Source organism: Arachis stenosperma, chromosome 2 (assembly GCF_014773155.1).
Source record: "Arachis stenosperma cultivar V10309 chromosome 2, arast.V10309.gnm1.PFL2, whole genome shotgun sequence".
Taxonomy (NCBI): domain Eukaryota; kingdom Viridiplantae; phylum Streptophyta; class Magnoliopsida; order Fabales; family Fabaceae; genus Arachis; species Arachis stenosperma.
In genome coordinates this window covers 113017701-113161879 of record NC_080378.1, presented here as the reverse complement: position 1 = coordinate 113161879, position 144179 = coordinate 113017701, and the positions used below count along the sequence as shown (strand labels likewise).

The window sequence follows — 144179 nt, the reverse complement described above, 5'->3', positions numbered from 1 at the left end:
GGCTGGACACTATGAAAGTTTCGGATGAGCTCTCCCCCGTGATATACACCAGTGAGGGTGTTGGATATGGATCATGATTATGATCACGATTATGTTGAGTATAACTCGAGTTAGGGATGCACGACAGAGGGACAGTCCATTGGTTAGCTACCAGGACTTGTCGGGTTAGCTATATAACCGGCAGATGATATCATCAGCCATTAGGGACAGGCATTCATCATATGCATACTATATGAATTGTTTGAGATTGACTAATTGACTGCATATTACTTGCTAATTGTCTAAATGCCATACCTGTTTTCTATTTGTATATCTATTGTCTGTTATAACTGTGTTTGCTATATTATACTCCTACTGGTGGTTGGGAAGTTTAAAGGGCTTGGAAAGGGAAGTATTAGTTAGACTGAAGAATCTTTAGTCAGTTGCCATTTATGGTTTAGCTGGTTTATAAGCTTTGATTTCATTCGGTGGAAGTTCTAGGATTGTCATTTATGGTTTAGCTAGTTTATAAGCTTTGATTTCATTTGATGGAAGTTCTAGGATTACCTTCGACTTTCCCAGGACATTACATATTTGGGTACTGTTATCATACTGAGGTGAGGACGTGAGGTTTCTCGCTGAAGCATGCTGAAGACTTCTGGATTGGCGAAGATCCTTGTTCTCGGGACTCTATTTTTGGTTTATATATTTTGCTTAGATACTTTTATCTCCATTAAATAATACAAACTGTGATGACTCCTCTTAGAGGGGATTTTGGAGAATAGGTTTTTTTTTTGTATTTATGTCCCTTTGGGTTTCCTATTTTATTTACTTGTATATATTGCTATGCTCGGACCGGTTATCTTCGCAACTGGATTATGAGATTTGGTATTCCTATTTTGACACTCTTTGTATATATATAATCTCGCTTTATCTTATCCTTGTTCGTTACGTTATCGATCGGAGTGTTGCGCTTTCGAGTTACGATTTTGTTTATTCCTTTTCTTTAAAGACTCCTAGTTATAATCATTATTCATACTACTATACATACTAAATTTCAATTTTAGAGGTCGTAATACGTTGCCATCTCTGAATTATGACTTAAGCATAAGACTCTGAATGGTAGGGTGTTACATTTTTTCTTCTTAAATAAATTTAAACTTTCACTATTTTTTTATGAAATAGTTCTTATATGCATCATGCAAGAATGAAAAAATGTGCACAAAATATATAATGTGATAGCAAATCACTATTCAAATAGTGCATAAAGGCCTGCAGTTATGCAAGTATGCAAGAATGGTTATATCATAATACTCGGAGCTTAATGAAACAAGTTGCTATTACTTTTTATATATGGCCAAAATGGTATGAAAAATACCATTTCTCAGTATGACCAAAGTGGGATGAAAAAAATACCATTTTTTAGTATTTAAAGTCACAATTAGCAATAGAAGGTAAGCGATTAAATAAAATGTGTCTAGAATGAAGAATATATAAGATGAGGGGTGTAACACCCTACCACACAGAATCTTATACTTAAGTCATAAAACTGAGGTGGTGAGGTATTACGACCTCTAAAAGTAAAATTATATATATAATATAGATGGAAAAGGTTTTATCTAGAAGTCTTTGAAGAAAAGTTATTGAACGAAATACAAGCAGAACAACGCAACACTCACGATCAGATTAAAGTAGAAAGGTGGATCAGATTGAACGAAAAAGATAACATAAATATATAATATCAGAGTTTCAAAAATGCAATTAACAAGCTCTAGGCTCGGCTTGTGAAGTAAAGACCGACCAGAGTATACATATACATATATATACACACACCAAATTACCCCAAAACAGAAAACTGACAACCTGTTTCTTCGAGTCAACCTCTAAGAAGGACAAATATAAAAAACAAGGTGGAGAATCTATATACATATACATATACTTATATAAATATAAATAAATACAACCCTGAATCCCAAGAGTTCTTTGCTTCCTTAAAGTCTCCAGAATACACAGTGAGGTGCTTCTCAACCTGCATCTGAAAAACAACAACATGTATGGAATGAGAACCGGAAGTTCTCAGCATGGTAGTGGTGTCACATACATAAAATATAAGGTCCCGGTAAAGCCAGAGGCAATCCTAGTACTCCGACACTTAGATTATAAAACTTAAAGAATGAAAACAGAAACCATAAACAGGGTTTTCTAAGGTCCTTAAACTTAACCAAATTCTCACTAAAGCCCTCAACTATTCCCTTCCTCCACCATCCTCCAAAATATCAGTAGAACCACACAGATAAATCAAGCAAACAAAGTAGACACAAGTAGAATACAGATACAGCAAACAAAATATATAGCAGTTAAGCATGAAATAACAACTAGGCAATCCCAAGAAAGCAAACCAAAGTAAACAGACAAATGCATATGATGCATGCCTTTCCTACTGGCCGTGAGCTCACGTGTCGGTTAAATCGCCAAAGCACGACACGTCTGGTAGCTAATCCAGATATGGTCTCTAGGTTGCGCATCTTCAGGAGGCATAAAATCGGGGGATTGGTGCCCTATCACCTTCTCTTAGAGACATATACTAGGAGAAATAAATCGGGGAATTAGTGCCCTACCACCTTCCCCTAGTGAGGCCGTGCCATACTGATCGAGAGATTAGTGGCCTACCACCTTGTAGAGAGAGAGAGAGAGAGAGAGAGAGAGAGAGAGAGAGAGAGATGTGAGGGAAACACATTAGGGGATTAGTGCCCTACCACCTTCCTCACATCCAACATATCAATACCATCATTACGTCCATTTATTGTCAAATTGATCATCATTATTCATTTACATTCACTCATTATCAATCATTAGTTATCAATTTGTCATAATTCATAACGTCATCATCAGCTCCGCACTCCTAAATCATGGTTCATACTTTCATCATCTCATCATTTCAAATACCCCTTTCTTTGATCACAAATTACCTTTTACAAACCTTCCTTCATTTCCAAGTTAACTATGTCCCTAGGTTTTGTACCTTTAATATGATTTAAAACTAGGTTTTAGGGACTAAAAGAGTAAAAATAGAGGTTTATAGGTTCAAAATTATATTTTAAAACACAAAACTCACTTTGCTGATATCAGGAGTCACGCGTATGCGCGTGGGCATGTTTTTCTTGCTCGCGTACGTATGCATCTTGCTCATGTACGCGAGTTTTCCAACCCGGAAGGGTTGGTCGCGTCGCGTACAGGTGGTCGCATACGCAAGATATACAGAGTGACACAACTATTGAATGCTACAGAAATTTAGTTTTGTACTTCAAACTTTCAACATACATAACTTTTTCGTTTTAAAATATTTTTCATCTGTTCTACAAACAGCATAAACTTCACCGATCCAATTTTTATATGAAACTAGTTTGAAACAATTTGAGGGTCCGGAAGCCGAGTTATGGCTCGCTGAAGTTCGGCCAAAAATTAGATTTTTACAAAATCTTCCAAACCTCTATTTTCACAACACATAACTCATTAACCATATTCACACAACCATATCCTGCACTAAAACATACTATATCACAAGCACACATCCCCACACTCTTCCATATCCAATCATATCTCAATTTTGAATAGTTTTATTCACAACATTTTGCATTCATACTTAATACAATCGTCAACATTCAATGTTATTACATATCACCATCAACATCATCAATACATAAGCATTCTCAACCCACCACAAATAATCATTACTCGTATCAAATATTATCATCAAGAATTCAACATACAATCCAACCACTCAACTCAACAACACTAACAACGAGTACTCATATGTTCACTATCAACAACCACCGACTTTAATCCAAGCTTAACCTATGGTCATCTAGTCTAAGTTTTCACAAGACATTATATATTAAATACGAGAAATCAAAACCATACTTTGGCTGATTCCTCGTTAAATTCTGGAACACCTTACAATACAACATTTTCCAAGCTTCCAAGACTCCAAAATCTCACCCAACAGCCCTATAGCCTCCAAAGCTCAACCCAAGCTCCAGATGCTCAAACTTGACTCTACCAATAATAATTTTCAATCTATTATCATAATTACCACTACAATCAAAACAGAGCTCACTAATTCAACATATATACCAAGGAGTTAAGGGTGCTTACCTTGTCCATAACTCAAACGTGCTAACCCGACAAAATCCACAAGCTAATTCGAATCTAAACACCAAGATCATACAAAATTCAACATGCATTCACATTGAATTTCGAAATTAGGGAGAAGGAAACTGAAACTAAGAATTGAGTTTCATACCTAATCAAAAATTGGACTTTGTAGAGCTCGTCGCGCTGGTCGCGTGGCCGCAAACAGTGCAACAATTGGAGCTCCGGATCAAAATTTATTTGGATTTAAATTAAATCAAGGGTTTGTGTTTCTTTGGGAATGTTCTTCCCTTTGCATGTGTGTTTCAATGTGTGTGTGTGTGTGTGTGTGAAATGGGAAGGAGAAAGCTGAAGATCTCTTATTTCATTAAGTTGGATTGGGCCTTGGTCCTAATACAGGCCCAGTTTGGCCCGTTCGGCCCAATCTTTGGCCAAACTATTTAAAATTAGTGTCAAAATTCATATTTTAATTAGTTCTACCTTAATAAACCATAAAATTCTTTCTTCTAATTTATTTGAATAATAATTAATTTATTAGCTAATTATTCACTAATTTCGTGGGTTTTACATCCTACCCCCTAACAGAAATTTTCGTCCTCGAAAATTCACTCTCAAATCTTCATATACGCTCTCTCATATTCAATCGACCTCTATTCATTTTGCCATTCTCTGATATCAATATAATATCCTATTCCCAATTCAAGCCTAAGCTAAACCCGTTCGTCTCACTCTTAGCTTCGTCTAACTCTCTTAACGAGTACAAACTTCCTTATCCTTCAAGGGTTCTCTCTAAATGAAAATAATCTTAATTCTTTCTCAGCTGTCTCAATCACTAAACAATTTCTCAATCTCTTATTCTGAGTCAATCTATAATAACCTAATCCACACATTCTCACTCTCCATTCCTTGATCCTATGTTAATCCTCAAATCATTCTCATATCCCAATACTTCTTCCTCCCATTACTACAACTCTAGAGTCACCAAAAATCATCGCGCTTCCGCAGCGCCACTCTGATTCTAAACCATTAAAGACTTAATCACTCGTTTACTCTATCAGAACACTCCAATCTCTTCATCTCTCTAAATAAACATCATCGACCTTTACCCCAGCTGCATGAGTTCTAATCCTTGGCATTCTCCACCACCTAATCTATTACTGCCTCCCTCACAATTCCTAAGTTACCCGCTCCATCCTTTTCAATAGTAGCTCGCACAGCAGCAACCATAAAATCAGCCGTATCATCTCGCTCGCGTCCACGAGACGCCCCTTGGGTCTTGTCCACACCGAACAATTGATATTAAGGTTATCAATCTTAATATCTCAAGTCTAGTGCTTCGAATATCCAAAAGTATGCTCATGAACATTTATGCTATATATGTCAAGTAGACATCCTAAATAGCATGTACACATACCCAGAATATGCTCAGAAGCATAGTTAGTCCATTTTCCAGGCTCTACGCGAACGAACTACTTTAACACCATAATGTAACACCCTACCACACAGAGTCTTATACTTAAGTCATAAAACTGAGGTGGCAAGATATTACGGCCTCTAAAAGTAAAATTATACAAATAATATAAATGGAAAAAGTTTTACCTAGGAGCCTTTGAAGAAAAGTTATTGAATAAAATACAAGCAGAATAATGCAACACTTACGATCGGATAAAAGTAGAAAGGTGGATCAGATTGACCGGAAAAGATAATATAATTATATAATATCAGAGTTCCAAAAATGTAATTAACAAGCTCTAGGCTCGGTCTTCGAAGTAAAGACCGACCAGAGTATACATATACATATATATACACACCAAATTAAACCCCAAAACAGAAAACCGACAAGCAACCTGTTTCTCCGAGTCAACTTCTAAGAGGATATATATATATATATATATATATATATATATATATATATATATATTTAAATAAATACAACCCTAAATCCCAAGAGTTTTTCGCTTCCTCAGAGTCTCCAGAATACACAGTGTGGTGCTTCTCAACCTGCATCTGAAAAATAACAACACGTATGGAATGAGAACCGGAGGTTCTCAGCATGGTATTGGTGCCGCATACATAAGATATAAGGTCCCGAAAAAGTTAGAGAAAATCCTAAAACTCCGACACTTAGAATATAAAACTTAAAGAATGAAAATGAAAACCATAAATAGGGGTGGTTTTCTAAGGTCCTTAAACTTAACCAAATTCTCACTAAAACCCTCAATTATTCCCTTCCTCCACCATCCTCCGAAACACCGATAGAACCACACAGACAAACTAAGCAGACAAAATAGACACAAGTAGAATACAGATACAACAAACAAAACATAAAGCAGTTAAGCGTGAAATAACAAGTTGGCAATCCCAAGAAAGCAAACCAAAGCAAATAGATAAATGCATATGATGCATGCCTTTCCTACTGACCGTGAGCTCACGTGTCGATTAAATTGCCAGAACCTGACACATCCGGTAGCTAACCCGGATATGGTCTCTAGGTTGCGCATCTCCAGGAGGCATAAAATCGAGGGATTAGTGCCCTATCACCTTCTCTTGGAGGCATATACCAGGGAAAAATGAATCGTGAGATTAGTGCCCTACCACCTTCCCCTAGTGAGGTCGTGCCATACCGATCGAGGGATTAATGCCCTACTACCTTGCAGACACACAGAGAGAGAGAGAGAGAGAGAGAGAGAGAGAGAGAGAGAGAGAGAGAGAATGTGAGGGAAACACATCGAGGGATTAGTGCCCAACCACCTTCCTCACATCCCATAAGACACATTCACAAGGAATGCAGGGGAATGAATTGAGGGATTAGCGCCTTGCCGCCTTCTCCTCATCCAACACATCAATACCATCATTACGTCCATTTATTCTCAAATTTATCATCATTATTCATTTACATTCATTCATTATCAATCATTAGTTATCAATTCGTCATAATTCATAATGTCACCAGCCATTATCTTCGCACTCCTACATCATGGTTCATACTTTCATCTCATCATTTCAAATACCCCTTTCTTTTATCACAAATCACCTTTTACAAACCTTCCTTCATTTCCAAGTTAACTACGTCCCTAGGTTTAGTACCTTCAATATGATTTAAAACTAGGTTTTAGGGACTAAAAGAGTAAAAATAGAGGTTCAGAGGTTCAAAATTACATTTTAAAATATAAAACTCACTTTGCTGATTTCAGGAGTCACACGTGCGCGTGGGCATATTTTTCTTGCTCGCGTACGCATGCATCTTGCTTGTGTACGCGAGTTTCTTAACCAGGAAGGGTTGGTCGCGTCACGTGCAGGTGGTCGCGTACGCAAGATATGCAGAGTGGCAAAAATATTGAATGCTGCAGAATTTTAGTTTTGTACTTTGAACTTTCGATGCACATAACTTTTTCGTTTTAAAATATTTTTCATCCGTTCTTCAAACGGCATAAATTTCACGGACCGAAATTTTATATGAAATAAATTTGAAATAATTTGAGGGTCCGGAAGCCGAGTTATGGCTTGTTGAAGTTCGGCCAAAGATAAGATTTTTACAAAATCTTCCAATCCTCTACTTTCACAAAACATAACTCATTAACCATATTCACACAGCCATATCCTGCACTAAAACATACTATATCACAACCACACAGCCCCGCACTCTTCCATATCCAATCATATCTCAATTTTAAATAGTTTCATTCACAACATTTTGCATTCATACTTAATACAATCATCAACATTCAATGTTATTACATATCACCATCAACATCATCAATACATAAGCATTCTCAACCCACCACAAATAATCATTACCCGTATCAAATATTATCATCAAGCATTCAACATACAATCCAACCACTCAACTCAACAACACTAAAGACAAGTACTCATATGTTCACTAATCAACAACCATCGACTTCAATCCAAGCTTACCCTATGGTCATCTAGCCTAAATTTTCACAAGACATTATATATTAAATACGAGAAACCAAAATCATACCTTGGCTGATTCCTCGTTAAAGTCTGGAACACCTCACAATACAACATTTTCCAAGCTTCCAATACTCCGAAATCTCACCCAACAACCCTATAGCCTCCAAAGCTCAACCCAAGCTCCACATTCTCAAACTTGACTCCGCCAATAATAATTTTCAATCTATTATTATAATTACCAACTATAATCAAAATAGAGCTCACTAATTCAACATATACCAAGGAGTTAAGGGTGCTTACCTTGTCTATAACTCAAACGTGCTAACCCGACAAAACCCACAAGCTAATTTGAATCTAAACACCAAAATTATACAAAAATCAACATGCATTCAAATTGAATTTCGAAATTGGGGAGAAAGAAACTGAAGCTGAGAAGTGAATTTCATACCTAATCATAGTTATAAGAACCGAACCGGTGATCAAACCGCTCAGACTACTGGTTCACTAATTTATTGGTTCAACCGATAAATCACTAGTTGAATCGGTAAAACCGGTCCTATGTAAATAAAAAATATAAAATAAACAACTAATACAAAGATAGATATAAAATTAGTTAGTACTATTACACTAGTATCTTAATTTCATATAATAAGAATAACAATCCATAATATTAATAAATTTCAATACTAGTATCAAATAAGATAACTTTAATCATAACATTAATATTGAAATAGATAAAGTAAATTAATAAATTTTTAGTAAAGTTTATATTTCTATTAATAATAGTACATAATTAAAAATATAATTAATTCAAAACATAGAGAATATAAAATTAAAATTACATTAGATATTTATAATATTATTTAATTCAAGAGTTACTATATAATTAGTCTTTGTTGTTTAAAATATTAAGAACCACAATAGCAGAGTGGCAACAAGGAAGCAGCCTAACCAATAGGCCCCTTGTTCGAAGGAATTGAGTTCCTCAAATCCTAAACCCGAATTTAGCATACCAGCAGAAATAGAGCTAGGCAAACACGAGTTACTTATAGTTTTATTTGAATATAATTGAAGAGCTCGACAAACCTGACGCGTGGTCGCAAACGGCTCGTCAATCGGAGCTCCGGATCAAAAGTTATGATGATTTGAATGTTGACCAAGGGTTTGCTCTCTCCTTCCTCCATCATTCAATGTTTCCCAGGGTGTTTTGCTTATGAGAAGGGAAAGAAGAGCTGAGCTCTTTGTGTTTAATGAGTTTGGGTTGGGCCAAGGGCTCAATACGGACCCGGTTGGTCCGATTTGACTCAATCTTGAGTCAAATTCTTTAAAATTAGAGTCGAAATTCTTGTTTTAATTTTCTTTATCATATTAAACCATAAAATTTTATTTTATAATTTTTTAGAATAAATTCTAATTTATGAATTAATTATATATTAATTAACCAGATTTTACATACGATTTCATTTAACAACACTTGTCTAGTCAGCGAAACTACCATAGCATAGTCATATTAAAATCCACCTCTATATATTCTTTTAGTCACTAAATACTATTAGAAAAATTACTTTTAGCGGCTATTTATTTTACTTTTAGTTACAATAAAATATCAATTAATATATTTACTGACAATTAGATATTAACCATCTTATGATTTTCGCTAAAAATATTTAGTGATAATTATATAATTACTGGTAATTAAAAACTTTTTTAATGACTATAAAAAGTATATATATTTATCATTATAACATATATTAATAATAATAAATATATAATTATTACAAAAATATAAATTAAATAAATATATAATATCGATTATATTATTTTCACTAAATTTTTTTATTAAAAATATATTTTTTGTAGTGAAAACATCCATGTATATATTTTTTATCAATTGATTTGATTGTTTAATAGATAATTTAATGCCACAAAATTATTGTATTCATTTGGTCAACAAAATATTCATATATATATGCTCAAATCATCAATTGAATTATTAAGCAGTTTCTAGAAGTAATATATTTTAATTAAAAGGAATGAAACTAAATATTTAAATCAAAAGAAAAAGTATTTAAAAAATTGCAAAGATAAGGACCATTTATTAACCCTTTTTTATAATTGTGTAGGTAAACGGCCAATAATGTGAGATAGCTGCATTTATTTGTAACTAAATATTTACCATATCAAGACCCAAGTTGTTATTTGAATCATAATTAAAATAATCATATTAGATATAAGTTTGATTTGGTAAAATTTTTTGAAAAAGTGTTTATCTTTTTAAAAAGTATAAATATCTCGTTTTGTATTTAGTAAATAAAAAAAAAATCATATGCTTTTGTTGGCATCTTTTAAAAATTAGAGGTGGTACTTTTGAAAGCACTTAACGGAGGAGCTTTTTAAAATTGATTTATACTTATTATAACTAAAAAGTCTAATATAACTTTGGCTTAGTTTAGTAAAGTTTTTTGAAAATATGTTTGTGCTTTTTAGAAGCACAAGCTCCTCATTTTATATTTGGTAAATTATAAAGACTATGTGTTTGTACTTGCAGCTTTAATTTTAAAAGATTATGGTACTTTTGAAAGTAACTAAGGTGAAATTTTTTAAAGTTGGCTTGTGCTTTTTAGAATTTAATTAAAAATTTAATATAATCTCATATATTAACTAATTCTCAAATTTAATGCTTAAATTTATTTCTTTTATAGTATTTTTAATTTTAAAAGCTATTTTACCAAACGTAATTGTTGTTGCTTGTATTTATTAAAAATTATTTTTAATTTGATTTACCAAACATAAATACTACACTTTTTAAAAAGTAATAGTTTTACTAAACTAAGTTAAATACATTAATTAATATTTAAATTTAATTCCTATATTAATGTCTATTATAATATTTTTAAATTTTAAAAATTAATTTATTAAATGCATTTATTGTTACTTGTATTTATTAAAAACTATTTTTTAATTTAATTTATCAAATACAAATGCTACAACTTTTAAAAAGTAAAAATTTTACTAAACTAAGTCTTAGTGCTTGTTTGGGCGCCATTATCTATTTATCTTGATAAAAAAAAGATCTTTTTTTAATGAAAAAAAGATCTTTTATTATTTTTTAGCGTGTTTGGCAAATTTCTAGTAGTAAAAGTAAAAGCACTAGAAAAATAAAAAAAAAAACATCTTTTTTGAGAAGCTATAATTTATATCTTTTTTTAAAAGATCTTTTTTCCTTAAAAAAATATTTTTCATATAATAAATAAACAAAAAAGTTTTTTTATATTGTTATACCCAAACATAATTGATAAATAAAAAGATCTTTTTACATGAGATACCCAAACATAAAATTACTTTTACTTTTCTACAAGATCTTTTAAAAAAAGACAACTAAAAAAAGATCTTTTTTTAGAAGCTCACCCAAATAAGCCCTTAGTGCTTGTTTAGGCGCCATTAAATTAATAAAAAATATATTTTTCAATGAAAAAAGATCTTTTTTTTTTAGTGTGTTTAACAAATTTTTAATATATAGTAAAAATAAAAACACTAAAAAAATAAAAAATACTTTTTTTGAGAAGTTACAATTTATATATTTTTTTTAAAAGATCTTTTTCTTAAAAAAAGATATTTTTTACATAATAAATAAACAAAAAATATTTTTAACTTATTTTATTCATATATAATTGATAAATAAAAAAAATTTATATAAAATATCTAAATATAAAATTATTTTTATTTTTATAAAAAACCTTTTAAAAAAATTATTTAAAATATTTTTTTTTAAAATGACATCCAAACAGGCCCTTAATATATTTTGTAGGAGTCTATAAATAAACTGACTAATAGGGTTGACTATTCATATTCTTTCAAAGAAGCAAGAGAACACAAAGTGATTTTGGTAGAATGACTACTAATGCTGCTCCAAAGTTTCTTTTGTGCATTCTTCTCGTGGCTGCGCTTTTTACTTCAGGTCGTAGCAAAATTTGTTTTATAGCTTTTTTGTTCAAATTTCATTTTATATAATAATGAGTGCGTTTATTTCAAATTTTTTCGTTAAAAATAATAAAAATATATAAATTATCTATTTCAAACTATTTTTAAAATAAATTAAATAAAAATCAACTCTTAACCTTTTTACTTACATAAAAGAAGAATCTATTTTCTAAAAAAATAAAAAAAAAATCCTAAAATGAGAGAAATAATGGATTTAATTTCTTATTCTGAAATATCAATTATTTATAATAAAAAAAATCACACAATAATATATTATTGTGTTCATATATATTACAAGAAAACCCACGCTTGGATGCACACATAAATTCTCTAATGGGCTATTGACATTGTTGTTAGAATATGTGATGAAATCATCTATCTTAAAAATTTAAATTATTAGATAAAGACGTAGGAATAATTATATCTAATACATACTCTTTCAAACAAGAATTTTTTATTGACTTAATATATAAATTTTGCGTGGATTTTTTTTATTACCTTAAGCAGAACTTTTTTTTAACAATAATTGAACTTACATTTTTTATTATAAAAAAATTAATACTATACAACAAATTTATTTATTTAAAAAATTTAGACAATTAATAAATATATAAATGATTATACTTAACTAAATGAGTATAAAATATATTTAAATACTATATTAATATTGCAGGTGCAAAAAGTGACACAATGGATAGGACTGCAATAATGGATTGCGATGAGAATACAAAACACTGTGATAGTCAAGATTGCAGCAATTTCTGTACCGTAACTAAACATTTTCAAGCTGGTCAGTGTAATCCTAAAAGAGGGTGTTGCTGCTATAGTAACAATAGGTTAATTTAAGTGCTCTTCTCATCATGTTTGTTTGTTCATATGTATTTTGAACAAACACATGTTTTGTTTTTATGTATTCCGTGATAAAAATAAATAATTGGATAATCAATGAAATAAAAAGTTACTACAAAATTAAATTTTTATTACTCTTCTAATCCAAAATAAATTTTCATTTTTTAAATTCAATTTTATCTAAAATAATTAGTTCAATTTTTTTATTAGTGATTTTAGGGTGCGATTAAAACAAGCGCAATAATTTTTTGCATATTAGATGCGCCACTTTTTATGAACCATTAGATTTTACTAATAAAAAATTAAAGGATATTATAAAAGAAGAGTATTGATAGACTTTATAAATATAGAATATATTAGTACATACATGAATAAATACATTTTAATATATAATATTTTAAAATAGAAAATATAATCTTTTGTTTTAAAAATAAATAAATATAAAGCATATAAATATATGTAAAAATATTTTTTATTTATTAAGATTAATTACAATTCAATATTATTTTTAATTACAAAATATAAAATAATTAAATTATTTTATATTACTTGAAGATAATAAATTATTCGCTAAAAAATTTAAAACACTGTAATAGTTAATTTTGTTAAAAATATGTTATTATATAATATAATTTTTTATTCAAATATTTGTAAGCATATATTTTATTTAAAATATTGTATATAATATTATTAAAAATGTTCACACTTAATTTGTAGGCTCAGGTTAGAAACGAAAATCTCTAGCGAAGCGAGCAATCTATACAATAATAAATATATTAATGTTACCAAAATTGATCTCACATATATAATACATTTACAATAAAATGGTCCGAGTTATAACCAATAACTACTGTGTCCATGAAAAAAAAAAAAAAACTGGCAATTCGATAATTTTACATAAATTTAATTGGAACTATGGTTTTTTTTTATGTAATTAAGAGTTAAATTTGAGATAATGAAAAAAATGGTATATATATATATATATATATATATATATATATATATATACATAGGTATTTTTAGCCATCCAAAACCATGCCACCAAAGAACTCACCTATTATTATAATAATGAAAATCTTAAACACTAATCTCTAGTCATGACTGAAACAGCAACAATTTAAGCCCTCACAATGGCCATCGACGTAATTTCTATTCCTTTCTACACAGTCTTCAAAGCAAGCGGCATTATTATCTGGACATTTTCCTTTACTCTTGGCGCACACCTTCGTTTCGCCTTCAACCATTATTGTGTCACTTGTTGCTTCTGCAATAATTGGTAAAAATTAATTAAACCCAATGTCATTAGAATTTCCGTGTACATCGAAATAATTAAGGGGCTCTTTAACAATAAAAACAAATAACTTTATGAAAAATAATTTATTTTCTCATGTTGAAATTAAAGGATATTTATTTGATTAAGCTTTGAAATAAGTTTTATTACCTGAAGCCAATAGCACAGCTACAAAAAGAATGCACAAGAAGATTTTTGGAGCCATTCTACAAAAATCACCTTGTATTCTTTTGTATTCTTCGAATAAAAGATTACGAATACAATGTCATCTATTTTTTAGATTATTTATAGTGTCACGGAAACTAATTTTTATTTGTTAGAATATATTAAAATTAATTAGTATTTATTATCACATAACTTTTACTATTAATTGTTATTAGTTATTAATTACACATTTATAATTAATTCTAAATATAACAAACTTGATATTGTTAGAGAATAAATTTATAATTATAGAATTACAGTTGTAATTGGTTATTTAAGATAGAGTTTGTTAGAAGTAGGAACAAAAACAATTGTACATTGTACAAATAGGTAGGTGCTGTAGTTTGTAAATTCTTTATCGTTCATTTATTCAATGAAAATCACTTTGACCAAATTCTTTCTTCTTTTCTGTCGTTCATCTCTCTCTCAGCTCTATGAGAATAGAAGAAGAAACACCTCTCTAAACTCACTTTCAACATTTATCATTAAGACTATTTGACATATGTAAATATTTGTTATAAGATATAACAATTTTATTATTTCAATTCTTTTATTATTTATAAATATCTTTTTATATATTGTACTATTTTACATAACTAGAATAGACATAAATTTTTTTCTATTTCTCTCTTATTTTTCTAACACTACTAACATAATATCTTTTGCTTTAATTAATGAGATAAGACTCTATTTGGTTACTCAGTTAACTTTTATTCAATATTAGGTTTAATTCATTTTTTCATCATAATTAAAATATCATATTAGGTAAGTTTATTTTTACAGGAGTCTATAAATAACCTAACCAATATGAATGATAAGTCATACTTTTTCAAGAAAGCAAAAGAACACAAAGTAATTTTGGCAGAATGGCAACTAATGCTGCTCCAAAGCTTTTTTTGTGTATTCTTTTTGTGTCTTTTCTTTTCACTTCAGGTAGAAAATTATGTCTTAAATTTTTAGTGATACTATATCATAAAATTATTTATGATAATAATTTAAACATTTAAATACAAATACATAAATGATTATATATTTAACTTAATGAATATAAAATATAGGGTTAAATACAATTCTGGTCTTTAAAGTATAGGTCGAAAATTTTTTTCGTCCCTAACCTTTTTTTGTATACAAATTCGTTCCTAAGGTTTAACTTGATTTTAAAATCGTCCTTATCATAGGGACTAAAATCGTATGGAGATAGTGGCGAAAGCAGAGGCAGAGGTGGATCGTGAACAACTTCTTCTTCTTTCATTTCCCATTCTTCTTCTTCCCTTCTCCATTTGCAAGAGCAGAAATACTTTCTTTTTCTTATTTTTTTATTTTATAATTTATTTGTTATGGATAATTTGGTCTAAATTTTTAAGATTTAAGCAAAAAGAACGATTTTAAAACTTGATTTTAAAACCTTAGGAACAATTTTGTATGCAAAAAAAGATTCAAAACGAAAAAAATTTTCGGCATATACCTTAACGACCAAAATCATACTTATTAACTCTAAAATATATTTAAGTATTATACTTATCTATGAGTTGTGTTGAACCGTTGATTATTGCAGGCGCAAGAAGTGGCACCGTGCATAGGACTTCAATAATGTCTTGTGATGACAAAAAAGAACAAAATTGTAACAATAACGAATGCAAGAAAGTGTGTCGAAATTAAACACTTCCAAGTTGGTCACTGTACTCCCACAAGAGGTTGCTGCTGCTACAGTGATAACAGGTTAATTTGAGTGCTCTTCTCATTATGTTTGTTCACATGCATTTGTATTTTGAACAAATATATCTTTTTATGTATTTCGTGATAAAAATAAATTTGTGGAGAATTATTGAATAAAAAGTTATTGAAGTCCTTTTTACTTTAATATGACATGTATGCTTGTTTATTATAAAATTAATAATAAATAATAAATAGTTAGTTGTGGTTGTTGGGGTATGACTTATGATTTATGAATTATGATGCATAGACGCTGACACGGATACGGAAAACGATACGACACGAGACATATCGACACACAAGTTTTAAAATCTTATAAGACACGGGGACACGCATACATATAAAATATAAAGTATTTTTTAGATAATCGTAATGATATTTTGATATTTTATTGATATTAAAATAAAAATTAATTTTTTAATTATTTTAATATCTTATTTTAATTATATAAAGTATTTAAAATATTTTTTTATTTTAATAAATAATAACATATACTATTTCTAAATTTATTTTAAGAATACATGTTAAGAATAAGAATGGACACGCTGACACATGATGGTATTTAGGTGTGTCCAAACGTATTTGAAAGATACTTTTTTATTTTTTATTAAGACATGATTGGATACAACCAAGGTTCAGAAAACCGGACCGGTCATCAAACCGCTCTAGTCACTGGTTTACTGATTTATTGGTCCAACCGGTTCAACCGGTGGTTCAACCGGAAAAACCGTTTTAGAATAGAATAATATATAAATTATAAATACACATCCTAAAATATAATTATAGTCTGATATAAATCTTAAAATATCTTCGAAATTTAAAACACTACATAAAATATCATCAACCAAATACATATCTTATCAAAATCCAAACTCACACTACAACATTTTTGGCCTAAGGTAACCCTTATTCGAAGCAACATTTAACAAAAGTTGCTTTAGATAGGCAAAGACAACATTTTTAACGAGTTGCCTTTGAGTAAGGCAAAGATAACAAAATTTGTGGCCACCCATAAAAAGAGTTGTCTTTGATATCTAAAGCAACACTTAAAAAATATTACAATATAAAACATTAAAGACAACATTTTTAAATAAAAATACAACATTTTATAAGGGTTATAAAAAAAATTGAATAAATAACTTTTATAAAAAGTTGCCTAAAATCATTCATAGCTAAAAATTTTAGAGGAAAACTTTTAATCATATTCCCTCCAAATAATTATTTCCCAATCAAATAACTTAGTAAAAAAAAGAAAAGCTACTAGAGAAGTCATATTTCCAGTGCTCAGTTCCTCACAGCCACCCACCATTCGAAGAAAAGGGAAAAGCCCTAACTCACGGCGCGACACGAAGGGCAGCAGGTCTCGACCCAGACGGCGCGACACGAACGGCAGCAGGTCTCGACCCAGACGGCACGACACGAACGGCAGCAGGTCTCGTTCGCGTACGAGAGCAGGTCTCTGTCGGCGACGGCGCGGTGCTCTCCTCCACAGGCGTCGGCGAGTTGCTCTCCTCCTCCTGTCTCAGCTCCGCGTCGCAGTCACGTTCGAGAAACCCCTCTCCTTCTTCATCCTCTTCCCCTGTCTCGTCTCCTCCTCTTCGCAAGCTCAGACAACACTACATGCAGCGATAATCCCCTTCCGCCTCCTCTGCGTATTGCTTGGTAAGAAGCTTCTGATTTTCTGATTTACTATGAATTGGATTTTCTGATTTACTATGAATTGGATTTTCTGAATACTTTGATTTTGAATGAAGATTGGGAATGTTCTGAATTTTACTATGAAAATAGAATTTTTGAATGCATTGAATCTAAATTTTCGCTATGGGAATGTTCTGAATGTACTGAATTTTAGTAATACATAAAGCTGTGATATCATGGATTTCATGTTGATGCTGATTTTACATTGATTCTTGCAGTAAACCCCCAGTTGAAGAGCTGCACCAGTTCTTGGAATTCCAGTTGCCAAAGCTATATGTGAACCCATCAGGTAAACATTTTCCTTCTTGGCCCTGGACATCTTGCTATTTCTTGGCTGTGCCTCTGATCCTAAGAAATCCACATTCATGAGGTTCATTTTCTTACCTTCATGTTGTTTGGTTCCTGAGAAAGTGCTTGAAAAACAACATTTATCAATTTATATATATTTATATATGCTCTGTTTGCTTCATTCATCTATGCTATCTTCATCCTTTATTATTGTTAGGAATTCCGTTGAGCTTCAACTTGTGTTTTTTCCCCCTCCTCCCACCTTATATAATCAGGGAAAAAATCTAAATCAATGTTGTTTCGAAGTAGAATTTCGTACCTAAATGTTTATCAGCATGTTTCTATTTTCTTCACACTTGAGTGCTATCATGTTTTAAAGTTTTGCTTTGGTCCTGTGTTTCCAACGCAATTTCAAATCCCGGTGCTGAGTGAATTGCTATATGAATTGCAAAGCACAAATTCAAATACTAAGGAGAAGACTTTTTGTTGGTAAAATTGAAAATACATGCCATGAATGTGTTTTTTTCTTTTTTAAGTGAAAATACATATAGGTTTTACATATTTATCACCAGAAATATTTTAACTATTTTGAAAACTTATGTTTGGAGGTGTTATTTAGCAATTAGCAGGAATCAAAATAAAAAGTATCATAGAAAAATCTGTAATAATTTTCAAAATATCCCTCATGCTATCTGTGCTACTTTTAAACCCTTATCTTACTAAAGGAAATGAGACTTCATCTCATCTAAACTCCAATCATATGACTGTCATGGATGCTAGTTTTTTTGCTGTTTTATGGCTATCGTGATTATTGTTATGGTATTTATTTTGTGGCTGTTTCATGGCTGTTTCATGGACTGTTTCATGGCTGATTTAGTTGCTTTTTTATGGCTATTTTATGCATATTTTATGGCTGTCATGGCAGCTATTTTATGACTGTTTTATGGCTATCATGGTTGTTGTTTTAGTATCTACTTTATGGCTATTTTGTGGTTGTCATGGTTGCTGACTTGCTGCTTTCTATGTTTTGTGGTATCTATTTTGTGGCTGTTTCATGGGCTGTTTCATGGCTGATTTAGCTGCTGTTCTGTGGCTATTTTATGTCTGTTTTATGGCTATCGTGGTTATTGTTTTAGTATCTACTTATGGCTATTTTATCCATGTTTTATGGCTATCATGGACTGCTATTTTATGGTTATTTCATGGCTGTTTTATGGCTGATTTAATTGCTGTTCTATGACAATTTACAACCATGTTTTATGGCTATCATAGATTGCTGTTTTATGGCTCTTTTATGGCTATTTTGGATTGCTGCCCCTATTAGTTATCAATAGGTTTTTGGATTCTTTCATTGAATTTTTATCACTAAAAATAGACATATCATATATTTGTGTGTATAGGATGAATTTGATGATCTCCAAAAAGCTGGAGAAACTCCTACTAATGCATTTCAAAAAGTTTTTGGTAAAGAGAATTCAGGAAGAGTTTGATGTTATGGAAGAACTGTTACAAAAACTTCTCTTAAGAAAAATAAAGAAATAAATGAAATCAAAAAACAAAGTGAAGAGAAGGTAACAGCTTTAAAAACTGAATTAGACGACCATAAGCAACGACTGCAAGGATTGGAAGATATTGTGAAACTTATGTTGCAACAAACTTCTCCTGGTATGAATGTTGATAAAGCGCTTTCTCTCTTGCGATCTAAGCAATCGTCTGCAAATAGTACACAAGATCCAAATTTAGTTCCTCGGCATTCTCCTTCATCGACTCATATACAAATCATGATTAGGTATATGTATGCTAAATTGTTGTACCACTTGAGTATACATATTATTGTATAGCTGATGTTTTGACTATAATTTTTTTGTTCATTTAAATTTGACTACAGCTTTCTTATTGTTGGAAGAAGTTTTCTGAAGACATAAAGACAATTCTTGCCACAATGGTGAAGCACAAAGTCTTTTTGGTTTTAAGTGGACAACTTAGTTTCTTTTTTGTTTAAGTTCATTAGCAGAAAAACATGTATTTTGCTTACTTAGGTTTATTATTTATTTGACTTGGTAACTTATTAGCAAGTATATATATATGTTAATTGGTACTTGGAAGACCTTTCTATATATATATGCAATATATATTATTATCTTATTCAAATGCGGGTGTTATATATTCTTCAAATGTCATATAAATATAACAAAGATAAAAAAATATTATTTTAGATATTAAAAAAGAGAATCTAAGAAAAATTTAATAAGGTGTTGCTTTAGGTATTAAAAAAAGACAACTGTAAATAAACCTACATAAGTGTTGCATTAGGTCTATAAAAAAGGCAACTTAAAAAAACCTGGACAAGTGTTGCTTTAGGTATATGAAAATGCAACTTAAAAAAACCTGGACAAGTGTTGCTTTAGGTAGAGGAAAAGGCAACTTAAAAAAACTTGTACAAGTGTTGCTTTAGGTATATGAAAAAGCAACTTACAAAACTCTGGACAAGTGTTGCTTTATATATTAGAAAATACAACTCGTAAAAAGTGTTGCCATAGCGTTTCATATAAAGCGTTGTGTTTGGGTGCTCTAAGGCAACCCTTTCGCGGAGTTGCTTTATTTGCAGAAAAGGCAACATTTTTTGAAGGTTGCCAAAAAAAGGGTTCCCTTTAATATACAAAAGCGTTGCCTTAGACCAAAGGTAACGGCCATATAGCCAACCCCCCAAAAAGCGTTGCCTTTTGTCGAAAAGTGTTGCCTTTTATCAAAGGCAACACTTTCTCTTATTATAAACAACGTTTTTAAAGGGTTGCCTCAGCCCGAATTTGTTGTAGTGTCAATCTATTTTTCCAAGCTAAATCTGTTTTTCCCCTAAGGTTAGAAGAACCTTGTGACTGACTATCGTTAGCACTACGGAAATTAGGATTAGCAGCATCATTCGGAAGTGGAGTATCGGCAGGCATGTTATTATTCACAAAAGCATTGTTATCAGCAGTTGCTTCTTGATTAATACTATCTTTCATAACTGAAATTAATAAAACATATATGAAATTAAAAAGTAAAAATAGCCACAAACCCACAACACAACACATCACAATGAACATACACAGAAATTGAATAGTTCACAGATGAAGTTCCAGCAATTGAAGAGTTCACAGAGCAAATTCATAGAAATTGAACAGTTCACAGATGAAGCAAAATAGAAGACCAGGCTGCTTAATTTTCAGACTATTAATTTTCTATGCTCAGCAGCAAACAGAAATTGAGCCAAGGATCAAACACAAATTGACAAACAAAATAAAATTGTGCAACAAACAGGAATTGAGCTGCAATATAGAAGACCAGGCTGCTTAATTTTCAGATTATTAATTTCCTATGCTCAGCAGCAAACAGAAATTGAGCCAAGGATCAAACACAAATTGACAAACAAAATAAAATTGTGCAACAAACAGGAAGTTAATTTTCAGATTATAAATTTCATGCAAGGTTTCTACTTTCTACTGAGGAAGTTCATACTGCACATAGTATCAAATTCACAGCCACAGCCACAGTTCACAGCCACAGTTCACAGTCCACAGAGATTAAATTGATCAGCCACAGCCACAGTTCACACTTCACAGAGGAAGTTCACACTTCACAGAGTATCAATTTCATGCAAGATTTCTACCGGGGTCGATGGAAGAACATGAGCAGAGGCGAAGAACAAACAAGATGAGCAGAGGACGAGTCACTGACCTGGGGTCGATGGAGGGCTACCGGTGCTGAGTGTTGACTTTTGAGGACCGCGCGATGGAGATGGAGGGCTACCGGTGTTGACTGCGTGCTGCGGTGCTGGTGTTGAGAAGATGAGCAGAGGATGGAGATGGAGGGCTACTGGGCAGGAACCAGGCGAAGGCGACGATGGAGATTTGAGGGTTACTGGGGCTGAGGATGGCGACACCAGGGGACGAAGGATGGCGACAGGGGGGCTATGGTTCAGGGCGGCTAGGGTTCTCCGTTCTCCATTGGAGATGATTCAGAAAGGGGGAATGAATGAATGGGGTCGGGGGAAGAAAGGGGGGTGGGGTGCTCCGTGCTAAACGAGCGGGTCGGGTCGGGTCCGTTTTTTATTTTTTATTTTAATTATAAAACGGCGTCGTTTAGCATAACCGGCCGGTCACCGGTTCGGTCTAGCCGGCCGATTTTTGACCGGTTCGCCGGTTCTTAAACGGTTTTTGTTTGGACGGTTTTTATATGAGGACCGGACCGTTTGTAGTGCCGATTCGCGGTTAAACTGGTCGAACCGGCCGGTCCGGTCCGGTTTTCAAAACCTTGAATACAACAGACACATGTGTCGAACGAGTGTCTGTGAATATTATGTTTGAAATGTATTTGATATGCGGATACGATAATTTGCGGAATGTCTGTGCTTCATAACTAATTGTGGTTGTTGGTACTATTGTGGTGATATTGCACATAATTAATATGGTGATAACAGAGAATTATGAAAATTTGATATTTAATAGAAAAGTAATGATAGTGGTGTCGAGATAATGAAAATAAATATTAGAAATAATTTGGAACTTTTGATTAAATTTTTAAAAAAATTAACAAAAATTTTAGAGTTAATATTTTTATCATAAAAATTTATTTTATGGATATAAATTTAATTTTGATTTTAATTTTTTTGTGAATAATTTTATTAATATTCTAAATATTTATGGATAGAAATAGTTATTTTTTTTAAAATATATATATTCTTCTAGTCACCAAAACACCCATGTATATATATTAACAAATTAATTTGATTTAATTATTTGATAGATAATTTAATTTCAAAAAGTTATGATATTCATATAGTAGTTAACGTAGGGTTAGCCTGCAAAAAATTAAAAAATATAGTAAAAATAGCTATATATATTCTAAAAAAATTTTAGAAATTATATTTTAATGTAATTTTTTTGTAAAAGTTATTAGAAGGAAAGATATTTTTATCATTAAAATTTGATATTTTTATATATCAATTGAGCTTTTTAAAAGTATTTTTTATTATAAATGACCAAGTTCTTTTAAAAAATAAAAACTTTTAGATATCAAAAATTTATCTATTTTTTATGTGCATTTTTTAAATAATTAGTCAAATTTTTTCATATAAAAATTAGATCAAATAGATAAATCAATTTATCTAAATAAAATAACTATCCTCTAATATTATCCATTTACTAAGTTTCTAAAATCTCTAGCATTTTACTAATATACAAATAAATTATAGAATCCAAACACAGTTTACAAACAAAAAGAAAACAACATAAACTATTTGAGTTATTTTTTTTTAAGTGACTAATTATTCCGAAATCAAAATTTTTTAAAATTTATTTATTATTTTACTAAAAAAAAGATGAAAAATAAAAATCATAGGATGTTTCCACAGTACTTATGCACAATACTCCGCCTTTTCTTTTGATTTTTCTCTCTCTACTCTTATTATTGTTTTTCGTTTTACCTCCATTAATCCACAATTTATGTATAATACTCTACCTTTTCTTTTGATTTTTCTCTCTCTACTTTTATTACGCTTTTCATTTCAACCTCATTAATCCACAATTTATGCATAATATTCTGTCTTTTCTTTTAATTTTTCTTTCTCTACTTTTATCATTGCTCTTTATATCACCCCACATTAATCCATTGTTTATGCATAATACTTTGTCTTTTCTTTTGATTTTTCTCTCTCTACTTTTATTATTGCTTTTTGTTTTACTTCTATTAATCCACAATTTATATACAATACTCTGCCTTTTGTTATTTTTCTCTCTCTACTTTTATTATTACTTTTTATTTCAACCTCATTAATCCATTATGTATGTACAATATTATTCTGCCTTTTCTTTTAATTTTCTCTCTCTACTTTTATTACTACTCTTCATATCATCCCACGCATTAATTCTATAATAATCAAGATTACAGCAATTTCTGTATCGTAATTAAACACTTTTCAAGTTGGTCATAGTAAAAGAGGGAGTTGCTGCTTTAGTATACAATAGGTTAACTTAAGTGTTCTTCTCATCATTTTTTTTTTTTTTGGTGACTACTTCTCATCATATTTGTTTGTTCATATGTATTTTGAACAAATAGATGCTTTTGTTTTTATGTATTCCGTGATAAAAATAAACAAATAGAAAATTAATGAAATAAAAAGTTACTACAAAATTAAAACTTTATTACTCTTTCTAATCCAAAATAAATGTTCATTTTAAAATTCAATTTTGTCTAAAATAATTAATTCACTTTTTTATTAATGATTTTATTAAATAAAAAGGAAGAGAGTAATTGGCACGAAGAAGTATTAGAATAAAGTAAGTGAGATAAGATTCTATTTGGTTACTGAGTTAATTTTTATTCAATATTAGGTTTAATTTATTTTTGTCATCATAACTAAAATATTATATTAAGTTTAATTTATTTTTACAGGAGTCTATAAATAACGTAACCAATATGAATAATAAGTCATATTCTTTCAAAAAAGCAAGAGAACACAAAATAATTTTGGCAGAATGGCTATAATGTTGCTCATCTAAAGCTTTTATTCTGTATTCTTTTTGTGGCTTTTCTTTTCACTTCAGGTAGCAAAATTTGCTTAAACTTTTTAATAATACTATATTATGAAATTATTTATCGTAAAAATTTAAACATTTAAATAGAAATACATATATGATTATCTTTAACTTAATGAATATAAAATATATTTAAATATTATACTAATATATCAATTGTGTTGATTATTGCAGACGCAAGAAGTGGCACAATACATAGCCTTTCAATAATAACTTGCGACAGCAAAACAGAACAAAATTGTAACAGCTTTGAATGCAAGAAATCCTGTGTCGAAATTAAACACTATCTAGTTGGTCGGTGTATTCCCGCAAGAGGTTGTTGCTGCTACAATAATGATAGGTTAACTTAAGTGCTCTTCTCATTATGTTTGTTCACATGTATTTTGAACAAACACATCTTTTTATGTATTCTGTGATAAAAATAAACAAGTGGAGAATTAATGAAATAAATGGTTATTGAAGTTTTTTTTTTGTTGCTTTAATATGATATATGTTTATTTATTATAAAATTAATAATTAGGGGGTGGATTTAGGCTTGGTGAGGAAGGGTATGAGCTAGGGCTTTGAGAGACATAGTTGTGGTTGTTGGTGGTATTAGAGTGTAGAGTAATATGAGGAAGGAGTATTCAAGCTACAGGTCAACCGCAAATCAATCAAATCCATATGTTGATATGTTGTGATGGCAGTGTTGATGGTAGCGGAGGTGGCATGGCGGTATTCGACAGTTTTGTGATTTGTATTCATTAATTAGTTATCATTAGTATTTTTAATAGTGTGAGATTATATCTAATGATATAAGATTTTTTTTGTACTGATTAAATATTGGCCAAATTTTAATAAAATAACTAGCCCGTAAAATAATTGAATTATGAAAAATTTGATATTTAAAAGAAAAGAAATAATAGTGGTGTCAGATATTGAGAATAAATAGTAGGGATAATTTGAAATTTTTTAAAATGAAAACAAAAATTTTAGGATTGATATTTTTGTCGTATAGAATTTATTTTTTATGAATATAATGAATTTAATTTTAATCTTTTATAAATAATTTTGTTAATATTTTGAATAATATTTATGAATAAAAATATTTATTTAAAAAAAACATTCTTCTAGTCACCAAAACATCCATGTATATATATTGACAAGTCAATTTGATTTAATTGTTTGATAGATGATTTAATTTCAGAAAGTTATGATATTGATCTAGTTAACATAGGGTTAGTCTACACAAAATTTAAAAATATGATAAAAAATAGCTATATGTATTCTAAAAAAATTTTAGATGTTAGAGAATTATTAGTATCAATTTAGACAAATTAGTATCGTCTATATTTATATAGTATATCTGTATATTAATTATAAGATTCTATGCCTTTATTACTCTGATTAATTTAGCACCTATAAATACCCCTTGTATATTGTACCTTTTATCAACTTGAATAATACACAAAACACTTTTCTCAGATCTCTCTCTTGTTTCTAACATGGTATCAGAGCAATAAAGGCATAGAATCCTATAATTAATATACAGATATACTATATAAATATAGACGATACTAATTGGTCTAAATTGATGCTAATGATTCTCTAACATGTTAGAGAATCATTAGTATCGTCTATATTTATATAGTATATCTGTATATTAATTATAGGATTCTATGCCTTTATTACTCTGATTTATTTAGCACCTATAAATACCCCTTGTATATTGTACCTTTTATCAACTTGAATAATACACAAAACACTTTTCTAAGGACGTTGTGGGCAGCAGATGGGTATACAAGATCAAGACTCGCTCTGATGGCTCTATTGACCGTTATAAGGCCCGCTTGGTTGCTCAAGGTTGTACACAAGAGTATGGTATTGATTATGAAGAGACTTTTGCTCCTGTCGCTCGTCTTACGTCTGTTAGAGCTCTTCTTGCCATTGCTGCAGTTAAAAAATGGTTTCTCAGTCAGATGAATGTGAAGAATGCATTTCTTAATGGGGATTTGAAAAAGAAAGTCTATATGAAACCACCTCCGGGATATCCTTGTCCTTCTAATAAGTTTGTCTCATTTGCAAGGCACTTTATGGACTTAAGCAAGCTCCTCGTGAATGGTTTGACAAGTTCAGTACTACCATATGCAGTCTTGGTTTTACTTCTAGCCCTCATGAGAATGCCCTCTTCATTTGTAAAAGCGAACTTGGAGTTGTTCTTCTACTTTTGTATGTTGATGACATGATCATTATTGGGGATGATGTTGATGGTATCTCTGATCTCAAGGCCTTACTTCACCTAACCTTTGAGATGAAAGATCTTGGTTCTCTTAGCTATTTTCTTGGTCTCGAGGTCATCTCCACCGATGATGGCATCTATCTCTCTCAGGCTAAGTATGCTTCAGATCTTCTTGCTCGCGCTGGGATTACAGATAGTCGAACTGAGTCTACTCCTCTTGAGCCTAATGTTTGATTTACCCCTATGGATGTCACTGTTTTGGATAATCCGACTCTATATCGACAGTTAGTTGGCGGTCTCGTCTACTTGACTGTCATCCGACCAGACATCGCCTATCCGATTCATGTACTTAGCCAGTTCTTGTCAGCTCCTCGTACTACTCACTATGCGGCAGTTCTTCGCATTCTTCGCTACATCAAAGGTACTCTATTTCATGGCCTTTATTGTTCTGCCCATTCCTCTTTGTCTCTTCAGGCTTACTCCGATACTGATTGGGCTGGTGATCCCACTGATCGTCGTTCTACGTACTACTGGTTACTGTTTGTTTCTTGGCGACGCTCTCATTTCTTGGCATGCTAAGAAGCAAACGTTCACTGCTCGCTCAAGCACAGAAACTGAGTACCGTGCCCTCGCTGACACCACTGCTGAAGTTATCTCGGTTCGTTGGCTTCTCGAGAATCTGGGTGCTCCTCAGTCGTCCCCTACTGATGTTTTTTGTGATAACCACAGTCCTATTCAGATCGCTCATAATGATGTATTTCATGAACGCACCAAACACATTGAGATTGATTGTCACTTTGTTCGACAACGTATCCTTATTGATGCTGTTCGTCTCATTCCTGTTGGAACACTAGATCAGACTGCTGATATCTTCACGAAAACTCATCACCCGACTCGTTTCCGGACTTTGTTATCCAAACTCAAGTTGGTATCCTTAGCTCCCACTTGAGTTTGAGGGGGGATGTTAGAGAATCATTAGCATCAATTTAGACCAATTAGTATCGTCTATATTTATATAGTATATCTGTATATTAATTATAGGATTCTATGCCTTTATTACTCTGATTCATTTAGCACTTATAAATACCCCTTGTATATTGTACCTTTTATCAACTTGAATAATACACAAAACACTTTTCTCAGATCTCTCTCTTGTTTCTAACATTAGAGATTATATTTTGATACAAATTTTTTGTAAGTATTATTAGAAAAAAAATATTTTTATTTTTAAAATTTGATAATTTTATATCAAGTAAATTTTTAAAAAATATTTTTTATGGGGAATGATCAAATTTTTTTAAAAAAATAAAAATTTTTAGATATCATTTTTTTCATTTTTTGTGTGCATTTTTAAGTAATTATTCAAATATTTAAACAAAATAAATCAAATAAATAAGTTAAATTTTATAAATAAAATAATTATTCTCTAATATTATCCTTTTATAATTTTTTAAAATGATTATATTTTCGATCATGTTTAATTTTGTGTAAATTACTAGAGACTCTAGCATTTCACTAATATACACATAATCTATAGAATCTAAACACAATTTACAAACAAATAAAAGACAACATAAATGATTGGAGGATGTAGCAGTTTATACGAAAAAAAAATGAAAACAGTAGAATGTCTCCACTTTCTACAGTTTATGTATAATACTCTGTCTTTTCTTTTGATTTTTCTTTCTCTACTTTTATTACTATTTTTAGTTTCACCTCCATTAATTTACGGATATATCTAAAATAAACACAATAATTATATGTATATCAGATGTGTCACATTTATATATACTATTAGATTTTATTAAATAAAAATTAAAGACTAATATAAAAAAAGAGTGTTGATTATAACACCTTCACTATGAGAATGTCACATTTCTGGCTGCGCTACTCTGATAGCAAAAAGTATTATGACGACTTCATATACTTAATAATAAAATAGGAGCTTTTGACTCGAAATTGTATCGCTGTTCTTTTTGAAAAGCGGAAAAAGAATACTTTTTAAATAAAACAAAACAAGCATATACGTGTACAAAACTTCAAAAATTCTGAAACTTACATTGATGGACTCTAATAAATACAGAATATCCTAGTTCATAAATAAATATCTTTAAATATATAATATTTTAAATGATAACATAATATTTTATTTTTACATGAATAAATATAAAATATATAAATACAAAAAATATAAATATTTTTTATTCATTAAAATTAATCATTATGCAAAAAATTTTTAGAATATTAAAATTTATAGTAAAAAGATATTTTAAACTACAACATAAAAATATAAAATATATAAATTTTATTTTATATTATTTGACAAATAATTAGATTATTATATTTAAAATTTATTAACTAATTACTTTTGTTAAAAATATTATTATATAATATAATTTTTTATTAAAATATTTATAAAAATATAATTTATTTAAAAATTATGTATAATACACGAAAATATTAATTTTTTATTTTTTAATATATTTTAAAAAAACTGAATAAATAATATATATAATATATAATAGTGACTGATGTAAATTCTTTTATTTTTTAGACTCTCTAATATATATCATTTCATAATTTTCTCTTTTAGTCTTTTTTATTTTTATTTATTTTGTGATAATATTAAGTAGATAATAATTTAAAATTATGTTTTAAATTTAATATTTATAATTATATATATAATATTTATAATTAAATATTTATTATATTTAATATCATCTAATTATTTCAGTAATAATTAAAAAATATAAAATAAGATCATATTTGATTTTCTATTATTTCCAATTTTTTTATTTTTCTAAAAAAAAATTATTCTTTAACTCGACCAAATTTATATATATATATATACTCAAAAAATTATGTACAAATGCCTTTCACAAAATGTTTTTTATCATATATAATTTATTAAAAATATATTTTGTTAAATCTATGAGTAAAACATAATATATTACCTGACTTTAATATTATTATTATTATTATTATTATTTGATATATAAAAAAAATTAATAGATAGTATACATATTAGAAAAATTATTACCTATTTTATTGTACGAAAGTGGAAGTTTTTTGTTCTAAAAAATATAAAATATATAAATACAAAAAATATAAATATTTTTTTTATTAGGATTAATTATTATACAAAATAAATAAAAAAATATATTAAAATAATATTTTAAATTTTAACATAAAAATATAAATTAATTAAATTTTATTTTATATTACTTGACAAATAATTAAATTATTATATTCAAAAAATTTATTGACTAACGATTTTTATTAAATATATTATTATATAATATAATATTTTAATAAAATATTTGTAAAAATATAATTTATTTAAAAAATTATATATAATACATAAAAATATTAACTTTCTTTGTTTTCTCAATATTTTTTTAAAAAAACTGAATAAATAATGTAATTTATTTTTTTTAGACAAACTCATAATATATGGATATAATTACATACAATAACTGATTTACATTTTAATTTAGATAGTATATAGTATATATATTATTTTGAAAAAGGTATAAAAGGAAGCAGTATATTTATGTGATTACATTTTTCCAACATTCTAACTTTATATACAGTTTTTGATATTTTTAATTACGTAAGTTTCATTCGTTTAAGTCGGATTAATATAAGTGAATATATAGTTGGTAGGCATACATTTAAAAATATATTATTTATTCAGTTTTTTTAAAAAAATATTAAAAAAACACAAAAAATATTAATATTTTTATGTATTATATATAATTTTTAAATAAATTATATTTTTATAAATATTTTTGATAAAAAATTACATTACATAATAATATCTTTAACAAAAATAGTTAGTTAATAAATTTTGAATATAATAATTTAATTATTTGTTAAATAATATAAAATAAAATTTATGTATTTTATATTTTTATGTTGCAGTTTAAAATATATTTTAATATAATTTTTAATGTTATAAAAAATTTCTTGCATAATATCTAATTTTAATAAATAAAAAATACTTATATTTTTTGTATTTATATATTTAAAAATAAAAGATTATGTTGTTATTTAAAGTATAGTATATTAAAAGATATTTATTTATATACTAAGATATTTTGTATTTATTAGAGTTCAGCAATGCTTTTTTTATATTAATTTTTAACTTTCATTTAATAAAATCTAATAATGTATATAAATATGACATATCTAATATACACATAATTGTTGTGCTCATTTTAAACATTACCAAGTAATTTTTTAATACACGGTAGATGTTTTTTTTTCCCCTCTTATTTAGTGAAATATAATTTTCAAATACCTCATAAGTAAATGATGGTATTAAATCGTGAGAATTACGATTCTCTCTCATTTCAAATTTGATTTAATTAATTACTATGTTGGTCGGATAATTTTTTCAAAATATCAATTAGGTTTTTATATATATATTTAATTGAGTTTTTAAATTGTTTTTAATTTTGTAATTAGATTTTTTTAGTGTAAAAAATATTAGTTAACTAAATATTTTTTAAAAATTGAAAGTATTTATAATTAAGAACCCAATTAAATCTTTGATCACATATTTTTGGAAAAAATATTGTATTAATTTTAACTTTTTTTTACATGAAACGAATCTAATTACGAAATTGAAAACAGTGTAAAAATCTAATAAAAAAATATAGAAACATAATTAAAAATTTGGTAAAACAATAAAAACTATCAGAATAATTACATTTTTAAATTTTCTTTAAAATATTAATATAACCTTCTTATATTCTTTATTTTAGATCATGATAAAGAGAATCCTGATTCATATTTTGAATATTAAAATAATAATTATTTGATTTTACTAAGTGATAGCATCTCATCACATTTAAAAATTAAAATTTGTAATAACAATATATCATTAATTTAAAACTTCAACGCTTTATTTCATTAATTTTCCACTTATTAGTAGTAACAAGGAAAACATAAAAGCTGGGTTTATTATTAATAGGGATCGGATATTATTATAATAATGAAAATCTTAAACACTAATCTCTAGTCATGACTGAAACAGCAACAATTGAAGCCCTCACAATGGCCATCGACGTAATTCCTTTCTACACAGTCTTCAAAGCAAGCGGCATTATTATCTGGACATTTTCCTTTACTCTTGGCGCAGACCTTTGTTTCGCCTTCAACCATTATTGTGCCACTTGTTGCTTCTGCAATAATTGGTAAAAATTAATTAAACCCAATGTCATTAGAATTTTCGTGTACATCGAAATAATTAAGGGGCTCTTTAACAAAAAAAAACAAATAACTTTATGAAAAATAATTTATTTTCTCATGTTGAAAGGATATTTATTTGATTAAGCTTTGAAATGAGTTTTATTACCTGAAGCCAATAGCACTGCTACGAAAAGAATGCACAAGAAGAATTTTTGAGCCATTCTACGAAAATCACCTTGTATTCTTTTGTATTCTTCGAATAAAATATTACGAATACAATCTCATCTATTTTTTAGATTATTTATAGTGTCACGGAAAACTAATTTTTATTTATTAGAATATATTAAAATTAATTAGTATTTATTATCAAATAACTAACTCTACTATTAATTGCTATTAGTTATTAATTACATTCATAATTAATTCTAATTGTAACAAATTTGATATTGTTAGAGAGTAAAATTATAATAATAGAATCATAGCTGTAATTGATTATTTTTGATAGAATTTGTTAGAAGTGGGAACAAAAACAATTGTACATTATACAAATAGGTCCTGTATGTACCTTGTAAATTTCTTGAGGTTCATTCATTCCATGAAAATCACCTTTACCAAATTCTTTCTTCTTCTCTGTTCATCTCTCTCTCAACTTTATGAGGATACATGAAGAAACACTTCTCTAAGCTTACTTTTAACATTTATCATTAACATTATTTGACCTATGTAAATATTTGCTATAAGATATAACAATTTTATTATTTTAATTCTTTTACCATTTATAAATATCTTTTTATATATGTGATGCGAATAACGAGTTTTGAGAGCGTTAGAAATTAATTCTTGAAGTTAGTTGACGTATGATCCTTATTTGTGTTTGGTGTTATCTTTTTCTCTATCAGTTGCATTGAAATTCCGTGTTTCACTGCTTTCTCTTGAAATGCGGTTTGATTCTCTATCAGATTATATTCCTAATCATTTTTCGGATTCTCGATGTTATGGTTCTCAATTTTGCATTCTCCTATGTGAACTTTATACTCTAATTTAACTGGAACTCGCTTCGATCAATATATTATATTTCTTCTTATTGGTCCTAGCAATTTTTTTTTTAGATTCCTTTCCTAAGTTATGATTTGATATCTTAACTCTATGCGTTGCATCTTATGCGTATTCTATTATGAACATGCGCCTAGCTATCCCATAGATTCTTGACATCACAGTTTTAGGTTCTGTATTCCTCCACTTAAATGATGTAATTTATTGACGAAATCTGGATCTATTTTTCCATAATACATCCTATCTTATAGCGTCCTCTTGTAATTCTTGTTTTGGATCTTCAAAGTAAATCTAGTTTGATTCTCCTCTTACCTAAATATTTTTCAAGATTCTTGAGAGAATATTTTTGCTCATAGCTCAATTAAGTTCTATTTTATAAACTTTACATATTTTATTTTAATTTGAGTTGTTTTGATGCAATACTTTATCTAAACCTTTAGTATTTCTTTCAAGAAAGTGAATTCATTTCTTTTTGAGATTATCCGTTCTTTATAAACACTACCATTGACTTAGTATTCTTTTCGACTCAGCTCAAATCCAGTTTAAATAAGTGCATTGTTCTTTCTCTTGATTGTTCCTACCTAAGTTCTTAGATTCAAATTCCTTCTTAGGATTACAACTTTATTTTCTACCAAGGTCATTGAAATATTTTATCCTTAGCCTAACTAATTTTCATTTCACAAATCTTGCATAATCTAGTTCGACTTGAATTTGTTTTAACAAGATGGAATATTTACGTTTTTATTGATTCTCTTGAATTTTGTAGACAATTGCTTGTTCTCCCCTATGGTTTCTATTGAAGATCTTTAAAATCAAAATTCTTTCCTATTTGTATTTCAATTTTTTTCTGGCACACTTTATGATTCTTAACCATTCTTATTTGTTGGTGACTCAAACCATTCCTTCATATTCTTGTGAACTTTGTGCTTATCTGGTTTGGTTTCAACTTATTTTGATCTAATTTACTAGTACCCTTTTCTTGTTTCTTTTGGAGTTCCTAGATTCAATATTTCTTGTTAAGGTGCGAAATAACTCTTTTTGAAACGTTTTCTCGTGCCTGTATATTGTTCCTTAGTTGTAATCCTACACGTGCTTCCGAATTCATGTGAATCTTATCCTTATCCCTTATTCTTCTCTTCCTGCAATTTGTATCTCTTTGAATATACTCGCGTTTATCTCAATGTTATGCATGGTCTTTAGAGGTAGAAACCAATGCGTTAGCTCTTCAGGGAATGATTGGTAGATGAGGAGGTCAATCTTAAAAGTCTGAGACGCTGCAAGTGATGAAGTTTGAGTTCGGCAAAAAAATGTCGTTAAGAGGAAGTTCAGTAGCTCAATATTTGTAGCCTAACGACTCGCGATGGATAGTTAAGTGATTGAGAAACGGTGGTACCGTATTGACATGTTTACGTGCATGTTAGAATATGTTTTTGAAATAATAAGATCGATTGATTAGATTGTTGCTTGACGACGAGTGAATTTAAAACTTTGATTAAGTTTACTGGAAGTTAGAGTTAATATTTGGGCACGGATAGAGATGAGAATTCGAAAGGAATGGAAGTTGAGGAGCTTTTTCATATAAGTTAAAGTATTGGGAATAATGTTGGATATTCAAGTGAACTTGGAACAGAGTGATAAGTGAGTTGGAAAGCACCTTATTGTGTTTCTTCAAGTTTTGGTAAAGTGTCAACACCATATAACCTCTTTGTTTTAAACCTATCTTATAACTTCTGCTTATTACCACACTCTTCTCTTATATCTAAGTTTTATAGTTTATCCGGTATTTGAAAATTTATATATATGCTAAGACTTCTTGTTTTTCTAAAGTATTTAAAAGTAAAGTATTAAAACTATGAAATATCTTATGTATTAGTTTAATTTTTGAGGACGAAAATTTTTATAAGTGGGATAGGATGTAAGACCTCGGATTTTTACAAAATTAAATAATAAATTTATTTATAATTTATTATATTTAATTAAGATTATATTTTAAGAGATTTTATATATATAAATTAAACAATTTTTTATTTATGATTTAAAACTTTAGTAATTGAATAATAATAAGAATTTTATATGCTTTAAGTTGAATAATTAGGTTTTTAACTTTATTTCATGATTATAAAGAAAATTGACTTTTTATTATCTCTAATTATTGAATTGAAGTATTTATTTGAAAATAAATTTTAAGTTGATAATTAAATAGTATTTTTATAGATATTATTATTGGATTAAATTTGGTTTTTAATTAATACTTTACCTAAACCCTAATTCCCAAATCAAAACCCTAAATCCTCAAAACACAACCCTAACCCCTCACTGCCACTCACCGCCACTCCTGACCAATACACACACACGGATACACACATTCTTCTCTCAAACACACACAACACACACAGCAAGAGAAGGAGAATCGGAGAAGAGAGAGATCTGAAGGGAGAGGGAGGCCATGTCTAGTGCCGACGCTGCCACGCCCAGCTGCCGTGCTTCTCGTCGTCGCCGTCTAAGGGAAGAGGGAAAGAGAGTTCCGTTGAGAATCAGAGCCGAGCCAAGAAGAGAGACAGCGCGTGAGAGGGAGCTCAGTCGAGGAGACGCGCGTCTGGTCATCACCGTCGTGTGGAGCTGCGAATCCCGCCGTCTTTACTGTCGCAAATGGCGTCATCGTTGCCGTCGCGTGCTCCGCCGCCATTGCCTTCGTGTTTCATTGCCGCCACAGGGTAGTCGCCACGCCATCGTCAGATCTGTCATTGTCACCTCCATCCAGTTTGGCCGCCGTGAAATTTCAAACTGAGGAAGGGAAGGATGTTGTTCCGCCGTGCGCTGTTGTCCCGGAAGCGAAGCCGCCGTCACTAACACAAGGAACAGAACGCGAAGAGGGAAGCAGTGGAGGGTGATGCTGCTGCCGTAGCTGAGGTTCATTGCCGTTGCCGTCACCGAGCTTCTGGCCGCTGGGAGTGATACTGTGGCTGCCGGAACCTTGGTTTGAGCCGCTACCATTTTGTATGGTCGTTACTCCTTGGTTATGGTAGGTATTTTCATTTCGGAACCGTTAAAAATTAGTATTCCGTTATGCTTGGCTAGGTATTCTGAGGTTTTTGCAACGTAGAGTCATGTTCCGATTATTACGAGTCGTAATTGAAGCTGCCGCTGCTGCGGGCTAGGAGGAAAAAGGGGTTTTTGACACGTTCCATAGCTTTTAGGTTTCGACAATCAAGGTAGGAGCGTTTTCATTAAACTCATTTTTATTCTTAATCATTATTATAAATCGATATTAATGCAAATAAATATTTTTGGAGATTATAGAGTCTTATGAATTGAACTGAGTTGTCTTGAATGAAGGTGATTGCTTACTTGACTATAGCCATTTTTGAATATTGAGTTGGCATTGTGATTGTGAATAAAAGATTGATTTAAAAATCTGATTCGTATGCTTTATCAAAGATGATTTGGGAATTGAAAAATGGCTTGATGTTAGAATTAGTTTGATTTTAGAAAATGATTTGAGATTTGTGAATGACTTGGGTTTGACACCATTGGAAAGAATTCAAGAAAATGTTGGTTGACTTTGTTGGAAATGAATTGAGATTTGAAAAGGATTTTAATATTGAAAATGACCTTGATTTATTGAAAAATGAATTTAAATTGAAAATGGTTTGAGATATTAAAATTAGTCTGATTTTGGAATTGAGTTGAAAGGAGTTTGAGAAATGGTTTGGTTGGGACTCGAAAGGGTGGCAGAATCCAAGTTTTAGAAGAGATGCTGTCCAAATTTTTATAAAATTGGAGATTTTGTTTGAAGTGCTTGTTAAAACGCTTTGGATATTTTTAAAGGATTTTATAATTTGAAAAGGGTTATGTTTTAAGTTGTGCTTTATTTAGAAACGAATGAATTATGGTTGAAGAAGTGCGAAAATGATGATTTGTAAATGAATGAGACATGTGATCCCGGGTAAGAGGCAGTGGCGTTGTCCACTTGCTCTGGAAAGAGATGAGGAATAAGAATGATGAAAATTGAGTTTGAATTATGAAATTGAATTTTGATTGAGATATATGTGACCAGGTAAGATACAGTGGTGTTATTCACTTGTTCCGGATAAGAGTTCTAGGCTTCGGGTAAGATGCAAGGGCCGAGTTTTATTGCTGCTTGCTCCGAGTTGAGAACTATAACACCACCTAGGTAAGAGGTAGGGTGAAGTTGTCCCCTGCTCCAGGTACGCGAGTAAGATGCAAGGATTGCGGCGTTGTCCCACTTGCTCCGTGTTTGGTGTTTTGTCCAATGGTTAGCTACCAAGACATGTCGGGTTGGCTGTATAACCGACAGATGAGCACATTAGCCATAGGACAGGCATGCATCATATGCATTTGTATGCTTTGTTTGGGTTTAAATTTGTTTTGGTTTGCCTAATTGCTAAACTGTTATTAACTGCTATCTGATCTATTTGCTGTAACTGTTATCTATACCTGTGTTTTACTTGTCTGTTTTGTCTTTGTTTGTTCCTGATGTGGTACTTTTGAGATTAAGTATTGATAATGAGATGATGATTGTGCTAATTGATTTTGTGATGGGTTGAATGCCGTGATTGGTTTCTGATTGAGATATTAGTAAAGTATGAAAAATCAAGCTGGTTCAGCATAGACTTAATGAACCTATGCTTGGAACATGTTGGTTATTCATACCGTCTAGGAAACTTATTAAGATTTTCTTATAAGAAAAGAAATGTTTTAGATTTATGAAAAATTAAATATTGTTTCCTTAAAAAGATTTTGAATGATTAGCCGTTGGTTTTTAAAAGATTCATCAGACAATGATAATCACTGAGTTGAAATAGTTTTCTTATTAAATATCTTCTTATGACAATTTTGAAATTCTGTTGTGAGACCGTGTGGTTAGGTTCTCACCCCCTACAGTTTTACCTTTTCAGGAATCGGATGAAGGAGTATTATGAAGAGTTTTACTGCGTTTTGATTTATATGATGTTGTATTAGTTAAATAATTTTTCTTCTCTCGTCTTTGTTATTATAAAGTTGTAAAAGGGATAGAAGTTGTATATTTTATATGTATATTACATTATAAGCTATTATGTAAAGAGTCTTGTATATGAATCTATGCCTGTTTGTTTTTTTTAAAGATAAAGTATTTATTTCCGGTTATCAAAGAAATCAGCGATACGGTGTCGAGTCAAAGGCTCCTATTTTAATGTTAAGTATATAAAGTAGTCATAATACTTCTTGCTATCAGAGTGGCGCAGCCGGAAGCGTGACATTCTGGTTGTGAGGGTGTTATAAGATTATTATATTCAAAATTTATTAACTAATTACTTTTGTTAAAAATATTATTGTAAAATATAAATTTTTATCAAAATATTTGTAAAAAATACAATTTATTTAAAAAATATGTATAATACATGAAAATATTAAATTTTTTAATATATATTTTTTTAAAAAAACTGAATAATATATATATATATATATATATATATATATATATATATATATAATATGTAATAATGATTGATGTATATTCTTTTATTTTTTAGACTCTCTAATATATATGCCATCTCATAATTTTCTCTTTTGGTCTTTTTTATTTTTATTTATTTTGTGATAATATTAAGTAGATAATAATTTAAAACTATTATTTAAATTTAATATTTATCGTTATATATAAAATATTTATAATTAAATATTTATTATATTTAATATCATCTAATTATTTCAATAATAATTAAAAAATATAAAATAAGATCATATTTTATTTCCAATTATTTCCATTTTTTTATTTTTCTAGAAAAATTTTTTATTCTTTAACTCAACCACACACACATACAAATGTCCTTCACAAAATGTTTTTCATCATATATAATTTATTAAAAATATATTTTGTTAAATCCAACAGTAAAACATAATATATTACATGATTTCAATATTACTATTATTATAATTATTTGATATATAAAAAAAATTAATAGATAGTATACATATTAAAAAAATTATCACCTATTTTATTGTACCAATGTAAAAATTTTTGTTCTAAAAAATATAAAATATATAAATACAAAAAATATAAATATTTTCTTTTTATTAAGATGAATTATTATACAAAATAAATATAAAATATATTAAAATAATATTTTAAACTGGCAACATAAAAATATAAATTAATTAAATTTTATTTTATATTATTTGACGAATAATTAAATTGTTATATTCAAAAAATTTATTGACTAACAACTTTTATTAAATATATTATTATATAATATAATATTTTAATAAAATATTTGTAAAAATATAATTTGTTTAAAAAATTATATATAATACATAAAAATATTTACTTTCTTTGTTTTTTTAATATTTTTTTAAAAAAATTGAATAAATAATATAATTTATTTTGTTTAGACAAACTCATAATATATGGATATAATTACATACAACAACTAATTTACATATTAATTTAGATAGTATATAGTATATATATTATTTTAAAAAAGCTATAGAAATAAGCAGTATATTTATGTGATTATATTTTTGCAATATCCTAATTTTATATACAGTTTTTGATATTTTTAATTACGTAAGTTTCATTAGTTTAAGTCGGATTAAGATAAATGAATATATAGTTGGTAGACATGCATTCAAAAATATATTATTTATTCAGTTTTTCTAAAAAAATATTAAAAAATATAAAAAAATAATATTTTTATGTATTATATATAATTTTTAAATAAATTATATTTTTATAAATATTTTGATAAAAAATTGCATTATATAATAATATTTTTAACAAAAGATGTTAGTTAATAAATTTTGAATATAATAATTTAATTATTTGTTAAATAATATAAAATAAAATTTATCTATTTTATATTTTTATGTTACAGTTTAAAATATCTTTTAATATCATTTTTAATATTAAAATTTTTTTTGCATAATATTTAATTTTAATAAATAAAAAATATTTATATTTTTTGTATTTATATATTTTATATTTATATATTTACAAATAAAAGATTATGTTGTTATTTAAAGTATAGTATATTAAAAGATATTTATTTATGTACTAGCATATTTTGTATTTATTAGAGTTCATCAATACTACTCTTTTTTTATATTGGCTTTTAACTTTCATTTAATGAAATCTAATAATGTATATAAATATGGCACATCTAATACATACATAATTATTGTGCTCATTTTAAACATTGTCAAGTAATTTTTTGATACACAGTAGATGTTTTTTTTTCCTCTTATTTAGTTAAATATAATTCCCAGAGAGAAATTCTCCACATACAAGCATTTTTTTATACAAGTCTTTACAAATCATTATATTAACGCGCTTGAACCGTTACTGCACGTTCTTCTTCCTCTTCCTCTTCTTCTTCTTTTTTTTCGTTTCTTGCCTTCTCTTTCTCCTTCTTCAACCGTTACTGCACAATTTCACTGCACATTCTTCTTCTTCTTCTTCTTCTTCTTCTTTTCTTTTGTTTTTTGCCTTCTCTTTCTCCTTCTTCATTTACGTGCTTTTCTCTCTGTTTTCTTTCTTCGTTATTCTCAATTTCTATTGTTTTTTGACATCAAGCTCTGAAATCGTTTTTTAAGAAGAAGAAGCTGCAGAAAATGAGGAGGAGAAAGAGAAAGAGTTCTGAATTATGCATAAGGTATACTTCAACGAATTTTGGGTGTATTTCTTAAATCCTTTGGGTGTAGTTTTGTAATCCTTTGGGTGAATTCCTGTAACCGTTTGTGTGTATTTCTGTAATCTTTTGGGTGTATTTCTGTAATCGTTTGGGTGTATTTCTATAACCGTTTGGGTGTATTTCTGTAATCCTTTCTGTAACTGTTTGGATGTATTTCTGTAATCGTTGTATATTTCTGTAATCGTTTGGGTGTATTTATGTAATCGTTTGGGTGTATTTCTGAAGTTCCATTATTTTCAAAACGATTTCAAAGCTTGATTTCAGAAACCATGAAAATCGAAAAAATCGAAGCAAGAATACCAGTGATAAACGCAAGTAAAACAACTAATGAAAAAGCAAAGAGAATAACGAAGAAATATATGGAGGAAGAGGAAGAGGAAGAGAAAGAGGAAGAAGAGGAAGAGGAAGAGGAGTCGTTCATAATATACGGTGAGTGTAGCGCTTTGGAAACTGAATAACGCATTAAAAGGCCCGTATGTGTAGCAACTTGTAAAACTTATAAGTCAAAAAGACTTGTATGTGTAACAGGCCTCATTCCCAAAAACCTCATAAGTAAATGAAGGTATTAAATGGTGAGAATTAGGATCCTCTCTCATTTCAAATTTGATTTAATTAATTACTATGTTGGTCGGATAATATTTTCAAAACTTCAATTAGGTATATATATATATATATAATTGAAGTTTTGAAAATATATATATAAATATTAATTCAGTCTCTACACTACTTTTAATTTTGTAATTAGATTTTTTCTAATATAAAAATTGTTAGTTAACTAAATATTTTTTACAAATTGAAAGTATTTATAATTAAGAACCTAATTAGATTTTTGACGATCTTTGATTACGTATTTTTTGAAAAAAATATTGTGTTAATTTTAACATTTTTTTGACATGAAACGGATTACGACATTGAAAACAGTGTAAGAATCTAATAAAAAAATATAGAAATATAATTACAAATTTAGTAAAACTATAAAAACTAACAAAATAATTACACTTTTAAATTTTCTTTAAAATATTAATATAACTTTCTTATATTCATTATTTTAGATCATGACGAAGAGAATCCTGGTCCATATTTTGAATATTCAAGTAATAATTATTTGATTTTACTAAGTGATAGCATTAGCATCTCATCACATTTAAAAATAAAAATTTGTAATAACAATATATCATTAATTTAAAACTTCAAAGTTTTATTTCATTAATTTTTCACTTATTAGTAGTAACAAGGAAAACACAAAAGCTGGGTTTATTATTAATAGGGATATTATTATAATAATAAAAATCTTAAACACTAATCTCTAGTCATGACTGAAACAGCAACAATTTAAGCCCTCACAATGACCATCGACATAATTCCTTTCTACACAGTCTATAAAGCAAGCGGCATTATTATCTGGACATTTTCCTTTACCCTTGGCGCAGACCTTCCTTTCGCCTTCAACCATTATTGTGCCACTTGTTGCTTCTGCAATAATTGGTAAAAATTAATTAAACTCAATGTCATTAGAATTTTCGTGTACATCGAAATAATTAAGGCTCTTTAACAAAAAAAAAAAAAAAAAACAAATAACTTTATGAAAAATAATTTATTTTCTCATGTTGAAAGGATATTTATTTGATTAAGCTTTGAAATGAGTTTTATTACCTGAAGCCAATAGCACTGCTACGAAAAGAATGCACAAAAAGATTTTTTGAGCCATTCTACGAAAATCACCTTGTATTCTTTTGTATTCTTCGAATAAAAGATTACGAATACAATGTCATTTATTTTTAGAATATTTATAGTGTCACGGAAAACTAATTTTTATTTATTAGAATATATTAAAATTAATTAGTATTTATTATCACATAACTAATTCTACTATTAATTACTATTAGTTATTAATTGCACATTTATAGTTAATTCTAATTGTAACAAATTTAATATTATTATTAGAGAATAGATTTATAATTATAGGATTACAGTTGTAATTGGTTATTTTTCATAGAATTTGTTAGAAATTGGTATAAAAACAATTATATATTGTACAAATAGATAATGTAGCTTGTAAATTCTTTGAGGCATTCATTCAATAAAAATCACTTTTACAAAATTTTTTTTTCTTCTGTGGTTCATCTCTCTCTGAGCTCTATGAGAATACACGAATAAATACCTTTCTAAACTCACTTTTAACATTTATCATTAAGACTATTTGATCTATATAAATATTTGTTATAAGATATAACAATTTTATTATTTCAATTCTTTTATTATTTATAAATACCTTTTTATATATTATACTATTTTACACGACTAGAACAGACATAAATTCTTTTTTTATTACTCTCTCTTATTTTTCTAACACTACTAATATAATATCTTTTGCTCTAATTAATGAGATACGACTCTATTTAGTTACTCAATTAACTTTTATTTAATATTAGGTTTAATTTATTTTTGTTATCATAATTAAAATATCATATTAGGTTAGTTTATTTTTACAGGAGTCTATAAATAACCTAACCAATATGAATGATAAGTCATACTTTTTCAAGAAAGCAAAAGAACACAAAGTAATTTTGGCAGAATGGCAACTAATGCTGCTCCAAAGCTTTTTTTGTGTATTCTTTTTGTGACTTTTCTTTTCACTTCAGGTAGAAAATTGTGTCTTAAATTTTTAGTGATACTATATCATAAAATTATTTATGATAATACTTTAAACATTTAAATACAAATACATAAATGATTATCTATTTAACTTAATGAATATAAAATATAGGGTTAAGTACGATTTTGGTCTTTAAGTTATAGGTCGAAAATTTTTTTTCGTCTCCAACTTTTTTTTTGCATACAAAATCGTTCCTAAAGTTTAACTTGATTTTAAAATCGTCCTTATCTTAGGGACTAAAATCGTACAGAAGTAGTGGCGAAAGCAGAAGCAGAGGTGGATCATAGACAACTTCTTCTTCTTTTCTTTCTTATTCTTCTTCTTCCCTTCTTCCTTTGCAAGAGCAGAAATACTTTCTTTCTCTTATTTTTTTATTTTATAATTTTTTGTTATGAGTAATTTGGTCTAAAATTTTAAGATTTACGTAAAAAAAGACAATTTTAAAACTTAATTTTAAATCTTAGGGACAATTTTGTATGCAAAAAAAGATTGTAGACAAAAAAATTTTTCGATCTATATTTTAACGACCAAAATCATACTTAACCCTAAAATATATTTAAATATTATACTTATCTATCAATTGTGTTGATTATTGTGTTGATTATTGCAGACGCAAGAAGTGGCACCGTGCATAGGACTTCACTAATGTCTTGCGAAGACAAAAAAGAACAAAATTGTAACAATGATGAATGCAAGAAAGCCTGTGTTGAAATTAAACACTTCCAAGTTGGTCACTGTACTCCCACAAGAGGTTGTTGCTGCTACAATAATAATAGATTAATTTGAGTGCTCTTCTCATTATGTTTGTTCACATGCATATGTATTTTGAACAAACATATCTTTTTATGTATTCCGTGATAAAAATAAGTTTGTGGAGAATTATTGAAATAAAAAGTTATTGAAGTCTTTTTTACTTTAATATGATGTATGCTTGTTTATTATAAAATTAATAATAAATATTAAATAGTTAGTTGTGATTGTGGAGGGTATGACTTATGAGCGAGGCTTTCAAGAAGTAGTTAATGTGGTGATCACAGAGAATTATGAAAATTTGATATTTAAAAGAAAAGAAATGATAATGGTGTCAGATAACGAGAATAAATATTATTAGGAATAATTTGGAACTTTTGATTAAATTTTTTAAAAAATTAACAAAAATTTTATTAATATTTTTATCAAAAAAAATTTTTTTATGAATATAAATTCAATTTTAATTTTTTGTAAATAATTTTATTTATATTTTAAATATTTATGAATAGAAATAGTTATTTTTTTTTAAGAAAATATATACATTCTTCTAGTCACCAAAACATCCATGTATATATATGACAAGTCAATTTGATTTAATTATTTGATAGATAATTTAATTTCGGAAAGTTATGACCTTATGATATTCATATAGTCAACGCAGGGTTAGCTATATATATTCCCAAAAAATTTTAAAAATGATATTTTAATGTAATTTTTTTTGTAAAAGCTATTATAAAAAAAGATATTTTTATCATTAAAATTTAATATTTTTATATTAAGTAAATTTTTAAAAGTATTTTTTTATTATGAATGACTAAGTTCTTTTAAAAAATAAAAACTTTTTAGATGTTAACATTTTCTCTATTTTAATTTTTATGTACACTTTTTAAAGAGTTAGTCAAATTTCTTCACATAAAAATTAGATCAAATAGATAAATCAATTTATCTAAATAAAATAACTATATTCCAATATTACCTATTTATAACTTTTCTAAAATATTTATATTTCGGTCATGTTTAATTCTATTTTAAGTTTTTAGAGTCTCTAGCATTTTACTAATATACACATAAATTATATATAGAATCCAAACACAGTAGTTTTTTTTTTTTAAATAACAAACTATTTGAGGTTTTTTTAGTGGCTAATTAGTTCGAAATAAAAAATTTTCAAGATTTAACTATCATTTTACTTAAAAAAAAGAAAAATGAAAATCATGGGATGTTTAATTTCCACAGTTTATGTACAATACTCCGTCTTTTCTTTTGATTTTTTTCTCTCTCTACTTTTATTTCTGTTTTTCGTTTCACCTCCACTAATAATCCACAATTTCTGTATAATAGTCTACCTTTTCTTTTGATTTTTCTCTCTCTACTTTTATTATTGGTTTTCATTTCAACCTCATTAATTCATTATTTATGCATAATATTTTGTCTTTTCTTTTAATTTTTCTTTCTCTACTTTTATTACTGTTCTTTATATCACCCCACATTAATCCATTGTCGTTTATGCACAATACTCTGTCTTCTCTCTCTACTTTTATTACTGCTTTTTGTTTCACCTCCACTAATCCACGATTTATGTACAATACTCTGCCCTTTCTTTTGATTTTCTCTCTCTACTTTTATTATTGCTTTTTATTTCAACCTTATTAATCCACTATGTATGCACAATATTCTGCCTTTTCTTTTAATTATTTTATCTCTCTACTTTTATTACTGCTCTTTATATCACCCCACATTAACTTTCAAAAATTTACATCTTTTAAATTTTAAATTTTTATTTTAGAAGATAAAATGTACTTTTTTATTTTTAAATAATTTTTTTATATTTTTTCTTAATTCTACCTATAAAATAAATAATAAAAGATTATATTTTTTTCTAAAATAAAATTCAAAATTTATAAAGATTTAAATTCAATTCTATAATAATCAAAATTGCAGCAATTTCTGTATCGTAACTTAAGTGTTCTTCTCATCATGCTTATTTGTTCATAAGTATTTTGAACAAATACATGTTTTTGTTTTTATGTATTCTATGATAAAAATAAACAAATGGAGAATTAATGAAATAAAAAGTTACTACAAAATTAAAACTTTATTACTCTTTCTAATCCAAAATAAATATTCAGTTTTTAAATTCAATTTTGTCTAAAATAATTAATTCACTTTTTTATTAATGATTTTATTAAATAAAAAAAAAGAAAATAATTGGTACGAATTGAAGAAGTATTGGAATAAAGTAAGTGAGATACTATTCTATTTGGTTGCTGAGTTAATTTTTATTTAATACTAGTGTATATTCTCATATTTTGTATAGAATAATACATAAAAGTATATAAAAAAATTTATTAAAAAATTAAATAAAAAATATATATAATAATAATTATTTTAAATATTTTATAAAGTTATAATGTTAAAGAAGATACACAAAATAACAATGCTACTCCTAATAATGATACTGAAATTGAAATTTAGAATAATATTAATCTACTTCATATTAAATTTATAGTGATCAAATTTTATTTTTTTTAATTTTATATTATTTGACATGATATAAATTTTATGTTTGTATTTTAATTTATGTATAAATTTTAATTTTTTATCTTAATTTATGTATGAATATATAAATTTTAAAGTGTTATTTAATTGTTATATAACGGCTAGGAGCCTTGCAGCCATTCAACTTAACATGACTAAGATTATCATGGCATTACAATGTTACATTTTAAGTTTATATAGTATTTTTTTAATAAATAAGTTATGAATATTTATCTTTATTTTAAGTTATGTTATGTGGGAGTATATTGTGTTTTATTATCTTATGTTATTTTTTTAAAACAAATTCAATTATTACTTGCAGATATATTTACAGAGATCCGCTTCTTTCAAGTCTCATAAAATTAGATAAATGGTTTCTGTGACGGATATAAAATGTTGGTGGATACAAATACAATGACTACGAGCCTTCTACCAATCAGTGTGCAACATGTGGACATGAGCTATCGGTTTGATTACTATACGGAGGAAATTTAGAAATTGTGGGCAAGTCGTTAATTAGGGACAGTAAATTTCATTGAGTAAGATTAGAATTAAAATTAGGAGGTGGTGGGGAAAAAAATAAAAAGAAAATTGGAATTTAATAATCAAAATATGATTAAAAATGAATTAGGGTTTATGTGGTGGCCCCTGACCGATTGGGGAAGTGGATTGACGGCAAAGTTCATTGGTGCGTGCAGTGCAGCAACCTGAGTGGCAGTTGTTGCTGCGAATCCGTGGGTGCAATAACTTCGTGAAAGGGAAGGCAGCGACGTTCGGCGGAAGAAGATGAAACAATTCGTGTAAGCCACTGTATAGAATGTCTCTAGTACGATCTAGGAGGAGGATCGGGAACCTGCGGGTTGAGTCGGATGTTGGATCGTCCAGATGGAGAGGAGGGGAGGTACCTGCAAAGACACTCCGACGCTCAAGTCAGAATGGATCTGAGAGGTATAAGGTGTGAGGAATGAATGAATACCTGGAAGGACTTGGGTCCTTTATTTATAGGTGTTTGGTGATTTATCTTATCTTATCTTATCTGGCTAAGATAAGGGTGATGTTTGAATTTGAAAGTTAGTTAGCGAGTCGGGTTGGCCCGCTTTGCCCGGATTCGGGGTCGGTCGCGGACCCGAGGCCCATGGGTTGGGTCCGTAACAGTTGCCCCCCGTAGCGGGAGAGCGACTGTGGTCGGTTTGTCGCTAGAAGTTTTTAAGGCGTTTCCTGTCGTGCATCCGGTGTCGGGTCGATCGTTTTGTTTGTGATGGGGAAGTCGGTTTGTCGGTCTCGTTTGGTAAAGGACTCGTCTTGACCGTATTTTGGGTCTTTTGACGTGACCCTTCCGTGCCTGCTGCACCCGTCGCGTCTTTTGAGGTGTAATTGATTAGTTTGCTTTTCCGAGGGGGGCATTTATTGAGGAGGTGTTTTCTCTTTTTTGCCCCCACCAGTTTTCATTACGTCTAGGGTCAGTTGTGTCCTTTCGTCTTTTTGAAACCGTTTCGTTTTGGCTTTTATTTCCCTCGTCCGTTTTTTCTTTTGAAAGAGAACTTCTTCATTTCCTGAGAGAAAAACTGCTTAGTGGATTTTGCTTTCTGGTGCTATTCCTGCTTCTCCTCATTTCCCTGTATTTCTTCAAGTTTTCTTCTACTTTTACCAGGTTGGTTTTTTCTTTTCTGCTATTTCTTCCATACGTTTGTTTGTGTGCCTGTTTCTGTTTTTGCCATGTTTTGTTCTGCCTGCTTCCCTTTTTGTTTTGCTGTGTTTGGTGTTTGAGTTTGGGGAAGGGGCTGTGTAAATCATGTTGCTTGTATGCGAAGTTTGTATTCGTAGGTTTTGATGAATGACAAACCAAACAAACGACATGAAAGACAAACCAACAAACAACTTGAATGAACAAGCATGATTGAAAGATCAACCAACATTCAACGTTGAGGAATGAAGAGTTGAAAGCAACACAACAACAACAAGAAACTCAAGTCCACAACATTTGAAGACAAGTATAGTGTCTTAGGACTTAGGTAACTTCTTTATTAAGAACCAATTGCTAAATCTCTCAACACACACTCACAAAATGTTTTGATGCACATCTTGCAATTCGATGCTAGCCAAATGGTTTAAAAAAACTTGTTTTCAAAGGTACAAAAGCATAGGAATTGACTCCAACAAGTTTGAGATCAATCCTAAGCATTTTGAAGTGATTTTAAGCCATTCTTTAAGGTTTGCATCGATGCACACTCATCTTGCATCGATGCAAAGCATGCAACGACTTGTTGCATCGATGCAAAGATGTTTGCATCGATGCAACCTAGCTGAAAATTCAAATTTCAGCATCAAAGACACATTTGCATCGATGCAAAGTGTTATGCATCGATGCAATAATTCAAAAACATAAAAACGGCTAGTTTTGACATAAATGCTCCATCCCATTAATTCCCCAACGTTTCTAAGGTTTGGGGAATCTATAAATGGATGGATTGAAGCCTTATTTCACAAGTTTTGATCTTAGAAAACTATCTTGTTCATATTCTTTCATTCTACACATTTTTAAGGTGTTATAATTCACAATTTGAGAGAGCAATATCAATTGGTTCAATAGTGCAAAACTTGTAATCATACACTCTTCTAGAGAGTACTCATTTCATCTCAACAATTCTCTGAGAATTGTTTTTCTTATACACTTTGTAAATTGGAGTGTGATCTCCAAGGTTGAGTCAAGAGTTATAAACACTATAGTCGTGAGGATACCAAAGAGGTATACTAAGTACTCAAGGCAAATCTTAGAGAAGGCATCTCTAAGTGGAGTGGGTTAGTATACGAGTGGTGATCATATACCGTGAGGTGTTAGAAACTAAGGACTCGGATTGTAAAAGGTTTTGCGCGAGCACCTTGAAGCTTGGCAATAGTGGAACTTCTCAATTGCGATTGAGAAAGAAAGTGGACGTAGGACAAGGATTGTGCCGAACCACTCTAAATAGCGTTTGCATCTCTCCAAACTCATCTCTTCAATATTATTGTCTTTTACTTTTGAGCAAATAAATTGTGATCGAAAAGTAGCTTCGTAAGTACTTAAGGAGTGGCTTAAGTCCGATTGGTGAAAAGCTTGATCAATTTATTTGAGTTGGTGTCTATTGGAAAGTAAAAGCTCCTTATAAATGCTTAGCAATTGAGTTAAGCTCTTGGAAAAATACTGGTACAATAACACTTTTGTATATTGTCTTTAACTTTCGCAAAAAGATTAATTGTTGTTGCATTACTCAATTCACCCCCCCTCTTGAGTAATTGTGCATAGGTTCAACAAGTGGCATCAGAGCTTAACCCTTTGAAAGACTTAACCGTTTAAGGGAAAAGATCATGGCAAGCACAGGCTTTAACAACAACAACACTAGCGAAGGTAACTCAACCGCTAGACCTCCTCTTTTCAGCGGAACAAATTACTCTTATTGGAAAAATAAGATGAGAATTTGGATCCGTTCTCAAGATGTGAGAATTTGGAAAGTAATTGAGAATGGAAATCACATTCCAACAAAGACAACAAGCGCTAAAGAAGAAGGAGTCTCCGTCTTAAAGCAAGTACCGAAAGGAGAAGATGAATATAGTGACGATGATTGGAAGAAAGTGGCAATGAATGATAAAGCCATCAACTTCATTCATTGTGCACTTAACGAGCATGATTATATGAAGATCTCTACATGTGAAACCGCTAAAGAGATTTGGGATAAACTCCAAATCACTTACGAAGGAACCGACCACGTTAAAGAATCAAAGTGTTTATGTTGGTTCATGAATGGGAAAATTTCAAAATGAAAGATGAAGAGAGCATTGAAGAAGCCCTTGAAAGACTCTCCAAGATCTTCAACAATCTAAGCATGCTTGGTACAAAATACAATGATAAACAAATTGTGACCAAGGTGCTTACAAGCCTTACACCAAAATGGAACTCCAAAGTGAACGCCATTGTGGAAGGAAGGCACTATGATCAACTTACATTTGATCAACTGCGAGGAAATCTTCTCACCTATGAAATGACTATGCTAAATAGACAAAAAGGTGAAGAAAGCAAGAAGAAAAGTCTCGCCCTTAAAACAACATCACTGCAAGAAGAGAGTGATGATAATGAAGAAGAAGAAGATGAAGAATTTGTACTCTTATTAAAAAGATTCAATAAGTTTGCAATGAAGAAAAACCTCAAGAGCAAAACAAAGGTACCAAAATGCTATGAGTGTGGAGAAGTTGGACACATCAAACCCAATTGTCCAAAACTTCAAAAGGAGGACAAAACAAGAAATTTAAGAAGAAGGAGAAAGCATACATATCATGGGAGAACGAGGATGAATCCGACTCCGATGACAACGAGGTTGCAAATCTTTGCTTAATGGCAAGCGAAGAAAAGGTTAGTGATGACAACTCCACTTCTTTTAATTTACAAGATGAATATGATGCCTTACTTGAGGTACACAAAACTTACCCAAGATTATTCTCTCCTAAAGAAAAGAATATGGAACTCTTAAACAAAATAAGATGTTGAAAAACGAGAATATCAATCTTGGAAAAGATAAGTGTAGCACAAGTAGTGATCCATACAAATCTTGTAAAATGCATGAAAATGAAATTACAAATCTTAAGAACACTTTAGCTAAGTTCAATGAATCTTCAAAGAACTTAGATAAAATGTTGAAAACCAAAAGCATGTTCATAATAAGGAAGGTTTGGGTTTTGAAAAAGGAAAATTTAAAAATGCTAAAACTCCTATTAGGCAACCGCAAGCCCAAAAGGTAAGCATGCCTAAAAGGAATGAAGCCTTTAAACACCCTCCTCAACATGCTTCATTTAGAAATTATAATCACAATGCATATAGCTCAAAAGACGTTGCATTTAGGAAACAACCTAGGCAACCATTTAGAAACATGCATAGGATGCATAATCCAAATGTCATATGTCATTATTGTAATAAAGTAGGTCATATAGCACCCGTATGCTTTACTAGAATTAAACATATAAACTTTCGTAGTCAAGATACGAGATGGGCACCTTATGGGCATCATGCTCATACTAACCATCAAGGACCCAAATTCACTTGGGTACCTAAATCCCAATTTTAACTATTTTGTAGGTACGTGTTGGAGCTAAGGATACAAATTGGTATGTTGATAGTGGATGCTCCAAACACATGACCGGCGATGAATCAAAGTTCACCGCAATAGAGCCTACAAACGGAAGAAACGTGATATATGGAGACAACAACACCGGCAAAGTAATCGGCGTTGGAAAACCATTGTTTTGTAGGTTTATGAGTTGATGAATGAGTAATCAATCTTGAGGTAGATTGAAGAACTTGAAGATTATAAACAATGGAGGATCAACAAATTGAAGGTTATAATGGTTTAAGTGAGTATATACATGATGGAACTCAAAGGTTTGAAAGAAACCCCAAAGGATGAAATTTTGGTGATTTTGGGCAAATGCATGTTGCATCGATGCAACCAAGCTCTGCATCGATGCAAAGCACACGACGTGCTATGTGCATCGATGCAAAGCCCTTTGCATCGATGCAAAGCACACGACGTGCTATGTGCATCGATGCAAAGCCTATTGCATCGATGCAAACTCGACCAAATTGCACAAAAACAAGTGAATTTGGCATTTTTGAGCAACAAAACCCCATTTTTGAGCAAAGTCACATTTTTTGCTTTATTTGATTATATGAATTGTTAAACTAACTCCTAGTAAGCTAAGGATCTCTATTATGGTTTAAATACTTTGATATTTCCTTCATAAATTTTGTTTAATGATTAATGCTTGTATGCTTGTTTGGTGAATAACTCAAAATAGGCTTGGTACCCCTATTTTAAGTTAATGTGCATGTCTTGATATTTTAGGGGGAATTATGCATGCTTATTATATAAAAGAGGAAATCAAATTCTTTTTGAAAGGGGGAATATCTCATCCTTGAGATAAATAGAGAAAATTCATTGTTTTATGCATGCTTCTATGACACATTTTAAACTCCCTTCTTTTTGATAATGTCAAAAGGGGGAAGAAAAGTTTGAGGATATTTGAAGTTTTGAACTTTTGAAAAAGGAAGAGAAGTTTGAGGATTTGAAAAGAAGAAATAAGTTTGCAAAACAATGATTTCAAAAAGACTTCCGCTAAGCAAAAACTTTGATATCTAAATCGTTTTCTTTGATAAACGCCCTTTAAAAGAACAAATGCACATATTTAGGGGGAACTCCTGCAAAAATTTTTTTGTGAAGTCTTCTCCAAAGCTTTCTATAAAACAAAGTGCATTATTGTTACTTTCAAAATCATTTATAAATACATATCCTCAAAATTGGTTTGTCATTATCAAAAGGGGGAAATTGTAAATCATGTTGCTTGTATGCGAAGTTTGTATTCGTAGGTTTTGATGAATGACAAACCAAACAAACGACATGAAAGACAAACCAACAAACAACTTGAATGAACAAGCATGATTGAAAGATCAACCAACATTCAACGTTGAGGAATGAAGAGTTGAAAGCAACACAACAACAACAAGAAACTCAAGTCCACAACATTTGAAGACAAGTATAGTGTCTTAGGACTTAGGTAACTTCTTTATTAAGAACCAATTGCTAAATCTCTCAACACACTCACAAAATGTTTTGATGCACATCTTGCAATTCGATGCTAGCCAAATGGTTTAAAAAACTTGTTTTCAAAGGTACAAAAGCATAGGAATTGACTCCAACAAGTTTGAGATCAATCCTAAGCATTTTGAAGTGATTTTAAGCCATTCTTTAAGGTTTGCATCGATGCACACTCATCTTGCATCGATGCAAAGCATGCAACGACTTGTTGCATCGATGCAAAGATGTTTGCATCGATGCAACCTAGCTGAAAATTCAAATTTCAGCATCAAAGACACATTTGCATCGATGCAAAGTGTTATGCATCGATGCAAATAATTCAAAAACATAAAAAACGGCTAGTTTTGACATAAATGCTCCATCCCATTAATTCCCCAACGTTTCTAAGGTTTGGGGAATCTATAAATGGATGGATTGAAGCCTTATTTCACAAGTTTTGATCTTAGAAAACTATCTTGTTCATATTCTTTCATTCTACACATTTTTAAGGTGTTATAATTCACAATTTGAGAGAGCAATATCAATTGGTTCAATAGTGCAAAACTTGTAATCATACACTCTTCTAGAGAGTACTCATTTCATCTCAACAATTCTCTGAGAATTGTTTTTCTTATACACTTTGTAAATTGGAGTGTGATCTCCAAGGTTGAGTCAAGAGTTATAAACACTATAGTCGGTGAGGATACCAAAGAGGTATACTAAGTACTCAAGGCAAATCTTAGAGAAGGCATCTCTAAGTGGAGTGGGTTAGTATACGAGTGGTGATCATATACCGTGAGGTGTTAGAAACTAAGGACTCGGATTGTAAAAGGTTTTGCGCGAGCACCTTGAAGCTTGGCAATAGTGGAACTTCTCAATTGCGATTGAGAAAGAAAGTGGACGTAGGACAAGGATTGTGCCGAACCACTCTAAATAGCGTTTGCATCTCTCCAAACTCATCTCTTCAATATTATTGTCTTTTACTTTTGAGCAAATAAATTGTGATCGAAAAGTAGCTTCGTAAGTACTTAAGGAGTGGCTTAAGTCCGATTGGTGAAAAGCTTGATCAATTTATTTGAGTTGGTGTCTATTGGAAAGTAAAAGCTCCTTATAAATGCTTAGCAATTGAGTTAAGCTCTTGGAAAAATACTGGTACAATAACACTTTTGTATATTGTCTTTAACTTTCGCAAAAAGATTAATTGTTGTTGCATTACTCAATTCACCCCCCCTCTTGAGTAATTGTGCATAGGTTCAACAAGTGGCATCAGAGCTTAACCCTTTGAAAGACTTAACCGTTTAAGGGAAAAGATCATGGCAAGCACAGGCTTTAACAACAACAACACTAGCGAAGGTAACTCAACCGCTAGACCTCCTCTTTTCAGCGGAACAAATTACTCTTATTGGAAAAATAAGATGAGAATTTGGATCCGTTCTCAAGATGTGAGAATTTGGAAAGTAATTGAGAATGGAAATCACATTCCAACAAAGACAACAAGCGCTAAGAAGAAGGAGTCTCCGTCTTAAAGCAAGTACCGAAAGGAGAAGATGAATATAGTGACGATGATTGGAAGAAAGTGGCAATGAATGATAAAGCCATCAACTTCATTCATTGTGCACTTAACGAGCATGATTATATGAAGATCTCTACATGTGAAACCGCTAAAGAGATTTGGGATAAACTCCAAATCACTTACGAAGGAACCGACCACGTTAAAGAATCAAAAGTGTTTATGTTGGTTCATGAATGGGAAAATTTCAAATGAAAGATGAAGAGAGCATTGAAGAAGCCCTTGAAAGACTCTCCAAGATCTTCAACAATCTAAGCATGCTTGGTACAAATACAATGATAAACAAATTGTGACCAAGGTGCTTACAAGCCTTACACCAAAATGGAACTCCAAAGTGAACGCCATTGTGGAAGGAAGGCACTATGATCAACTTACATTTGATCAACTGCGAGGAAATCTTCTCACCTATGAAATGACTATGCTAAATAGACAAAAAGGTGAAGAAAGCAAGAAGAAAAGTCTCGCCCTTAAAACAACATCACTGCAAGAAGAGAGTGATGATAATGAAGAAGAAGAAGATGAAGAATTTGTACTCTTATTAAAAAGATTCAATAAGTTTGCAATGAAGAAAAACCTCAAGAGCAAAACAAAGGTACCAAAATGCTATGAGTGTGGAGAAGTTGGACACATCAAACCCAATTGTCCAAAACTTCAAAAGGAGGACAAAACAAGAAATTTAAGAAGAAGGAGAAAGCATACATATCATGGGAGAACGAGGATGAATCCGACTCCGATGACAACGAGGTTGCAAATCTTTGCTTAATGGCAAGCGAAGAAAAGGTTAGTGATGACAACTCCACTTCTTTTAATTTACAAGATGAATATGATGCCTTACTTGAGGTATACACAAAACTTACCCAAGATTATTCTCTCCTAAAGAAAAAGAATATGGAACTCTTAAAACAAAATGAGATGTTGAAAAACGAGAATATCAATCTTGGAAAAGATAAGTGTAGCACAAGTAGTGATCCATACAAATCTTGTAAAATGCATGAAAATGAAATTACAAATCTTAAGAACACTTTAGCTAAGTTCAATGAATCTTCAAAGAACTTAGATAAAATGTTGAAAAACCAAAAGCATGTTCATAATAAGGAAGGTTTGGGTTTTGAAAAAGGAAAATTTAAAAATGCTAAAACTCCTATTAGGCAACCGCAAGCCCAAAAGGTAAGCATGCCTAAAAGGAATGAAGCCTTTAAACACCCTCCTCAACATGCTTCATTTAGAAATTATAATCACAATGCATATAGCTCAAAAGACGTTGCATTTAGGAAACAACCTAGGCAACCATTTAGAAACATGCATAGGATGCATAATCCAAATGTCATATGTCATTATTGTAATAAAGTAGGTCATATAGCACCCGTATGCTTTACTAGAATTAAACATATAAACTTTCGTAGTCAAGATACGAGATGGGCACCTTATGGGCATCATGCTCATACTAACCATCAAGGACCCAAATTCACTTGGGTACCTAAATCCCAATTTTAACTATTTTGTAGGTACGTGTTGGAGCTAAGGATACAAATTGGTATGTTGATAGTGGATGCTCCAAACACATGACCGGCGATGAATCAAAGTTCACCGCAATAGAGCCTACAAACGGAAGAACGTGATATGGAGACAACAACACCGGCAAAGTAATCGGCGTTGGAAAACCATTGTTTTGTAGGTTTATGAGTTGATGAATGAGTAATCAATCTTGAGGTAGATTGAAGAACTTGAAGATTATAAACAATGGAGGATCAACAAATTGAAGGTTATAATGGTTTAAGTGAGTATATACATGATGGAACTCAAAGGTTTGAAAAAAGAAACCCCAAAGGATGAAATTTTGGTGATTTTGGGCAAATGATGCATGTTGCATCGATGCAACCAAGCTCTGCATCGATGCAAAGCACACGACGTGCTATGTGCATCGATGCAAAGCCCTTTGCATCGATGCAAAGCACACGACGTGCTATGTGCATCGATGCAAAGCCTATTGCATCGATGCAAACTCGACCAAATTGCACAAAAACAAGTGAATTTGGCATTTTTGAGCAACAAAACCCCATTTTTGAGCAAAGTCACATTTTTTGCTTTATTTGATTATATGAATTGTTAAACTAACTCCTAGTAAGCTAAGGATCTCTATTATGGTTTAAATACTTTGATATTTCCTTCATAAATTTTGTTTAATGATTAATGCTTGTATGCTTGTTTGGTGAATAACTCAAAATAGGCTTGGTACCCCTATTTTAAGTTAATGTGCATGTCTTGATATATTTTAGGGGGAATTATGCATGCTTATTATATATAAAAAGAGGAAATCAAATTCTTTTTGAAAGGGGGAATATCTCATCCTTGAGATAAATAGAGAAAATTCATTGTTTTATGCATGCTTCTATGACACATTTTAAACTCCCTTCTTTTTGATAATGTCAAAAGGGGGAAGAAAAGTTTGAGGATATTTGAAGTTTTGAACTTTTGAAAAAGGAAGAGAAGTTTGAGGATTTGAAAAGAAGAAATAAGTTTGCAAAACAATGATTTCAAAAAGACTTCCGCTAAGCAAAAACTTTGATATCTAAATCGTTTTCTTTGATAAACGCCCTTTAAAAGAACAAATGCACATATTTAGGGGGAACTCCTGCAAAAATTTTTTTGTGAAGTCTTCTCCAAAGCTTTCTATAAAACAAAGTGCATTATTGTTACTTTCAAAATCATTTATAAATACATATCCTCAAAATTGGTTTGTCATTATCAAAAAGGGGGAAATTGTAAATCATGTTGCTTGTATGCGAAGTTTGTATTCGTAGGTTTTGATGAATGACAAACCAAACAAACGACATGAAAGACAAACCAACAAACAACTTGAATGAACAAGCATGATTGAAAGATCAACCAACATTCAACGTTGAGGAATGAAGAGTTGAAAGCAACACAACAACAACAAGAAACTCAAGTCCACAACATTTGAAGACAAGTATAGTGTCTTAGGACTTAGGTAACTTCTTTATTAAGAACCAATTGCTAAATCTCTCAACACACACTCACAAAATGTTTTGATGCACATCTTGCAATTCGATGCTAGCCAAATGGTTTAAAAAAACTTGTTTTCAAAGGTACAAAAGCATAGGAATTGACTCCAACAAGTTTGAGATCAATCCTAAGCATTTTGAAGTGATTTTAAGCCATTCTTTAAGGTTTGCATCGATGCACACTCATCTTGCATCGATGCAAAGCATGCAACGACTTGTTGCATCGATGCAAAGATGTTTGCATCGATGCAACCTAGCTGAAAATTCAAATTTCAGCATCAAAGACACATTTGCATCGATGCAAAGTGTTATGCATCGATGCAAATAATTCAAAAACATAAAAACGGCTAGTTTTGACATAAATGCTCCATCCCATTAATTCCCCAACGTTTCTAAGGTTTGGGGAATCTATAAATGGATGGATTGAAGCCTTATTTCACAAGTTTTGATCTTAGAAAACTATCTTGTTCATATTCTTTCATTCTACACATTTTTAAGGTGTTATAATTCACAATTTGAGAGAGCAATATCAATTGGTTCAATAGTGCAAAACTTGTAATCATACACTCTTCTAGAGAGTACTCATTTCATCTCAACAATTCTCTGAGAATTGTTTTTCTTATACACTTTGTAAATTGGAGTGTGATCTCCAAGGTTGAGTCAAGAGTTATAAACACTATAGTCGGTGAGGATACCAAAGAGGTATACTAAGTACTCAAGGCAAATCTTAGAGAAGGCATCTCTAAGTGGAGTGGGTTAGTATACGAGTGGTGATCATATACCGTGAGGTGTTAGAAACTAAGGACTCGGATTGTAAAAGGTTTTGCGCGAGCACCTTGAAGCTTGGCAATAGTGGAACTTCTCAATTGCGATTGAGAAAGAAAGTGGACGTAGGACAAGGATTGTGCCGAACCACTCTAAATAGCGTTTGCATCTCTCCAAACTCATCTCTTCAATATTATTGTCTTTTACTTTTGAGCAAATAAATTGTGATCGAAAAGTAGCTTCGTAAGTACTTAAGGAGTGGCTTAAGTCCGATTGGTGAAAAGCTTGATCAATTTATTTGAGTTGGTGTCTATTGGAAAGTAAAAGCTCCTTATAAATGCTTAGCAATTGAGTTAAGCTCTTGGAAAAATACTGGTACAATAACACTTTTGTATATTGTCTTTAACTTTCGCAAAAAGATTAATTGTTGTTGCATTACTCAATTCACCCCCCCTCTTGAGTAATTGTGCATAGGTTCAACAAGTGGCATCAGAGCTTAACCCTTTGAAAGACTTAACCGTTTAAGGGAAAAGATCATGGCAAGCACAGGCTTTAACAACAACAACACTAGCGAAGGTAACTCAACCGCTAGACCTCCTCTTTTCAGCGGAACAAATTACTCTTATTGGAAAAATAAGATGAGAATTTGGATCCGTTCTCAAGATGTGAGAATTTGGAAAGTAATTGAGAATGGAAATCACATTCCAACAAAGACAACAAGCGCTAAAGAAGAAGGAGTCTCCGTCTTAAAGCAAGTACCGAAAGGAGAAGATGAATATAGTGACGATGATTGGAAGAAAGTGGCAATGAATGATAAAGCCATCAACTTCATTCATTGTGCACTTAACGAGCATGATTATATGAAGATCTCTACATGTGAAACCGCTAAAGAGATTTGGGATAAACTCCAAATCACTTACGAAGGAACCGACCACGTTAAAGAATCAAAAGTGTTTATGTTGGTTCATGAATGGGAAAATTTCAAAATGAAAGATGAAGAGAGCATTGAAGAAGCCCTTGAAAGACTCTCCAAGATCTTCAACAATCTAAGCATGCTTGGTACAAAATACAATGATAAACAAATTGTGACCAAGGTGCTTACAAGCCTTACACCAAAATGGAACTCCAAAGTGAACGCCATTGTGGAAGGAAGGCACTATGATCAACTTACATTTGATCAACTGCGAGGAAATCTTCTCACCTATGAAATGACTATGCTAAATAGACAAAAAGGTGAAGAAAGCAAGAAGAAAAGTCTCGCCCTTAAAACAACATCACTGCAAGAAGAGAGTGATGATAATGAAGAAGAAGAAGATGAAGAATTTGTACTCTTATTAAAAAGATTCAATAAGTTTGCAATGAAGAAAAACCTCAAGAGCAAAACAAAGGTACCAAAATGCTATGAGTGTGGAGAAGTTGGACACATCAAACCCAATTGTCCAAAACTTCAAAAGGAGGACAAAACAAGAAATTTAAGAAGAAGGAGAAAGCATACATATCATGGGAGAACGAGGATGAATCCGACTCCGATGACAACGAGGTTGCAAATCTTTGCTTAATGGCAAGCGAAGAAAAGGTTAGTGATGACAACTCCACTTCTTTTAATTTACAAGATGAATATGATGCCTTACTTGAGGTATACACAAAACTTACCCAAGATTATTCTCTCCTAAAGAAAAAGAATATGGAACTCTTAAAACAAAATGAGATGTTGAAAAACGAGAATATCAATCTTGGAAAAGATAAGTGTAGCACAAGTAGTGATCCATACAAATCTTGTAAAATGCATGAAAATGAAATTACAAATCTTAAGAACACTTTAGCTAAGTTCAATGAATCTTCAAAGAACTTAGATAAAATGTTGAAAAACCAAAAGCATGTTCATAATAAGGAAGGTTTGGGTTTTGAAAAAGGAAAATTTAAAAATGCTAAAACTCCTATTAGGCAACCGCAAGCCCAAAAGGTAAGCATGCCTAAAAGGAATGAAGCCTTTAAACACCCTCCTCAACATGCTTCATTTAGAAATTATAATCACAATGCATATAGCTCAAAAGACGTTGCATTTAGGAAACAACCTAGGCAACCATTTAGAAACATGCATAGGATGCATAATCCAAATGTCATATGTCATTATTGTAATAAAGTAGGTCATATAGCACCCGTATGCTTTACTAGAATTAAACATATAAACTTTCGTAGTCAAGATACGAGATGGGCACCTTATGGGCATCATGCTCATACTAACCATCAAGGACCCAAATTCACTTGGGTACCTAAATCCCAATTTTAACTATTTTGTAGGTACGTGTTGGAGCTAAGGATACAAATTGGTATGTTGATAGTGGATGCTCCAAACACATGACCGGCGATGAATCAAAGTTCACCGCAATAGAGCCTACAAACGGAAGAAACGTGATATATGGAGACAACAACACCGGCAAAGTAATCGGCGTTGGAAAACCATTGTTTTGTAGGTTTATGAGTTGATGAATGAGTAATCAATCTTGAGGTAGATTGAAGAACTTGAAGATTATAAACAATGGAGGATCAACAAATTGAAGGTTATAATGGTTTAAGTGAGTATACATGATGGAACTCAAAGGTTTGAAGAAAGAAACCCCAAAGGATGAAATTTTGGTGATTTTGGGCAAATGATGCATGTTGCATCGATGCAACCAAGCTCTGCATCGATGCAAAGCACACGACGTGCTATGTGCATCGATGCAAAGCCCTTTGCATCGATGCAAAGCACACGACGTGCTATGTGCATCGATGCAAAGCCTATTGCATCGATGCAAACTCGACCAAATTGCACAAAAACAAGTGAATTTGGCATTTTTGAGCAACAAAACCCCATTTTTGAGCAAAGTCACATTTTTTGCTTTATTTGATTATATGAATTGTTAAACTAACTCCTAGTAAGCTAAGGATCTCTATTATGGTTTAAATACTTTGATATTTCCTTCATAAATTTTGTTTAATGATTAATGCTTGTATGCTTGTTTGGTGAATAACTCAAAATAGGCTTGGTACCCCTATTTTAAGTTAATGTGCATGTCTTGATATATTTTAGGGGGAATTATGCATGCTTATTATATATAAAAAGAGGAAATCAAATTCTTTTTGAAAGGGGGAATATCTCATCCTTGAGATAAATAGAGAAAATTCATTGTTTTATGCATGCTTCTATGACACATTTTAAACTCCCTTCTTTTTGATAATGTCAAAAGGGGGAAGAAAAGTTTGAGGATATTTGAAGTTTTGAACTTTTGAAAAAGGAAGAGAAGTTTGAGGATTTGAAAAGAAGAAATAAGTTTGCAAAACAATGATTTCAAAAAGACTTCCGCTAAGCAAAAACTTTGATATCTAAATCGTTTTCTTTGATAAACGCCCTTTAAAAGAACAAATGCACATATTTAGGGGGAACTCCTGCAAAAATTTTTTTGTGAAGTCTTCTCCAAAGCTTTCTATAAAACAAAGTGCATTATTGTTACTTTCAAAATCATTTATAAATACATATCCTCAAAATTGGTTTGTCATTATCAAAAAGGGGGAAATTGTAAATCATGTTGCTTGTATGCGAAGTTTGTATTCGTAGGTTTTGATGAATGACAAACCAAACAAACGACATGAAAGACAAACCAACAAACAACTTGAATGAACAAGCATGATTGAAAGATCAACCAACATTCAACGTTGAGGAATGAAGAGTTGAAAGCAACACAACAACAACAAGAAACTCAAGTCCACAACATTTGAAGACAAGTATAGTGTCTTAGGACTTAGGTAACTTCTTTATTAAGAACCAATTGCTAAATCTCTCAACACACACTCACAAAATGTTTTGATGCACATCTTGCAATTCGATGCTAGCCAAATGGTTTAAAAAAACTTGTTTTCAAAGGTACAAAAGCATAGGAATTGACTCCAACAAGTTTGAGATCAATCCTAAGCATTTTGAAGTGATTTTAAGCCATTCTTTAAGGTTTGCATCGATGCACACTCATCTTGCATCGATGCAAAGCATGCAACGACTTGTTGCATCGATGCAAAGATGTTTGCATCGATGCAACCTAGCTGAAAATTCAAATTTCAGCATCAAAGACACATTTGCATCGATGCAAAGTGTTATGCATCGATGCAAATAATTCAAAAACATAAAAAACGGCTAGTTTTGACATAAATGCTCCATCCCATTAATTCCCCAACGTTTCTAAGGTTTGGGGAATCTATAAATGGATGGATTGAAGCCTTATTTCACAAGTTTTGATCTTAGAAAACTATCTTGTTCATATTCTTTCATTCTACACATTTTTAAGGTGTTATAATTCACAATTTGAGAGAGCAATATCAATTGGTTCAATAGTGCAAAACTTGTAATCATACACTCTTCTAGAGAGTACTCATTTCATCTCAACAATTCTCTGAGAATTGTTTTTCTTATACACTTTGTAAATTGGAGTGTGATCTCCAAGGTTGAGTCAAGAGTTATAAACACTATAGTCGGTGAGGATACCAAAGAGGTATACTAAGTACTCAAGGCAAATCTTAGAGAAGGCATCTCTAAGTGGAGTGGGTTAGTATACGAGTGGTGATCATATACCGTGAGGTGTTAGAAACTAAGGACTCGGATTGTAAAAGGTTTTGCGCGAGCACCTTGAAGCTTGGCAATAGTGGAACTTCTCAATTGCGATTGAGAAAGAAAGTGGACGTAGGACAAGGATTGTGCCGAACCACTCTAAATAGCGTTTGCATCTCTCCAAACTCATCTCTTCAATATTATTGTCTTTTACTTTTGAGCAAATAAATTGTGATCGAAAGTAGCTTCGTAAGTACTTAAGGAGTGGCTTAAGTCCGATTGGTGAAAAGCTTGATCAATTTATTTGAGTTGGTGTCTATTGGAAAGTAAAAGCTCCTTATAAATGCTTAGCAATTGAGTTAAGCTCTTGGAAAAATACTGGTACAATAACACTTTTGTATATTGTCTTTAACTTTCGCAAAAAGATTAATTGTTGTTGCATTACTCAATTCACCCCCCCTCTTGAGTAATTGTGCATAGGTTCAACAAGTGGCATCAGAGCTTAACCCTTTGAAAGACTTAACCGTTTAAGGGAAAAGATCATGGCAAGCACAGGCTTTAACAACAACAACACTAGCGAAGGTAACTCAACCGCTAGACCTCCTCTTTTCAGCGGAACAAATTACTCTTATTGGAAAAATAAGATGAGAATTTGGATCCGTTCTCAAGATGTGAGAATTTGGAAAGTAATTGAGAATGGAAATCACATTCCAACAAAGACAACAAGCGCTAAAGAAGAAGGAGTCTCCGTCTTAAAGCAAGTACCGAAAGGAGAAGATGAATATAGTGACGATGATTGGAAGAAAGTGGCAATGAATGATAAAGCCATCAACTTCATTCATTGTGCACTTAACGAGCATGATTATATGAAGATCTCTACATGTGAAACCGCTAAAGAGATTTGGGATAAACTCCAAATCACTTACGAAGGAACCGACCACGTTAAAGAATCAAAAGTGTTTATGTTGGTTCATGAATGGGAAAATTTCAAAATGAAAGATGAAGAGAGCATTGAAGAAGCCCTTGAAAGACTCTCCAAGATCTTCAACAATCTAAGCATGCTTGGTACAAAATACAATGATAAACAAATTGTGACCAAGGTGCTTACAAGCCTTACACCAAAATGGAACTCCAAAGTGAACGCCATTGTGGAAGGAAGGCACTATGATCAACTTACATTTGATCAACTGCGAGGAAATCTTCTCACCTATGAAATGACTATGCTAAATAGACAAAAAGGTGAAGAAAGCAAGAAGAAAAGTCTCGCCCTTAAAACAACATCACTGCAAGAAGAGAGTGATGATAATGAAGAAGAAGAAGATGAAGAATTTGTACTCTTATTAAAAAGATTCAATAAGTTTGCAATGAAGAAAAACCTCAAGAGCAAAACAAAGGTACCAAAATGCTATGAGTGTGGAGAAGTTGGACACATCAAACCCAATTGTCCAAAACTTCAAAAGGAGGACAAAAACAAGAAATTTAAGAAGAAGGAGAAAGCATACATATCATGGGAGAACGAGGATGAATCCGACTCCGATGACAACGAGGTTGCAAATCTTTGCTTAATGGCAAGCGAAGAAAAGGTTAGTGATGACAACTCCACTTCTTTTAATTTACAAGATGAATATGATGCCTTACTTGAGGTATACACAAAACTTACCCAAGATTATTCTCTCCTAAAGAAAAAGAATATGGAACTCTTAAAACAAAATGAGATGTTGAAAAACGAGAATATCAATCTTGGAAAAGATAAGTGTAGCACAAGTAGTGATCCATACAAATCTTGTAAAATGCATGAAAATGAAATTACAAATCTTAAGAACACTTTAGCTAAGTTCAATGAATCTTCAAAGAACTTAGATAAAATGTTGAAAAACCAAAAGCATGTTCATAATAAGGAAGGTTTGGGTTTTGAAAAAGGAAAATTTAAAAATGCTAAAACTCCTATTAGGCAACCGCAAGCCCAAAAGGTAAGCATGCCTAAAAGGAATGAAGCCTTTAAACACCCTCCTCAACATGCTTCATTTAGAAATTATAATCACAATGCATATAGCTCAAAAGACGTTGCATTTAGGAAACAACCTAGGCAACCATTTAGAAACATGCATAGGATGCATAATCCAAATGTCATATGTCATTATTGTAATAAAGTAGGTCATATAGCACCCGTATGCTTTACTAGAATTAAACATATAAACTTTCGTAGTCAAGATACGAGATGGGCACCTTATGGGCATCATGCTCATACTAACCATCAAGGACCCAAATTCACTTGGGTACCTAAATCCCAATTTTAACTATTTTGTAGGTACGTGTTGGAGCTAAGGATACAAATTGGTATGTTGATAGTGGATGCTCCAAACACATGACCGGCGATGAATCAAAGTTCACCGCAATAGAGCCTACAAACGGAAGAAACGTGATATATGGAGACAACAACACCGGCAAAGTAATCGGCGTTGGAAAACCATTGTTTTGTAGGTTTATGAGTTGATGAATGAGTAATCAATCTTGAGGTAGATTGAAGAACTTGAAGATTATAAACAATGGAGGATCAACAAATTGAAGGTTATAATGGTTTAAGTGAGTATATACATGATGGAACTCAAAGGTTTGAAGAAAGAAACCCCAAAGGATGAAATTTTGGTGATTTTGGGCAAATGATGCATGTTGCATCGATGCAACCAAGCTCTGCATCGATGCAAAGCACACGACGTGCTATGTGCATCGATGCAAAGCCCTTTGCATCGATGCAAAGCACACGACGTGCTATGTGCATCGATGCAAAGCCTATTGCATCGATGCAAACTCGACCAAATTGCACAAAAACAAGTGAATTTGGCATTTTTGAGCAACAAAACCCCATTTTTGAGCAAAGTCACATTTTTTGCTTTATTTGATTATATGAATTGTTAAACTAACTCCTAGTAAGCTAAGGATCTCTATTATGGTTTAAATACTTTGATATTTCCTTCATAAATTTTGTTTAATGATTAATGCTTGTATGCTTGTTTGGTGAATAACTCAAAATAGGCTTGGTACCCCTATTTTAAGTTAATGTGCATGTCTTGATATATTTTAGGGGGAATTATGCATGCTTATTATATATAAAAAGAGGAAATCAAATTCTTTTTGAAAGGGGGAATATCTCATCCTTGAGATAAATAGAGAAAATTCATTGTTTTATGCATGCTTCTATGACACATTTTAAACTCCCTTCTTTTTGATAATGTCAAAAGGGGGAAGAAAAGTTTGAGGATATTTGAAGTTTTGAACTTTTGAAAAAGGAAGAGAAGTTTGAGGATTTGAAAAGAAGAAATAAGTTTGCAAAACAATGATTTCAAAAAGACTTCCGCTAAGCAAAAACTTTGATATCTAAATCGTTTTCTTTGATAAACGCCCTTTAAAAGAACAAATGCACATATTTAGGGGGAACTCCTGCAAAAATTTTTTTGTGAAGTCTTCTCCAAAGCTTTCTATAAAACAAAGTGCATTATTGTTACTTTCAAAATCATTTATAAATACATATCCTCAAAATTGGTTTGTCATTATCAAAAAGGGGGAAATTGTAAATCATGTTGCTTGTATGCGAAGTTTGTATTCGTAGGTTTTGATGAATGACAAACCAAACAAACGACATGAAAGACAAACCAACAAACAACTTGAATGAACAAGCATGATTGAAAGATCAACCAACATTCAACGTTGAGGAATGAAGAGTTGAAAGCAACACAACAACAACAAGAAACTCAAGTCCACAACATTTGAAGACAAGTATAGTGTCTTAGGACTTAGGTAACTTCTTTATTAAGAACCAATTGCTAAATCTCTCAACACACACTCACAAAATGTTTTGATGCACATCTTGCAATTCGATGCTAGCCAAATGGTTTAAAAAAACTTGTTTTCAAAGGTACAAAAGCATAGGAATTGACTCCAACAAGTTTGAGATCAATCCTAAGCATTTTGAAGTGATTTTAAGCCATTCTTTAAGGTTTGCATCGATGCACACTCATCTTGCATCGATGCAAAGCATGCAACGACTTGTTGCATCGATGCAAAGATGTTTGCATCGATGCAACCTAGCTGAAAATTCAAATTTCAGCATCAAAGACACATTTGCATCGATGCAAAGTGTTATGCATCGATGCAAATAATTCAAAAACATAAAAACGGCTAGTTTTGACATAAATGCTCCATCCCATTAATTCCCCAACGTTTCTAAGGTTTGGGGAATCTATAAATGGATGGATTGAAGCCTTATTTCACAAGTTTTGATCTTAGAAAACTATCTTGTTCATATTCTTTCATTCTACACATTTTTAAGGTGTTATAATTCACAATTTGAGAGAGCAATATCAATTGGTTCAATAGTGCAAAACTTGTAATCATACACTCTTCTAGAGAGTACTCATTTCATCTCAACAATTCTCTGAGAATTGTTTTTCTTATACACTTTGTAAATTGGAGTGTGATCTCCAAGGTTGAGTCAAGAGTTATAAACACTATAGTCGGTGAGGATACCAAAGAGGTATACTAAGTACTCAAGGCAAATCTTAGAGAAGGCATCTCTAAGTGGAGTGGGTTAGTATACGAGTGGTGATCATATACCGTGAGGTGTTAGAAACTAAGGACTCAGATTGTAAAAGGTTTTGCGCGAGCACCTTGAAGCTTGGCAATAGTGGAACTTCTCAATTGCGATTGAGAAAGAAAGTGGACGTAGGACAAGGATTGTGCCGAACCACTCTAAATAGCGTTTGCATCTCTCCAAACTCATCTCTTCAATATTATTGTCTTTTACTTTTGAGCAAATAAATTGTGATCGAAAAGTAGCTTCGTAAGTACTTAAGGAGTGGCTTAAGTCCGATTGGTGAAAAGCTTGATCAATTTATTTGAGTTGGTGTCTATTGGAAAGTAAAAGCTCCTTATAAATGCTTAGCAATTGAGTTAAGCTCTTGGAAAAATACTAGTACAATAACACTTTTGTATATTGTCTTTAACTTTCGCAAAAAGATTAATTGTTGTTGCATTACTCAATTCACCCCCCCTCTTGAGTAATTGTGCATAGGTTCAACAGGCTGAGCACCGCCATTTTCTGCTTTGCTTTGTAGTGGTGTTTAGGTTTTTGTTTTTCGTAATTGTGTCGAGTTGGTAGGCTGATGGTGGTGCTCCTCCCTATTTTAGGTATGCAGCGTCGGAGAAATGAGGGTGTGGGTGCCCCCATTGCCCCTTCCAGGGGCGTTCCCAATCGCTATGGTTGGGTGACCAGCGATGTGTGGGGCGTTCCGTCGCGGATGACGGAGGGTGATCTCCAACGGCTCCGCGATCAAGGGGCAATTTGTGGTGGCGGTGAAGAGGAGGGGCGATACGAGCTCGTGCTCCCTGATGCGGATGAGCGCGTCTGCTATCTAAACCTCCGTTCTCCCACCGTGCCGGACTGGATGTGGGTCTACGAATCCATGTTTACTCGGCTCGGAGTGCGGTTCCCCTTCTCTCCGTTTGTTCAGGGTTTACTTAGTCGGTGTTCCGTGGCACCGTCTCAGCTTCACCCGAATAGCTGGGCAGCCGTTTGGTGTTTTGAGTTGGTGTGCCAGTATCTCGATCTTCCCGCTTCGGTTCCCGTTTTTCTTTTCCTTTTCTTGTGCACTCTTCCGACTAAGGAGGGGAAGCATAAGAAAGGGTATATGTCTTTCCGGGCTCAGCCTCATCGTCGGATTTTTGGGTTGTTTGAGGATTCCTTTCACGGGTTTAAGTGGGAGTATTTTAAGGTGCGTCCTGTTGAGGGGCACCGTCCGTTTTGGCTTACCCTGGAAGGCGAGCGCCGGTTTCCGACGTACTGGAATTTTGGCGCCGGGCCGTCGGTTCTGACTAAAGTTTCTTATGACGATTTGTCTCGAGAGGATAAGGATGTCGCCAGCGTTTTGTGGCGCTTGTTTGGCGAACGTCCGTTGAATCCTCGAGACGTTATGGGGGATCCCGAGGCTTGTCGGACATATATTGGTGTGTATCCTCTTTTTTTTTTTTTGACTCCTCTTGTTTTTTCTTTCAGTTGAGATGGCGGGCGGGCTAACTACTTTGGCGAGGTTGAAGGCCGCGTTGGTTCGGGAGGAAGGGTCGTCGTCTCCTTCGACTCCTGTTTCGGGCCCGGCCGTGGATTCTCAGGCTATTCCTCAGGAGGTAGTCCCTTCGGGGGCGCCTACTGGCGTTGAGGTTCCTCCCGGCTCGCCTGAGGTTGTCATGATGTCGGCTGCCGAGGCTTCTCGGAAGAGGAGTAGGACTGAGGAGCTGGGTAGTGAGACCTTTGAGGAGGAGGGCTTGGTTCCTAGTGTGATGGATCGTCGTTTCGACGCTACGGGCTTTATTGATCAGCACTTAATGGCTGGGACAGAGTCGTTCTTTGATGGTTGTGATGTTGCTGGCCAGGCTAAGTCGGTTTACCGTGCCCTTCTCCGTTCTACTGTGGTTGTTCGGAAGGCTGAGCCTATGATGGCCCAAGTGGGTTTGTTGGAGAAGAAGCTTCGGCAGGCTCAGGCTGATGCGACCAAGTTAAAGGAGGAGCTTGAGACGGCCAAGACTGCAAAGGAGAAGGCGGAGAAGTCGTCGGAGGATGCCGGGGCGGAGATTCTCCGACTTGCCGGCATTGAGACTTCGCTTCTTTCTCAATTGGCTGAGGAGCGGAAGCGTTCTTCAGATGCGAGTTCTCAAGCTACCTTGCTTCTCGTTGAGTCGGAAACCCTGAAGGCTGAGGTTGAAGCTCTGAAGAAGGAGAAGACGGCTTTGTTGGCTGACGCTAGGGATGCCGTTGCTGCTACCGAGGAGACGATGAAGGCGCAGTTTCTTGTGTTGGCCCCTGGCGTGGATGTGTCTGTCACGGGAGCTTTCAAGACCGTCCGTGATGGTCGGATTGTTGATATTGAGTAGTTTCTTTGTATTTTTAGTTCTGAACTTGTTTAAGTTTTTTCAAGTGGCTCGAGGGCCGTGACTTTGTTTTGTATGATATTTTTGACCGTTTTTGGGTCTTCGTATGATTTGTTTCGGACCGTTTTATTTGGCCGTTCGGGCTTTGGGTATTTTTGTTTATCATAACCGTTCGTTTGGTCGGTTTTTTGGATATCCGTGTGTTCGGCCTGGGGGGGTGATCAGTCCTCCCGTGGTGGCCGCGTCTTTGTTTTTCGAGAAACGGTAGTGGCTCCTGATGGAGATGAATAACTTGTAAAAGAAAAAAGGTTTATTTGAATGGTTTGGGCCTCGTTAAAACCCTTCGTGAGGGAAAGAGTACCCGAGTTTCTAAAAGATAAAATAAAAGAAAAAACAGAAAAAACAAATGGTGACTTAAAAAATAAGGGGAGACTCGTTTAAGTATAGTATCTTCGTAGGTTGGCTGCGTTCCAAGTTCTTGGTATTTCGCTGCCGTCTAGTCGTTCGAGTTTATACGCTCCTCTTCCAATTACGGCCTTGATTCTGTATGGTCCTTCCCAGTTGGGGGCGAGCTTTCCTTCTCCTGGGGTCGGAAGGCCGATATCGTTTCGTCGTAGGACGAGGTCGTTGTCTGCGAATTCTCGTCGGATGACGCCGTGATTGTACCTTAGGCTGATCCTTTGTTTGAGTGCTAATTCTTTGACGTGGGCTATGCTTCTTTCTTCGTCTACGAGGTCTCGTTCTGCTTTTTCGTCGTTACCTCCAACCGTTTTTCTGGGGCTGGGGTCCCCGATTTCCACTGGGATTACTGCTTCTACGCCGTATGTTAATCGGAAGGGCGTTTCTCCCGTGCTCGTTTGGGGTGTTGTTCGGTACGACCACAGGACTGATCCCAACTCATCTGCCCATAATCCCTTGGCTTCGTCAAGTCGTTTCTTAAGTCCTTTAACGATAATTTTGTTGGCGGATTCCACCTGTCCGTTTGTTTGGGGATGTTCTACCGAGCTGAAGCGATGGGATATATGCAATCCTTCTAGGAGTTCTCTGAATTTTTTGTCTGTGAACTGGGTTCCGTTGTCGGAGATGATGACCTCGGGGATTCCGAACCGGGTAATGATCTGTCGCCAGACGAATTTCCGGCATTGGGTTGCCGTGATGGAGGCCAGGGGTTCGGCTTCAATCCATTTGGTGTAGTAGTCTATGGCGACGATAAGATATCTGAGTTGGCCGGGTGCCGTGGGGAAGGGCCCGACGAGGTCGATTCCCCAACTGCCGAATGGCCGTTCAGCCGATATAACACTAAGTTGGTGTGGGGCGGCTTGGTGGATATTGGCATGCCTTTGGCATTTGTCGCAGCTTTTTGTTAGTTGTATGGAATCTCGAATGATCGTGGGCCAGAAATAGCCGGCCCTGATGATTTTTTGGGCTAGCGTTTTTCCTCCGATGTGGTGACCGCAGCAGCCTTCGTGGATCTCGCGGAGTATGTATTCCGTGTCCCCGGGTTCGACACATTTAAGTAGGGGCTGCGAGAATCCGCGTTTGTATAGTTGTCCCGCTATGATTGTGTAGTTGGCGGCTTCTCTTTTTATTCGCCTCTCCTCTTTCGGTTCTGGTGGTAGGATTCCGTCGCGGAGATATTGCAAGATAGGGTATGTCCAAGACTCCTGGTTTGAGGATGTTAGGTGTGCATTGATTTCTGCTGATACGGAAGGCGACTTAACAACCTCTTGGATTAGCGATCTGTTGCCGTGTCCTGACTTCGTGCTGGCTAGCTTGGAAAGTAGGTCCGCCCTGGCGTTTCGCTCCCTGGGGACGTGCTGTATGGAGACGTTTTCGAATCCTTCTTTTAATTCACTTACTTTATTGAGGTATTGTTGGAGCAGGGGGTCTCGGGTTTGGTAGCTCCCGTTGATTTGGGAGCACACCACCTGGGAATCGGTGTTAACTTCGAGTACCTTGGCGCCGACTTCCCGGGCTAGGTTTAGGCCTGCCAAGAGGGCCTCGTATTCTGCTTGGTTATTGGATACTGGAAAGTCGTATCTTATTGATTGTTCAATTGTGATCCCGTTTTGGTTTTCGAGTATAATTCCGGCGCCTCCGTGAGTGGAGTTTGATGAGCCATCGACGTGCAGTTTCCATGGTTCGGGTGTTAGTTTGGTCGGAGTCATTTCAGCGATGAAGTCGGTCAAGGCCTGTGCTTTGATGGCGTTTCGGGGTTCGAACCTGATCTGGAATTGGGATAACTCGATGGACCATGCTAGCATTCTTCCTGCTAGGTCGGGTTTTTGTAGTACTTGTTTGACCGTTTGGTCGGTTCGGACCGTTATGGGGTGGGCCTGGAAGTATTGTCGTAGTCGTCGGGATGCCGAGAGGAGTGCGAAAGCCAGTTTTTCTAATCGCGAATAGCGGGCTTCTGTGTCTTGTAGGACCTTGCTTATGAAGTATATGGGTTTTTGTTCCTTTTTCTCGTTTTCCCGGACGAGTGCTGCTGCGATTGTTTCTTCCGTTATGGAGAGGTACAGGTATAGTGTTTCCCCTGTTTGAGGTTTTGCGAGGATTGGAGGTTCCGTTAGGACCCTTTTGAAGTGTTGGAAAGCTTCTTCGCATTCTTTCTCCCATTTGAAGGGGGTTCCTTTTTTCATAAGTTTGAAAAAAGGGGTTGCCTTTTGGGCCGATGCTCCGAGGAACCGGGATAGTGCGGTCAGTCGGCCGGTGAGTTTTTGGATTTCTTTGAGGTTTTTGGGACTTGTCATCTCAAGGACGGCACGGCATTTTTCTGGGTTTGCCTCAACTCCGCGTTGCGTGATCATGAAGCCGAGGAATTTTCCTGCTTCCATTCCGAAGGCACACTTTGTAGGGTTGAGTCGCATTTGGTGTTCCCGTAGGGTGTTCATTATTACCCTGAGGTCGTCGGTTAGTTGCTCACCGGATTCCGTCTTGGCGAGCATATCGTCTATGTAGACTTCAATTTTGTTTCCGGCTAGGCCTCGAAATATTTTGTTGACAAGTCGCTGGTAGGTGGCTCCGGCGTTTTTCAAGCCGAAGGGCATTACTTTATAGCAGTAGGTTCCATCTGGGGTGATAAATGCTGTCTTTTCTTCGTCTGGTCGGTGCATCGGGATCTGGTTGTAGCCGGAATATGCGTCCATGAAGCTGAGGTATCGGTGGCCGGATGCTGCGTCCACTAGCCCGTCGATGTTTGGTAAGGGGAAGGCGTCCTTTGGGCATGCTTTGTTGAGATCCGTGTAATCAACGCACATTCGCCACTTCCCGTTAGATTTTTTTACTAGTACGACGTTGGCCAGCCAGGTCGTGTAAGGGAGTTCTCGGATAAAGTTGGCTTCAAGCAGGGCTTTCACTTGTTTTCGGACCTCGGCGGCTCGGTCTGGTGACATTTTCCGTCTTCTTTGCGCCATGAGTTTGGCTAGGGGGTCTACTGCCAGATGGTGGGACATCAGGTTGGGGCTTATTCCCGGCATATCGGCTGGTGTAAATGCGAATAGGTCTCTGTTTTGTTTCAAAAGTCGGGAGAGTTCTTCTTTGAGGTCGTATGGGAGGTTTCTGTTGATGAACGTGTATTCTTCTTTGGTTGGCCCTATTTGTAGCTTTTCCATGTCTCCTTCTGGTTCCGGTCTAGGTTGGCCGTCTAACCGTGCGTCTAGGTCGGCGAGGAATATTCCGGCTGCGTCCCGGGATTTTTTTCTTAGGGCTAAGCTATTGTTGTCGCATTCGGCTGCGACTTCTCGGTCTCCGTGAATGGTTCCGATGGTGCCGTCGTCGGCCCTAAATTTCATGAGGAGGTATTTGGTAAAGATGACTGCCGAGAAGTCGTTGATCGTTTTCCTCCCGAGAATGACGTTATAGGCTGTGGAGTCTTTTAGGACGACGAATTCGGATAAGATCGTCTTTCTCTGATTGCTTGTTCCTATGGTGATCGGAAGAGTAACTGAGCCGTCTGGTTTGAGGAAGTTGTCTCCGAGGCCCGTGACGCCGTGGCGGTGCGTTTGGAGGTTGTCGTTGCGGAGCCCGAGTTTGTCGAAGGCTCCTCGGAAGAGGATGTTGGAGTCGGCACCGGTGTCCACCAGTATTCTTCTCACTAGTCCTGTTCCGATTCGGGCTGATATGACGAAGGGGGCGTCTTCGGCCGAGGTGCCGTGTTGGCAGTCCTCGGGTAAGAAAGTTATCGTGTTGTCGGTAATGTTGACTGGGTCGTGGTGCTTGACGGCCATTATCTTGAGGTCTTTTTTCATTGTTAGTTTTGACTTATTCGACACGTCCTTGCCCGTGATGACGTTCACTATGATGGTCGGATCTTCGTCGGGGTTTTCCCTGGGGGGTGGTTTTTGAGTTCTCGGGTTGCGTCCTTCTCTTTCTGGTGATTTGTCTCTGTCGGCGCGCCTTGGTTCTCTGATGATTTTGACGAACTCTGGGAGTTTGCCGTCTCGTATGGCTTGCTCAAGAGCGTCTTTAAGATCGTAACAATCTTGTGTTTTGTGGCCGTATCCGCGGTGATAGTCGCAGTAGAGGGCTTTGTTTCCTCCTGTCCTTTCCTTGAGTGGTCGAGCCCTGGGGATGATGCCTCGATCTGCTATTTGGTGGTATACCTCAGTAATTGGTGCTGTTAGGGGGGTGTAATTGGAGAATTTTCCTATTCTTGGTGGTCGGGAGGTCGGTCTGAGGTGGTCTCGTTGGTTCTCTTTGGGTGGTGCGTTATGACGGGGCGTCGGGTTGCCGTGTTGGGTGGTGACGTGCTGCCGTTTGTTGGCAGCGACGACCTGGCTGACTTCCTCGTCGTTGATGTAATCTTTGGCGACGTTCTGGATTTCGTGCATAGTCCATACTGGTTTGGTGGTGAGATGTTTGCGAAAGTCTTCATTCATGAGCCCGTTAGTTAGGCAGAGGCTGGCAACGGAGTCCGTGAGTCCGTCGACCGTCAGGCATTCGTCGTTGAAGCGGTCAAGGTATTTTCTCGTGGATTCTTCTTGCTTCTGTGTGATCCCTAACAGGCTGATGGGGTGTTTGGCCTTCGTGATTCGGGTTGTGAACTGGGCCATGAATTTTCTTGTGATGTCGTGGAAGCTGGTTATGGATCCGTTGGGGAGGGCATTGAACCATTTGATCGCTGGTCCGGCAAGGGTTACTGGGAAGGCTCTGCATCGGACTACGTCGGATGCTCCTTCTAAGTTCATTCTGGCCTCGAAGGCCGTTAGGTGCTCCTGAGGGTCTTTAGTTCCGTCGTACTTCATGTCGGTGGGTTTGTCGAACCCTCTAGGGAGTTTTGCTCTTAAGATTCCTTCTGTGAAGGGTGTGGCTCCCATTATGGTGTGGTCGCTTCTCGTGCGTTTGGTGCTTCGGTATCTCCGGTCTTCGTCTGAATCGTGTTGACGACTTAGATCCCGAGAAGCGCTGCGATGGTGTTTTTTGTTGTATCGTCGTTCGGGCGATTTCTCGCGTCGGCGGTTGCGTGAGGTGCTGCGATCATCTCTCATATTGTGTTGCCGGATTGGCGACCTGCCGCGGTGGGATTTTGACCTGGAAGTTGCCTGGCTTCCATACTCGTTATTGTGTTTTTCTCTGTTAGTTAGTTTGCCTTCAAGTTCTTGGACTCGGAGACAGAGATCCTGGATGATTTGTGCCGCTTTGTCCCTGGCTTTCTCAGGATGTTGTGGGTCCGTCGTGACGTGTTCGTTTGCGTGGTGGATGGTGCTTGCTATTTTTGCTTGGTTTGTGGTTTCATGGTGTTCTGAGGTCGGACGACGCGGTTGGGAGTCGTCCTGGCTCGATGGGTTATCCTCCAGGATGCCCTCCATCCGGTTCGACTGTCGCAGGTCCCCACAGACGGCGCCAATGTACAGAATGTCTCTAGTACGATCTAGGAGGAGGATCGGGAACCTGCGGGTTGAGTCGGATGTTGGATCGTCCAGATGGAGAGGAGGGGAGGTACCTGCAAAGACACTCCGACGCTCAAGTCAGAATGGATCTGAGAGGTATAAGGTGTGAGGAATGAATGAATACCTGGAAGGACTTGGGTCCTTTATTTATAGGTGTTTGGTGATTTATCTTATCTTATCTTATCTGGCTAAGATAAGGGTGATGTTTGAATTTGAAAGTTAGTTAGCGAGTCGGGTTGGCCCGCTTTGCCCGGATTCGGGGTCGGTCGCGGACCCGAGGCCCATGGGTTGGGTCCGTAACAGCCACATTTAGATTTGTGTTGTTTATCTCTTTTAAAGGGGACTATGATAACTGTGGGACGTTGTGAATGGGTGGTATCTATAATGATTGCTATTCGAGAGGCAATTCCGAAACTCATGGGTTTATATTGTCGGAATGCTTTAAACAGGTACTGGGTGGGCTGAAATGGATAGTAAATCGGAAGGGAGCTCTGAACTGTCGGAACCCTTGGCTGACGGATGGTTCGTGGGAGCAGACGAGGAGGTGGAGGGTGCCACTGAGACGGAGTCGCCGAAAATAGAGGGAGGCGATGCAATAATCAACAATCAATTATTAGTTTCTTAAACAAGTAAATTTCATAATAGTTTTTGAAATTTATGCAATTATTTAAATTGGTTTTCGATATTTAAATTTTTCAATAGTGATTTTTACGCAGAGTTTTTGGCACCATAGTGGCTCTGTATTATTTTTGGTGCTAAAATTAGCTATCAAAATAGTGATGTAGTCAACTTTTGTCATGCCAAAAAATTTTAATAATTAGATAACGTAGATTCATTTTAATTTAGATTTAATTAATTTTTTTTCTATTTTATAACTCTAATTCTAAATGTGTAGAGTATTTTTTATTTTCCGTTTTTTTTATCTCTTTATTTTTATAGAACCTATGATTTTAATTAAGGGAGCACTTAGTTAAAGACACTTAAAATATCTTTTTTTAAGATATTTTTTAGTAATTAAAATTTAATACATATAATCGATTAAATTGTGTTATTTTTATCAAAATTAGGCTAGACAAATTAATTTGACCGAAAAAATAGTGAATTAAATCTTGAACTGATTTAAATTAATATTATTTTTTATAGAAAATAACTATAATATCCTATTATAAAAAATGACTAAAATACTTTTATTATATATATATATATATATTTGTTGAGAATCCTAAATTCTAGTCCTTTATTTTTCTGTTGTTATAAGGTTAGGATTTAGAATTTTTAAAATTAGTATATATATATATATATATAAAATAGGAGTATTTTAATCATATTCTATAATAAGGATATTGTAGTCATTTTCTATAAAAATAATATTGATTTAGACTAGTTCAAAATTTGATTCACTATTTTTTCGCTCAAATCAATTTGTCTAACCTAATTTTAACAAAAAATAACACAATTTAATCGATTATATGTATTAAATTTTAATTATTAAATAATATCTTTAAAAAAAGACGTTTTAGGCGTCTTTATCTGAGTGACTCCCTTTAATTAAACAATATTTTTTAATTAAATCAATTTAAAACTACTAGAATCATCTTTAAAATAATTAAGTGAACAACATTTTTAATGAATCTCCTAACCTTGCAATATTGTGAGGAAAACAAAAAGTAAATAATAAAACACTTTACTGATTTAAACTTTCCTTGTATGAAGAACTAAACGATAGCTCATGTTTATAAATAAATCAATGTAAAACTCAAAAATTAAAATAAAATAAAATAAAATAAAATGAATTCAATTTAAAAACTCAGCTCACAGATTGAAGTAAATCCAAAGCAAACACATGCAGCATAAGTAGATGTAAAATTATTCTAATAGAGACAAATGAGAAAAAAACATACAAATAAATCGAAAATAAAATAGTGCCTGAGTGATTGGCTTCTAGCATTTTAATTTATGAAGCATCTCAAAAGAGCAACTAGTAAAAAATTAGTACGTGAACTAAAGAGATGTAGAAGAAGAAAAAAAGAGATGAAGAAGATGATGAAAAATATGTTCTGTAAATTTAGAATTAGGGTTATAAAATGGAAGAGGGACCAATCAATGTCAAAAATAACACAAGAATCACAACGGTGTCCAGAGCTCTATTTAAAATACCAGCATAGAAAATTTGGATCTCAAGAACCATTTTAAATAATTGCATGAATCTCATAGACCATTACAGAATTTACGTTTTCTTAAACTGAATTTTGTTACCGCGCTTACTTTCTTAAACTTATTAAGTTAAACTTCCAAATACACAATCCACACATCATCATTTCATTGGCCAGTTAAACCGCATAGTCATCGTTACTCGTTAGCCACTAACAATGTGGCCACCATAGATGCAGCCTAGATAAATAGGCCACCATAGTCATCGTTACTCGTTATTCGTCTCATGGAGTCTCATTTCCATTCCTAAGTTCGAGTTATGCTTCAAGTTGATCTGGATAAAAATTATAATGTTTGGGATAATAAAAAATTAGAGTAAAGTATCGTTTTTATTCCCAATGTTTGGGTAAGTGTCCCTAACTTTCAATCGCCCTATTTAAGTCCTTAACGTGTAACGTTTTAAAATTGACTTAATGTTCTGCCGTTAGGGATCCGTTAACAGAATTGACGGCAGGACAAAATTGAGACGATTTTGAAACGTTAGAGACTTAAATAGGACAAAAATGTTAGGGACAAAAACGATACATAAAAATAAATTTTAATTTAATTTTATCTTTCAATAATATTAATTTTTTACTATACATAGTATTTAATTATTTTTTTAATTACATATAAATAAATTACATTTAATCACATTACTTTCATTTTAAATAATTTTTTTATAATTTTAAAGAATTTTGATACATTCGAGACAAAAGGTATAATTTATATTTTATTGTATATATATATATATATATATATATATATATATATATATATATATATATATATATATTTTTTTTTTTTTTTCTTTTTTGAAAGTTTATATACTAGTCACTTTACAAACATTTTATGATAACTAAAAATTTTTAAGAGTAAAATTATAAAAAAATTAATTTATTTAAAATGAAAGTAATATGATTAAGTGTAATTTACTTAGATGTGATTAAAAATAATTGAATACTATGTATAGTAAAAAATTGATATTATTAAAGGATAAAATTAAAATTTATTTCTATGTATCATTTTTTCCCCAACGTTTTCGTCCTATTGTCCTTAACGTTTTAAAATCGTCTCAATTTTGTCCCGCTGTCAATTCTATTAACGAATCCTTAATGGCAAGACAACATTGAGTCAATTTTGAAACGTTAGGGGTTTAAATAGGACGATTGAAATATTAGGGACAACTTTGAGACTTATCCCAAACGTTAAGGACAAAAACGATACTTTACTCTAAAAAATTAGCTAAAACAATTAAAAATTATTTTATTTAACATTTATTAATTATCGTTTAAAGAATTATATAATTTTAGATGTAATAAATATATAATTATACATATTATGTGTATAAAATTATAAATATTATGTTATATAAAATAATTTTAGAAATTATTTCTCTAACATTATCGTCGAAAATTGTGCTCTCTAACTATATATACTTCATGGTAAAATTAGTAATAAAAGATTATAATTTTTTTATTTCAATTAATATTTTTATTTTATATAGTATCGATTGTTTTAATCTTTAAAGATAATATTTATTAATTTATAATATAAAATTTATAGAATTGCATACACTAATTATAATATTTTGAATTTTTAGAATCAAATTCGAGCCTTTAAAATGGTCCCGATAAAATATTAGAATTGGATGTGAATTTAATTAAATTTGGTATGACCCAATCCATATACATTTCTATTTGTCATACAGGTTCATTTGTATTTTGTATAATTATTTTAAAATACAATACATATATTGTTTTTGGTTCTTTAAATCTCAACAAAATCCTAATATTCAATTTTACATAGAAATAAAAATACCTTTATATTAGTTATTTTACTTTTAATTTTAGTTTTTTTATAGAAAGAAGAAAACTAATGTTTCCAAAACATTCAAGGCACAAATAGAAAATAATATTATTGGGAAAAAATCCGATAATTTATCATTTCTTATTTTCGATCGGTGTGTTTTAAATTCAAATTTAGATAAATATAGAAACAAAAATATCAAAGTCATCAAAACATTTTTTATATATATAAAAGTCAATTGTGTAAGGATATCAGAGACTTAAGAATCTTGAAGAAATGGAAGCTAAGTGTGAAAACGTGAAGAGCATAAAAGAGAGATTACAAAACAGAATTGAAGATGAATGAATGTGTGATTTAACTTGATCCAACAAAGAAGTTACAGACTTATATAGTGAGACTGAGCAGTGGCCAATCTAACAACTTGAGCTAGCTCATCATAACAGACTCTATCCGTTTAACAAAAAGAAAAAGGGGGAAGTGTAACTAACCACTAACTAACTGACTCAGGGACAGAGGAGCAGAGTAAATAACTTGATAGTTACTAACTGAACTCACACTACTTATCATGACCTGTACACTTTTCTTTTCTATATTCCTGATCACTTTCCTGCCAGGATAAAGCTGTTGAATTTTTCAATTTCTGCACTTTTAATCTATCCCTGAGATGAGTAAAGGTTGAAGAGGGGAGAGCCTTGGTGAATGTATCTGCAATCTGTACTGAGCTGGAAACGTGACTCACTTGCACTACTTTACTTGTAACACTATCTCTCACAAAATGTAAGTCTATTTCAAAATGCTTTATTTTTTAATGTAGTATTGAATTTGCTGCCAAGAGAACAACACTTTGGTTGTCACAGTATGCCATAGGTAGTTCCTGGACTGGCCATTTCAATTCACCTATCAGGCCTTTGATCCAAATCAATTCTGCCACTAAATCTGCAAGTGACCTGTACTCTGCCTCGGTGCTCGATCTAGCCACCACACCCTGCTTCTTTGATTGCCAGGAAACTAGGTTTCTTCCTAGAAATACACAAAAGCCTCCAACTGATTTTTTCTCATTCGGGTCTCCAGCCCAGTCTGAGTCACAGTATGCTGTGATCTTCAAAGATGGGTCTTTGTGAATCTTCAAGCCATAGTCAGTTGTGCCACTGACATATCTTAATATTCGTTTAACTAGCTTCCAGTGAGCAACTAAGGGGCTTTGCATGAACTGAGCCACTTTATGTACACTGTAGGCTAGATCTGGTCTTATTACAGTCAGATACTGAAGGCTGCGACTACAGACCAATACAGCGAAGGATCATCAAATTCTTCTCCTCCCACAGCATGAATTTTGAGAGTGGAGGGCAGAGGTGTGATACATGGTTTATAGTTTTCCATGCCAACTTTTGCCAGTAAGTCCTGTACATATTTGCCTTGGGATAACATCAGCCCTCCATCATTCATTTTGGTTACTTGGATTTCCAAGAAGTAGTGCAACTTTCCCATGTCCTTAGGTTGAATGCAGCTTTTGAGTAACTTCAGAGAGGATTGCAGGGCAGTTCCCAATCACAATGATATCATCAACATAGATCAAGACATATGTGAGGGAGGACTTTACTTGCTGAACAAAGACAGACACGTCAGATTTTGTTGGTGAGAAACCAAGCTTCAACAGTGCTGAGGAGAGCTTATGGTACCATGCTCTTAGTGCCTGTTTCAGGCCATAAATTACCTTTCTAAGCTTGCATACCAGATTGCTGTCACTTAAGCTGTACCCCTGGGGTTGCTTCATGTACACATTCTCAGTGAGCTCTCCATGAAGAAAAGTATTGTTCACATATACTTGCTTGATTACCCAACCCCGAGCTAGAACTATGGAGAGTATGACGCGAATTGATGTTGGTTTCACTACTGGACTATAGGTTTTATTAGTGAAATCAAATCTAGGCCGCTATGAAAATCCTTGAGCAACAAGCCGGGCTTTGTGCTTCTGAAGATTGCCATCCGCATTGTACTTGAGACGGAAGACCCATTTGCTGACTATGGCCTCTCTGCCTGGAGGCAGGGGAACAAGTGTCCATGTGTTGTTTCACTGCAAGGCCTCAAACTCAGCATCCATGGCCTGCTTTCAGTTTGAGTCAGTCAGGGCTTGCTTTACTGTTCTAAGTTCTATCGATGCATGGAAGGCCCTTGGCTTGAGAGACCCAGTTTTGCTTTTTGTTACCATGGGGTGAATGTTGAGAGCAGGAGTTTGGGACTCAGGAGCAGCTGTCCAGGGTAGAAGTATCTCCAGATCTGAAATTGGTATCGGTGGGGATGTCAGAAGGTGCTGTGTGTTGTGGGAGTGAAGATTGAGGCTAGGGATCTAAGGTTGGGGAAAGGTGTTCAATTGGTACTGAGGTAGGTGAAGGAGTAGGAGCTAGGCCAGTTGGCTGCTGAGGCATGATATGCTTTGGGAGAATTTGTAATGGAGGTAGTTGCTGTGAGGGTGGGGTTTGAGCTCAAAGGTTGGCATTGTTAAAGGCTGAATTTGGATCTTTGAAGGTAAATTCTTCCTCATTAAAGACGGCATTCCTACTTATCACTATTTTCCTTGAGCTTGTTAAGCATTTGTTTTTGTACCCCTTATGGTTGGCGGCATATCCAAGGAAGACACAAGCTGAGGATCAAAATTGCAGCTTGTTTTTGTTATAGGGTCTCATGTGTGGGAAGCACAGGCAGCCAAACACCTTCAAGTCAGCATAGTTGGGTTGCTTGTTGAACAATTTCTCAACTGGTGAGGCTCCATTTAAGATTTGGGTTGGCAGAAGATTGATGATTTGAGCTGTAGTGGTAAAGGCTTCTCCCTAAAATTTGATCGGCAATGAGGCTGCTGCCATCATAGTCAGACCTATTTCAATAACGTGTATGTGCTTACGTTCTGCAGTGCCATTTTGCTGGTGTATTTGAAGTCATGCAAACCTGTGGATCACCCCTTGCTCCTGCAGCATCTTAGAAAGACTGAGGTATTCTACTGCATTATCACTTTGAGAACATTTAAGTTTAGTATTTAGTTGAAGTTCAGCCATACATTGAAGATGCAAAAAAAACTTATTTTAATTGAGCTCTACTTCTTATTAGATATAGCCAGGTGTATTTGGAAAATGCATCAATGAAATTAACAAAGTAGTAGTTTCCATTAGATATAGACTGTTTGAGATTCAGGAAAGGGTAGTGTGTGAGATTTGCCAATGCAACATGGATTGCAAATTGACTTATTTGATAAAGATTGAATATTACATAGGTTTAGGATTTTAGAGACTACAGCTGCTGAGGCATGTCCAAGCCTAGCATGCCAAAGCTGATGTTTATTTGTTGCTGCCTCCACTGAACAGTTGGGGGCAAAATGTGTGTAAAGTGGGCGAAAGTTGAGGAGTCTATACATTCCTTTGAACACATCTCCACGAAGAATGATTTCTTTAGTGGCCTGGTATTTGGCAAGACAGCCATGAGAGTGAAATTCGAAAAAAACATTGTTGTCACAACAAAATTGATATACACTTAGCCGATTTTTAGTTATATCTATCTGGCACAAGTAGTAGTTTTGCATTATCAGATGTTTAGAACTCAAATCAGTTTTAAAATATGCTTTTCCAACACAATTTATAGCCAAACCTGTACCATTACCAACAACAACTTGTTCTGAGCCTGCATAATTTTCTTTTTCAGCCATCACTTGTGAGTCAGCAGTGATATGATCTGTAGCCCCAGAGTCAGGGTACCAAATTGGATCTTGGATGGTTGTAGGATTAGCCAGGACACTTTTGAAATTAGCCTTTGGTTGCTCACTTTGCTGCTGTCTCTCTGCATAATCTCCTTTGTATTGAGGCTGCATGTACTGAAGCTATGAGTATTTTCCACTTTCATCATCATCATATCTGTACCAACAGAATCTAGCTATGTTACCATATTTGTTGCATAGTTGGCATTGTGGCCTCTCCTGCATTCGTTCATAGCTTTGGTTTCTTCGCCTGTTTGAGAAAAATTGCACTTGTTGTGCTCTTTCATGATCTGATTGTGCAGGCTAATTCCTGCCATAGAACTGCTGTCCTCTTTCATAATCTGGCTGTGCTGATTGACTCCTCCCATAGCCTTGTAGACTTCTTATGTTTCTAAAATTCTGGTACCTACCTCTACCATGAAATCCTCGTCTGAATCCTCCCCTTTGCACAAAATTAGCGTGAAATGTTTCTTGTTCGAACTGTCTTGTGTGACTGGACTAAGCAACATTAGCCTGCAACACTTGATCTAAGTCTGGTTTTCTGAATATTTCAAGCATACTCTCGTGTGCAAGCAATACAGCTTCTAGTTCACCAACTGTAATTTCTTGAGATCTCGTTAAAATTAAAGTGAGTACAGGTGCATAATCTTCGGTTAGGCCATGGAGAATTGAATTTATGTGTTCACTTTCACTAACTATCTCTCCCACTGAGGTTAAGGCATCAATTCTACTTTTGATCTTAAGAACATATTCATTAATTGAAATACCTATTTTCATGCTGCTGAGTTGATTTTTTAATTGAATTATTCTGGCTCTAATTTGTGAGGCAAAGTGACTTTCTAACCTGTTCCAAATCTGATAGGTGTATAGGCATCCAACCATTCTGGTCGTGTATGTCTTGGTCATTGAGGCTAACAGCCAAGATTTCAACAGTACATCTTGTTTCTTCCATCTCTGGTATTCTGAGTTGATTTCTCTATTTTCAAAAAGTTTATGTGGAATCCTTGATCCTATAACGTGATCCAGTAAATCGTTGCCTTCGATCAATGCTTCAACCTGGTCCTTCCATTGCAGAAAATTATCATCGTCAAGCTTCATGTAAATTCGAGTTGATGTGAATCTAGGTGCACTCGCCGTTGGAGCTGAGTTCACCATCGAAGCTGGATTATTGATTGCTGCCATGAGAACCAAGCTCTAATACCATGTAAGGATATCAGAGACTTAAGAATCTTGAAGAAATGGAAGCTAAGTGTGAAAACGTGAAAAGCAGAAAAGAGAGATTACAAAACAGAATTGAAAAAGATGAGTGAATGTGTGATTCAACTTGATCGGTTGATCCAGCAGAGAAGCTACGGACTTATATAATGATACTGAGCAGTGGCCAATCTAACAATTTGAGCCAGCTCATCATAACAGACTCTAACCGTTTAACAGAAAGAGAAAGGGGAAAGTGTAGCTAACCACTAATTAACTGACTTAAGAACAGGGGAGCAGAGTAACTAATTTGATAATTACTAACTTAACTCGCACTACTTATCAAATTGATTTAATTATTTGATAGATAATTTAGTTCTAGAAAATTATTATATCCATCTGATCAACAAAAGTTAAGCTATCAAAATGATATTTAAAAATTTACATCGCTAACAAAAATAATACAAAATGTTACTAATGATAAATATGCATCTAGAAGATTTATAAATATGATAATAAAAATGACAAAATATTAAAGTGTATATGATAAAAAAAAAATTTAAGAGATCAGATTTTAATATAATTTTTTGTAGATATGATGAGAAAAATAATATTTTTATTTTTAAATTTTGATAAATTTATGTCCCATAAATTTTTTGAAAATATTTTTTATTATGAATAGCCAAGTCTTTTAGAAAAATAAAAAAATGGAGAGATAAAAATTTGCTCCATTTTTTGTAGACACTTTTTAAATAATTATTCAAATATTTTTACAAAAAATAGATGCAGATGAATAAGATGTTTGTTAAATATAAACATTTTTTACCATTTATAAAAATCTAATATTTATTAATTATTTTTATCATGTCTTTAAATTATTCGAGAATTTATTTACCGTTTATATCTTTAAGTGTTATATTTATCAGCGGTATAAATTTTTAGATATTATTTTGATAGTTTATTTGATCAACAAAATATCATATATGTATATATTGTCAAATCAATTGATCTAATAAAATGTTTCTAGAAGTATTATATTTTAATTAAAAGGATTGAAAACTCAATATTTAAATAAAAAATCTTTAATATTTGTTTCGAGGATAATATATTAGGTAAGTAATTTGTCAACAATAATGTGAGATAGCAGCATTTATAACCCCAGATCCACCTTATTAGCAAAACCCTATTTATTATTCTCATCATAATTAAATATCATATTAGGTTTAATTTATTTTTGCAGGAGCCTATAAATAAATTGATCAATAGAGTTGATTATTCATATTCAATTATTCATTCAAAGAAAGTAAGAGAACACAAAGTGAGTTTAGTAGAATGGCTACTAATATTACTCTAAAGCTTTTTTTGTGCATTCTTTTGGTGGCTTTGCTTTCCACTTCAGGTAGTAAATTTTTCTTAAAGCTTTTTCTTTTCTTTTTTGTCAAATTACATTTTATAACAAAGACCATGCTGGTTTCAACTTTTCTCTTCAAGAAAATCAATAAAAATATCTAAATTATCTATTCCAAATTATTTTTAGAATAACTTTAATAAAATCAATTACTCTTAACCTTTTTACTTACATAAAAGAAAATTTTCAGTTCTAAAAAAATCAATACATCCTAAAATGAGAGAAATAGTAGATTTCTTATTCTGAATTATTTATTAAAAAAAACCATACAAATATATTATTATGTTCATATCACATTTGGATGTTACACGAAAATTCTAGTGGGCTATAGATATTATTATTGTTAGAATATGTAATAAAATTACTTATGCTAAAAATTTAAGTTATTAGATAAGATTATATGAATAGTTATATTTAACATGCTTTTCAAACAAAATCTTTTTATTTAATTTATTTAATACATAAATTTTGTATTTTTTTAATTACCTTAAACAAAAAACTTTTTTTAAACAAGAACTTAACTCTAGATTTTTTCGGTAAAAAATTTTAATTCTATATCATAACTTTCTCATTTCAAACATTTAGACAATTAAATATCAATATATGACTTATTATACTTAACTGAATGAATATAAAATATATTTAAATAATAAATACTATATTAATCTATCAAATATGTTGATTATTGCAGACGCAACAAGTGGCATAATGGATAGAATTGAAAATGTGGGTTTTTGTGATTACAAAGGACAATGTAACAGTTCATCATGCAGTGTTTTGTGTACTAAACATTATCACTACCAAATTGGTCAGTGTATTGCCACAGTAGGTTGCTGCTGCTATAATAATAATAGGTTAACTTAAGAGCTTTTCTCATTATGTTTGTAGCAAAGGGAGAATTAATGAAATAAAAATTATTGAAGTTTATTTTTTGCTTCAATATGATATATGCTTAATTATTATAAAATTAAAATTTTCTTACCCTATCTGATCTAAAATAAATTTTCATTTTTTAAATTTAAGATTGTCTAGAATAATTATTCACTTTTTTTTAATGACTTTATATAAATGAAAAGAGAGAGTAATTGGAATGAAGAAGTATTGGAATAAAGTATATGAGATAAGATTCTATATGATTATTGAAATAATTTTTATTCGCTAATTCGTTTAATTCTTCAGTTTTATAACTGTAAGTTACGTTAATCTTTTAATTACCAATTTTTGTTAACTGTAAGTTTTGTCTCTCCCCAAGCCCCACGAAAATAGACGTTATGTTCTTCAATTTTAAAATAAAAGTTATTTTCAACTTTTGTTATGGATAATGTGACGATAATAGGATAAAAGTTGATCCATCATAAAAATATTAACGTCAATTTTAATATTTTATTTTTAATTAATTTTTTCAACAATATTAAGGATAAATTGTCGAAAAATATTCATGGCAGAAATAACCGTCAATTTTAATTTTGGTGTCGAAAAAACATTTTCTTGTAGTGTTGGATTTCTTCCATCCTATCTATTTAAATATTTTTTGAGATTTACTCTTGATTGTTGCTATTTTAGAGTAATAAATAACCATAATACACGGTCAATACAATTATAGACAATAAATTATAATAAATATTAGACAATAAATTATAAAAAATATTAATAGAAATATTAGATTTGATATTAAAATAAAAAATATATAAATAATGAATAAAAATCTGAAATTAAAATTAAAATATTTAAGATCATGGAAAGAAATAAATAAGAATTTTTGATAAATAACAGGTCAAATATTAACGTGACAATAAATTGAATCAATTAACATATATATTTAAATTAATTAAATTAAATATTGATATAATAAACTAATTATAACTGTTTGGTTCAATAAAATAAGTTAAATAAATAAAAAAATATATTAATCAAATACATAAGATAAAAAATTAATATAAATTAAAACAAAATTAATTTATTTATTTTAATCAAATAAAATAATTAATATAATTGATTAGTTATAGTTAATATAATAAACTATAATATTAAATAATTTAATATTTATTTTAATCAAATCAAATAAATAATTAATTATTACACTTTTAAAAATTATTAATCAAAAAATATATATGACAGAAAATTAATACAATTTAAAATAAAATTAATTTATTTATTTCAATTATATTAAATAATTAATATAATTAATTATAATCAAACAAAATATTAAATAATTTAATATTTATCTCAATGATATTAAAAACTTTCTTATTTAAGGGTCCTTCTTATTAAAGCAAAAGATATATTATAAGCGAGAACAATAAAGGAAAAATTTGTGTTTATCCTAGTTTTGTAAAATAGTAGAATATAAAAAAATTTTTATAAACGTTAAGAAAATCGAAATAATAAAAACGTGATATTTTATAATAAATATTTAAAAATATTAAATAATTTTAATAAATACTAATTAATCTTAATATATTCTAACGTGTAGAAATTAGTTTCCATGACACTATAAATAATCTAAAAAATACATGAGATAGTATTCATAATATAAGGTGATTTCATAGAATGGCTCCAAAAATCTTTTTGTGCATTCTTTTCATAGCTGTGCTATTGGCTTCAGGTAATAAAACCCATTTCAAAGCTTAATCAAATAAATATTCTTTCAACATGAGAAAATAATTTTTTTCATAAAGTTATTTAATTTTTTGTTAAAGAGCCCCTTGATTTCTATGTGCACGGAAATTCTAATGGCATTGGGTTTAATTAAATTTTACCAATTATTATTGCAGAAGCAACAAGTGGCACAATGGCTGAAGTGCCTGAAATGAAGGTCTGCAGTAAGAGACATGGAAAGTGTCCAGATAATAAAGTTTGCTCTGCATACTGTATAGAAAGGAATTACCAAAGAGGCCAGTGTGAAGGCTTATCTTGTTGCTGTTTCATTCACGACTAGAGTTTAGAGTTTAAGATTTTTATTATTATAATAATATCCCTAGTAATAATAAACACAGTTTTTGTGTTTTTCTTGTTACTACTAACAAGTGGAAAAATGATGAAATAAAACTTTTTGAAGTAGTTTTAAATTAATGATATATGGTTATTACAAATTTTAATTTTTAAATGTGATGAGATGCGATTACTTAGTAAAATCAAAAAATTATTATTTTAATATTCAAAATATCGATCAGGATTCTCTTCATCATGATCTAAAATGAATATGAGGGGGTTATATTAATATTTTAAAGAGAATTTGAAAGTTTAATTATTTTGTTACTTCTTATAATTTTACTAAATTTATAATTAGGTTCTTATATTTTTTTTTAATTGGATTTTTATATATACTGCTTTCAATTTTATAATTAGGTTTGTTTCATATAAAAAATATTAAAATTAACATAATATTTTTCCCAAAAAATATATGATCAAAGATTTAATTAGGTACTTAATTATAAATATCTTTAATTTACGAAAAATATTCAATTAATTTTAATATTTTTTATATTAAAAAATATCTAATTTCAAAATTTAAAGCAATGTAGCGACTCAATTAAAAAAAATAAAGATATAATTAAAAATTTGATAAAATTGTAGGAATTAACAGAATAATTAAACCAAATTTAAAAAGAGAGAGGATCCTAATTCTCACAATATAATACTTTCATTTACTTATGAGATATTTGAGAATTATGTTTAACTAAATAAGAGGGGAAAAGACATCTACTATGTATCAAAAAATTACTTGATGATGTTATACTTAATATCCTTATATTTTATTTGTAAAAGATAAGGTCAGAATAAATATCATAAATCAAGAAAGTAGATGTGATACTAGGTAAAACAATCATGCTACTTGTAAAACTCTAAGGAAACACATCGATCTTTAATTTACTGTTATATTTATGTGCTTGGTAAAGCTGAAATATGTAATAAATATTTTCTCTCAACTTTCTTTGATATCAAACACATGATCAACATTTTATAGATTAAGGTATAAAAATGCTGTGTATGTGCACCCAAAAAACAAATTATAAATTAGTTACTATATATTCGTATATAAAATTATAAATACGTGTATTGTTTGTATTATTTTTAATATATATTTTATATTTTAATATATATTTTATATTCGTAATTAATTTAGTACCAATTTTTTGTGTAAACATAATAGTCAGTAGTCAATAAAGCATTTATTTGTTTTTTTAGTTGACTAAAACTATTGATTTGTTAAGATGAAAAAATACATTTAAATGTTGTTCATATATAAGGAAAGTAATTTAATTGGTTTTGACTAAATATATAAGGAAAGTAATTTTTTGGGTGACTATTTTATTTATAATTTTAAAATAAAACTATAAAACTTTGATATCTTTTAGAATATTCTAAAAGATAAAGTTAAATTTTAGAGAAAAGGACAAATTGATTCTTAACTTTTTAGTTTGCGGACATTCAAATCCATGAAGATTTAAAAATGCATTTAAATTCCTGACTTCTTCAAAATTTAGACATATTGATCTCTAAATCTAATTTGTCCAATTTTAAAAACTCTCTCACGTGTGCATCCAACCAAGTCAGTACACGGGAGTCACATTTGATTTTTCCATTGAGTCTGACAGACCCAAGTGAATATGAGGGATCAATATGTCTAAGTTTTGGAAAGATCAGGGACTTAAATATATTTTTAAATTCTTGAAGACTTAAATATATGCAGATCAAAAAGTTAAGGACTTATTTATCCTTTTTTTCTAAATTTTAAGAAATAGGTTAAATTGTTAAATGGGATAAAAGAAGTATTTGAGTAAGTTTATGAGTAATGAAATTAATATTAATAAGCCCGTCTAGCTCAGTTGGTAGAGCGCAAGGCTCTTAACCTTGTGGTCGTGGGTTCGAGCCCCACGGTGGGCGATGATTAATTTTTTAACACCATCTTTGCTAGTTGAAAACCTAAAACTTTAGATTGTTACTACTGACTCCAATATTCCATTTCCAACCATTATCATTAGATGAGGTGTAAAATACATATTACAACTTTGATATACTAAGATGTAAGGATACTTAAATAATTTAATTTAACTGTGTTTTGAACTTAAAAATTTTCCAATCACATTAACCATACAATGATGCCTCCCAAAATATGCTGATACTCCTAGCTTCACAAAAATAATCACATTTGGCTCATCAGCAACCAAACCCAACTAACTTTCTTTTTGATCTATTCCATAACAAAATTCCTAGTAACTACATCAAGATACAAGTCTGAGAAGCAATTCTCTGTTGAGGAATTATCAATGTGATTTAGATATTCCCTTAAGACTTTTTCTTAGAACTTGTCTTCCGAGGGCGTTCTTGTGTCTCCCTAAGCACTTCGCTTAGCATTTGTAACCATAACTCTTCAAAGTGGCTGTGAAAACTCTGCTGAAACCAATCCAAGATTTCTGAAAATAATTCCTTTGGATTCTCCTTCCACACAGTTCGCAACGTAGCAGCACTATCGATTCGCCTGCTCCTTAATTTGCTTAAAAGATTCCCCACCCTCTTCTGACCCAATGCTTCATTCTTCAAAATACTGTCAGGAGAGGCTGACATATATCTGCGGACAGATTTTAAACAAGGACAAACCTGGCCTTCAAGCAAACCATAGGCGAACACTTTCACCTGATGATCATAATTTTTATCTTTGTCGATGGGCAAAGGATGCATTGGAAGCTCCCAATCGAAACGTCCAAAGGTTGGGATGACCCACTGCTTTACTTGGTCGGCCTGCGCGTCGTAGAAAGGTTTAGGATCCACAACGGATCTAGATAAGTCGCAGTTCGATTTGGCGTGCTCAACAAGCCAAGCTGGCTCCACGCTTGTTACTCCATGCATGTATGCTCTGATGGAACTTGTCACCCCATCTTTGTCTGGCCGTTTTGTCTCTAATAATTCATTGTAAACCAAAAATTCGGGGGCTAGGATGGATACAGATGACAACCTATGAAGGAAAACTGTGTCTTTAACAACGCATGATTGATACCGAACAGCACTTGATCTTTTCTCTCCATTGGAGACTCGGAACGCTGCTGTAATTCGTCTGGCAACTCTGTCTGCCCAGCCAGCACATATTGCCTGACAAACAAGCCTTTCCTCAACCACGGAAAGAGGATATTTTTCAGAAGAAACCCGCCAAGCATGTTCTATGTCCTGTAGAGTTCCGTGAACCCAAGAGTACTCTTCAAAACCAGCTTTGGAACTCTGATAGAAGACCAGTTTAAGTAGCTGTTGCCTAAGCTTTGACATTTCCTCCATCGTTTTGAAGTGCAACGCATTACCATCACAGAATTCCAGCTTCTTCTGTGACTGCTCGAAACACTGCAACGCATAGGCTGTGGTCAGGGCATCACTCGTGACAACTCGAAATTTTTCACGTGCCTGTTTAGCAGTTTCTTTTAGTTTCTTTCGCCTAGACTTTTCTTTTCTATTGGTGTCTTTTTCACTATCCCCCATGCCAGATTTCTCACACATCTCTGAATCTTTTCCACTTTCATTTCCTTCATATTGCATAATAAAAGGATTTGACAAACTCAATGCGGCAGCAGCTGCAACAGCATATGCTAAAAGCAAACTTGGATTACATTTATGCCCATGACTTATACTCTTGATAACAGTGAGCAACATTCGGGAGTGCCGAGGACTCAAGGGATAAAGAGCCATGGCTTTTCCCAAAAGTGTAAGTTCATCATTCTTATCCACTGCTTCCAGAGCTTTCAAGCAATTCTCAGCTTCAAGAAGGGAATCCTTCTTAAGAGAAGTAGGAAATGGGAACTTTTTAACCTGGATGAGAAGTAATACTATTAATTATACAATGATCTCAAACTTACAAATGAAAAGAAAATAATTCCAGTTAGACAAGGAATTGAGTAAATTTGAATATAGGAAGAAGAAAATGATGTCTTGGGGCCAATTATTAATAATCTAAATAAATAAATTCTAGTCAATGCTATGTATGGAATAAGACCTTTTGGATTCAAACGGAAACCATTTTTTTTCATTTAGCCAAAATTAATTAGTCACCATCATACTACCTTCCCCACTTTGCTAATGATAGCCCCCCAATATAAACAAGCAGGTGGAGAGAAAACTCGGAAAAGGAAAAAAGAAAAATATTAAACTTACATCCTTAAAATGTATCGATTTTAAGAGGAGGACAACACCATGAACAGGAACTTTCTCAACTTCAGCTGGAGAGTACTCAGGACATTCGTTACTAAAGGCCGCAGATGAATACAGACGATAACAATGTCCAGGTCCAGTTCTTCCAGCTCTGCCAGCACGTTGAGCGGCCGATGCCTTACTAATCCACTGTATGTCATATGTCTCCATGCCATTGGAGGGGTTATAATTTTTCACTTTTTCTCTTCCAGTATCAACCACATACTTTATCCCTGGAATAGTTAATGATGTTTCAGCAACATTTGTGGCAACAACAACAAGGCGCTCTCCGTCCTTGACATCTTCAAATACACGAAGTTGGGCTGCTGCTGGCAGCATGGCATAAAGAGGAAGAACAAAGAGTGCACCTGGAGAAGAACTAGAATTTTCTATAGCTCTGCTCTCCCTGAAAACTTTTGGTTGGTCTGAACCACCTTCTGTATTCACAGAAGTCTGCTCCTTATTCAAGGTGCTTGATGGGGATTTCCCAGACAATTTTTCAAAAGCAGCCTTCAGAGAAGCAAGGCCTCCTTCCTGCCTTAAGACGTTTACAATATTACTGTCATTCTCTGATTGTTCAACATTATCATCACCATTAAATTCCAATTCACTCTCAGTTTCTGAATCATAAGAAAAGTCAGAATCATTTTCATCTGCATCAATCTCTTCTTCATCATAGGCGCTAAACCTATCAGTTGGCTGGATAGCTGAATTTCCAGGAATGTCAAATGCTTCATTGATCTCATTAATATTTACTCCCTCAACAGGATTTGTGTCGGGGACTGCAGTCCCATTACTTTCTGCAGACCCCTTAACCTTTTTCATGACAAACTCCTTTGATGCTTTGCGTAGCTTCCTACACAAGTCTTCTACTTCCCTTTGCCCAGTAACAAAAACAAGTATGCCCCCAGGAGGCAACTTCTTATGAATTGCCAAGACCTTCGTGTATGCTGCCCCAATATAATCTGTTATTTCAGTTTTCTTTGCAAAGTACACTGTTACTGGAAATTGCCTTGTAGGAACCTCTATCACAGGTGGAGGAGAAGGAAATAACCTTTCAGAAGTGAAGTCTTGTACTCGCAAAGTAGCACTCATCAGCACAAGTTTTAGTGGAAAAACAAGATCTTCAGGACTTAAACTCTGCCCTGATTGTATCTTCTTTTGCTGATCATTATAAACCTGTCAATATAGAAAGATAAAATCATAGAGGTTAGAATGCCAGTGGTAATTGGCAAGATTATGAAAGAGGATCTAATATAAACTTAAATTTCATCTGTGAAATTATTAATAGAATAAATAACTCACCAATTGGCGAACTTTTATAACACGTGAGAGCATCCCGACCAGAATATCTGTGTTCAAGCTCCTCTCATGAGCCTCATCAAGAATTAATACTGAATACCGCCTCAATAAAAAATCATTCTGCACCAGAAGGTATCCAACATTATTTATCAAAACAAGTGTGTTTTGATTTAGTCATTCAATTGCTTGATTATATGTTAAGAAAAAGAGAGTTAAATCAGGCATTGTATCCTTGCACAGTAGGCAATTACCATCATAACAATAATTAAAAGTTGCAACAATGATAGCAAGAATGTCTGCAGCCACTAACAATAACAACCAAGCAATGAAAATATGAAAGAGGAAAATTTACATTCACTTTTCAGTTTCCAATCAAAAGTGCTATGGAATATGTAGAACCCATTATTGCACTCACATGCATCCAGAAACAATAAGTTCCAAAGCATTTAAACGAAAAATAGAAGTTCTCAAGGAGAATGGTTTCTTCAAAATGATAGATTAAAATATGCCCACAATCAAATGTAAAATGAACCTAAAGATCCTATCATGCATTGAGCTTTTGAGTGATCGGTACTATAAACAAAAGGTTGAGTTTCTTGATTTATCAGCACTTAAAAGTGAACCAATTTTTTCTGTGAATATATCACTTATATTACACAGATTAGTTTTCAAAATGAATAACTAGAAACGCAATGAGGTGAATAACAACCTGAACTTCTCTTAGCAAAATTCCATCAGTCATAAACTTGATAGAACAACTATCTCCAATCATCTTGTCATATCTAACTTGAAAGCCAACCTCCTTTCCCAAATGAAGACCAAGCTCATATGCCACACGCCTTGCAGTGGAAAGAACAGCCACCCGACGTGGTTGAGTAACACCGATAATACCACTGTGAATATGGGACTTACTTGAACCATAGCCAGCTTCATAAAGAAACTGATAATTTTTTGGGGAAATACAATAATCGAAGTGTCAGTATAAAATGACAATAAAACATCACCGTTAACCAAGCATAAGACATACTCACCTGAGGAACTTGAGTTGTTTTACCACATCCAGTTTCTCCGCATATGATAACACTGGAATGGTAATTTATAGCTTCCATTATCTCTTGCTCCATCATGACTATAGGCAGATCCTTCCTTTTTTCTTCAACCTCAGCTGGTCTGTAAACATGCACAACAGTAGGGGTAGTTGAAGGTCTCTGTGCAAAAGGATCTGCAGGGTTGCTTAATTCATTGATTCTGTTACTGTTTTCATCTGTCTTATCCTGTTCCATGTTAAAAGGTGCCCAAAAGCATTAAAAGTATAAACAAAAAGGTCATCTCATGAATGATAGCAACATTGGAAGAATGATAACGATGAATAATATTTTGTATATTGATATAGGGGAAAACTGAGCAGGATCAATACCCTTGACTTGGTGCTTGCTATTCCATTGGTAGAACAAGATGCAAGACAAGCACTTCTGATTTCATCAAGTTGCTTCTCAATAGGAATTTTAGTTACAGGTTTATTAATAGATTCATTGGCAGGAATTGTTGCTTGAGAGGATTCCAAAGCAAGATATGTTGGACTTGATACTTCTCTTTCTGTTCTTGTTAATTGAATATCAACAATTCCATTCTCCTCAACTTCCTGCACCAGATGAATCCCTTCTGTCTCAGGTTCAATTCCATGAGGAAAATCCAGTTTCTTAGGTTCATCATTATCATGTAAAACCTCCAATCCTTGTTTCAGTAAGTGTACAGCCCTCGTACGTTTCTCCTGCACAGTCTCAGCCTGCACAACATGCATATGTCGTATGAGCAAACAGTCAGTCAAGATTTGTCACTAAACTATCACTATTCCATTAAATACGAACCCGCCCAATCTTCCATGAAGGTTTCAAAAGAGAATATGCAGACTCCGGAAGTGAGTTCTCTCTGCAAAGACAGAAAATTCCAAATTTTTATCAATAAATGAGTGCTAACAGACAGAACAACAAAAATTCATGGCATACTTTAATGTCTCAATGCTTTTTTCCATGAGAAGTTGTTTCTCCTTGTCACCCTGCATAAAGCAAAGGAAACAATTAAAAAAATAGTAACACTGAAAACAGTCGGGTGGACAATATTTTTTTGAAAAACAAAATCCTCCTTTTTGTTCATCTCTCAAGTCTCAAGCATTAACCTGCAACTTCTTCAACTTCTTCTTCTGAGGTTTGCTCAGCTTCTGTTTCTTATTTGACCCAACTTTTCCACGCTCCTAACACCAAAAAACAGAATTACAATCAGTATCACAAGCAACTTTACAAATATAACCACGCAAATTGAACATACAAAAAGAAGAAAATTGTGGAACTTCCTGTACCTGATTATTTCCTTTCCTTTTCTTCTTAGCTGGCAAGATCAGTACATTACTATCTCCTCCATTTCCCAAACTATTCATTAAACAAACAAAAATAACGAAGGGTGACTCATATGACTAATCAAACATAAATCATGCACCAAAACAAAAATGATTTTTTAAGCTATTTACAAATGAGTTTGATTTACCTTTGAGCATCAATCTCGATATGGCTCCCAAAACTTTCCCAAGTTTCCATCTTTTCTGTAATTAAGAAAAAAAAAAAAGAAAAGGATTAATCAAATTCGACCTTCAATTAGACTAAGAGAAAGAAGGGAGTGCATAGCCAGAAAAGCATATTGATTGTTCTAAAAGGTAGCTTTCATGGCTAAGGGGGAAAAATTTATTTCATGTATGCTATCTTTTTCACTGGTTAACACCCTCAACTTGATGAATCTCTTTAATCATTATACTTCCTTATGTTTGAAATCTACCACTTTTGGTTAAAAATTCAAAGGGATTGATTTCTGCCAACTCTCCTATAAAAAATTTTGAACTTTGTAGTCCACTCTATTCACTTCCCCACACAGCTCCCTTTTTATTTCCTAGAATCATGCTATCAAGAAACATATGAAGTATCAGGAATTGGGAGTTGCTTCCAAATCGCTATGCTCTCAATCCACACTAAATTAAATAGCTAGTTAATAGTTACGCTGATGCTTCAACTATTCAGATTCTAATGGTGCATTTATTGAGCAGAAAAAAAAAGAAAGAAAAAAACAAGGGAGCAGAAGCAGTACCTTAGCAGCGAGAAAACAGAGGCGGTGAACCGGAGAGGCAGACGCGGCGGTGGCTAGGGCAGAAGCAGAACAGAACGAATGGCGGCAATGGGAGAAGCAGAACTCACCTTGCAGCGGGACAGCGGAGCCGGCAATCAGAGAGGCGGACGCGGCGGTGGGCTGTGGGCGGTGGAGAGTGCGGAAGCAGAAGAGTAGGATTGCAAAGGAAAGAAAAATATAATGGTTTTAAAATGGGCCCCACCGTAGTGCTAATACTGTTATTTATTTTGAGAGTTTAGCTAAGAGCCTAGGACCATCAACTAAGGTTTTTTTTTAACGCTTTTTTATTTGTTAGTATCATTACTTATTGATGTATAGTATCTGAAATTCTGAATACACTTTTTAATTTGGATAGTCACCAAAAAAAATTTGGATATGAAGTAAAAGTGGTGTTAGACTATGGGAAATACAGGTGTTTCACAGCTATATGGTGTCAGTAGAACAGAACTCGCACCATGCGAGTTCTCTATTTCATCAAAAAATTGACAAGAACAAACAATTCGGAGGGTCTGTTTTTTAGCTTTCAAAATTTATATTTGTCCAACCACAAGTCGGACTATGCGATTTTGTAAACAAAATTTTAAAATCAAACAACTCGCATGATCCGATTTGTGTACTCTGAATTTTTTCAATTTTTTTAACACAAATCAGACTCTCCGATTTGTGTACTCTGAATTTTTTTTACTTTTTAAACACAAATTGGAGGGTTCGATTTGTGTACTCCCACAATTTTAAAAAACACCAAAAATTACAATACTAAAGTGTATCGCTTATTTTGTTTCCATATCAAAATTTTTTAGCCTATCTGAATATATTAAGTTTTAAAAGAATATCATATAATTTATTATTTCCTTTAAATTATAATATCTGCTATTTTATCTATTTTTGTGTTAATTATAAACTTTTTTCATCAAAATATTATTATTTTAAACTAATTTTAGTATTTTCAATATTTTATTATCTATTATATTTAGTTTTTTTCTAGAATATATTGTACTTAAAATTGTATATAAAATAAATCTTACTCTTATGAACTGTTTTGGTTTTTTATTTTTAATATTGGGTCGAAATTGATGTAATCCACCAAAATAGCCATGACGATTTTCAATAGCTACAGAAAAATGTTATCGTCATTTTTTCATCCACCATTTTAAAAATATGCTTTCAAGCAAAACATTACTGATATTTTCTTTTACGTCATTTTAAAAAATAATAAACATACAATACGTCTCTGACGTTTTGTACATAATAAAATTAAAAACATAATTTTAATACAATCTGTGAATGCTGTTTTATTTTATTTTATTAAAAAATTTTCACCCATCAACAAAACGTCTATGACGTTTTGTTCTTTTCAAGAAATTGAAACAGACCCATAGTAAAATATAACACAATATTATTAATACATCATTGAATATCACACACAAGTTTATAATATAAAAAAAATGAGTCGAACTTAACATATCCAACGATTCAGTTTAAGGAGAAATTCCTAGTTCAATTGTTATGTTTGTCTCAATAAAGGCGCTTCTTGGAGTACAAAACAAATTAGAAGGTGAGGTTCCCATGAATTTTCTAACATGAGCAGCTTAGCATTTGTTAATCTTTTAGTGAACGAGTTATTTGGATCCATTGCACATATAGTTTTTTATCTGTATATTATACGTTTAAAAAAAATTCTCTCTCAGATCATATATTATAGTACACATTATTTTCAAGTTCAAACTTAGTATTTTTAGATTGAAGAGACAATTTTTTTCGAAAACATTATGAGTTGGATGGATAATTTGTCAAGATTACAGATTCTTTGGTTAGGAAGGTAATAGATTTATGGTAAAATTTCTAATCAGTTATGTAAACCAAATCATATCACTATGATATATCTCTCAAACAACATGATATAGTAACTAATGAATTATACCTTAAATGGCATAGTCTCTTCATACTCAGTTAAGAAATTGCGAATTCGAATCTCCTATCTTTAATAAAAAAAACAAAAAAACATGATATACAGTACAATACAAAGTTGTTTCTCAAATTTGTCATTGAAATGGAAAGATATTATGATAATAATATGGATATATTTAGAATTTTGATCTTTGGAAGAGAAAAATGAGAATAAAAAACTATGATATGGTGTAAAGTGATGAAGACACTTAAACAAAATATAAAATACAGTGAAAATATAGGAGATTAATTTTTAATTGGTCAATATTAATTAATGTTTTTTTATTTTAAAAATTCTTATACTTTGGAAAATTTAAAATTTAAAATGTTTTATTTAAATTTTTGCATTAAAAATTTATGATTTAGAATCTAAAATTTAATATAAATAAAATAATTCTAAAAGATTGATTGATGTTAGCATTGATGTGCACTGACAAAATTATAATGGGATCTTTAAAGAAGAAAAAAAAGTAACTACTACTAATATAACACTATTAACCTCAAAAGCACATATGTAAAAACTATGGTTTTGAGATAAAAATAATGTCATAACAAATTAAGAGTAGCATACCCTAGCATAATGGAATTCCCAAAATATACCTATGAATTATGACTCATTCATAGTACTCTAGGAAGCTCGGATACTTCATTAAAGTGTCGTGTTTGCGTGTTGGATATATTTTGGATACAATATTTATTGATATTTATTTGACTGTGTCTAACACTAATCGCATTTTAATAAAAAATAAAAAATTATTTTGATACACTTGGACACACTTAAATACCATTAAGTGTATGTATATCTAGCCTTATTATTAACATGTATTCTTGAAATAAATTTAAAAATAGTATATATTATTATTTATTAAAACAAAAAATATTTTAAATACTTTATATAATTAAAATAAAACATTAAAAATAATTAAAAAATAATTTATATTTTAATATTAATAAAATAATAAAATATCATTATTATTTATCTAAAATATACGTTATATTTTATAACTCCGCCTATGTTACACTTGTGGTACATAGTCGGTCCCAAGCCCGGATAAAGGAGAAGGATTGTGTTAGATCGTCGACAACCAACATAAAGATATAGTCGAATCCCCATGACATAAACCAAAGACATTATTGCGCTAAAACTAGGTCGTTGCCCGGAAGCAACGCGCTGTATGGCTCAAGTACGGTGTCAAATGTGCAAGAGCCACTGCATCGGTGCCCGGATGTAGTGTTAAATGAGTAAGGTTCTCGCGTTTTCGTGAACGGACGAGGGTAAATAAACTAGTTCACAAAGTTAAAGGTAAAGGTCGGAGCGATAGAAGGTTGAGATTTGGGACATGGAACATAGGCACTCTAACAGGAAAGTCCATGGAGGTGGTGGACACCATGACAAGGAGGAAGATTAACATTATGTGCCTACAAGAAACAAAATGGGTTGGTGTGAAGGCTAGGGAGTTAGATACTTCTAGTTTCAAACTTTGGTATATAGGAAAAGTGAAGAATAGGAATGGGGTTGGAATTATTGTGGATAAGCAGTGGAAGAAGAACGTAATGGATATCAAGAGGGTGAGAGATCGGATCATCTCTATCAAACTTGTGGTGGAGGGAGATGCTTTCCATGTGATTAGCGCCTATGCACCGCAAAGGTGTTCGGACGAACAACACAAGATAAGATTTTTGGAGGATCTAGAGAGTTTGGTTCAAGACATACCTTCGGGAAATAAGATTTTCTTAGGAGGAGATTTAAATGGCCATGTTGGAAGAGAAGTGACTGGGTATGGGAGTATTCACGGAGGCCATGGTTTCGGGGTGATCAATGCCAAGGTAAAAACTATTTTGGACTTTTCCTTAACCTTTGATCTTCTCATTGCAAATACATATTTTAAAAAAAGAGACGAACATCTTATAACCTATAAGAATGGCATGACAAGCTCTCAAATTGACTTCTTCTTGTTGAGGAGAGTCGACCAGAAATTTTGCATTAATTGTAAAATTATCCCGGGAGAGAGTTTGACAACACAACATAGGGTGCTCGTCATGGATTTTCGGGTTAAGCAAAAGTTGAGGAAAAGACAACATACGAAAAATCCAAGAACGAGGTGGTAGCGGATGAAAGGTGAAGAACAAAGAAGCTTCCTAAGACGGGTAGGAGAAGAGACAAAGTGGGATGGGAATGGAAGCGCGGAAGGGATGTGGAGGGAGATGGCAGAAGTTATTAGAAGAACAGCAAAAGAAAGTTTTGGTGAATCTAAAGGAATAGGACCAAGAGACAAGGAGTCCTGGTGGTGGAATGCGAGTGTACAAGAGAAGATAAAGATAAAAAGGGAGTGCTTTAAAAAGTGGTCTTTATGCCGCAATGTAGATAACTGGAAAAAGTATAAAGCGGCTAAGAAAGAGACAAAAGTAGCTATAAGTGAAGTAAGAACAATAGCATATGAGGGTCTCTACCAGTTTTTGGGCATGAAAGAAGAAGAAAAAGGTATATATAGAATCGTAAAGAGTCGTGAAAGAAGAACGAGAGATTTGGATCAGGTTAAGTACATAAAGGATAAAGATGGAGAGGTGTTGGTTCAAGAGGAGAAGATTAATGAAAGGTGGAAGAGCTACTTCTACGAGTTATTTAATGATGGATAGAAGACTCTTCCGAGCCTTGGTCAGCTATGCATAATTAAAGAAGATCAAAACTTTAACTACTATCAAAGGATTCGAGACTTTGAAGTAAAAGAGGCTCTAAAGCAGATGAAAAATGGCAAGGCAGTAGGATCTGATAATATCCCGATTGAGGTTTGGAAGGGCCATGGAGAAAAAGGTATCAACTGGTTAACCAAGCATTTTAATGAGATTTTAAGGTCAAAAAAGATGTCTGATGAGTGGAGAAAAAGCACCTTGGTACCTACCTATCTACAAGAATAAGGGGATATACAAAGTTGCGGAAACTATAGAGGGATCAAGCTAATGAGTCATACCATGAAGTTATGGGAAAGGGTAATAGAACGGGGGTTGAAAAAAGAGACACAAGTATAAAAGAACCAATTTGGATTTATGCCAGGCGGATCTACCACTAAAGCGATATAACTATTAAGAAGGATGATGGAGAGGTATCGTAGTAATAAAAGGGATCTACATATGGTATTTATTGATTTGGAAAAAGCGTATGATAGGGTGCCAAGGGAGGTCTTATGGAAGGTTTTAGAAAAGAGGAGAGTAAGGATCACATATATTCGTGCAATTAAAGACATGTATGATGGGGTCACAACTGGTGTGAAGACTCAAGGTGGTATGACAGAGGAATTTTCTATTGGTATAGGATTACACCAGGGATCATCCTTAAGTCCATACCTTTACACATTAGTCTTGGAAGTACTCACAGAGCACATCCAAGAGCCTGTGCCATGGTGCATGCTTTTTGCCGATGATATCGTCCTTATGGGAGAGTCAATGGAAGACTTAATTAAGAAGTTGGACTTATGGAGAGAAGCTCTAGAAGGGTATGGTCTGTGCATAAGCTGTAGTAAGATGGAATATATGGAATGTAAGTGCAGTCTGAGAAGGGAAAACCCTAATATAGAGGTGAAGATTGGAGAAAACATCCTACGAAAAGTTAAAAATTTTAATTGGGTGCATCATATAGAATAATGGAGGGATTGAACATGATGTAAATCATAGGATCCAAGCAGGTTGGTCAAAATGGCAGAATGCATCTGGTTTTATATGCGACAAAAAAATGCCTTTAAAACTTAAAGGTAAATTCTATCGCACCGCGATAAGACCGGTTATGCTTTATGGTACGGAGTGTTGGGCGGCCAAAGGGGAGCACGAACATAAGTTGAGTGTGGCAGAGATGAAGATGTTGAGATGGATGAGTGGTCATACATGATTGGATAAAATAAGGAACGAAGATATAAGAGAGAGAGTTGGAGTAGCACCCATTGTAGAAAAGATAGTTGAATCGCGTCTCAAGTGGTTTGGACACGTGAGAAGAAGACCGATAGAACACCCAATCAGGAGGGTGGATGAGATAGAAGATGGATAAGGGGCGAAAGGCAGAGGAGACCTAAGAAGACCATCCATGAGGTGGTCAAACGAGATCTACATGTAAACGGTCTCTCTATAGACATGATACATGATAGAGCACAATAACATCGTTTGATTCATATAGCCGACTCCACCTAGTGGGACAAGGCATTATTGTTGTTGTTGTATACTTTATATTATATATATGGAAAAGTATAGGTAACCAACAACATTTTTGAACAATGTGTGAATAATGTGAATTAATAGGGTTAAAAGAATAAATTTAATTAATAGTATTAAATTAAGGTATAGTGTATTTTTATTTGATTAGTAGTTGTTCATGTTGTTCAAGATAGCCATTATTGTCCTTATGTCTTATAAAATTTTAAAATTCATATCTCAACATATTCTATGTCGTGTCGTATTTGATATCGCCTCCTAAATTCTAATAAATAACCTTAAACCAAAAACAAGAAAACAAACCAGATTCAAATCACAAGCAAAAAAAAAAAATAATAAAAAAACAACACGACTACGAAAGGCACAAGACTAAGGGCTAGTTTAGATAAGATAAGTCTATAAGTAACTTTTTTTATTTTTAAGTTTTAACTTATAAAAAATTATAGCATTAATATTTTGTAATTTTCAAAATCAAATTGTAATTTTTTAAAAAGTTATTTAAGAGTTCATGAAAAAGTTAAAAAAATAACTTCTCTTGTAATAGAAAATTTTTTATCATTCTTCTTTTATGATAGTTTATTAGTGGCTAAGAGAATGAGGGGTTGAATCTTAGCCCCCTTTTTCGCTTAGTAACTCTTGCTGTCTTTTAAAACACTTGAGGAGATATTTTTTGTTTTTGTCTCGTGTCTAGTCAAGAGACTTTTTCGTTTTGTCTCCTTACCAGCCAGGAGATATTTTTCAGTTTCTATGCAGCAGAATCAGAAATGGAGTAGAAGAGAGAGAAAATCACACCAAGATATATCCTGATTCAGCTGCTAAGTGCAGTGCAGCCTACATCCAGTCTCCATCACAATAATGATGGAATTTCACTATAATCGTCTTTGATTACAAACACCAATTCTCCCTAGGAACTACCCTTCTTATTCGGGACAAGTCCAGAATCTAATCCCAAACTAAACTTGACTTGTTACTGCCAAGCTTTCAACTGCTAAGTGCTAACCCAACTTGCAAGAGGATTCCCACAGAATCATGAAACACAACACAGATGTACAAATGACCTCTAAGGACATCTATGGCTTTTTCTTTTAATTTTGCACTCTCTGCCTTTTTTCGCTCTATGGTTTTTTCTTACAAACCTCACTGTTTGCCTTTTTTCATGAGACTCAAGACAGAAAAAATTAAATAGAAAATTACAAAATAGAAAATATTGAAGGAGAAGAACTTCTGTTAGTTTAGGTAGCTATAAGAACTCTGCACTTACTCTCCTTGCTTCAAGCCCTGACTGTTCTCCCTTATTTATAGAAGGGGAAGCCTCCACGGTTGAAGTTGTTGAACCAAGCCAAACTTCTTCTTCTTCAAGCAAAACCGGGTTGGCCAGAGAGAGAGGAGAGATAACCGAATGTTAAAACCAACATACAATTACCTCTGTGTCTTCCCTTTGCACCAAGCTTCATCAATCCGATCCATCCATCTTGACTTGCACTCCAAGAAGGATTCCTAGCCCTTGATGCTTCTTGATGCATGATGGCTTCATCTGCCCTAACTTCTGCATCTTCCATCACGTAGCCATTGTAGCTACCTCCTGTGGTGGTTGATCAAAAGAAGAGACAAGCCATGCCTCCAAGAATCTTCTTCCTCTGACCGAAATCTTCTTCTTCCATTTTTGGGTATGGAGAGCATGAGCTTACTTCACCAAATCTTACCTTATTTTGGTGAAGATCTCAGCCACAACATACTTTTTGTTTTCTTTTTCTTGCCATCATTACAATGGTCTTGTTACTAGCTCCTTCTTCTTCTTTGTAGCTTGCTAAAGCTTCCATGTTTTCCTCTGTAAAGTGACCGAAAGAGAAGAAAGAATAGAGAGAGAAGAAAGAAAAAGCAAAGTATGAGAGTAATGAGTGTTATAAATTAATTAAGATCAACTCTCTATGCTTCTTGTGTAGTAGCGTGTAAGCTACACTAAATGCTATCAAATCACTTTGACATTTTCTCTTTCATGTTTCCAAGGCAATTAACTCAAGCAAAGAGAATTTTGAAATTCACCGTATGATGAAAATGGGTTCCGTTGGAAGCATTTTTTACTTTCTCTCATTCTTGTTTTCGGACCAAGCAAGCTAGCTTCTAGCGAAATTAATTTGGGCTCATAGTAATGATTAAATTCTGGCCCAACTAACAAAACAATTCAGCCAACATTCATATGATTATTTTGCACAAGGCTAAAAGTTAGCATCTCATTGGGCTTGTTGATTTTTTTTCTTTTTGGCCCAACAAAAATCTGCACAAACAAAATTATTAATTAAATAAATATGAATTAAGATCAAATTAATAATTTTGTAATTAATTGTTTTAATAATGTTTGTTCATCATCAATTTAAATTTAGAATTTTCTAAACTTATCATTTTAAAATAAACATTTTTAAGACTAAAAAACTAAATACAAAATAACTTATTTATAAATTATTTTTAATATAAATATTTATTATTTAAATTTTTTTTCCAAAAAAAATTAATTAAGCTGTTTACCAAACTCAACCTAAGTCATATATAAAAGTTTAAAAAAATAAAGCATCTAGATTTAAATGGAAAAAGAACATTAGATTTATTTGAAAAAAAAAATGAATTGTCATTGATGGATCCAACCTGTTGCAATTCCTCAAGAAAGTGATGTCTCAAGCCGTTCGAAGTGAAAGTAACACTTGGATATCACATTGACCACCTCCACAATTTTACATATGAGTAACTATCAGATGTGGAAATTAAATGTTGAAATTGTATGTGCTATTTACTATGTCAAAATTATTTTTCCATAAGATACTAACTCTATTCACAAAGCTGAATTGTTTCATCATATTTTTGCAGCTGCAAGATGTCAACATTTATTAAACATATAAAAAGTGAAGCTTAAATTGTAACTAAAATAAGTAACCAATTGTTAAGAAAAACTTACTGTCAAGGTTTAAAGCCACACAAGCACATAAGAGGCCAAAAAAGCAAAATTCTCTAAATGCACTTGTGTCGAAAATCAAATCATGATGCGATATATATAGTAAAAAAGAAGAGAATATTAATTTGCAGAAAATAACATCACTTATCAACAAGAGGTATATGACTATATGCATAACAACTATCCAGAGCGTATTGGTTCTTTACAAAATTAGCTCTAACCAGCTAATAATGGGTTTAAGTACATTGTACTACTCATCAATTATTAAGGAGCTTATGTATCAGGGCAGATGATGAATTGTATTCTTTACATATAACATCAGTATGTAACTAATTTGAATTTATTAATATCGTCATCAAATATATATTTATATACCAAGTGGTGGGAGGTAAAGTTTGTATAAGGTAAAAAAATAAATAGAATAAATAAAATAAAAATTGGGTGCCTTTGTCATGAGGACATACACTAGCTAGGTCACTAGCTATCTATAAGTTTAGGGATACAAAAGTATAGCCAAACTGTTTTAACTTCCTGCCAGCAATCTTCATAGATAATTACTTATATCCCGAGACCATTCAGTGTAGGAATATCCTCTAACAATAGCTTCAGTTTCTGTAACATTTCACCACAATTAGAAAAATGAAAATTAACCAACAAGAGAACCCAAGGAGACACCAAATAAATATGAAAGATAAATGTTTTGTAAACAACTATTTTTTATGACTGCACTCAAAAAGAACTGTAAAATGTTAAGTTTGTAATACAAGTGTAACCACAAAAATGAAAAATCGTTATATAAAACGCAAAAAACACATCTTGTTTTTGCATTTTACGTCCCTATTAAATAAAACTGGTTATTTACATAGGAGTTTCGAATATGAAATATCCTCCTTCTATTTAGTGCCTTAAGTAAGCGATTAACGTTAGCAAGTGAAGGTCAATTCTATAAAAGCTGCTAGAAAGAGGAAATCAAAGTCATAAACGTTAAAAGGATACCCCCTCCATTTTAAAAAATGATTAATTTTTCAATAAACCAACATGTGAAATTTGTGGGTTAGTTTGAAAAGTCAACATATACAATTGTATTGTATGTTCCACTCTTTACTTGTGTATACAGATTTTATTTGTATTACTCTATTTCAAAAATATAGTGCCTAAGAGTGATATTATAATCAAGTTATTGATCATTGTCTATAGAAATAAATTAATGTTAGAATAATTTGTATTTTTAAATAAAAGGAATATATAAATTAAGCCATATTTATATTATTATGTTCTAATTTACTAAATAGTTTGAAGATAAAAATATAATGTACACCTCAAAAAGTAACCTCTATATTTTTATTCTTTTAAACATTTAGATGTAGATGTAGGATTTATTTGAAAAGAAATATATATTACTAAGAGAAGTATGTAGAGAAAAAAAAAATCCTTTGAGAAGGAAAGAATTTCTACAAAATTCACATAATGGTCTTTCACTTCATTTTATTAGAACATTGCATAAGTGATTAAAGCTCTTAAGCAATTATACCATGTGGGAGAATTTGCAGAAAGTGATTAAGAAGGGTTATTATTACCGTAAGATATTGTGGAGGATCATCCATGCAAGAAGTACCTAAGATTATTTCTCTTTTGAGTTTTGTTGTCAACTTGTGGCAAACTCGTAGCTGAAAATTAACAGAATAGTTTCATTAGCTGATATTGGAAAATTGCAAAATCCCATAGATATTTACAGCAGTACCCGATCGTATTCTACCTCAGATCGAGTAGCTCCACCAATCATAAACACAAAGATTCGCTTTCCCATCTTCTTGAAATCAGCACCGCCGGTGTTCTTCAAAGTGGAGTCACTAAAGAAGAAACAGGAAAGCTATAAGTTGAGGGTTGAAACAAATTCATATCAAAGTACAATTCATTTTCTTTAAATACAAAAATTTGTGTTAAGGGTATGCTAGGAGGTGAAAACAGGGAAATGAAAGGCTTCATGAGTAAAATGCAGTTTACTTTAATATTTTAAATCATTTTCTTTCCCTTTTTTTCCTCGTATCTCAGCTAACAAAAATATCTTGCTCTCATTCTATGCAATGAGATTAATATTTCTCTATCTTTAATTTAACTTTTTATGTTGATTCAATAATAGATTAAGAAAAAATAAACAATACTTAAACACCAATTTTAAGATAATTATCACAATTTCACTCAAATATATAGCTGTTATTACAAAATATCTTGTGAATTTTCTGTCCACTTTCATGTCACTCATTACAAAAGGTTTCTATATGATGCTAACATATTTGTTTGTCAAGAGGATCGGAACGATTTAATTATTTCTTTTTATAAAAGGAAAAATATATTACTCGAATTTTGTTCCTTGCGTTACAATGATGATCTAAATCTAGTTTATTTGAAAAAGAAAAGTGTATATAATTTGCTCAATACAATTGCTTTCTCTTTTACATTTTGTTTCTGTATTTTCCGCTATGATACACGTTAAATGGGTTTGATATTATTTTTAGGAGGAGAATTGATGCTTTTCATAAGTATAAACTAAGATATTTGTTCTGCTTGGCAAACTTAAAACCTAACGAACCCAGATGTTAGCAAATATTTTTTTTGGGAAAAAAATTGTTGGAAACGTAAGTGGCTTGCCCTTTGCCATTTTTTCCAAACAATGTTGGCCACCAAATAAAGGAAAATTCAAAGAAAGTTAGGCACCGTATTTAGAAGAAATTTGGCACTTTAAGTTGGTGATAGCTGGCGTTATAGTACTTGTTTTAAAGCTTATAAAAAGAGGCCTTTGGTGCATGAGTTAAGGGCATCAAAACAGTATCAATAATAAAAGCTTTTTGTGGTTTTTCTTAGTGTGATATTTTATAGTAAATGTAATATTATAAAGAGTGTGTAATATAAAATCACATTATTGTGAGGAATAAACACTGAATTATAGGTAGACTCTCTAGTACTCATTAATACTTATAACAAGTGGTACCAGAGCCACTTAGTTTTAAGATAAAGTTCAATCTTAGCATGCTTTGCGGTTATAGCACTGTCTTATTTTCTACATCAGAAAAAGAGTTGTTCTTTGTTATTAGAGAGTTATTTTTGGATTCTCATGAGTTTGGAAGACTCTAATTGAATATTAGTGATGACCAAACATTATTAATATGATTAATTGTAAAATTATTAACTTGATTTCAATTCTTATATGCTAATTAAAATAATTTTGTAGTGCAGGTGTTGATTGAGCCGAAAATAAAAGAAAATTGTTGGAAGCCCATATATGCATTTTACCTTTAGCCTTGATGTTAAATTGATATGATTATGTGAGCTGAAATAAAGTCTTGCTAAATTGGGCCAATATCTTGGTAAACAAGCCCAGTAAAATCAGTCTTATGCACAATTATAATATGAATGTTGGCTGAATTATTTAGTTAGGCCAGAATTTAATCTTTACTATGAGCCCAAATTATTTTGCTTACTAGCTTGCTTGATCCGAAACCAATCTTGAGAGAAAAGCAAATGTTATGCTTCATGCTTCCAATGGATCTCATCTCTTTATTATGTGATGGAATTCAAATTTTATTAAGATGAATTAATGCAGTCATTGGAACCATGAGAGAGAAATTATGATTGATTAGATAGTTGGCCTTAATGAAGGCACGCTACTCAGCAAAGAGGGAAGTAAAAGCAACTCACTTTTGATTACTTTATTCAAACTCATTTAATTGCTTTTCTTTCTACTCTATCTTCTCTCTCATCTCTTTTCTCACTTTCGGTCACTTCCATCACACCAACCATGGAAGCTTTTGCAAGTTATCAAGATGAAGTTAGAAGCAAGCTAAAGACCATCACAATGATGGCAAGAAAAATAAAACAAAAAGTATGTTGTGGCTGAGATCTTCAACCAAGAAATGTAAGATTTGGTGAAGTAAGTTCAGCCTCTCCATACCAAAAATGGATGAGAAGATCTCGGCCAGCAAGGAGAAGATCCTTGGAGGGATGGCTTGACTCTGATTTTGCTCAACCATCACAGGAGGTAGCTACAGTAGCTACGTGATGGAGGAGGCAGAAGTTGGAGTAGGAGAAGCTGTCATGCATCATGAAGCATCAAGGGCTAGGAGTCCTTCTTGGAGTGCAAGCAAGAAGGGATGGCTCGGATTGATGCTTATTGGTGACCAACGAAGAACCAGAGGTAATTGCATGTTGGATATAGCATTCGGTTACTTCTCCTTTCTTTCTGGCTGAACCGGTTTGCATGAAGAAGAAGAAGTTTAGCTTGATTTTTAGTTTCAACCGTGGAGACTTCCCCTTTTATAAATAAGGGAGAACAGTCAGGGCTTGAAGCAAGGAGTGAGAGTGCAAGGCACAGTGTTCACATAACTACCTAAGCTAACAGATTTTCTTCTCCTTTAATGTATTCTGTTTTGTATTTTTCTGTTTAATTTTGTCTGTCTTGAGTCTCATGGAAAAAGGCAAACAATGAGGTTTGTAAGAAAAAGCCATAGAGCGGAAAAAGACAGAGTGTGAAAAATTAAAAGAAAAAGTCATAGATGTCCTTAGAGGTCATTTGTACATCTGTGTTGTGTTTCATGATTCTGTGGAAATCCCCTTGCAAGTTGGGTTAGCACTTAGCAGTTGAAAAGCTTGGTTGTGACCAAGTCAAGTTCAGGATTGGGGTTTAGAGTCTGGACTTGTCCCGAATAGGAAGGGTAATTCCTAGAGAGAATTGGTGTTTGTAATCAATGAAGATTATAGTGAAATTCCATCATTGTTGTGATGGAGACTGGATGTAGGTTGCATTGCACTTGGCAGCTGAACCAAGATATTTCGTGGTGTGATTTTCTCTCTCTTCTACTCCATTTCTGTTTCTCTTGCCTGGTTACGAGATAAAAAGAAAAAGTCTCGTGGCTGGGCACGAGACAAAAAGCAAAAAGTCTCCAGAAATCATTCCAAAGACCAACAGGTGTTACTAAGCAAAAAGGGGCTAAGATTCAACCCCCCTTCTCTTAGCTACTGATAACCATTAGTTTCATATCCAAGATGTTGGAACCAAAATTTGAAAGAGAGAAATTTGACCGTTCAAATGATTTAAGCTTATGAAAGTTGAAGATGGAGTCTCCACTAGACCATTATGGTAAATACACTACAAGGTGAAAGTAAATTTCCAGCATTGTTTTCTGAAAAAGAAAAGAAAGAGGCAATGGCTAAAGCACAGAATATTATACCACTAAGTCTTGCAAACAATGTCTTGCAACAGGTTATGAAAGAAACAACTGTTAATTCCATATGGAAGGCTTTAGAGAATAAATATTCTATAAAGACCTTTTCCAACAAGTTGTATCAACAGAAACAATTGTACACCTTCAAGTATACTGGAAACAAGATGATCCCGGAGCATATAGATGACTTCAACAAAATGATATCCAATGTTGGAGCATCCGGAATAATAGTAGAAGATGTTTATCAAGCTATAATCCTATTGATGTCACTACCTTCCTCGTATGATAAATTCTGCGATATCATACTATATGATAGATTCGAAATCACAATGCAAAATGTCAAAGATGCACTGATGACAAAAAAAAATCAGAAATTAATATCTGGATCCACTGTTAAATCACCCGCAGATGGATTGTTTGTGACAAGAGGACGTAGTAAAGAAAGAGGATCTACAAGCTCCAGTAAGAGAGTATCAAAGTCTAGGAAGCACAAGTATGTTAAGTGCTTTCATTACCAGTAGCCAGAATACATTAGAAGAAATTGTCCATAAAGGATGAAGAAATTAGGAAATTCTGCCAACTTAATAATTGAGAGTTTTGATGACCGTGACACTGGTTTCTCTGTAACCATATTTACTGGTAACTACAGAGACTAGTAGATCATAGATTCTGGAACATGTTTTCACATGACACCTAGTAAAGATCTTTTTACTTTCTACAAAAATATGAAAGACTGGGAGATAACTAGATTCTAGTTATAGATGAAGGAGAGGTACGAATAGGATCAGATATGGTACCAGAACTAGATAAAAATCTGATTTCCTCGAGTGTCTTTGTCAAAAAAAAAATTACAAATTCACTTATGAAGGTGATTTTTTGAAGGTATTCAACGGCTCAGTGGCGGTGATGAAAGAAAAGCTTCATGGTGGGATCTATCTTTTGCAAAAGAGCACAGTTAGTGAAAATGTTGTTGTCTTATCCTTAGAGAAAGGTGATAATGATGCTACAGGACTGTGGCATATGATACTTGGTCATATGAGTGAGAAAAAAATGTCTATACTTGCTAGCAAATACTTGCTGAAAGGATTAGAAGAGTTGTAATTACTTGTAAACTTGGTTTTTGTGAAAACTATGTCTTTGAAAAATAGAAACGAGTAAAGTTCAACTCTGGTAAACACAATAGCAAAGGAATATTGGAGTATGTCTACTCAGACGTTTGGGGTCCTGCCCCAATCAACTCACTGGGTGAAGCTCATTATTTTCTCACATTGATCGATGATAATTCCAGAAAGGTCTAGGATTTTTTCTTGAAGAAAAAAGATAAAGTGTTTGGCGAATTCAAGCAATGCAAGGCCATAGCTGAGAAGCAAACTGGACGGTTAGTTAAGAGATTAAGAACCGACAATAGTAGAGGATTTTGAAGTCAAGAATTTGCTGAGTTCTCCAGAAATACTAATATAGTGAGGCACCATACTGTACATCACAGCAAAATGGAGTTGCAGAACGTATGAGTAGAACACTTCTGGAATGTGCACGATGCATGTGAATCAAAAAGAGGGATTGAACCTCTTCACAAAGATGTAATAAATGAGAAGATTGAATCTCTTCACAAAGATCAAATGTGGAAGTTGGTGGAACTTCCAAAGGGAAAAAAGGGATTAGATGCAAATGGGTATTCAAAAGAAAGAAAGGTATTCCTGGTATTAAACCTCCCAGGTCCAACGCAAGACTAGTAGCAAAATGCTATCTATATTCAGAAGGAGGTATCAACTTCAATTAAATATTCTCTCATGTTGCTAAAAATAGCTCTGTTCGAGGCATATTAGCTACTGTAAGTACGTTTGACTTATAGCTTGAACGGCTTGATGTAAAAACGACTTTCTTACATGGTGAGTTAGAGGCAACAATCTACATGAGTCCGCTAGAAGGATTTATAGATCTTGAGAAAAAAGATAATGTTTTCTTGGTGAAGAAGTCATTGTACAATTTGAAGCAATTCCCTAAACAATGGAACAAGAGGTTTGATGCTTTTATGATTAGTATTGGTTATCACATAAATCAATATGATAATTGCATCTACTCTAAGAAACTTCTAGATAGTTCACGAATTTATCTGTTGTGTTTTGATGATATGCTAATTGCAGTAAATGATAAAGCTGAAATTAGTATGTGGAAAGCTCAGTTGGAAAAGGAATTCGAGATGAAGGAGTTTGGTACAGTAAAGAAAATTCTGGGAATGGAGATTCATAGGGAGAGGCATTGTGGTAGGTTGTGTTTAACACAACATAGTTACATTACAAAAGTACTACAACGCTTCAATATGGATCAAGCTAAACCAATTGGAACTCCGTTAGCTACCCATTTTAAGTTATCCTCAAAAGAATGTCCGAAAACAAGGAGGAAGTGAAGCTTATGTCTCGTATATCATACTCTAGTATTATTAGCAGTCTCATGTATGTCATGGTATGCATTAGACCAGATATTTCACAAATAGTAAACGTAATCAGCAGATTTATGAGCAATCCTGAAAAGGTACACTGGGAAGCTATGAAATGGATTATGAGATACTTGAGAGGCTCGACGAATGTATGTTTGGTGTTTGATGGTCAGAAGAACCGTGAAATTGTTGGCTATATTGATTCTAATTATGCAGGCGATTTAGATAAAAAGGAGATCATTGACATCTTATATCTTTGCAGTCTTTGGATGTACAACTGAAACTGGAAGGTGATGTTGCAATCTATAGTTACATTATCTACAACTGAAGCTAAGTACATGGCATTGACTGAGGCTGTAAAAAAGGTATTTGATTGCCTGGTCTTTTGGATAGTTTTGGATTGAATCAAGTAGTAGTACCAATCATATATTGTGATAGTCAAAATGCTATTCACTTGGCTAAGAATTCAGTCTATCATGAAAGGACTAGGAATATTGAGTCTGGCTTCATTTTATCAGAGAAAGTATAAATACTGACGTTGTTATTATTCAAAAAATAACTACAGCTGAGAACTTAGCAGACATGACGACTAAACGTTTGTCTCTTGACAAATTTAAACATTGTTTAAACTTAGTCAATGTTTGCAGAAGTTGAAAACTATTGCAAAATGTAAGTCAAGGTGGAGATTGTTGGAAACGTGGATTGCCTTTTGTTACTTTCTTCAAACAATGTTAGGCACCGTATTTAGAAAAAATTTGGCACTTCTGTTAGTGATAGCTGGCACTTTAGTATTTGGAGACTATAAAAGGAGGCCTTTGGTGCATGAGTTAAGGGCACCAAGACACAAGCAATAAAAAATTAAAGCTTCTTGTGGTTTTCTTTGAGTGTGATATTTTATAGTAAGTATAGTGTTGTAAAGTGTATAATATAAAATAAAAGGAATTTGAATCCTCTAAAGTTTGAATTTTACTTTAGAGAGTAAAGTGTGATCTTCTACTCTTGAATAGTTTCTCTTTCATATTTATTCTTGGTCCCACTTATAAAATAAATGGTGAGAGATCACACTTTACTCTCTAAAGTGAAATTTAAACTTTAGAGGATCCAAATCCAAAATAAAAGTATTGTAAAGAATAACTATTGGATCTTAGGTAAATTCTCTACTACTTATTAGTTACTATAAATTATAAAAAAAAGTGTCTATTATGATCATACTATATTGTAACTATGATTAAATATAATGGATATTTTTGAAATTTGGCCCGTGGTTTTTCACTCGATAATTTTGGAGTTTTCCACGTTAAATTGAGAGTGTTATTTTGTTGCTGACATAGTACTATTTTATTGTTCACTGTACGAGTGCTATTTACTATATAGTCCTATCTACCTATACGGTTACTGTTCACATGTACTAAATTACCGCACTTATAATTCTGTTAGTTGTATTTACTCGTGATACTCTATATCAAACCCTTTCACTCACACTCATAGTATGTAATATGCTAGAGGTGTGCCTAACTCTGATTATCCATAACAAAAATAAGCTATCCTTACTAAGCACAAGGGAAGAATTTCATGTCACCTTGAATATCCATCGTCTGATCCTCGACGTGCCCAGTTTGCGGTCCTCCTTGATTTGGGTCCGCCAGTAGTTGCAGCTGCCGCGGTGCGTTGGTTGGTTCCAACAGGAGCCTGTTTGGGAACAGGGGCTGGTTCATTTTTGCATGAATAATCATTCTTTGATAACTGCCCCTTATTGAGATCTTCAATGATCTCCTGCCAAACGCAGTACAATCTATACTTCAATTTTACATTGATGATATAACGTAAAGAACATTTGAATGAAGATGGCATTGAAGTATTTATTAGGAAAATATAAAGATTTCATGGCTCACATTAATTGGTCATACGAGGATAAATGCCACTATATGATAAGGAAGTATACATTCGGTGATAACATGAATGCATGCATAAAACGTAGCTTAGGAAGCCTCATCTACGGTTACATTTTCATATGCCACAGAATCTTTGTGCTATCATTGGTATAAATTGCACTATATATATGAGAAGAGAATACAAATATGAGAAAACTAGTTTTGTCCAGATTTCAAGTGTGATACTCATTATGGTGCGCAACAGATAATTAACCAATACATTTGGTAATAAGACAGAGATGAAAATCAATTATGTCAACATCTATGTAACATAATCATGAAATTTAACTAAATTAACATGCAAAGTACTTGGAGTAACGATGTTTTATCATCATGATAGGAAAATTAATTAGGCAAAAGTTATTTAATTATTATTAGAATCGAATGATTTTAATTTAATTCTAAAAATCAATCTTTTATCTAGACTTAAAATGTGAAATTTGGTTAACAACTTAACATGATATACAGGAGTGGGCTAATGACAAGAATAAAATAACAAAGACTTAGATATCATACAAAAAATTGAAGGATGTTATTTAACCGTAAGAATTATTATCCAAGATTTACCTAAAGTTATCAACATGTAATCTCTAGTGACGGAGTTTTCTAGTAAATAATCATAAATGGAAAACAATCAGGGAGATTAAAGCAGAGCACTCATGATATTTAGTCATACCTCTATCATGGGAAAAAATCGAACTAGTTGCCATGTTTCTTCTTCCTCGTCAGAACGATCTTTTCGTGCTGCTTGTTTTGTCTATGCAATACAAAAAGTTTACACATTGATCGTGAAGAGATTTTTATTACAACAGGGAATGCAAGGGAGCATTCTCTAATGAAAATATTAGTTTCATCCAGAAACATTTTAAATCCGAATTATTGTCTCTTCATAAGCATAAAATGACTACTCCATTTATCCGAAAATAATAACTCAGATGTATATAATTTTTTCATTAACCACTGTGAGAGTTATTAAGCCTAGGGAGTAAAAAAAATTACCTTTTGATGATTACTGAATTTGAGTGAGAAACCACTGCTGCTGGTAGTCGACTTCTTGTTTGCTGATCCCGCAAGTAATTGCACATTACTAATTACTTTCATGTCATCGGGTGATAATTTTGCCAACTGATTACAAACACAAATCAACCATTTAATAACATTTGATAGCCTGAACTTCTATAATATAAGTTATATACAGTTATACACTTTTGTAAAAGAAAATTCTGTAGGGCATATATAATTGTATATGGTAACTTCTTCCGTTTGACTTACAAAAATTACAGGTTGATAAATTCACAATGCCTGGAAAACCAGAACGGTCCACAAAAATAAAACATATCAGACTTCAAAATCTGATTTAATTTATTCACTTGGTATTTTTTTTATTTGTTCATCTTGGTCTTGACAAATTTCATTTATATACCAAGAAAACTAATGATGTGACATCCAGAGGTAACCTATTCTTTTTGGTGTCTTAGACAACTTAGCTGGGTTTATGTAAGAGCGCGTCATAGATAAGTGTGTGAAAGTGAAATGATTTCCTAAGTTCTAAAAATGTGACATGAACATGTAGCAGGTCAAAGCTAGGCGCCCGCACATGACAGTTCAATTCCATGATGAATTTTATCCACTAAACTTCAGACGGACATTTATCTGATCATAGTACTGAACGTCTTGTATTATAACTTTCGGAGGTATGCATAGAAAGAAGGATTTTCATGCTTATTATTAGGAACTTGTATCCATAACTTCCGTATAAGTAAGTTTGGAGTTGAAGAATAATGAAAGAAGCATATTTTCAGAGGACCTGCATTAGTTTTGTGGCTTTATCACCCTCGAACTTATCAGGATAGACAATTGCATAAATCATCAACAAGCGCAATTTATATTCCGGATTTAGATCCTGCATGTGGTGCAAAATGTAAATAAAAGAAACTAAGGAAGTGTACATTATTGTATGTTAAGCAACAAATGATGTTGAGCCTTCAGTAAAAGACCTGCTTTTTTAGAAGATAGTTGATAACTTCCTTTGCTCCAGCATCCCCAAATACAAGATCTTGCTCTAATTGTCCTAGATCTCGAAGCTCATTTTCTCTTATAATTGTATTGATCTTTCCAGCTATCTGCATTGAATTTATCAAGAACAATTGTCCGTGTAAGGAAATATTTCTCTTATAAAAGTTCAATTCCCATTTATTAATAGCATAAAACTCAATGCATCAAAATTAAACCCAGCTAATTAGTAACCTTTATCATCATCTTGGAATAATCATATAATCTTTTGCTAATGTCGTCTAACACTACGCTCAGCATGGATTTTCATAGAGGGTGTCCTTTGAGTCCTCTAAACACTATTGTTATAATTAAAGCTATACCCAAATATTGTTTCTAAGCAGTTCTCATAAAATTAAATAAACATAGAAAGTAAAAATAGAAGATGGTAAAAAAAGAACCTCCACATGGAGCGAAATCTTTTCCATTTGCTCAGTGTACTGAGGCAAGGCTTGAACCATTTTTTGCAAGTCACGTGTAGATAATTCATTACCATCTCTGCAGAGAATGAAATTTATACTTACTTAAGTATGTGGCACTAGCTTCATGTTTAAAAGAAATAGTCAAATAATTAAGTGAAAATGATAGAAGGGGAAAACTAATGAAAGCTTATAAAGAGAAGGTTTGATATGTAACTGTATTGATGCCTCCAAAAAGACTATAATGTAATTCCGAGGCCCGCAATCCCCCTTTTTCCGAGCAAAAAATAGTTTATCTATGTACCTCTAACTAGAGGAATAGGGATTCAATTCATTTGAACTATAATTCATCAGAAGCTGGTTATCTTGAATTGTGACTTGAGAGAACTAAATTAAGGTTTTGCATGTCTTTAATATCCCAATATCACTGAAACTCCAGACCCGTATAAATTTCCAATGCTGAAGTCTAAATCTGCATTATCTAATTAGTAATAATAGGAATAATTACTTTACAATATATATATATATATATATAAGGCTGATCCACACATTCATCACCATTGGATTGGGTGTTTCAGCAGTTCAACCCAATGATAATTAATTGTGAGTTCATGACTTGATCCAATGTACAATATAAACACGTTTAACATTTCTCTAATTAATTCCTGTACTGTCGAAGGATTAACCATTAAAGGCGGATTCAGTAATATTTGTAGTTACCTATGCTAACTTTCGTCATATAATCCTATCAATTGATAACATTCACACAGAAGATAACGTTTAATGAAGTTGAGATGGAAGACAGAATCAAATGAATGATAGCAATAAGGACCTTAGTTTGACCTTGTATTTTATGAATTGGCCAAAATTTACTATAAAGTATAAATGAAGGAGAAAGGTGTGAGTACAAACCTTCCATGGAGTTGGGCAGCTTTGTTCTTTTGCACGAAGTTGGTAAACTTGTCATGCAATCTTTCACTAGCCTGAAATTTTAGGTTGTAAAAGAGCATTGGTACTTCACGTATTAACTATATTTGCGTGTAAGCTGATAACAGTGAACAAAAAACATACATCTGCTATATGTGTATTGCGAAGTTCAGCCCAGACTGAATCATTTTCATCTAAAATGAACTCTTTTGTCTCAGGTGGGCCTCCTGATTTGCTGGGAATCTGAAACAAAATATAAATAGTAAAATGGACGCCAATAAGATACATATATGCCAATATTTAGAAATTATAATATGTGAATTCAATTAAAATTAATATAATATATAAAGTTTAGTAAAATAAACAACATAAACAATATACTTTTCATTAGAAGAAAGACATATTAACCTCACTATCTATCTATCTATCTATCTATCTATCTATCTATCTATCTATCTATCTATATAAAAGCTGATAACAACTCTCTCCACAATGAGTTTAAGCCATCTTTTCTTTACTAATGATGCCACATCAGTAATTCTAATGACTTGGCAAAAGATGAAAATCAACCAATCATTATTTAGTAAAATAAAATGTTTTAAAAAAATTAAAACAAAAAACTCTTATCTATTATTATTCAATTGAAACATCAAGTACTAATTAAATACAATAAACAAATATTAAAAGTGTCATAATAATAATAATTATAAAAAATTTCAGTTACAAATATTCAAATTTTACAACTTATACATATTAAGACTCTTACTATTCTTCATTTCTTAATCTCTCATACTAATTGTAAAAGATTTTTTAAATTTAATATAACATAACTTATACATATTAAGACTTTTACTATTCTTCGTTTTTTAATCTCTTATACTAATTGTAAAAGATTTCTTAAATTTAATATAACATTTTTATTTACAAACAAAAAAAAAGTAAGAAAAGACAAAGTGTAGCAATAATGCAAAAAAAAAGATGAAAATGCAATTTTATATAACTCTAATATAAATAACCTATGTCTTTTTAAAAAATAAATAAATTCAAAATCTATTTATAATATATTCTCTAACATATTTTTAATATAACATTTATTAAAATATACTATATAGTATAAATAATTTACCTCTAGTTTTAATATAAACATAACTTATTATAAATACAACTAAATGTATTTAATTATTGGTTGATTGTATTATATCAATTAATTTATTTAAGTCTGAACTTTGAAAATTAGTATAAAAAGTAATAAAATATAATTAAGAGTATAACAAAATATTGCTATCAAATGTCCAACAGCAAAATGTAAAAACTTGTGTAAGGGAGGAAGCGGAGAGGAAAATTATACCTCTTGAACATATTTATTTCCATCCAAAGTCAACAAATCATGGCACATAGCATCATACGTCCATTCATGAATGACAGGAGCAATCTGTGAATGTTTTTCCGAAACATACATTTGTCAAACAGTGAGAAGCGTTCACAGCAAAGTTTTTAGAATTTTGTAGCACTTTTTTTTTTTTACATTTCTCACATGTATATTTTTCTTTTTTTAGTATTAAAAGTTAAATTGCTCATAATATGTAATCTTGCTCATATTTTTAACCTGATCTATGGACCTATCAACAATGATAAGGTCGCAGGTTTCGCTTTGTGGAAAGTTGGGAATAGTTGTTTTATATTTAGTAATCAAGTCCCAAACAGCATCTGCTAGCTTGGTAGGTACTAAATCACGATCTGTTGGTGTATAATCATCAGTTGCCTTTACAGAGCGATACCTCACATGTGGAAACTCCTAACATGATGGGAAACATTAGGATAGTATAATTAGATCAACCGTAATATGCTTGAACTGAAACTACGAGAACAGGTAAAATTGAAGAAGCTGAAAATAACAAAAGACAAGTAATTAATCCATTATAACCTCGATCTAAGTTCGTCACAAATACAGAATGGGACATGCGAAAGTAATACCTTCATTGAAGCGAAAACTGTAGCTAGTCGAGTTGCCATACTGTTCAAGCATGCATTGAATTTGCGAGTATTCTCCATCTTGCCATAAAGTTCTTGCAATGCTGTCTCATGATCGGTGATAAACGCCTGCGCGATATAGATCTCCGTTGATAAATAATTCCTTTATTGCATACTCAGAACATATTGTCAAAATGTCAAGAAAACATTGTGTTTAAAAATAAATTAATATAATAACTAGTGTCAATCACACTAGTAGTACCAGTATATAATAACGTAATTACTATATAAATTATCAGAAAAAATACTCTACTGCAGTGGTTTGCATCCTATTCTTTGTGTCTGATCTCTCTTTTCCTCAATGAAAAACTTAAGTCTTAACATTTATAGAACATAAGGACATCAAAAAAACCATATAGTTAATTATTTTGGGTTATGTTTTGGACATACTGTACAAGAAATTTTGGAGAATCAAAGCAGGCTTAGAGTATAGTATATATTCTCCTAAATATAAATTTATTTTCCATGTATCAAGGACATAAATATCTTGTTAGGTAATATTATAAAAGCGTTATCTCAATTCAATCGGAACACAGCTATATAGTACATCATGTAATTCAATCAATATGCATGCTCCCATGCACTGAACTGAAGCATGAACAGTTCTATCATTCCATACCTGACTATCTATAGGAAAATATTCCAAATTCATCTGAAAAATAAAATGATAAAAGAAAAGAACAGTTTTAGTAATTTGATGAAGAATATACCTTGATAGCTTAATACAAGGGAAATAAAATCCTTACCTCTCTCAAGGCCCCTATGCGGGGTAAAACACTTGTATCACACTTGATATGGTTTACAAGTTCCTTAGGGATTGGGTGACTGAAAAATACATACGCTCTGGAAAAGAAAATGGATTGGAAAAAGAAGAAGAAAAATTAAGAAAATAAAGGGAAAAAAATAAAACAATTAGTTTGATTCTGATTAAGCTCATAAGTACAATATTTAAAAGTTGGAAAAAGTAGAATTCTCCTCATACTTTCTGTATAGGGGCTCCCTTCCAGACATGTCAGACAAGAACATGACCACACTGCGTGCTAGCAAAAGAGATGTTTAATATGGATAAAAAATATGCATGTGAAAATGAAAGATATAACAGAAAAAAATATTGTTAAATATTTAAAATATAGAAAAAGTTACCAGCACTTTGCAAGTTTCAAATACTGATACTATAGCAGATAATTATATATGTTCAAAATTGTAAATGAAAGATCTATTTTAATAGAAATTATAAATTTATATTTATTAGTCTATTTCTATGTTGTGCTTGTTTTCAGAGTATGTTTGGATGTTGTTTACTGAGGAGAAGAATGGCCAGCAGAGAAATCATAAAAAACTAATATACTATATATCGTTGAAATTGGTGATAAGATAGACACGAATACAAACTCCAATACACATTTACAAGTGGGGAATTTGCAAAATGAATACCAGAAATTGTAACATTATGTTATAATCGAAAACTAGTCCTTCAAGAATTAAAAAATAATTTCATTTTATTATATGATTCTTATAATACTACCTTTTGGCAACTCAAGGAAAAAAAAAATATAACTAAGACTAAATTACTTCTCTTTTGTAGGCTGGATGAAATAAACAGCATCCATAGATGGTAATGGCTGCCTTCTCCGAAAAAGGTCTTCCACCACTGCAATGAGATGTCCATAGTTTATATAATACCATATTTTGACAGTAACCAGAAAGCAAAATGTTGCACTATATTCTATATATAGTTGACTCAATGAATATTTGAAGAAAACTTCAAGGAAAATGAAAAGCAGAAAGCTAAGAAATTGAACAACTAAAGTTCAAATGAGCTTAACAAACATGGCTTAATGCTTGAAAAATATTAACGCAGATGATCTCAGCGTGCAGACTAGAATCAAGTGCATCATGTTTGATTTCTTGAAATTCTTGAAATTAAAGTGTCATTTGGTATCAATGGCATGTTTTTGCTTGTGCCATCGATCCGAGTAACTGAGTACTAAATAAGAAAAGCAAGAAAAAAGTACACTCAAAAAAGGCTATATATTATAAGGGTTCTTACAAGAAACGTCTTGGTCTGTGATATCCGCCATTTTGCATGAATGTGACATTACTTTAACTGTGACCTTGTCCATTATGAGCACCTGCCAGAATTAGAAAAAAAACAAATGGTTAAAATCAGCTATCAACTTGAATTAGATCAGAATTGAAGATATGCAAATATAAAATGTTAAGACACACCTTCCATGCTTTCGAATCCCCTGACTTTGCTGATCTAAGCATTTCATACAATAGCCCTATGAGCATCCAGAACAACCATGAATAAGTTACGGAAGTAAAGCTAATTCATGGACATCTTGAATATATCCTTTTACATAGATTTAAATGATTTGATTAAATATTTAAAAGAATCTCCTATTAATTATTAGATTTTCCTATAGGTCACATATATGGAATACTATGTTCTGTCTTCTTCATCGGTGAACAAATTCCTTCCACAGCCAATTTATAAGAAGATATTTCGCATGCATAATACTGTGTATTCTATTTTGAGCTTAGCATGAAAAATATGATTTCAGATGTAAATCATCTAATATTCCTTCCCAGGAATTTTTCTACACTTAAATCCTGCAAACATTTCAACAGGAAAAGCATATACCTGTTCATTTTCTAGAAAAAAATTGAAGAATGAAGCATCCAGAAATTCAATAAATTCGCTTGGAGAAAAAAAAAACTATCCGAATTCGAATTCAAGATCAAATGCATAGGAAATGAATAAATCTAGAATTCTAAGTGAGGATGCTCCGATACTGAGCTCTGCCTGGAGAAAGATTTGTCATATAAAGAGAAACTGGTCATCGAAGCTTCACAGCTAGCTAGCAAGGCAGAACCATAATGCATCTACGATATATTTTCTGAGCTAACATTTCTCGAAAAACAAACATAAACAAAAGAGAACAAGGAAAAATAAACTAAGTGAGAGACAGAAGGAAATGGATCTCACGATCGTGGCTGATTTGCTTGAACGGCTTGTACTCAGGCGTGTTGCTGTTAGATGTCTCCGAATCCGAAAGCGACATTGTTGTTTGCAGAAGCTGGTTGCGATTATCAGCTCCGGATGCAGATTCGAGAATCGACAATGGCGAAGAGAGATAGAGATAGAGAGAGAAAGAAAAAGAGAGGAGAGTGAAAGTCGTTGGAACCGTTGAAGGAGAAAGAACGAGAGCGCTGAGAAAGTCCTTATAAGTGTGTGAGAGTTGGGGGGTGTGAACGTGTGATTTGGAACTCGAGTTTCGGTTACGTTTTTGCGCGCGTTGAGTCGAGCCAAATCCACTTTTATACTTGGTTTCATAATCATTGGTAATGGCTGTAATGGCTGTAATGCCCATTCTCCAACCTATTATATGATTTTTTTTTCTTTTTTTTTTCAATAAACTCAATGGATTTAATTTTGACACATTAATTTTTTTAAATTATCATTTTTATGTTTTTGATAATTCTTTAAGTAGTTCATTAGATTCACTGATTATATTAGTGTGAAAATTTTTTTATGCTTATGATAATTTATTATTAAATATTTATGTAAAACTATTTTTGGTCTGAATATATTTTATGATTTTAGCTACTGTTTTCTTTTGTTTTGGTATTATGAGTTTAACTTTTTTATTTCATTAAATTTTTATTTTTTTTAAATTAGAATATTTTTCTTCGAACATGTATACTTATTAGTTATACTTATTAGTTTTTTTTTTTGGTATTTAAACGGGGCTAAAGTCTAAAATTACAAGACACTAATCAACCGGGGGTAAGGAAGCCCTTCTACAATCATCAAACAAAATTTGTTTCAAAGGTCCTGGTGGCACATCAACAAAATTAAAATTTGGGTTACACTTTAATCCTTCTCTAACTAAAAAATCAGCAGCTCTATTTTCTTCTCTATAAGTATGACTTACTCTAACTTGTCAGTTCTTTTTCAACCACATAGAGATAATTCTGATCAAATTAATGGGGTGGTTTTCTGCATTTTCTTTAGTAATAGCATCCACGAGCGCTTTTGAATCCAGATCCACAATAAGCCTCTTGATTCCCAACTCCCAGGCTGTTTTTAGTCCGTGTAACAAGCCCCATATCTCTGCTTGGAAAGCTGAACAGACTCCCAAGTTCGAGCAGTATCCAGCAACCTAATGCCCCCATCTCGTCCCGTAAGAGTCCTCCACATGATGCCGTCCCTAGGTTTCCGCACGAAGCACCATCAGAATTCAATTTGACCAAGTTGCTAGGTGGACATGACCATGAAATCTGTCTTTTCACTTTTTTTCTATACTCTCCAGTATACAGCTTGTAAAGAGCATTCCTGATCAAAAATTGCTTGATTGCAAATGAAGGAGAACGAATCATTAGGCCTGGTGAAACCCGGCATAAAAATCTCCTTATTTTTCCAGTGCCATAACCACCAGTAGGTAACTACAATTTGTGTTATCCAATCTATTTGGTTTGAACGACCCAGCTCAGTGGAAAGGTTCCATCTGAGCCACGCTTTGAAGGGAGCTCTAAAGAAATCATGAAGGAAGGCTGAGTGAATGAATTGGGTCCAAATTCTAGATGCTTAATAGGTGCTCTTAGGTCTCTTGGCCTCCTTGGCATCTATGGCAGAAGGGGGGTGCTCCAAAAAGTTTTGATCTTCTTTTGCAATCATGAGTTTTTGGTGTGTAGTCACCCACAAGAAACACCGCATTCTTTGGGGTCCTCTCCACTTCCATATCACATTCCACACTTGATCTTGTGGTTTCCCATGCCATGCTAAAAGTTTATAAGCACTCGCAATAGAAAAATCTCCATTTTGAGTTGCATTCCACCGAATTCGATCTCTACCTGCTTCTTGAAGGGGAGGGTGGATAGCTCTTATTTTGTTAATGATGATATCCGGGAGATGATTCTTTAGAAGGGGGTAGTTCCAATCATTGTTTTGTTTCACAACTTCAATAACTGTCATGTTCCTTATCTCCGCAGGGATCTGATTACTGGTTAGGTGCTCATGAAGAGGTTCATTTTCTACCCAAAGATCATCCCAAAGGTGAATCAATTTACCGTTACAAATTGAAAAGCTTGTATTCTTGTCAAAGATCGTCATCACCTTTTTAAGATTTTTCCAAAATTGAGAATCTGAGCCTTTGACCTTCATCTCACCAGGAAATTGTCTCCCTTTATCATATTTATTCAGTAGTACTCTTGCCCATAGAGTATCATTATCCACCACTAATCTTCAGAAAGCTTTGAGCATGAAGGCTTCATTCATCAAGGCGAGAGATTTGAATCCCAAGCCTCCAAGGGTTTTGGGTTTGCATAAAATATGCCATCTCACGTTGTGAAATTTTCTTTTTCCTGCATTTTCTGCCCAAATGAACCTTCTTTGCAATCTTTCAATTTCTTGACAGACTCCTTTAGGAATAATGGAATGCATCATATCATAGTTCAGAGAGGGAGTTAACACAAATTGAGGCAGAGTAACTCTACTAGCGAAAGACAAGCATCCTACTTTCTACCCGCTGAGTTTATTCTTGACCCGTTCTACTGCACTCCTGAAATCTCTTTTATGCGTTCTTCCATTGGTAATCATAGCACCCAAGTATTTTTCCAGCTCGACAGTTTCCTTGAACTTGCATCTGTTAGTGATATTATCCTTCAGGCTTTGTTCCACATTTTTAGAAAAGGATATGGTTGATTTTGCTTGATTTATCTTTAATCCTGACACAGTGCAAAAAAGATCAAGGACTCTCCCAATATTATCTATTTGTTGAGTGGAAGCCTCAGCAAAAAGCAACAGGTCGTCTGCGAAGAGAATGTGAGAAATTGATGGCCCTTCCCGACCCACTCTCATAGGCTTTCAGTAGCTTTGCACAACATTTTCTTCAATCAAGTGAGAGAGTTTCTCCATAGCCATAACAAAGAGATAGGGTGATATCGGATCACCTTGTCTAATTCCCCGAGTAGGCAAAAAAGCCTCCGTCTTACACCCGTTCCACAGGATTTTGTAAGAAACAGAAGACACACAATAGAGAATGATATTTTTCAATTGGTCTGGAACTCCAAACTCTTCCAAAACCTTTTTCAATGAAGCTCCACTTCAACCGGTTATATGCCTTTTTGAAGTCAATTTTTATAGACATGAACTTCTTTTTCCCTTTTAATTTTCTCATATTGTGCCACAGCTCTTTGGCAATAATAACATTGTCATGTATCATTTTACCAAGTATAAAACTGGCCTGGTTTGGAGAAATGCTATCGACAAGAAGGGGTTTGAGTTTAGAGATCACAATTTTAGTGATGGTCTTGTAAGCAATATTACACAGAGCTATAGACTGAAATTGATAGACAAATTATGGATTAGGAACCTTAGGGATCAAAGTGATGAGAGTTTGATTGATAGATTCAATAATCCGAAGGTTATGCCAGAGTTGTAAAATAAAAGGGATAAACGAACCTTTTATTACATTCCAATTCTCCTTATAGAAGAGGGCTGGGAAACCATCCTCCCCAGGGGCTTTCAAGGACCCAATGTCAAACAACGCTTTTTGAATATGAGTGCGTGAAGGAGAAACAGAAAGGGCATCTTTAAGATCTATTTACGTAGTTCTGGGAAAGTAAAAATTGTATTAAGGTAGGTGCAGTTGCCATTCTCTTCTTGGTAAAGGGCTTTGAAAAAATTCATGACCATCTCCATAACTTCCTCTTGTTGGTCACACCACTACCCATCACTTTTCCAAAGCTTAAGGATTCTATTTTTCTTCCTTCTCATGGCTGTTTTTGCATGGTAATACCTGGTATTTCTATCTCCGTCAACAATCCAATTCTGTCTAGATTTTTGAAGCCAGAGTGTTTCTTCTTGATTCAGAATTTCTTCAAGCTCTGTAACAAGTTGCTGCTCCAGGTCTTCGAGAAAGGAATTTCTGCCATAGGTCGAAACTTTTTGGATACCATTGATTCTATTTAGGACTCTTCTTTTCCTCTTAAACACATGCCGAAGACATTGTTATTCCATTTTTTCAAATTGACAGCAAGAGAATTGAGTGATGCAGGAAAAAAATTAGAGAGACTCCAATTATTCAAAACAAATTCATCAAAATTGGGGTGTGTTTTACACATAGCCTCATAGCGGAATGACTTTTCACCTTTATTCATTCTTTCCAGTTTCATAATTACCAAGAGGGGGTGATGATCAGACCTCACTCTAGGAAGCACTTCAACTCTAGCATCTGAGAAGGAGCTTCTCCAATCAGCATTAGCTAGGGCTCTATCCAACCGTTTAACTCTCTCCAAACCATTACACTGCCCCCTCTCCAAGTAAACCTTGTACCATAGAACCCCAGGTCTATTACATTGCAGCCTTGCAGGTGTTAATCCAATCCTTAAATTTTCTACAAGCATTGGCATCAATTCTAGCACCTCCTTTTTTCTCGCACACCTCCGCAATTTCATTATAGTCGCCAACTAACATCCAAGGCATATTTATATTACAAACAATCTGTTTAATCTTTTCAAAAAACATCTTTCTAAGGCTTTCTTGGAGACTTACATAAACAGCAATTAAAGCCCAAAGAACTCTACATTAATCATTTATAGACATATGAATAAACTGAGTATGCATTTTAATACAGGTTACCTGTAGGGAGTCACAATTCCACAAAGTCCAAATGTCACCACTGTAGCCCTGTATTTCATGCATACAATAGTATTTAAAATCCAGGATTCTGATAATCTCCTTAGCCCTCGTGCCACTACATCTAGTTTAAAAAAAGAGCATCAAATCAGAATGTTTCTGTCTAACCAATTCTTTAAAGGTGCTAACTAAAACATGGTTGACAATCCCTCTTATATTCTAAGCAAAGATCTTCATAGAGAAAAATCTAAACATAAACTTCAAGAGTAAAACTCTGTATACTTACTAGTAATTACTAACTTTTTTGGTTGATATGTAGATACCTCAATGATTGGAACAACACGCCCAAATTCTTATACTAAAACAAAGATTAAATTCTATACACACTTAATTAAATTAAAATATTATTGACGTGACATAGATGCATACACTTTTTAAGAAGTGCACTAGTTATTTAAAAAAATAAATGATGATCGTTTCTGAGAAAAATTGTCAATTATACTAAAATTAATTTAATTAAATTAATATTTAGGGAAAACTATTTTAGAATGTAAAATAAAATAATTAAATAAAGGACAATAGTGTAAAAGGATTCGTAATTGAGTGTTTAGATAAGTAAAATAAATATTAGGATCATTATCATGGAGTTGGATGCTTATGATCATATTACTCAGTTTTTTAATTCAAATTGATTAAATTTGTTAATTTATTTTCTAGTCTCTTGTGAACGTTGTGGTCGAGAATCTTTCTTAAATTCTTATAGCCTTATTAATCTCCTAGCTATAACTTATGCGAATAAAACATAATGTTTTTGTAAAACTCTTTTTTTTTTCAAAGATAATAATTTTATTGCAATTAAACGATTCAATTACAATACTCACACAAACAAGGATAAGCATATACAATAATAAAAATTTGAAAAACTTCTAGAAACAATAATACCAAGCTAGAGCAGTAGGGATTAAAACAAAAAGAACAAGCTATTCTCTCCTCTTTAGTTTCAGTTGCTATGCCTCTCAAGTCGCCCAAATTCTTTCGCAAATGTCAGAGTTTGGGACAGAATTTCTCCAACTTCAACTCTGCAATTTTCAAAAATGAGAGCGTTCCTGGACAACCAGATCTGCTATAGAAGGTAACCCACTTGACTGATTTTTTCTTTTGAGTCTCTTCTTCTCACCGCTTCCATCAACTGACACCACCACTCCCATGGTTCCATAGTCGGATCTCTGGAAATCACACTTGTTACTGGTGATTGATTCTAGACTTGCACAACTCCCGGACAGAAAATCAGAGCATGGAGGTGCGTTTCTGGCAGTGAAGAACATCGCGGGCATAAATTGGGGATCTGAGGTATCCTCTTATGAAGATTTGTCTTCACTGCTAGCCCTTCGTGAGCAAATTTCCAAAGAAATGCCTTGATTTTTGGTTGGCATCGAACCTCCCAGATGCTCCTCCATAGTTGTCTACTTTGAAATCTGACATGAAGATCTTCCATAGGCTTATGAAAAAACTTGTAAGCTACTTCATATCCCGTTCTAACATTGTACTGACCTGAATCATGCTTTATCCACCTGACTGAATCTTCACCTTCTTCAATGTCTATTTGGCAGATTTGTTGTGCTATGTTGGGACTGAACTTACTATGAATGAGCTGTGTATTCCAATCCCCTATCTCATTGAATAGTTGTCTTAGTCAGATCAGATTTTCATCACTGTAGTCTTCTTCCTGTACTCGAAAGGGAGGTAAGTTACCAAACCATGGTTCTTCTTTGAATTTTACTATATCCTGTGTCGTGACTTTCCATTTGGTACCCTGTTCCAGTACTTTTCTGCCTTCCAATAAGCTCTGCCAAGCCCAAGATGGTCTCAGGCCTGGTTTCACTCCTAAAAAAGAGGTAAGTCTAAAATATTTGCTTTTAAAGACTTTATAAAACAGAGAATTTGGTTTAGTCATTAGTCTCCATCCCTGTTTTGCCAGCATCGCCAAATTAAACGCTTTGAGATCTTTAAACCCCATACCGCCTTCCTCTTTAATTCTGCTCATTGTATCCCAACTGATCCATTGGAGTTTTTTTTCATTCTATTTTTGACCCCACCAAAATTGCATCATCATTTTGTGAATATCATCTAATAGTGATTCGAGCAGTTTGAATCAACTTAGAGTATAGATAGGTATAGCACACCCCACAACTTTGATTAAGATTTCTCTTCCACTTGCTGACAATAGTTGACGCTTCCAACTTTGTAGCTTCTTCGACACCTTATCCTTTACATAAGCAAATTTCTGACTTTTAGATCTGTTAACAATAGATGGGAGACCCAAATATTTGTCTTGTGCACCAATATTAGGACTCTAAGAAAAGTAGCAATTTCTTCCTTAATAGTATGAGGTGTATTCTTACTGAAAAATACTGCAGACTTACTGAAATTGATAATCTGACCGCTTAGGAAGCCATACTGTTGAATAACATTAATCAAATTAGCGCAATTATGTGGAGTTGTTTTACAGAATAGTAAAGAGTCATGAGCGAATATGTATATTTTTGTGAAACTTACATAAAAACTACATAAATTGTATATTTTTTTTAAGTGTATTATAAATCAACATATAATTTAAATGGCAATACTAACGAGTTATTATAAAAACATACATGATTTAAGTGATCTTTTTTATGTCGAAAAGCATTGTGTTGCATTTGATCAAGAAAATGCTAATCATATGTTTAAACGATATTTTTTAAAGGTGGTTGTAGATAAAAAATGTTGTAGTGTTATTGTCATAGAATAAGAAGACATTAGAGACAATTTATTTAATTTCTTCCTAGTATTGGAATTTAGTTTCATTTGTTTTTCTTCAATCAACTAATAATCATCTTACAAGCCACACCCTTAATTATTATTTTTTTAATTAATTCCGTAGTACTTAAGAGTTAAGATAACCCTTTTCCTTGCAGCACTGAATGGCTTCCTCAAATGTTTCCTCTGTCCCATACTTGAACTCAAATCCAGCGTCAATTAATTTCTGTGAGTTCAAATGTGGTACATTCTCACCCTTAATTTTCTTTATAGACCTAGAGAGATTGCAAAATGAAACTCATTAGGCATTAACTCATATAAACAACATAAAAAAAATATCAATATATTTTTTTTAAGGACAATAAATACTTACTCTGGTGAAGGTATTTTAAATTCAGGGTGCTTTGAACGAATAATTTCAGCTATCTCTTCTAGAGTTACACTGCATGGTGAGCAATTGTATCTCCCTTTTGGATTTTGATGTTGAAGCAGAAAAATGTGTGCCCTTGCCAAGTCATCTACATGTGCTATAGGGAAACGAAGAAGAGCACCAAGTTGATCCAGGTTATCACGGCCTACACAATTAGCATCAATTTCCCTTTATCTATTAAGAATCTTACTAGATAAGTACACATATTTTTTCATCATTTGAGAATAATCAACTTCAAAAAGATACAAAATGGATTGATAACTATTAAGAAGAAACCTAATTCATATTTACTAAGCTAAAAGACTCAAACCTGCAAAATTAAAGTTATAATGTTTCAAAAGTTGAACCAAACCTGTCCGGTAAATTAAATCGGCTGAATTGTAAATTGACCATTTCTTGGTTTGGATATTTTTTATTTTTTTTTTGAATTTGTTTTATTTTTACAAGAATATTTTTAGTTTAATAATCATGATGGTTTGATCATATGTTAGTTGATTGAACAAACCAAATCAAACAATAAAATGTTTATCGATTCTTACTTCTGTTTTTTTTTCTTTTATTTTATTACAGAAAATTTAGATGAATTCGACATCAGTCAACCTAGTAAAACGCACTCTAGAAATTAGAAAACTTACCAAATAAAAGAGCCAGAGAGATGTGAACAGAATCAGGGAGTTTAGAACAAATGAAGGGTCCAAGAACCAAAGGAGGGATCAAAGACACAACTTCTAACCCATGTTGTTCTCCAAATTCAAGTGCTGCCTTCTCTGCCAGTGTCTTTGAAACACTGTTAAACCATAGAAATGGCTTTGTGTCACGAAGAAAATCAACATCACTCCAATAACTCTCATCCATTATTTCATGCTCCCTTGTGCGGTTATTATGGATCACAGCAGAGCCACTTGAGGTATAAACAACTCTTTTAACAGTCTTAGAATTCAAACATGATTTCAGGATTCCTAAGACACCATCAACATTTGTTTTGATTATTGATTCTTGGGTTTGATTTGATTGGGAAGAATAATTATTATCAGTTGTTGGGCTAGGGGTTGCTGTGTGGAACACCCCAATGCATCCTTCAATTGCTGCATTGAAACTCTCTGGATTGTTGAGGTCAGCATTGAAAATTTGTAGCCTTTGAGGTGCACCAGGTAGATTTGTGAGGAAGGTAACATCTTTCTTGCTATTAGCTATAATTAATGACATAAAATAGAACAAAATTAAGTATATGTTGTGCTACAGAAATTGTTGCAAGAAAGTGAGAAATCTAACTAGTAATAATAGCCAAAGTGTGCTATGCAAAGTTAGAACAAAATAGAGATTACAAGCTAAGATCCCTAACCTAACCTAATCTAACCTAATCTATGCACTACTAATGGTCTACACAATACTCATTTAAAAAAAATGATAAAATAAAAAAATCTCCCAAATTATTTATTTGCTAGAAATAATATTATTAATTTATCAAACAATTTATCCAATGCACTATAGCTCAAATAGCATAGCCTCTCCATACTCACTTAGAGGTCGCAGTTTACTCTTTGAAAGAATATCTCAAAACCACATTTCACCATTGAAACAAAGGGGAAAAATACTAGTGAATCCCATATTTTTTGTGGTGAAATTGTAGATACCTAAATGAGATTTAAATAGCATTTTTTCATAAAAAATAGCATACTATTCTAAATTTAAAAAAAATGAAAATAAAAAATCCTACCTGAACTTGATCTAACGGTAGTATTAACAGAGTAACCTTCATGAAGGAGTCTCTTGATGATAACTGAAGCAATGAATCCCGTACCTCCTGTAACACATACCCTTCCCTTCCCACCTTCCATTGATACAAAGAACTTCTTTCTTCAATTCTATACTAGGATATGCTTCTAAATATGATAGTTTCAATTCGCTTGATGATGGACTCTGAAATGAGAAACCTGCTTCTTCTTCTATATATGCATAGTACATACAAAATTGAATTCTTAAAATTTACTTATTCAACTTTTCTATAAACTAGTATTTGTTTCTTATTTTTATTAACCAAATGGTAGTAAACTAGTAATGTTTGTGGGTTAGGTGGAAAAGCTCTCGGCTAATTATGTATGTTATTATCAAGTTTGAATCTCTTAAACAAATAGAAATAGACTTAGTCTTTTAGGTTTGAATGTGACTTCTTTGTATAAAATTCTTTTTCTTAATCTGATCTGATGTTAAAATTTATTTATTTTAATAATAAAAATTAAAATCTAAACTTTTAGATCATATAATTTAATAATACTACTGTATTATAAAATTATTTATTATAAAATTTTGAAGTGATATGTAGATATATATATAAATAGTTATAATTTATTTCTAACACATATATACTTGTTCGTAAAAAAAAAATAATTTAAAAACTTCAATAATTTTATTTAATTTTTAATGTACGATCTTAAAAGTTGTTGTCCGTATCGAAGTATTAAAAGTGGTAGAATTCATAATAATAACCTAAAAATAAATATTAAATATTGTTCTTGTTATGATGCGTATGAATATACGATAAAAAATACTTATTTACAGACAAGTGTGATATAATCTAATTATGGTGACGAAATTAACCTAATATCAAACTAAATATACATATAATCACCAAAAAAAAAAACTAAATATACATAAAATTTCTTCTAAACATATCTAAATACTATTATATTATTATTATTATTATTAGAGTTAATTACGAATTTATTTCTAAGATTTTTTTTATTCAAATTCGTTTTTAAAATTTTATTTTATTTTAAAATTATCCTTTTTCTAATTTATAAACAAAAATACCTTTGCATAGAAGCATGCTTTCTCTCATTTTTTCATAAATCCACCATTTTGCACCTTTAAATTCCAGACAATCTAAAATTTAAATAACTTAATACAAAAACTGAAAATATATACAATTATCAAGAAGAATCAATAACAACAAGAATAAAAAAATACTAATAGAGGTTGAAAAAGAATAATTAGCAACAAAAAAAATAATTGACAAAAGTTGAAGAAGAAAAATAAGCAACAACAAGAATAACAACTAACAGAAATTAAATAAGAAGAAGAATTAGTAATAAGCACTACAAAAAAAACATTGAGTACTGTTGAATTTAGTATCGAATTGTATCAGCGTATTTACCATCGGTTTTCTGACGGAAAAAAAGAGAAATTCGTCGCCATAAACCTCTAAAGCCAATGATAATTATTGGCACGAAAATATAATTCATCGGCGCCAATGTTACTGTCGGTATATACCGCCAGTATAACGGTTTAATGAAACGCGTCGTTTTGGTGATTTATCATCGAAAAAATTTGTCAATAAAATTGAGATAAAATTTAACCGCGAACCTGTTCCCCCTCACTTGTACGAACGTTGTCTCTCTATTCTCGTCTTCTCTCTCCCTCGCCATTGAATTGTCACCGTCGCCACCGCCGGAAGCTCGTCGTCCTCGTCACCACCTCCTGGAGCACCCGTTAGTGTTGCCGCTGTACGTCGTCGTTGATTCTGTTGCTTTTGCTGTTCCTGCCACATCCTCTGCGTGGTTGGTGTTCACGTCTCCGTCATTGTTGACTCTATTACCACCATGTTAAAGAGACCCTGTAACCACTATTAGATTTATTATTTTTGGAATGGTTATTTTATTTTTTATATTAATTTGTGAGTTTAGCATTTTGTTAGGATTTTGTTAAATTAGTGGTGAAATATATTTAATGAAGTGTGTGATTAGGAGTTGTTGTATTAATTTAATGGATATAAAAGTTAAATAATGTTAGAGTAGATTAAGCAATGTGAGATTAAGAGTTCTTCAGTTGTTGAAAGATTTTAGTTGAGTTTAGTGAATGAATTTTTTTCAATTGCATTAAACTTATGTCCCTTATTTTTGTCATGCCTCTTGTTAGTTCAGTAAAATTAGAATTAGGTTCTAATTAATTGGAATAATGAGTTTTACTTATTATTTTAAATTAGTTTTTGAATTAGTTTCAACTTGCGAATTTAATACGTTATCCTTTTTATTAGGACGGTGCTATTTTCTCTGAGATCAGTTGGAGTTTGCTCTTCCTTTGTTGTTTGTGCAGTAATATTCTAGGTTGGTTTTCTATCTGTGAATATAATGAGTTGTTTAAATTTTATGTTGGACGTACTTTTTCTAAGATATAGTTTTAGGACGGAAGTAGGAGAAAGTCACGTAGTAATGCTTTCTCGAAACCCTTGCTTGTTGAAAAATGTGGAGTTATAAGAGGTTGTGCACTAGAACGATTAGGATTTGATGTTTTATTGAATGAGTGTATGTTATAATTTATACATGCATCTGTTTTCTCTGTGAAAAATGTTATACTTATTTAATAAATGTCTTTGAATTAAGGAGAAGTTCTGCCGAATTATCGTTTAAATTGTTTAAAACATGTATAGTTTGTCAGAAAATGATAATTATATTTTTCAGGAGATTCTAATTATAGGATACACTCTGCCAATTTTTCTAAAAATTTTAATAAGTTGTGTTGTTGGTTGAATTCTATGGTGTGTGTTGCAATATGATCCCAAGTCATCGTCTATGAATGTATGATAGGGATAATGGTGGAAAGGGTTTAAAACCTAAATTCTTTGAGGTGTTGACGCGTTTGTTGCGCATGTCGTTAGCATGGAACCGTTTAGGTCTGAAGGGGTATTTAGGTGTCCGTGTCATAAGTGTCGCCTGACTAAGTGGTTAGGACTTGTGGACATAATGCTTTACCTCTACCATAATGGGTTCAAAGATGGATATTGGATGTGGACAAAATACAAAAAAGTGGACAAGCAGGTAATTAACCGGTCTGCCTCGAATTTGAATAGGTCCGATAGTCGACCAACAAAAGTTCGGGTGGTGAGAGAACTAAACATGGAAGAAATAAATTGGGAGGGTAATCAAGAGAGATAAATGAGATGGTGTTTGATGCAACAGGTGTTACAGAATTGGAAGAGATTGAACAAGATCCTAACCCAGAGATAAAGAGATTTTATCATCTATTAGAATCTACTGCAAAACCTTTGTTCGATGGGTGCGTTCATTCGATGTTGTCTGCAAGTGTTAGAATGATGAGTCACACCTAAGAGTCTTTTGATATGTGGGCCACCCTTTGCAACAAACTGGTACCTGTCAGGACCACTAGCATCTCCAAAAACCACTACGAAGCAAAGAAGTTGGTTCTGAAATTGGGTCTAAATTCGGTAAAAATTGATTGTTGTTTAAATGGTTGTATGTTGTATTACAAGAGGGATACATACCTAACTGAATGCAGATTTTATAGATCACTGAGGTTTCAAGTCGAGAGAGAATAGAGTGGTAAACGCTAGTTAAAGGGAGTTCCAATGAAACGGATGCACTACTTGCCCTTAATCCCTACGCTGAAACGATTGTATGCGTCGATGAGTTCAGCCCCTCATATGATCTGGCATAGTAACAACAAGAGAGATGATGGAATCATGACGCATCTGTCACACGGAGAAGTTTGGAAGCATTTTGATTGGATTCATCCTACATTTGCGAGTGATCTTAGAAACGTTAGACTAGCTTTGTGCTCTAATGGGTTCGCACCGAATTTCAATTTCGGTAATGCACTCTTGTTGGCCTGTGGTAATGACACCTTATAACCTGGGTTCATAAATTTGCATAAAGGACCCATACATGTTCCTAACTTGCATCATACCTGGTCCCAGCAATCCAAAGGCCAAAATAGATATCTTCTTGCAGTCCTTGGTGGATGAGTTAAAGGAGTTATGGATCCATGGTGTAAAAACTTATAATATTGCGACCAAGACAAACTTCTAACTGCATGCTACGTTGATATGGACCATTAACAACTTTCCTGCGTATGAGATGTTGTCAGGTTGGTCCACTCAGGGCAGAATGGCATGTCCCATTTGTATGGAGGATACAAAAGTATTTTGGTTGACAAATAGCGGTAAGAATTTGTGGTTTGATTGTCATCGAAGATTCCTTGACATGGATAATCCTTTTCGGCGCAACAAGGACTTGTTCAAAAAGAATAAAACTGAACAAGAAAAGGCACCTGTGAAGTTGATTGATAGACAAGTTTTGCATCGTGTCAGTAGAATCCCAAGGATCATCGATAACGGGGCAGGTTTGAGACCTCCGAGATATGGCAGGGAGCATAATTGGACTAAATAGAGTATATTTTCGAGTTGTCTTATTAGAAAGACAACTTGGTTCGACATTGTCTTGATGTGACGCACATTGAAAAAAATGTGTTTGATAATATCATGCACACAGTAATGGATGATGAGCAAACAAAGGATAACGATGAGGCTAGGTTAAACTTGGTGGACATTTGCAGGCGGTCAGATTTGAACTTAAAGAGACTTGAGAATGGGCAATGGGCTAAACCAAAGGCGGTATTCTCTCTAACGAAGGACTAGAAATAAAATGTTAGTAAGTGGATAAGAGGATTCAGGTTTTTTGATGGTTACGCCTCTAACTTGAGCAGGTGTGCAAACGTCTCACAAGGTAAGCTTACTGGGTTGAAGAGTCATAATTGTCATGTCTTCATGGAGTCTTTGCTTCCTGTCGTGTTCAGAGAACTTCCAACCAGCATCTGGGAACCCCTCACAAAAATAAGTGAGTTCTTTAGGGAGTTATGTTACAAAACTTAGCATTAATGATCTCACAGTTACGGACAAGAACATTCCTATCATACTTTGTAAGTTAGAGAGAATATTCCCTCATTCACCTACCGTACAAAGCAATACTATGTGAGAAAATGTCCAATTTAGATGGATGTACCCATTTGAGAGGATGATTGGTTCATTCAAGCGCACTACAAAGAACAGATCTCGGATTGAAGGCAGCATCTGCGAAGCATTCCTAACTAAGGAAACATCCGCATTTTGCTCATTCTATTTTCAGCTTTGTTGAGTTAAGAAATTAACTAATATAATTAATGATGACAAATATTTGATTATTGGGCTAATTACCCAATTAGTTTTGATTAATTTGGTTAAGTGATGCAGGCCAAAAAATAAGTGTTGTAGCAGCCCAATGTTAAACAAAAGAAATCTGCTGGTGGCCTGAATGGTAAGTAAAAATAAACCAAGTCCAAGTCATCCATCACAAGCTGAATCCTCTGATAAGAAAAGGCAAGGAAGCAATGGGCTGAACTTCAGTAGAACCCGATCCAAGCCTGAATTGATTTCAATTCCCTCCATCTTGCTTCCAAAGCAACGTTCTTTTTCTCTGTCTTAATCAAATCACAGAACTCAGAAAAAGTAAAAAAGAGAGTTTAGATCCTAAGCTTATCATGGAAGAAAAAGGTAAGAAAAGGTTAAGCAAAGAAAGGTAAGGTCTAATCAACCATTTCAAACCACATCAAGAAAAGATCAGAAGCTAAAGGTGATTTTCATTTCCTTATACATGCATCACACTTTCTTCTCTTCATCTTCAACTCTCTGCCACTCCGTTTTGGGTTATATGGAAAAAAGGATTTCTGTTCTTCACTGCTGTGTATCTACGGTCACAAGTGATTCTTGGGGACCAAGTAGTTTCTCAATGGCTCAGATTCGGTTTACCATTGAAAAACTCTTGTGGGTGCTGCTTTATGGCTTTCGGTCAAGATATAGAAGTCAAAGGCAAAGTTTCTATTTTGAAGATTACTGGGAAAAAGGTAAACAGCTGGGTTGGTGAAGCTCAAGGCTCAAGAAGTTGACCAAGAAAGAAGAATCCAGCAACATGTAATGAGATAAAAGAAGCTTGCTGCTCATTCAGAAGGCAAGGAGAGAAAACCAGAGTTTGGTAAGTTGTGTTCTGTAAAGAAGTTCCTCTACTTGGATAATGCTTTCTTTGAAAGAAGCATTCGACTAATACTGAAGAACTGAATCTGAGGTTTGCAAATCTGGTTTATCACATAGCAAAGAGGCTGTTGATGAAGTCAATCTCCTTCATGTTTTACAGATTGTAATGTACTTTTCTATGTTTATCTTTCTGTAATTTCTTGAGAGAAAAGGCATATTGAGAGAGCTCAAGTAAAAGCTATGAGTGGAAAAAGGCTGAGTGATACACTTGAGAGAAAAGTCTAGAGTTATTTCAGATTTCTTTAGGTATGTCTATGTCTTGTATCTTGTACCTGTGAGGTATCCCTTTCTTAGTTGGGTTAGCACTAAGAGTGAAGAGTTAGGTATTAGCATAACCAATGTCAAGTTAGGTTAGAATTTGAGCGCGAAAGGATTGGGTCAATCCTGTGAAATTGGTGTATGTAATACTTTTAACTATAGTGAAAATTCCTCCATTGTTGTGGAGGAGACTGGACGTAGGTTGCATAGCACAAGGCAACTGAACCAGGATATATGCTGGTGTTAGCTTTTCTCTTCTCTGCTGTAGTGTTCTGTTTTCTGATATTCATGAGACAAAAATAAATTGTCTCATAAATTTTTGCTGCTAAGTACAAACAGAATCAGAATTGAAAGTTTGTTTTAAAGGGTCATAACAGCAACTCAAAAGGAAGGCATAGATTCAACCCCCCCTTTTCTAAGCCTATCACAACCTTCAAGCCTCATATTGAGTCACGTAGAACAATAGTTGGAAGGAACAATGAGAGGGGAGAATCTTCGTCATGTGGAACAACATACCTAATCTTTGCTCCAGAAGGAGTTGCAATGGGTGAGGCAGTGACTACTGGTTAGAGTAAAAGGAAATCGATGCCGCACATCTGCATGTGTTGCTGAACTGTGACCGAATTTCACCTTACCTCATGTGAGGTTTTTAAGTATTCCTAAATATTTCAATTCGTAAGAAATTAACTTCTTAATCTAATCAAAAATTTTTTATCCTATTCTATCATATAGGTTATTCCAAGAGGCAAATCTCGATACCTCATTGAACAATTTTCAATATTGGTTCAGAGAATACGTCAGCATACATCTAACTGACACAACAGATTGGGAACTAGTTACACTTAGTTAGGGCCCAATGAATAAGGGCACTAGGTATCCAATATACAATGTTAATGGATATTGGTTCCATTCTTTACAGTGGTTAATTGGAAAGAAAATAGATAATACCAGAGTTTAGATTCGTGGGGATTTAGGCGGTGGTCATTCTGATTAGTTTGGTGTATTCCGCAACATAATTCAATTAGAGTATTTCTGTCGCACTACATATAAGGTGTGCATGTTTAAATGTGAATGGTACGATCCAAGTTCGCGAGAAGGAACACGAAAGTGCAAGGACTACGATATCACTGAAGTTAATGTAACCAGGAAAAATAAGCACTATGATCTTTTTATTCTACCTCCAAATGCACGACAAGTATACTATTTGCTTTATTCGCGTTCATGCAAGTCTAGTTGGGTAGTTTGGTTAAGACTAAGTCAGAGGCTGCATCAAGTTTGATAATGGGACAAAAGGTCAAGGACCTTACCAGATTGATGACCCAACTCCTTCAAAAATGATGGTTGATACCGGTGATCTGATCACTCTTAGGTCGGCTGTTATGGATGATGACATCATTGGCCTTAGAATAGATGACGACGCACTACCACCAGAGGACGACGATCTTCAACAAGAAGATGGTGTCGATGGCGACGAAGAAGAGGAAGACGAGTTTGATGATCAGGAAACTACCTCGGAAGAGGATGGAGGATAATGAACCAGAGGAAGAAGATGATGAATCTGAATAGGGTTAATATAAATATAATTCTATCATATGTATTTCTTTATCAAATTTTGAGAAGAATTTAATATAATTAGTATTGTTTCAGATATTTCAACTACCATCATTCCATATTTTTAATTTGTATATTCAATATTTCACATCTAGTTTAAAGTACTATTTCAATTATTAATTATCAGGGTACATTATAGATGGACAAAAAAAATTATTAAAAAATAAAAAAACTACCGTTGGTACCAGCCAATTTTCCAAAAAAAAAGTTAAACAAATATTTACATCGATATTACTGTCGGATTAATCCGTCGGTAAGATGACGCAAAGCCATATGTGATGGCGCTAATGTTACAGTCAGATTATTTCCGTCGATAACGTTCAATAGATTTTGTTTTCTTGATAACCATATTCTGTCGCTAAATCCGATATAAATTACCGTTAGACACATGAATCCGATAGTAATTTTGTTAGGTGTCTATTCCGTCGAATAAATACTGACGCAAAATTCGACCGTAATTCCAATAGTACTCGACGTTTTTTTTGTAGTGAAGTAATAACAAGAATCATTACAAGAGACTTAGAACACATTGATGAAAGGCTGAAAAACAGAGCCCGATGAGCATGAAGGGGGGCGACCACCGCCGTGAGCACTGTTGAAGGCAATGCAATGAGAAGAGGACAATGAAGACAAGGCGATGAGCACGACAAAGGAAGACAGTGGACGCTGTTGCACCCTCTTCCTTAGTTTCTTCCTCTCTTAGCTTCCCTCGTCCTTTGATTCTTCATTGATCTATAAGCCTTCTCTTTCCCAACTTCTCTCCTCGCTTCTTCTTTCAACAATAATGGCGACAATAATACATTGGTTTGCTTACATCGCTTTCTGTTTTTTCTCTCTTTATTTTCTATTTTTTATCCTTTTTCTTCTCTCTTTCTGTTCTATCTTTTTTTTTTTTTTTAAGTTTTGCGTGTGAGAGAGAAGAAGAAAATGGGTAAGAGAAACAAAAGAGTCTTTTTATAAAAAAAATGATGTTAAAATTAAATTAAATTTTAGAGGTGAATTTAAATAAAAAAATTTCGAAAATAAATTTAATATTCGAATTAAATTATATAAATCATAATCGTATAAGATAATGATTCAATCAATTAATTGAATCATATTGAGTATGAATAATAATTCTAAAATAATTTTGTGAAAATTTAAAAGACAAATAACATTTCTCATTTATATTATATACGCAAGGTTTAACTACTAAATTACGGTTTTTTTTTTAATGTGCAATATAAAAATACCTATTTGTATATTTATAAAAACATAAAATGTATATCTAAAATAAACATTTTTTTGTGACTTTTTAGGGCTTAACATTTTGAATGCTTAATTGTTTTTAGCTTGGTAGTCTTAAATTCTTAATAAGGAACAAAAAGGGGTTCTTTCCAAACACTAAAAGACG

The 144179-nt window shown here is 32.8% G+C and overlaps 4 protein-coding genes, 1 long non-coding RNA gene and 1 other non-coding gene across 6 annotated transcripts; 2 read left to right on the top strand and 4 right to left on the bottom strand.

Annotated features, from left to right (window-relative positions):
• Positions 1 to 70641: 70641 nt before the first annotated feature.
• On the bottom strand, positions 70642 to 76014 carry LOC130963472 (uncharacterized). Its single transcript, XM_057889584.1, has 2 exons — positions 73492 to 76014; positions 70642 to 73422 (listed from the first exon to the last, which is right to left on the bottom strand). Exons 1-2 carry the CDS (start codon positions 76012 to 76014, stop codon positions 70642 to 70644), a joined length of 5304 nt encoding a protein of 1767 aa, XP_057745567.1.
• A 15238-nt stretch (positions 76015 to 91252) lies between these two features.
• On the top strand, positions 91253 to 91325 carry TRNAK-CUU (transfer RNA lysine (anticodon CUU)). Its single transcript has one exon. It is a non-coding gene; the product is annotated as a tRNA-Lys (tRNA).
• A 109-nt stretch (positions 91326 to 91434) lies between these two features.
• LOC130961704 (ATP-dependent RNA helicase DEAH13) lies at positions 91435 to 98229 on the bottom strand. The gene is made up of 12 exons (XM_057887689.1): positions 98046 to 98229; positions 97455 to 97509; positions 97270 to 97339; positions 97090 to 97164; positions 96920 to 96969; positions 96782 to 96842; positions 96331 to 96699; positions 95945 to 96187; positions 95623 to 95853; positions 94917 to 95033; positions 93576 to 94790; positions 91435 to 93233 (listed from the first exon to the last, which is right to left on the bottom strand). Exons 2-12 carry the CDS (start codon positions 97502 to 97504, stop codon positions 91728 to 91730), a joined length of 3987 nt encoding a protein of 1328 aa, XP_057743672.1. The 5' UTR covers positions 97505 to 97509; positions 98046 to 98229; the 3' UTR covers positions 91435 to 91727.
• A 9285-nt stretch (positions 98230 to 107514) lies between these two features.
• On the bottom strand, positions 107515 to 125374 carry LOC130961723 (protein transport Sec1a-like). The gene is made up of 21 exons (XM_057887710.1): positions 125181 to 125374; positions 124418 to 124473; positions 124239 to 124320; positions 123761 to 123839; positions 123171 to 123221; positions 122935 to 123031; positions 122808 to 122840; positions 122132 to 122257; positions 121764 to 121952; positions 121506 to 121589; positions 120302 to 120400; positions 120143 to 120213; positions 119213 to 119309; positions 118757 to 118882; positions 118567 to 118662; positions 117759 to 117884; positions 117436 to 117516; positions 116408 to 116601; positions 108929 to 109022; positions 108750 to 108839; positions 107515 to 107784 (listed from the first exon to the last, which is right to left on the bottom strand). The coding sequence occupies exons 1-21, from the start codon at positions 125254 to 125256 to the stop codon at positions 107731 to 107733; spliced, it is 2001 nt and encodes a 666-aa protein (XP_057743693.1). The 5' UTR covers positions 125257 to 125374; the 3' UTR covers positions 107515 to 107730.
• Positions 125375 to 130784: 5410 nt separating this feature from the next.
• On the top strand, positions 130785 to 133709 carry LOC130963697 (uncharacterized). Its single transcript, XR_009079826.1, has 5 exons — positions 130785 to 130965; positions 131052 to 131346; positions 131444 to 131576; positions 131656 to 131728; positions 133630 to 133709. It is a non-coding gene; the product is annotated as an uncharacterized LOC130963697 (long non-coding RNA).
• On the bottom strand, positions 132581 to 134955 carry LOC130963696 (vestitone reductase-like). The gene is made up of 4 exons (XM_057889798.1): positions 134777 to 134955; positions 133695 to 134249; positions 133003 to 133204; positions 132581 to 132904 (listed from the first exon to the last, which is right to left on the bottom strand). Exons 1-4 carry the CDS (start codon positions 134895 to 134897, stop codon positions 132757 to 132759), a joined length of 1026 nt encoding a protein of 341 aa, XP_057745781.1. The 5' UTR covers positions 134898 to 134955; the 3' UTR covers positions 132581 to 132756.
• Between the last annotated feature and the right edge of the window lie 9224 nt (positions 134956 to 144179).

Bases quoted from the DNA above. Each gene is read 5' to 3' on its own strand.
- LOC130963696 (XM_057889798.1), bottom strand. From the start codon at position 134,897: ATGGAAGGTGGGAAGGGAAGGGTATGTGTTACAGGAGGTACGGGATTC. The intron at 134,250-134,776 runs GTAGGATTTTTT...CATTAATTATAG, and splicing joins TACCGTTAGATCAAGTTCAG to CTAATAGCAAGAAAGATGTT. The intron at 133,205-133,694 runs GTAAGTTTTCTA...CTAATTGTGTAG, and splicing joins CTCTCTGGCTCTTTTATTTG to GCCGTGATAACCTGGATCAA.
- LOC130961723 (XM_057887710.1), bottom strand. From the start codon at position 125,256: ATGTCGCTTTCGGATTCGGAGACATCTAACAGCAACACGCCTGAGTAC. The intron at 123,840-124,238 runs GTAAGAACCCTT...ATCTCATTGCAG, and splicing joins CACAGACCAAGACGTTTCTT to TGGTGGAAGACCTTTTTCGG. The intron at 123,222-123,760 runs GTAATTTAGTCT...GCTAGCACGCAG, and splicing joins ATCCAGCCTACAAAAGAGAA to TGTGGTCATGTTCTTGTCTG.
- LOC130963472 (XM_057889584.1), bottom strand. From the start codon at position 76,014: ATGGAGGGCATCCTGGAGGATAACCCATCGAGCCAGGACGACTCCCAA. The intron at 73,423-73,491 runs GTAAAAAAATCT...GCATGCCCAAAG, and splicing joins GGCTGGCCAACGTCGTACTA to GACGCCTTCCCCTTACCAAA.
- LOC130961704 (XM_057887689.1), bottom strand. From the start codon at position 97,504: ATGGAAACTTGGGAAAGTTTTGGGAGCCATATCGAGATTGATGCTCAA. The intron at 95,854-95,944 runs GTGAGTATGTCT...AAAAATTATCAG, and splicing joins AAACAACTCAAGTTCCTCAG to TTTCTTTATGAAGCTGGCTA. The intron at 93,234-93,575 runs GTAAGTTTAATA...CTTCTCATCCAG, and splicing joins AATCGATACATTTTAAGGAT to GTTAAAAAGTTCCCATTTCC.